Consider the following 144,179-nt stretch of genomic DNA (forward strand, 5'->3'; position numbering starts at 1 on the left):
TATTTTGTCCATTAGAGCGAAAAATCTGGAACAAAAAACATACATTTGCCCGTCTACAATCAGAATTCAGGACTGAAGTGTTGAAAGTGGACAAGAGAGACAGATTTAAACATCAGATGTAAACGGAATGTGTCTCCCTTGTCCACTTGTGATCCAATCGACCAAAACACATGTTAATACCAGGTGTAAACCGGGCCTTACAAGCCATGGACTCCTAAATATGATCAGTCTCATATTATTGACCCCCATTCTAAAAGTCGCAATAGTACTGTTCTATATTTTCTACTAGAATACTGTCCTGTTAGATGTATTTTTTTATTTTTATTTCTATTAATTTATTTATTTAATCATTCTTTTAAATGTTAATCTTTTTTTTTAATTAATTGATAAATCAAACAATTTTCCTCAGTAATCTATAGCAGTTTTTAAAATTGTTTTTATTTTAGGTGCCAAAGACCACAAATACAATGATTTTCATGTGAGGGACCCCTGAGGGAAATTTAGAAGGGAGTTATAGTTTCATGTCTAAATTTATACTGTGGAAAATTTTTGAAATATATAGTTTCTAATAACATTTCCCTTTTTTTGTTCTATTTACCATGGAATGGTACTAAACTAATATGCTGTTTAATTTCGTTCTTATTCATTTAGTTGCATTTATTTGATTAAAAATACAGAAAAAAGCAGAAATATTACAAATGAAAATAACTGTTTTCTATTTGAATGTACTCCAAAATTAATTTAATTTTACTTTTAATTTATTCCTGCGATCAAAGCTGAATTTTCAGCAACATTCCTCCAGTCTTCAGTGTCACATGATCCTTCAGAAATCATTCTGATATGATGATTTATTATCAATGTTGGAATAAAAAGTAAAAAAGCAATTATTAAAAATAAAAAAATCTTTTCTAACAATATTTTTTAAACAAAACTTTTTTATTAATTGAACATATCCTTGCTGAATAAAAGTATTAATTTATATATAAAAAGAAGAAAGAATGACCCAAAACTTTTGAACATTAGTGTATATTGTTATAAAAGATTTATATTTTAATAAATGCTGTTATAAAAAAGTTAATCAAAGAATCCTGTAAAAGTAACAAACGATATAAAAAAATATTAAGCAGTGCAATAGTTTACAACATATATAATAAAACACCATATTAGAACGATTTCTGAAGGGTCATGTGACACTGAAGACAATGATGCTGAAAATTCAGCTTTGATCACAGGAATAAATTACATTTTAAAGTATATTCAAATAGAAAAACATTATTTGAAATTGTAATATTATTTTACAACATTACTGTATTTTTTACTGTAATTTTGATCAAATAAATGCAGGTTTGATGAGCATAAGAGGCTTCTTTCAAAAACATTAAAATAGTAATGTTTCCAAACTTTTGACCGGTACTGTATATATTTTTTTTATTTTTCTGTGGCCCCTTTTTCATGGGCCCCCTAGCACTCCTTGCGGACCCCAGTTTGAAAACCCCTGGTTTAATAAAGCGTTGTAATGTGATATATAAGGTGTACCTGAGATGGACCACAGTCTCATTTAGAGTCACTATGTTGAACACTACATTAGCTTTGCTGTTGCGGTAGATGCTGTTCATGGCGGTGACAGCGGCTCCCAGCCTCTCCTCTGGAGCGGTGATGAGCACTGGGATCTCATCTCCTGTCCGGATGACCTTAGGATCCGACAGCAAGTCAGTCTCAAAGGGCAGGACCATCCCAGGCACTGTGTCTGCAAACACAAAGGAAAACCAGTGAGCTGCTGTGTTTCAGGGTGCCAAAAACTTCCACACTTCATCAACATCAGCATCTTCATACCTGGATTCTCTTGCTTCAGGAAATCATTGAGGTTTAGCAGATTTCGTTGCAAAATAATTAAAAAGGCGATGGCAAGCAGAACAAGAATAACCACATTGACTGGAAAAGAGAGGATATGTATCAAATGTTAACCAATAACGTTTAAAGAAAGCTTAAAAACTCGTATAAAATATACCCACCTCTTCGTACAGTCATGGCACTCGAGTTTAAACCCTGAATCAAACCAAACACTAACATGAGTGAGCAGAAAACACGACAGAAATATGTATTTAACTGCAGGCTAAGTGCACAGGCAGGCAGGTAAACAAATAAATCATACAAGTAAAAAATACCTGCATATTTCAAATGCATTTGAGCAAAGAAGCACCTGCAAAAGTGTTCACTTATAAAGCCTTGAGAACTGCAGGCGTGTACATACCTTTATTATAACGTCTGGACTCTCTTCGGCTCTTCATCCAAAACGCCAACTCAACATCAACAAGTCCAGTTACTCCGTCCTGCAGTGAACACGCCAGCCAGAGCCGAAAAAGACCTTTCACTGAGTGTATAGCATGATGATAGAGCACAACAACCTGACACACACACGAGTGTGTTTTTAACGAATCTTTTAAAGTGAACGAATCAGTCTCGCTTGCACTGAATCTTCTCCATGACAGACTGTAGCGAGAGCCAATAGCATTCGAGTGCGGTCTGTGAAGAAGCATTTCATTGGCTTGACCTGATGAACCAACACGCCCATCCATATGAGATATATATATATATATATATTATTTATAATGCACTTCATATTTAACAAAATCTCAAACGGCTACAGAATTAAAAACAATCAACAACAATATATAAATAAATAAATAAATAAAATAAAACTGACAAATTAAGAAGAAATATTATATATATTAGTATAAAAAAAAAATTATTTATTCGTGCAATATATATGTGTGTGTGTGTGTGTATATATATATATATATATATATATATATATATATATATATATATATATATATATATATATATATATATATATATATATATATATATATATATATTTGTATAGTATAACATTTTTATAATCATGATCAATCTCATCCATAAGCCATAAGTTTGCTTACATAATATATTTGTGTGTATTGTGTGTGTGTGTGTGTGTGTGTGTGTGTGTATATATATATATATATATATATATATATATATATATATATATATATATATATATATATATATATATATATATATATATACACACACACACACATGAATGTATATATTTAAGAAATATTTGCATGTATATAGTGTATCATTTATCTTTATCTTTATGTGTGTGTGTGTATATATATATATATATATATATATATATATATATATATATATATATATATATATATATATATATATATATATATATATACTCAGTAAACACAAATTTTTATCTCGGATGCGACTTATCATGACACATTTTCCCCCAGCACTGTGTAACATCAGATTAGACCATTGACCGAATGAAAGCACAAACCAGAACGAAATGAAATGATACAAAAGATTCGAGTCACTAATATGAATCAAAAGCCTTACGTTCTCTAATATGATCTACAGATCTGTTCGTTTCAGCGGCTGATGACGTACTTCAACATGCCCATGACCATAAATGGGCTGAAGTTTGCGTCTAGAATACCGCCTGATTAAAAACATAAATGTATTTTATTTTATAATTTCACGGACACCGCGTTGAAAGCGTATCATCCTTTAATCTACATTAGCACTGAGAGATCGCTAGAGGCTTTTTTTCACAGATCTTCGCAGTTCGGAAGCATTTTAGCCGGTCGATGATTTTGAAGGGGTCCTGCGGATCTCTACGTACACACTTTCAAACAGGAAACCATCACTCGCTTCTGAATACAATTATTTAGCGGCTCTATTTTGTTATTTCAAAATGCTTTCAATGTTTAAATCCATTCCGACACATATGGTAAGCCTTCCTGTGATAAAATGCACTGCATGTGTTTATATCATGTTTATAGCTGTTCAAAACACTGACATATGTTAGCAGCTAACGCATTATTAGCAACGCTCTTGCAAATATTATATAAAATAAAACATTGATTTCGCTTCTGTAATCAACAAAATACAACCAGCTAGTTCGGACGAAAGCTACCAATTACATGTTTGTATCTAGTGTGCACTGAACAGCTTTGGGAGTCATGTGATTGAGAGTAATTGTGGATGTAACATTTATGGGGGAAAAAGTCTTATTATAAACACATGCACTATTAATCCACTTATTTATGACATATATTAGGTGTATTTTTCAAGTATTTATTTAAACTACAATGTTTTATTAGTAGTTTTTGTAAAATCTCCTCTAAGGATGTGTCTTATGCATGGTGATATACAGTTCTAACGTTTCTAATATAACATAATACCCGTGTGTAATTTATCACATAAAACAGGACTATTCATATACATGTACTCTGATTATTTGCAGGATTATAAGGGACAGAAACTTGCCGAGCAAATTTTCCAAGGAATCATTCTGGTGTCAGCGGTAAGTAACTGGCATCACCTTCCTTCACAGCCATCACAACACTTTCATTTGCCCTCTGCCTCACGTCTTTTACCTTGCAGGTGATCGGCTTCATCTATGGCATATTTATTCAGCAGTTTGGGTGGACGGTTTACATAATGTTGGCTGGATTCACAGTATCCTGTTTGGTATGTCATAAGACTTCTGTTTGCTTGATGTAAAGGTTCAAAAATCCTCGAGTAATTCTTGTGTCCTGTTCTTCAGCTCACCCTGCCTCCCTGGCCGATGTACAGAAAAAACCCTTTGAGCTGGCAGCCGGCCATGCCCGAGACATCTGGAGAAAACCGTGATAAACCTCAAGAGACTCAGACTCAGAAGAAGAAGAAGCACAAGTGATTCACAACAGTATTTTAGTTTGGATTTGGCACAGGAAAGCCATATAGATATACAGCAGAAACAAACAAAATCTATAAATCCATTCATTTTTGTCACTGTTTGAACATTCAATATGTGTAATAAAGAAGTGTGTTTGGTATATTTCTGTGGAACTTATCTTTTTTAATGTTAGTGCAAAAAAAAGCACAGCATTCCTGAAAATGTCATTTATTAAAAATCATTTATTTTTCATAATATAAATATACAAATAGGAAAACTATTAAACTATTTTCAACATCTTGCTATTTAATTCAAGATTGCTATCTACATAGCATAGGTTCACATTTTTAATAGAAAATGCTTTTGTGAATTTTAAAGGTGCATAATAACATAACTTTATTGCATATCTAGTGTTAAGCTCAACTATATTACTACACATTTACAAAAGCATTAAAACAGTAACAGTGATTGTTGATAGGAGGCTTCAGTGAAGTGTTTTTTTTTCCTTCTGTTAAGAGCACAAATCAGTTCTGTCCACCAGAAATTGTACATCAGTGTTTCACAAGGGATCTGGCTCAATCTTTGAACGCGACGTCCTCAAAGAACTTCAGCTGTTGCACTTTCACTGCGTACCGCTTGTATTTGTCCTCCCCCATTTGCTTTTGCAGTAAATGCTGGATAGACACACAGAATAAATATATTAGCCTAACTGCTATTTGGTATGTTTACTAAAAATACTTTCATGTTTTTTTCCCCCTTCAATTTAGTCCCCTTTAGTCAAGTCACCTATATGAATATAGCGCAATACATAAAATGCTAATTTTTGTAACGTAGTACTCTAAAATCATTGGTTCTCGTGCATTAATAACATACGCAAATCTCTATTTTTACACAGAGGAACCTTTATAAATATGATTTAATATATTTCAGATGATTATCATTTTTGTGGAAGTGTGGTTTCAGTTGTTTCTGCATTGTAAAACAAATTAGAATAAACATTATAAAACAACAACAGTTAATGATGAATCATGATTTGTTCGTAAATATCATTTTCAAATGTCTTTCTAATGTACAGTGAGTCACCAGTCTGCTCAAGCATTAACTTGCCTCTCTCTTAACTTCATCCTCTTCCTGCATGATGTCCAGGACTCTGTCCAATAGCTTCACACCGAGTCCTTTAACCACATCTGTACGCAAGTGCTCGATCACTCTCCTGACCTTTGCTGGACCTGTGCTGTCATCTAAATACAAAAAATTGGGAATATAATAGTATATTCTGTTGCCAGACTAGTGTACAAAAAATTACGGATTACTCAATTCACATTCACAGTTTTCTGTTTTAAAGGAATTTGCTGATTTGTGTTGATGAATGTTAGTGTGGGGAAAAAATTGTCAGGAGAGTTACCTATCGGGAAGCCACCGATTTGGAAATCTCCCTGTCCCTCTCTGGATTTCCCATGAAGCATTAGGGTGTCCCTATACTTCCTGTTTAGTTTGAACTCAGGCAGTTGAGTGGAGTGGCATCTTGGCCCATCCGGCTCAAATGATACATCTCTGGCATCCATGTGTAACGTCTGTGTCATCATTTGAACCAAGTCTTGCATCTCATTGGTCTCACACTTTCTGTATAAAAAAGGCCTTTTGTCACTATTATTGGCAGTAAACAATGTGAAGAACATGCCATCTGTAAATACACTATATTGGCAAAAGTATTGGGACACCCCTACAAATCATTGAATTGAGCTGTTCCAATCACTTCCATGACCACAGCTGTATAAAATCAAGCACTAGGCATACAGATGCTTCTACAAATATTTGTGAAAGAATGGGACGCTCTCAGGAGCTCAGTGAATTCAAGTGCAGTACCCTAATAGGTTACCACCTGTGCAATAAGTACATTTGTAAAATTTCCTTACTACTAAATATTCCACGTTTAACTGTTAGTAGTATTATAAAAAGTAGAAGCAATTGGAAACAACAGAAACTCAACCACGAAGTGGTAGGCCACGTAAAATCACAGAGCAGGGTCAGTGCATGCTGAGGTGCACAGGACACAGAAATCGCCAACTTTCTGCAGAGTCAATAGCTACAGACCTCCAAACTTGTGGCCTTCAGATGAGCTCAAGAACAGTGTGTAGAGAGCTTCATGAAATGGGTTTCCATGGTTGAGCAGCTCATCCAAGCCTTACATCACCAAGTGCATTGCAAAGCGTGGGATGCAGTGGAGTTAAGCCGCCGCCACTGGACTCTAGAGCAGAGAGACGTGTTCTCTGGAGTGACCAATCACGATTCTCTGTCTGGCAATCTGATGGATGAGTTTGGCGGTTGCAAGGAGAACGGTACTTGCCTGACTGCATTGTGCCAAGTGCAAAGTTTGGTGGATATTATGGGGATTTTATGGTGTGAGGTTGTTTTTCAGGGTTTTGCCCCTTTGTTCCAGTAAAAGGAACTCTTAATGCTTCAGCATAACAAGAGATTTTTGACAATTTCATGCTCCCAACTTTGTGGGAACAGTTTGGGGATGGCCCCTTCCTATTTCAACATGACAAAGCAAGGTCCACAAAGACATGGATGAGTGAGTTTGGTGGGGATGAACTTGACTGTCCTGAACAGTTTGGGATGAATTAGAGCGGAGCCTGAGAGCCAGGCCTTCTCGTCCAACATCAGTGCCTGACCTCACAAATGCACTTCTAGAAGAATGGTCAAAAATTCCCATAAACACACTCCTTAACCTTGAGGAAAGACTTTACAGAAGAGTTAAAGCTGTTATAGCTCCTAAGGGCCAACTCCATATTAAACCCTACAGATTAAGAATGAGATGTCATTAAAGTTCACGTGCAAGTAAAGGCAGGCATCCCAAAACTTTGGCAATATAGTTCAAGTACCCTGAATATGACCCAATCCCAACATTATTCAGATTGTTTACATACATAAATGTGGTCAGTTATGTCTCATTAAGGTGTAATGTTGTAATCAAATTGGTTTTAAGTTCTTACCGTTCTCTGTAGTCCCCCTCTGAACGTTCAGTGGAGCTGGTGGAGGAACTACATTCGTCTTCATCAGAATGTCTCCATGAGGACTTCCTCTCCTGATACACAAAGACAACCAAAACAATTCAAGTCGAGTTATTTTTATCTATTCCACATCTCCCACATCTGTGTGTTTTAGCAAAGCATTCTGTGTTGCAAGATGGTGAATGAAGATACTTGCCAGGTTACGTGCCACTACTGCTTTTTTACTTTATCCAATTTTTTAACAGAGTAACTGCTCACTACCAGTTACAAAAGACACTGTAACAGTATGTCAGGCAATTCTAGTTGCAATTTTCATCAATTCATTTCTTAAATTATCCCTTGACTATCTCTCTGGCTCACCATCTAGAGGCAAAGTTTTTTTTTTGGCCCCATGCCAAACTTACTTGCCGAACCCTAATATATAAGATCATATGAAGCATGTTGGGAACCAAACACTGGAGCCCATTGACTTGAAAAAGACACATTTTTCTAATTATTTAAACGTCCCACAGAAGAAAGAATGGCAGGATTAAAATTTTTGGGTGAACTATGCCTTTAAGCAAGGACTCGGATTCTGTCTAAATGGTATTATACCGAATGTATGAAGTTTATGCTCTTTGAAAGCCTGTTCTAAGTCAGCAAGTAAGAATTAGACATACCTTTTTAGCTTCCAAGGTTGTGCTGGCAGTTCTTGGGCAGTCTAGCTGGTCTGTCTGCTTACTGTCTAATGAGGGGGCATCACAGGGGGCCCTTTTGACAGTGGACACCGCTTCAAAGAAAAGAAACTAAGGAATCATATTCATTGAAACTGTACAATATCTCCTTTCATCTGAATTCATGTATGCAGCACCTGTGGGCTTTGATCATAGTGGGTGGCTCTACAGCCCCTTATGCATTCTAATGGACACACGCAAAAACGTCTCGCTTTGATCCGCCAAAACTGTTCTTCGGGTGTTGAGGCTTCTTTAACAGAATGAGAGTCAGATCTCCTTTAAAGGGACAGTTCACCCAAAAATGAAAACTTACCCTAGAGTTGTTCCAAAACTGTATGAGTTTCTTTCTTCTGCTAAACGCATTTTGAAGAATATAACCAAACAGTTGATGGGCCCCAATGGAAAACAATACTATGTAAAGCTTTGGGGTCCATCAACTGTTTGGTTACCGACATTCTTGAAAATATATATATTTGTGTTCAGCAAAACTAAGAAATTCACACAGGTTTGGAACAATTTTTTTTTGGCGGGAACTATTCCTTTAAGTGACAAAAAAAAGTTTGAAGAAGAATCTAGCATACATATTGACTGTGTGTATATACAAAAGAATATTCTAACAGTAGTTAGAGAATATGGTCATATTCTTTCTCAGAAAATAATACAAGAAAAAGAATGTGCATGTCCATTTGTATAATTAGAATTATTTACATACTTAGATAGACATACATGATAGTTTTCAATCATAATTTCAATATGCTTTAATTTTTATATTTTCATTTTGGGTCAATTGTTTTTAGTAATTGTTATGTGCTTTTGTCATTTTTTTAGGTTTAATGTATACATTTTTATTTCAGTTTTAGCTTTAGTTATTGCTCAGGTTTAGGTATTATTGATTTCCTCATTAATTAATTTAGCACTTTAACATCTAAAATGTATTTAGCATTATTTTAATTGAAAATTTGTTTTTTAATATGTTTAGTTAATGATAATAACCCTAAAGCTATGAAAGCATTTAAAGCCTCAAACAGAATATGGTCCTTAAAATCAAGTGTATTCAGATTTGGTTTTGGTATATTTTTTACATTTTAAATACAAGTTATTGGCATTCAAAGAAATTCACAAACCCTGTTGTCTGGAGTTCTCCTGTAATTGCTTCAGTCTTCTCCTTTCCCTGGCAGATAGTGGGCGATTCTGTAAGTACAGTGATTTCCATTAAAAAAAAACTTACAGAAGAAACTTTACTGAAACAAAGCTTCAAACAAACTGTTTAATAGAATCATAATGCCATGGGAAATATGTATTCTTATTAGGCATATACTGTATACGGTCCCTACTGTTCACCTGCTGTTCTGGAGTGCTCTTGGATTGGCTCTTCTCTGAGTTACTCTGGCCTTTCTGTGCACTGTTTCTCGATAGGACATCTTCAGGAAGAGGCGGTAGAGGTCTGGCCGCTGCTTTGACCTAAACATACAAATGTTTAGTGAGTAAGATCAGGGACAGACAACTGTAATAATATGAGAAGTATGTGAATTAATTCTGGGTTGTGTTAATTCTTTTATAAAGATAAATCAATTAGTCATTGATAGAATTACAATGCCCAAATTATTTACCTCATGACTGTTCTGGCCATCTGGAGACTTGTCCTTCTTCCTCTGCCTGCGCTGACGTGACATGGACGGTTCGGAGGAAGAGGAGGAAGGCTGAAGAACTGGTCGGGATTGATCAGAGAGTGCTGTGGACTCTGAATTGCATGGCTCCTAAATGTTATTATAAGTAATGTTTAAAGATTATTTAAAGGACTATATGAATAATTATAATAAAGATATGAATTAGAAATATTTTTGTAATCTACAACAAAAACAACAACAATTAATTAATGATTAGAACAAAAAGTAATTTTATTTGAATCACCAATCTGAAAAACAAAAGCAATAAAAACACATTTGTTTTACTACCAGGTTTTAAAGGATTAAATAAATATATGTATAATTAATAATAATATAAACAAATAAGTCAATCAATATTTCATGTAATATTTATATAGAAATATACATTTATTTAAAGGGGTCATGAATTGAGAAATAACATTTTCCTTGAGCTTTTGACATATAAGAGGTCATCATACTATAAGAATATCCTGTAAGTTTAAGAAATTGAAAACCTCCTTGTTAGTCCAAACAGCTTTTATTGCAACCAAGCCCAGAGATGGTGATTAACTGCCTAAAAAAAAATCAATGCCTACTTCATCATTGCAAATTTGGCCACCCCCACTGGCGTGTTAGTGAGATGACAAGAAGAGAAAAGAAATACAGACTGAAAAAAAGATTACCCTAGGGTAGGAAAATGCAGCCCAGGAAACATTATAAAGCAATGCAGTTCATGACCTCTTTAAGGATACATTTTAAAGAAAAAGGAAGGAAGGAAGGAAGGAAGGAAGGAAGGAAGGAAGGAAGGAAGGAAGGAAGGAAGGAAGGAAGGAAGGAAGGAAGGAAGGAAGGAAGGAAGGAAGGAAGGAAGGAAAAAAGGAAGGAAAAAAGGAGGGAAAAAAGGAGGGAAAAAAGGAAGGAAGGAAGGAAGGAAGGAAGGAAGGAAGGAAGGAAGGAAGGAAGGAAGGAAGGAAGGAAGGAAGGAAGGAAGGAAGGAAGGAAGGAAGGAAGGAAGGAAGGAAGGAAGGAAGGAAGGAAGGAAGGAAGGAAGGAAGGAAGGAAGGAAGGAAGGATTTTACCATTAAAATTACAGGAACAGGCTTGAGTAGTTTCTCTGTGGAGTCTAAACTTTCCTGCAATGTGAAAGACAAAAAATATTTTTTTTAGAAGCATCCATCCATCCATCCATCCATCCATCCATCAACCAATCCATCTATCCATCCATCCATCCATCCATCCATCCATCCATCCATCCATCCATCCAATAAATAAAACATTTAAAGGGATAGTTCCTGAAAGCTGAAAGTTGTGTCATTTTTTGCTCACACTGACTTTTGTTCCAAACCCGTACGATTTTCTGTCTTGTGTATGAATCTTAGGGTGCTTTCACATCTCTAGTTCGATTCATTTGGTCCGAACCAAGGGCAAACAATTATACATTGTTGCATTTTTCAGATTTTTTGGTTCCTTTTCACACCACACTGATTGCTTTGGTCCGAACCAGTTGAAACGAACCAAAACGCAGGCACGTGACAACATCCACATCACTCATTGGCCATGGCGTATTTCCTAAACTGCTTTTCGATTGGTCAGAATTTACGTGTGGGAAAATTCCAACAGGAGAGGCAAAGCCAGCAAACTATAATAACACTAATTTAGAGACGACTGCGCGGGCCAGTTTTGTCCCTGGCCATAATCTACTACACGGTGTGTATTTACCACGTATGCAAACAAAACATTTCTATAATGAAGCACGGATGCGACATGAAAACAACGCTCTAATGCACTGCAGACGGCGAGCGTGCATCGCTCGTCACTTCAAGAGGGGGCGTGCATTAATTATTAACTCTTTACATGCTTCCATCTTCCGAAAATATTGCCAACGATCTATCAGGTAATAATATCATGCACACAATGTCAGCGCAGCTAACTACGGCAGCTGGTTCAGTCCAAAAATGATCAGTACTTTTGCAGTTGGTTCTGTTCGAGGTCGGATCACGTTCTCACCACAAACAAACCGCTCCAGAGTTCTTCAGAGGGACTTTAAGAGAGTAACGGTTCAAAGCCGGGGTCACACCGTACGAAGGCAAAGTTTGTGAATCCTTCAGATTCCTCTGATCCTAAGCCAAAATCTTTAGTCTTTGATCACTAATTTGACATGTTTGCTGACAAATGATTAATAGCCATTGTGATCAAATTTGACAAAATTCTGGCAGTGTCAAGAGGTATGAGGCAGTCCTCCAGTGTGACTTCTCCAACGTCAAGCGTCATATCAAAAACAAATAGGAGCGCAGAACCTGATAATCTTATTTTCCCCCAAGTTTTCCACCATGTGTAAATGCAGCTCACAGTCACCGAAAGTGTCACGGATTGATGATGTAAAACTCCGGACGAGTTTAGTTGCATGCGTCCGCTTTTTAACGCATCTTAAGATAAATGACAACTGAGACCCTACAGTGTGACATGGCTTAGAGCGGGATCACGTTTGTACAGTCTGACAAGCATACAGTCATAAAGGACTATTATAAATCGTACAGTGTGCCCCCAGCTTTTGATTAGGCAACCCTTTCAGAAGCTTTGACTGGTTCCATTACCGTAACGTACCTCACTCTCCTCGGTTGAGCTTCCAGTAGGAACATCCTTTAGGACACAAGCATTGCTGTTATTATCGTCAGCCGCTGTTGAAGTTCTTTGGCTCTCTGACTTTCTCTCAGCATTGTGATGTTGTTCAGTGGACTCGTACGGGATGTCCTCCACCCCAGCCTCCTGCAGGAGCTTCATAGTGTCGTCTTTAAAATCCATACTTGCTTCAAGAGCTTTATTCTTGGTTCGCTCTGCAGGTTTGGGTGTGCTTGAGCTCTCTGATATCAATCCATTCGCTGACATCTTATCCTCCTTCCTGCTGACACCAAACTCTTGTTTCAGAGGAGGACTGGGATCTTCTTTCTCCTCTTTCTCTCTCTTCTTGCTCACAGATGGCAGCATGTGGTTCTGATGGCTGCTGGGTTTTGACTGTGGTGGTTTGGCTTTTCTTTGTTTCTGGGATTGGATTTCAATGTCTATATTGCTAATAGTGGCTATAGATTGGCCTGTTATGTTAAGAATGTCCTGACTGGGAGATTTGGGGGGCAAGAGTGGGACAGGAACTGCATTTTCCACTTCACCATTACAGAGTTTTTGTTGGTTCAAGTGATTTTCTTCAACCTATAAACAAAACAGATGAACTGAGATCCACACACATGGGCATAAAATGAGCAACTTGGCAGCTGGACAGGAGTCCCATTTCATCCTACCTTTTTTCTTCTGGTCTTTGACTCAGAGTTAAAACACTGTGGTTGAACTTCATGATTTGGTTTGGTTGGGCCATCTGATCCAGCATTTGGTTTGCTGTTTGCTACATTTTTCCGTGATTTGGCAGTTTTCCTGTTAGATCAGTAACAGGACAGTTTATTGTAAACTAGGGGTGTAAAGGAACTAATCAAAGTTAATGTATATTTAATTTATACAAAGGGGAATATATTTTGCATTTCATTTCTGTACCTGAAACTACTGTTACACTTACTTGAAACATGCACGCACGCACGCACACACACACTACACTCTTTGTTATATTGCAGCCATTGGCTAAAATCATTTCAGTTATTTTTTTCTCATTAATGTACACACCACCCCATATTGACAGAAAAACACAGAATTGTTGACATTTTTGCAGATTTATTAAAAAAGAAAAACCTAAATTATCACATGGACTATTAATTAGGTTAAATAGATCAATTCCATGTTCAATAGAAATGATCTGATGATGCAGCAATAAACTAGCTAGTATAACTTAAAGGTGGGATAGGTAGGACTGATCTAAAACACTTTTGTCCAAATTTGTTTAAACTTTCTTTATATGTCAATACATAATTAAAATGTAAGTACTCTGAAAAGGAAAGTAATAAAAATCGAGTGACTCTAGACTTTTTAATCTGCAATAAACACCGCTCATTATTTTAGTTCGGGACGAAACAAATGATTGGCTTGGGCAACTGTCACTCTCTCTCGCTACCATGGCGACCACCGCTTTCGCTACAGGATCCGCCCACATGCGCGCGCTCGTTTGATTTGAGCAGTTCAAGAGGCAAGAAACCTAGGCAAATTAATGGCAGAGAAAGAGCATTCAAACTTTACAGTGCAGGGTTTTACAGTCAGCGAAGGCAAACGATGCAAAAAAAGGAAGACAGTACGAGAAAAGGCAATGCACAGAAAGTCTTTGGATAAACAAAGAAATCAAACGCGAGTAAATATCTGTGTGGCTTTTCAACGATGGTGAGAACTGAGGGACCTGAAAAACGACTCATTGCTGGCTGTATTTCTGCTGGACAGGTAATCTTTCATTTTGATTATACATTTTTTGTTTTATTTTTCATGAAGCATGTATCAAGAGCACATGAAGCTTAATATAGCTAACATAACATTACTTAGCATAAAGTTACAATGCTATACACTTAGCCATTAGTAGAGATGATAAATACTCAATATGCTTAGCTCAAGTTGATTGCTGTTGTGTTGAATTTCGCAAAATTTAACTTTTGATAACAAAATGCATGTGTAAAAGCCAGTACACCGCATCCAGGAACTTTTTTTTAGAGCTAAGTTGGCTTTAGCTACTACTAATCAACAGTGCTTTCATCATGGAAACTCTTACATACAAAACACAGTATATGTTATGAATCTTACACGAAATTCATCTTCATCACAGTATAACTGATGTTATTGGAAAAACATGATGCTAGGCGTTTTTAGCTTTGCCTTATAAATATAACTAGCTCGTTACCGAATCAAATAAAAATATATTTAAAACTTTACCAGTATCGGTATTCTAGCTTGATAGTGAGTACTAAAAGACATCTTATTTGTTTATATTCATACTGATAAAGTTAGATTTTTTATTACATGTGATTCTGATATGATGTCACTACATGCACTCTGCTCGTCTCAGGTAAATAATGCGTCTTGCCATCTTCCAGCTGATTGGCCGGTGAGGCGCGTTCATGTATTTTGGGGGTGTGGCTTTGGAAAGAGCCCAGAAGGGAGATGGTGGAGTGAATGAAAATAATGAGCTGTCTTTAAAACAGTCGTGAGAGGTCTACAGACACTCATTTTTTATACTTTCTTTTTCAGAGTACTTACATTTTAATTATGTATTGATATATAAAGAACGTTTAAACAAATTAGGAAAAAAAAGTTTTTTAACCAATTCTTACCTATCCTACCTTTAATGCATGCATGATCAAAACTAATCTATCTCATGACAAAAGTTCAAAAGAGTGAGCTTATTATATATTAGAATTGGCCAATAGTTGTTGAATCCCTAGTTAGAACCCTACTGTAAACTAGTGGAATCTTTTTATTTTAGTTTTATTGGAAAGGCAGGAATGAGTGTACATACTCTTTTGTGGCCTCTAGGAACATGGAGATCTGATGTTTGATGTACGGCTGTCGGAGGATGTGTTTGACGTCAGGCCTGTCCTCTGGTTTCTTACACAGCATCCACTTTATCAATTCACCCAGCTGGGGGTCGTACTTACTCGGCATCTGGGGCAGCTGAATATTAAAAATGGATAATTAATAATACTGTAAATATAATATGAGGAAGGATGAAATGAGTGCTGATATGAATGGACAGCTCTTTAGATTAATGAAAAGTTCAGAGTTCAACAGTGAAACAGATGATGAATATAATCATCTACCTTCCCTTCTACGATCCGATAGACGAGAGAGTTCATGTCTTTTGCGTTGAAGGCATGTTTTAGAGTTGCCATCTCATACACGCAACATCCCAGAGCCCATATGTCTGACTGCAAACACAAACACATGACTGAAATTAATAAACATAAGTAATGCTTCATCTTAAACACAATAATTTGGAATTTTATTTTCTTCAGACATTTTATGTTTGATTATTAAGTGAAGGTTTTTTTTTAAATTCCGGTTCTTCGAAATGCAGTGAAAACGAATATTGTGAAATAGTATTACAATTCTAAACTATGTTCTGTTTTCTATTTCTATATTTTAAAATAATTTATTCCTGTGTTCAAAGCAAACTTTCAGCATCATTACTATAACATCATTATTACTATACCCTGAATAACATGATCCTTCAGAAATCCCAATACGCTGCTTAAAGCTGCAGTCTGTAACTTTAAAAAAAAAAAAAAAAAAATTTAAGTGTTTATATCCGGACTATTTCAGACCGGACTGGTAGGAATCGCTGCAGAGGAGAACCATCCCTGTGTGACCCGCCATAGACAAAAACCGAGAGAAGTAGCTCCGTCTGCAATGTTCTTCCACAAGACACATGCAGTTCTGTTTAGTTTAGTTCACCCAAAAATTAAATTTGTCATAAATGACTCACCCTAATGTCGTTCCACGCCCATAAGACTTCTGTTCATCTTCGGAACACAGTTAAAGATATTTTATATTTAGTCCGAGAGATTGTGTCTCTCCATTGAAAACGTATGCACAGTACTATACTGTCCCTTTCCAGAAAGGTAAAAACATCATCAAAGTAGTCCATATGTGACATCAGTGGGTTAGTTAGAATCTCTTGAAGCATCAAAAATACATTTTGGTCCAAAAATAACAAAAACTACGACTTTATTTCGCATTGTCTTCTCTTCCGTGTTTGTTTTCAATCCTCAAATAAAGATTCAAACGGTCACGAATCAGCATATCGATTCAGAATCATGAATCAATACGCTGATTCATAAACGTATAGTGTATGTACAGTGAATCCAGAAAGTCTTCACGGCGCTTCACTTTTTCCACATTTTGCTATTTTACAGCCTTATTCTAAAATGGATTAAATTAATTATTGTTTTCATCAATTCTACAAACAATAGCCCATAATGACAACCTGGAAATGTTTGCAAAAAGTATTCACAGCCTCTGCCATAACACGCAAAAATGAGCTCAGGTGCTCCTGGTTTCCACTGATCCTCCTTGAGATATTTCTATCTGTGGTAAATTCAGTTGATTGGACATTATTCGGAAAGGCACACATGTCTATATAAGGTCCCACAGTTAACAGTTCACGTCAGAGCACAAACCAAGACATGAAGTCCAAGGAATTGTCTGTAGACCTCAGAGACAGGATTGTATCGAGGCACAGATATGGGGAAAGGTACAGAAACATTTCTGCAGCCTTGAAGATCCTAATGAGCACAGTTGCCTCCATCATTCATAAACAGAAGAAGTTTTGAACCACCAGGACTCTTCCTAAAGCTGGCCACCTGGCCAAACTGAGTGATTGTGAGAAAAAGGGCCTTAGTCAGGGAGGTGACCAAGAACCCGATGGTCACTCTGACAGAGCTCCAGCGTTTCTCTGTGTAGAAAGGAGAACCTTAAAGGAAAGGACAACCATCTCTTGGCCTGAATGGCAAGCGTCATGTCTGGAGGAAACCAGGCACTGCTCATCACCTGGCCAATACCATCCCTACAGTGAAGCATGGTGGTGGCAGCATCATGCTGTGGGGATGTTTTTCAGCTGCAGGGACAGGACGACTGGTGCCAATCGAGGGAAAGATGAATGTGGCCAAGTACAGGGATATCCTGAACGAAAACCTAGGTTCAAAAATGAAGGTTCATCTTCCAACAGGACAAAAGACCCTAAGCACACATTTACATTTAATTATTTAGCAGATGCTTTTATCCAAAGCAACTTACAAAGATAACAAGGGAGTGGCTATGGAAAAACTCTGTGAATGTCCTTGAGTGGCCCAGCCAGAGCTCAGTCTTGAATCTGATCGAACATCTCTGGAGAGATCTAAAAATGGCTGTGCACCGACACCATCCAACCTGATGGAGTTTGAGAGGTCATGCAAAGAAGAATGGGAGAAACTGCCCAAAAATTGTTCCAAGCTTGTAGCATCACACCTAAAAAGACTTTAGGCAGTAATTGGTGCTAAAGGTGCTTCAACAAAGTATCCAGCAAAGGCTGTGAATACTTACGTATATGTGATTATATATATATATATATATATATATATATATATATATATATATATATATATATATATATATATATATATACATTTGCAAAGATTTCAAACAACTTCACGTTGTCAGTATGGGGTATTGTTTGATGAATTGAGGGAAAAAAATTATGAATCTAATCCATTTGGAAATAAGGCTGTAACAACAAAAAGTGAAGCGCTTTGAATACTTTCTGGATAAATAACTGTTTTGCATTACAATAATGATAATTAGTAAGGAAAATGTGCTCAATTGTCACTATGTGCTAAACAATACAAAAAACATAAAATATAATTTCTTTTTTTTTCTCTTTGGGGAAAAAAAATGTTGACAGATTTACCTATTTAACAAAAGTTGACAGGCTGTTTTTAAGTCAAATTTTTGATGCCCTTCCATCGCTAACTTCCTTCCATCTTGTTACTTGAATGTACGTCAGTGCTTACACTGCACAAGGGCCCACTACTGGCGAAAACCTTGAAATGTGTCCAAATGGAACATCTTGAGCTTTTGATCACTTGGAATTTGCTATGGAGCTGATTTATTTATATTTTTCCCCCTTGTAAATTTGTTTATGCACCATTCTACACGCCTGTATGAATGCTTGGGCTATTCAAAAATTAAATATGCAGTTATGCAAACATAAGACATTAAAAAAAAGACACATTCCTAAGTGTTCCTCCACAAAAAAAATATTTGACCATCAGTTTTCACACATTTGAATGAAAAAACCCATCAACACTGTAAATTAAAGATTTATAGTATGCTTTAGTTAGATTCAATGAACAAAATGGAAGTTTTCACAAGTGTGCTGACATCAGTGAGCTTGCTCTACACTAACTAACAGCAGTGAGTATACAGGTAGTGCTCGCTTTCTGATTAAGTTATTGTTCTTCATGAGGCTTTGTGAGTACTTCATAGTTCACCTTTTTTATTTTTAAATCAATAAATTTATCAAACGTTGCATTTCCTACATCTTGAAGCATTTGGTTTTATAAATGGGGACAATCTCAGAAGGATGAACAATAATGTTTTTGGTCATCACATAAAAAAATAAAATAATAACATTAATGTCCTGGAAAAATGTTGCGCATGAGTCCAATTACAGACACTGCGTTTCCTTTTCCATTGTTCCCATTAGCGATGTCATTATTGCAATCAATAAAACTGGTTTAATAGCAAATTAGTGATAACTGCATAAAAATATAAAAATACATTTAAAAGTCAACCATTAATGTTTTGTGACGATAGTGAGACAGCAAACAGTTCACTGGAAATGAAAACCAGGAAATAAACATTTTATATGGTCAATAGAGTACATGCCATGTGTATTTTTATGCACATTTTTAGAATTGATGTGAATTTTGCTCATTTCCATCCAGCTTAGAAAACAACAACATCTGATATCTATGGTGGCCCAGCAGAGCACAACACAACAAAATCAAGCCACAACACAATGGAAATGCCTCCAGCCACTAGGAGGCTCTCTGAGCACAGTGAAGTTGCCACTGTTCTATAGATTTGGCAATCTTACAAAGATATTACCACAGTACCACAATTAGTTTTAACAGCATGTAAAAATGTTTTATTTTATTTTAAATATGGTAATTCATACAAATGATACGTTGATAGCGGGTAAAAGCCTTCTCGGGTATAAAAATGCAGCTATAAGGCATGTAGGGGATTATGAATTGATATTTCATGTCGTTATACAATTGCACACTTAAAACACTTGTAGTGTTTATATCTTTGTAAGACCGGCGAATCTAACAATGGCAGGGAAAACAAACTTTACAGAAACTTTACTCCAAGAGCCCCCTAGTGGTCGGGAGCTTTTCCGTTGTGGCTTGATTTCTTTGTGTTGTTCCTTTATTTTGTTGTGTTGGGAATTTATGTATGCTTTTCAAATTTCATTGCGTTCATTTCATTGCGGGGCGGCAGTGGCTCAGTGGTTCATGTAGATTGTCTACAAACCGAAAGGTTGGTGGTTCGATCCCTGGTTCCACCTGACCAAGTGTCGAGGTGTCCTTGAGCAAGGCACCTAACCCCAGCTGCTCCCGATGAGCTGGATGGCGCCTTGCATGGCTGACATCGCCGTCGGTGTATGAATGGGTGAATGTGAGGCAAAAATGTAAAGCGCTTTGGATAAAAGCGCTATATATAAATGCAGTCCATTTACAAACTTTACAGAAACTTTACTCCAAGAGCCCCCTAGTGGTCGGGAGCTTTTCCGTTGTGGCTTGATTTCTTTGTGTTGTTCCTTTATTTTGTTGTGTTGGGAATTTATGTATGCTTTTCAAATTTCATTGCGTTCTGCAATACTGGGCCACCATAGATATCCAAAATGTGCAAAACAATAGGTAGATGGAAAAACATGGCTATTGACGTAGACTGAATCTAGGGCTGTCCTAACGGTCATTGTGAGTTGTGTCCATGCAGTACCTTGTAGTTGTAAGGTTTGTTGGAGAACAGTTCTGGACTCATGTAGTAAGGTGTGCCGATAAGAGTGCTGGCCATATCGTTCTGATTCTCCAGGACCCTTGCAATGCCCAGATCACCCACTTTGATTATATTGGTTTTGGTCAAGAAAATATTCTGTGTTTTCAGATCTCGATGCAGAATGTGCTTCTCATGTAAATACTACGGATCAAGAAAAAGACAACAGCTTTATTATTCAGTTAAAAACAAGGATAGCACAAATAGATGGACTGATGGATATCGACTTGCCTGAAGGGCCATGGCTATTTGGACAAACCACTCCACCACCTGTCTCTCTGGCAGCAGTTCTCCCTTCTGCTGTTTGAGTCTGTGGTACAGATCTCCACCCTCGCAGAAACCCATCACGATGTAAAGCTGACAGTCCTCACCTTCCCATGATTCCCGGTATGTGACGATGTTGGGATGCTTTAGCTGAGAGAGGAGCTGTGCTTCCTGCTCCGCGGCTCGCCGCTCACGTCTGGAGGACGTTCTCAAGTTCAGCTTCTTGATCACATACTGTCAAAATAATACAAGATACTGAGCTACAACTTTGCACATAAGACATGAATTGTGATGGAAAATATCCAGATTTTAAATTAATAAAGGATCATATCAGCAATTATAAATTCCAAATCCAAATGTCCATAATTTTGTTCAACAAAAGTTTAAAGGAAAGTGTATGTTTTAAGCAGGGCTAACTATTTCTTTTAAGATTTTCCACAATCTTATGAAACTATTAATCCTTCTGCTTTACAAATGACAACGAGTAAATGGCAAATAAGTGGTTATTCCTCAGTATTTTAAGTTATTTTTCCAGAGCAAATGTCTAAAGACTATTGTCAAATCAAGAAGTATTTGCTGGAGATCGGAAATTGACAAAATATCCTATCTTGTTTTCTGAAGAATTGATCAAAATTAAGTTGGTTTATGCAAATGGGGATAGCCCAATGAAAAAATAATCTACTTATCATAACTCATTAAAAGATATTTGTTCTTGTTTTAAGCATAATCTCACTTAGTTTTGTACAATTTTTGTTTTTTGTATCTCCAGTAAATATCTTGATATAAAGATGTTTAGATATTTGTATTGGAAACAGGACAAAAATACTGAAGAATATATATATATATATATATATATATATATATATATATATATATATATATATATATATATATATATATATATATATATATATATATATATATATATAAAGTCATGGCATTATATGTTGCATGCATGGAAAAAACAAAACAAAAGTTATATATATATATATATATATATATATATATATATATATATATATATATATATATATATATATATATACACACACACACACACACAACTTTTGTTTTTGCTTTTGCCATGCATGCAACATGTAATGCCATGAACTTATAAAGGTTCTTCATTTTTGTAGGGGTGAATTAAGACTTTTTAAGACCCACGAAAAGCCTGCCGTTAACTAAAGTATCATACAATAATTACAAATCCCTAACGTTTTTTTAAATTGAAGAGGATAACTAACTCTTAGCAGTAAAAACAACAACAACAACAACAACAACTCTGTTATCAACTAAGACATAAGTTCAGCTTGGCAATGAGTTAAACATATAAAGCAGTGTGTAAGTGATAAGCAGGTCTGCATCACTGTACCTGTTTACGGTCTGATTTGTGTCTGACCAGGTTCACCTCCCCATAGCTCCCCTTCCCCACAACTCGAACGAATAAGTAACTGTCCATGATCCTCCTTCCACAGGGGCTGTCTGTATCACATATCGAGTGATTTTAAGCCCCTCCGCAGGAGTTTAAATACAAGCAACGTTAAGCCCGTTATTCTCAGTGAATCGACGGTGATTTATCTGTTTCAAACTTGTTTTGGGTGACAGAGGGCGCAGGAAACAGCCAAGCACAGCTTCGGCGTCACCAGGCAACTGGCCGCGTTAACGCTACACACTCCGGTCTAATGTGTGTTCAGTTTCACCACAGCGCCCTCTAAAGGCTCAGCGACACATGCCAAATGAGAAATGTTGACAATAAAAGTTTCTTTGTATAATCCTTAACATTTATCGTTACATATAGGCTATATATGTAATTACATTTCATACATTACATTTGTTTCATCTTCCACATATTGCAAATATGAAGGTTAAAGCTGTATATGTCAAGTCGAACATTAGTTCAAGTTCAAGAGTTTTATTTGTCACATACACAGTTATACAGAATACAACCGGCAGTGAAATGTAAACAGGTCCGCTCCATGGACAGCAAATAACAATTAACAAAAAAAGCACAATAAATTATAAAATAGGAATAGGATAAAATAGGAATAGGATAAGGTGCTATATATATTCATATGTAGAATTATGAATAAATCAAGTAAAAGAAATAAGAGATGTGGAATAAAATAAGTGAGATAAAGTAAACTTGAGACTATAAAAATAAATACGTGGATAACAGAAGTGCAGGAGTGTAATGTGCAAACAGCATTATAATGAGTAGTTACATGGAACACAAGAATAAAGTGCAGTGCAATATCAGTATGTGAGTTTGTTAATACTGAAGTGAGGTGAAGTCACATGTTGTTAAGTGACAGCGTTCAGGAGTCTGATGGCCTGTGGGAAGAAACTCCTCCTGAGTCTCTCAGTTTTGGCCATCAGGCTACAGAAGCGCTTACCAGAAGGCAGCTGGGTGAAGTGGGGGTTGGCCGGGTGATTAATGTCCTTGATGATTTTTGTAGTTCTGCCTCTGCATCGTTTGATGTAGATGTCCTGCAGAGACGGGAGAGCTGACCCTGAGATGCGCTCGGACAAGCGCACCACTCTTTGCAGGGCTTTGCAGTCGTGACTGGTGCTGTTACCATACCATGCTGTGATGCACTGAGTCAGTAAACTTTCTATCGCCCCTGAATTATTTTTTCCCCCAATAGGTGGCGTAGTGTTTTTATTCATATTTATTGACTGGGGCAGGTGAAATAAAATCCATCTGCAGTTTTCTTATTAAGACATTTCATATTTTTCACCTGGCCAATGTTGTATGTGAGTTCAAGTTTCAAGTTTTTATTGTTCAATAAAGTTCTTGCATTAAAAAAAAGCAACATTAATCTGCTACACATGTAAAATCCAACGGTGTTCTTACTAAGACTTTTTTAGTGAACTTTACTTAATGTCCAATAATTTGTTGACCTTACTTAAAATAATTTAGTAATCTGAACTATTTGCATGCTATACCTTTTTTTACTTAGAAAACACAAGTAAACATTCTGGTTTGAGTACCATTTAGCAAACAAACAAACAAACAAAAAACAAAAAAAACACTGGATGGCCGGGCAAGGTAATATGAGGCAGGGCGGTTTTTAATAGACTTTTGACTCATTTCCTCCACTTCCTTCCACCATAATTGTGATCAGTGTTCCCTTTGGTTGGGCTCTTGGAACTTAATCCATATTATTAAAATATTCTTCCTGTTAATGCAGCGGCACAACAAGAAATCACAGTTAACTGATTTCAAAGGAAGGAAAATTCTATCTATCTATCTATCTATCTATCTATCTATCTATCTATCTATCTATCTATCTATCTATCTATCTATCTATCTATCTATCTATCTATCTATCTATCTATCTATCTATCTATCTATCTATCTATCTATCTATCTATCTATCTATCTATCTATCTATCTATCTATCTATCTATCTATCTATCTATCTATCTATCTATCTAGTAAAATAACTATATTTAAAAAATGGGTTGATATAATCCCCCTATATCTGTTACAATAGCAGTTGACCATACACGAGTCACACACTTCAACATTCAGCATGCAAAACACAACAATGGTAACAAGGAATTTTTATTTTTTATTTTTTAATTATTATTAATAAGACCTTTGCAATTTTATTTGTTGTCGTTATTGGGGTTATACGGACAAAGACAAATGGTTAAATGAAGCCAAACATACACTGTAAAAAAAAAAAAAAAAAAAAAAAAAAAATGTTTTTTGTTGGTTTAACTTAAAAAAGGAAGTAACCTGGTTGCCTTAAAATTTTGAGTTTATTGAAATTAAAAATGTGAGTTGATAGTGACAAGGAAATTTGTTTAATAAATAGAAACTCAAAATATTTTTGAATCTGAACCACATAATTTTTTTTTTTGATAAACATGAAAATAGCACTATTTGGCATGTTTCACTGCATCATCAGAAATAAAACACACACACAATTACCCAAAATGCTTACAAAATCTTTTAATAATATTTTAATAAAGGTTGTCGAATCTCAAAAAATGTTCATTGTATTAACTCAAAATTTTAATTTCAATGAACTCAATTTTAAGGCAACCAGGTAACTTTTTTTTCTAAATAATTTTTTTACAGTGTAGTAACATGAAACAATTAATTTATTCATGCCGCTATGCACTCTAGGAGTATACGCTTCCTCAGATCCCAAATAGAATTAAGTTGACAAAACTTAAACGGTTTAAGTCAGAACAACTTAATAGAATTAAGTAATTCTTACTTAATTGAATTAGGGCAACACGTTTGCATAATTTAATTAAGTAAACTGAACAAATTAGTCTTTACGGTGCAGTTGAACAAACAAAGTTATATAGCATTATGCATTTTTAATTCATGCTGTAAATGGCACAATCTAAAATGTCATTGTGAATGCACATATTTTAATATCATATTAAGGGTAGGCCTATAGCCCCCCCCCCCCCCCCCACACGTCTGGATCACTATCTCTGTGTGGACTCTCCATTGACATAATAGATTTTATACCGCATTCTGCATTTTTACTTTCTAAACTCATCCTGTATGATTTATAAGCATTTTGAAAAGTGGGGACTGCTGGCTGGTCCCCACAATGTAGGTGATCTCAGCTTTTACTATCCTTATGGGGACATTTGGTCCCCACAATGAAATATAAACAAGGGCACACACACACTAAATTCTTGAACTGACCAAAGTATTTAGGGGAAAGGGTCACATAAAAACATGAATTTAATTTTAATACACTATTGTTTTGTTCTATAGATACATTATTTAATGCAATATAAATGAAGAGTAAGTCCTTACTTTCCTTTTTGGAGGGATTTAGTATTGCATTACACACGGCATATTTTTGTAAATCATGTATATAAACATATTCACTTAAGAAATATTTTCTTAAACAAATGTCAGATCAGCACATCCTGAGATCTACGGAATAAGGATAGTCAATTCTGGGAACACCGAGTCAGACAGACATTACCCCGCCTCAAATACTTGATTCAGCGATCTCTCTCATCTGATTGGCGCAGAGCTGTAGACTCGCCGTGACGTCAGGGGCTCGCAGAGACTGGGTCAGCCAGAGGAACCAGCAGTCAGACTTCTGCGAGTCTAGCGCGAGCGCACCTCGTTCACATTACAGCACGAGACGCGCCTCTGCACCTCTCCGACACACAGCACAGGTACCGACATCCGCTGCATTTTAACCTTGTATTTAACACGAAATGTTCATGACAGCCGTGCATGATTCATAACTGCTTCTGTTCCCCTCCGCAAGATATCAGCCATTCTCTTTTAGTAGCCTGTAATGTTGGTTTTATGTATTGATGTCTATGCATGCATGCACACAGTGTGCCTACAACTTTTAATTTTAATTATGAGGATGCACATTAATAATAATCAAGCACTTCGCAAATGCAGGCTGGTCCAACAGATTAAGAGATTACAGTCTGTATGTATTAGAGCCTGTTGTCTCTAACCGAAGTGACTTTATGATGGGTTAGTTATCTCACAGTATCAGAGGGTGGATGTGGTTTACCGCTCTTTTAAGTCTTTGGAACTTTGACAGCTGCTTGAAATAATGCCTAAGTATGAATAAACAATATATGTGTTAGTTTAAATTGTCATATGAGGCATCTAATGCTCTTTTCCAGAGACAAGTTTTTTCCAGTTTTTTGACGCTTTTGAACTTCCGCGACATTCTGACGTCAAGCGAACGATTCAGCAAATTATCATTTGGGTTTTATTATCAGAAGTGCTAGTCTGCTGTTAATCCATGTAATTACTATATAATTGCTCATTAAAGTCGCTGGCTCTGGGAATAATGTTTTATTCTTAATACCGGAATAACTAATAATAACAATAAGAGTCAAATGCAGGAACATGGTCACATTTTGTGCTGGTTCTCCTGCACATCCTTCTGAAGACTCCCAATGGTAGAAATGAGCATTGAAGTCTATTTTTAACAAGATCCCCTGATCAATTAAGTCCGATCTTAACCGTTTTAGTGGCACACTTCCACACGGATTGTTTAGTGAACTTGGCAGGCTCTTTTTTTCTTCTTCAAAAATACCGCCGTTAAAAACTATATCAAACTCGACAGCACACTTTCTCATGTGACATCTCATTGAAATTTACAAATAAGTTTTAGAGACAAAGCGGAAAAATTGACTGTTTTATTCTAAATGTTAGAGGCTACGTTCAGACTGAAGGCAAATGTAGCCTAAATCAGATTTATTTATTTTTTGCTGACATGTGACTCGGATCTCAGATCAAACACAGCACATGGAATCTGATCTTTTCAGTTCTGATTTGTGCATATGTGGTGTTAAATCATGGTTGGTTGTTTTGGAATGCGGCCTCAGTCCGAACAGTCATATCATAACTCATGCGTCTTTTACTTCACTCTAGAGTAATATTCATCACAATTCTGCGCTGACAGACATCACTTCAAAGATTTTACATACCCAGCGTTATCAAGAGAGTTGTGAAAGGTAGTCAGTGAAGGACAGTGATGTGTCAGAGCTCATAAATAATACAGTGACAGCTCTATATACAAGCAAAACACCAAAGCTCGTATCATAAATGTTTAAAAATATTATTGTCTTCGGTTTTTTATATTGTCTGTGCATAAATTCACTGGCTTCCATGGCAGATCACGCTATAAATAAATGCGTAATCACTTTAATGATGGGTCAGTTTAGGAGCATGATCTGTTCACACTGGAATCTGATGATGGCCACATTTAAAATAACAATGTGGACAGCTACACACACACACACAAAAGAAATCTGAGCAATAAATCGGAAGATTCGCAGTGCGAATGTAGCCAGAGAGATACAAAAATATTAGGAATGCATCAATATGGAATTACAAATCATTCTTTATGTTTGTAAGCCGTTAGCCAATGCATACATCAATAAATCTAAATTTTGATGTAAATATTCCAAAACATTTGGGGCCCTATCATAAACCCGACGCAAGTAGTGTTGTTTGCTAGTTTTAGCCCGACTCAGTTATCATTTTCACGTCCAGATCCACGTTTTTTTTTTAAATAAAAAATGCACTGGCACCCATCTATTCGCCCATGAGCATGCTGCTCTGTAAACCAGGTGTGTTCAGGTGCATTGTGGGTGCGTTGCAATTTTAGGAACTGAAACAGACTGTGCCGTTGACCAACAAAAACCTGGTCTAAAGTAAATAGCGCAGTATTTTTGTGTTATTTAAAGAGCACGTTAATAAGATACGCAAAGGGAGTGCACAAAACACACAAACTCAGATTATTATACACACAGCAGCACACAAACATGTTTAAATATTAAAAATAAAAGAATTCCTCTCTGGAGAAGCGTTCAGTTTTCCGCCATCGTGGCGGCCAATATATTGCATCCCAATAAATAATGAGTTTAGAAGAAAAAATAAATAAATAAATGTATTACATGGCCCCTTTAAAATAAATGAAACCACACTGCAAAGTTTCTGACCATAAAAGGACAAATTGGGCATCTAATAGACTGAAACTGCTTAATATTTTAGTTTCATCAGCTATCTTATCTCAACATAGCATCTGTTTCTTTTAACCAGTCAATCAAGCGGTTCCACATGTGTGCCTCTTTCCCTGTCTGCTTGTTAGCATTTCTTTGCTGCGTTCTTGTGCTATTTCCTCCTCTTTGCCACACAGCACAGCCGATGCTGTCATTATTTAAAGCACTTTGCCCTATGTTTGATTTCCTCAGTTGCACATTTTTAGGGATCAGGCAGCCTGTTGGTTTTTAGCAATTAATAATCTCAGATGTAGTCAGTAACAGTCTTTTGTTTGCTCTGTTGCTGTACTAGAATAGAGCAAGTCTTTATCAGCTGTTGTGGGCTGCTCTGACAGTCAGAATGTGATTGTGATGTGCAGAGAGACGCATTAATGTTAGGGCTTGTTAGAAGTGGCGTCTTTCTCTTCGCAAAGCCTTCCTTTGCACTGTCATTTGAGCAGTTCTGTAGGCTGTAGAAGGAAATAAAGTCAGCTATCGCTGCATTTTAAGCGTTCTAAAACAGTAACAATGCAGCAGCTGAACTTCCCTGTGCTTTCACATTACATTCACTTCCCTTTAGTGTCATGGCGAGCGTGCCGTGCTTCAGTGGAAGCCTCTGCGGGGGAAAACAGGGTTATATAGCAAGTCATGATGGTGCTGTAATTAAGAGCTGAACTTTGAACATGTCTGCAAATAACTTGTGGATCACAAACTTAATGGTTTAACTTTCCCAACGGACCATATGGCATTTGTGTATCTGTAAGCATCTCACTCATGCTTAAAGAGACAGTGCACCTAAAACTAATTCTGTCATTATGTTCTCACCCTCCTCATGTCAAACCACAGTGTGTGTGTGTGTGTGTGTATGTGTATGTGTATATGTATATGTATATATATATATATATATATATATATATATATATATATATATATATTTATATTTTTATATATATATATATATATATATATATATATATATATATATATATATATATATATATATATTTATATATTAATGGTTCATATGTTTATTTTGAAATATAATATTCGACAATCAAAAATGTAGTTTTATACAAACATTTAAATTGCACGTAAGGCAGTTAAATTTAAGACCCATACACACAGAAACGTAAAATATTTTGTATCGTATTGGCGATAACTGCTGACACCTCTTTTTTTTAAAACGTGTCCCAGAGTGTTTCAAAACCGCATTTTCGTGTGTACAGCCAATCTGTATATTTTTTATACAGCCAATGTGTACATTATCTTACGCATGTTCCAAGTCTTCTTTTCCGTTTTTAGTGTATGTGTGTGGCAGAATTACAGCGCCACATACTGGTCTGGAGTGTATGCTACTCAGTGGTTTCATGTGTATGCATTTATTTCTTGAGACAAGGGGGGAAAAATTGGATTGGGAACGCTCTGGCCTTGTGTAGATGTGGCCATAATGATATAATATGATATAATCATATTTCTGCTCCATTTCATTGTTTCAATAAACTTTTAAACACTGTCAGAACTGTTGGAGAGATGGTTTTCCTAGGGTAAATGTACCTTCAGAAGTTAAAACACTGATTAAATGATTACATAAGACATGGTACACTGTAAATTCTAACAAGTTTAAAAAAAAATGGAAACCGATTGCCTTATTTTTTCCAAAGCAAACTTAAGGGTCCTACACACTATCCGCTTTTACAAAATCCTTTGCGAATGTTGCTTTTCAGAATGTACGAACATGATTGCCGCTGTAAGCCATGTCACACTGTAAGATCTCAGTTGGCATTAATGTCAGACTGTGCGATAGTCAAGGCGCACTAAAAACGGACGCACGCAAGAAAACTTGTCCGGTGTTTTATATCATCAATGAATGACGCGTTCAGTGACAGTGAGCTGCATTATACGCGGGACTGAAATGCTGGCTACAAAGAAATCTCTAGCTCTCGTTTTGGTCATAGTTTGTCTTGAAAATGAGATAATTGAAGGTCGTAGGAGAAGTCACACTGCAGGATTGTGTGCCAAATCTTCTGACACTGCCAGAATTTCGTCTGAGGTAAAATTTTATCGCAGCGCTCATTAATCGGCTGCCGGTGAACATGTCAAACTAATGATCAAAGACTTCAGACTTTAGCAGAGGATCAGAGGAATCTTTTAGGATAGACAAAATTTGTCTCCGACGGCCAAATCGTGGCCAAAATCGCACAGTGTGTGCAGCCCGCTTTAAAGGGAAAACTGAAGTTAATTTAATAATCATCTAAAAGTAAAGAAAGCTAACACCTCCTAAGTAAATTAAGTAATAAATATCAAGTTAGTTTAATGCCAATTCTAGTGAACATACTCTAGAATATTTACTAATCTTACTTAAGAGTTAATAGTAAGATTACTTGAGTAGTTCCATTTAAGTGACCGCAGTGTTATTATATTATGCAAACATCTTAAATACTGTTATACTCAACAAAGTTTTAATCTGTCATTTTCAGCTATGACTTAAAAAACTATGTGCAATCAGTTTCTACGTTTTCTTCAAATAAAGTGAACCTATTTTCATTGAATGCACTTAACACTCAATTAAGTAAGCTTAATTGCATCAAATTGTTCTTACTTAAACCATTTAAGTTGTGTCAACTTAATTCTATTTGTGATCTGAGGAAGCGTACTCCCAGAAAGCATCACAAATAAATCAATTGCATATTTAATATTTGTGGCTTTATTTTACCATTTTATTTGCTGTCTTTTGTCAGTATAACCCCAATAACGACAGCGAATACATTTGTAATGGTCTTATTAAGTAAAAAAAGAAACAAAGAAAAAACCTTGTTACCACTGTTATGTTTTGCATGCTGAATGTTGAAGTCTGTCTGTGTCGAGCTTGGTCAACTGAAAGATATTGTCACAAATATAGAGGGATTATATAAACCCATTTAAAAGTTTATGTCATATGACTCATATGAAATAGCACTAAAATGTAAAAAGAGCTTTAGGGTGCGTTCACACTTGTCATGTTTGGTTCGATTAAAACGAACCCTGGTGCGGTTGCTCGGTTAGTGCGGTTCATTTGAACATATGTGAACGCTGCCATCCGAACCCTGGTGCGCACCAAACAAGCGGACCGAGACCGCTAAAAAGATGGGTCTCGGTCCGCTTCCAAACGAACTCTGGTGCGGTTCGATTGATATATGAACGCAACACGGACCAAAGACATGTAAACGGACCAAAAAACAGACGTAATGTCACAAGATGCGACGCATAATGCAGCTGATTTGACGACGCGGAAAGATCGGTGTATCCAAAATGAGTAACTTTAACGTTAGAGGGCAAACGTGGAGCAACAAGGAAGTGCCTAATCAATATTTGGTCAGACGAGCATGTTTCGAAAATGCTAGAAAAAACACACAAAAAGCATACCTGGCTCTTCTCATCAAAGTTCCTGTGCTGCCCATTATTAGCAGGTAGGCTACAGATGACAGAACGGCCGGTGCTGTTTTGAATGTTTTGAACATTTCATGAGCTCTTCATGAGTTCTCAGCGGGTAAAAATAATGCCACATGTAACGTTACACGCATAAAATGATCGCGTTTAATCCAGCACACTGCGTTGTTTTGAATGTTTTGAACATTTCATGAGCTCTTCATGAGTTCTCTGGTAAAAAATAATGCCATATGTACACGCATACAATGCCCGCGCGTGTAATCCGCACACAGCATTGTTTTGAATGTTCGGTAAGCGAGCTCATACGTCATATAAGCCGACCAATCAGATTGTGAGCGTCTCCCTGTGCCTTTGGTTCAGTAACTTTAGGTTCGCTGTTAAAAATGCCCGTGTGAACGCTAAGCGGACCAGGACTATTATGTTTTGTTTTTGTTTTTTGGTCCGGACCAAACGAACCAAACTTACCGAACTAAGTGTGAACGCACCCTTAGTTTACCTGCCTGGCCACCTGTTTTTTTGTTTTTTTGTTTTTTGCTTTGGCAAAATGGTACTCAAACCAGTCAAGTACTGTTTACTTGAGTTTTCTGAGTAACAAATTCATTTGAATGCAAAAAGTTCAAATTACTTAATTGTTTTAAGGAAGTTCAACAAATTATTGGACATTACGTAAAATGATCTAAAAAGTTTTAGTAAGAACAACTGTTGGATTGATTATTTCATGCTGTAACTGGTAAAGAGGAAGATGAGTTTACATGCGATTGGAAACTCCACAAAATGACATTTATTGTTTCAAATTTCATGGTAAAATTGACATAATGGAGACTTTTTTCCATATCAGAAGTAGAAAGCTTATTTCAGGCGCTCTACAAATAATATTCAGTGACATTTCGAAACATAGATTGATTCTTAGAATTAAATAATTGATATCATTTAAATGAAGATTGATTAAAAGGATGCAGCTCACAATTCCAGCTCATTGTTAGCATGTCTTTTAAGCTCAGTACGACTGAGATAGATTCGTGTAGAGGAACAGACCAACATTTGAGTTGTTTTTCACATATAATCTAAATTGGTTTAATTTCTCACTGATCATTGTTGGTTTTGAAACCTTATGAACGAGACATTTCTGTAGCCTGATTTTGCATATCCTGTAGTGGAGGCCTTTATCAGGGTGAGAGAAAACTCGCTCAGGGCCACCTCTATGTGTACATAAGTTCTGTATACTTCCGGAGTTTGAGTTATGTTGTGGTTAGATAGCTCACCTTAAAAGGGGAAGTGCAGTTTGTGGTTATGAACGCCTATGACAAACTCTGTCAGCACGAATCATGAATCGTTCTGAGTGTGATGTGACACTGTTCTGACCTACTGAAGGTTTAGGTGTCACTCTGTATCTCTTTTGTCCTCTTCTGAGCAGCCATGGGAAACCAGTGAGTATCTCCATCGTCTGTCTGATGAACTCAAAGCATTCGGAATGCTGCATGATGAGCTAGATGGTAGCGTTGTATGGATGTGTCTGTTTTCAATCCTTCAAGCTTGCCTTTTGATTCTCCTTTGTACGTGGGTTAGTTTATAGCTTTCAATCTATTTCCTGACCTTTATGTGGTTCCTCACTAACAAACGATGAATTGAAACCCTTTTTTTCTGCTGGACCTGCATGTATAATGATGCAAAATACCTAACGGGCCTTTGTCACGATATAAGGTGCCCATGTATACGACTCTTAAAACTTCTTGCCTGAGATTTTGGATGCTTTTGAATCTTTGGTGTATGCTCATATTTTGCTTGCCTGGAGAGCCTTGGATGAAGTTTAGTCTAACAACTACTGAACTGGAGGCTCTGGTGATTCTCAATGAGAAAATAATTAGTCAATATAGAGGGAATTTAATGTCTCTCATCTCCTTTGCATGTGTCCGTGTAAGATGTCGGCCTGGTTGTCACGTTTAATTCCTGCACTCTTTCTTTGCTGTTTTGAGCTTGCCAACTGCCTGTAATGCAGAAGTTTTAAGAAAGTATACCAGTCCAGTTTAAAAAGAGATTTTCAGCCTTTAAATAAACATTCTTTAGTCAACTTATGTGATTTGCTTTTGGTTATCACAGACGTACTCATACCTCAGTTTGAGTACGTCTGTGGGATGACCATTGTACCACTAAAGTCTCTTCATTTTTATTTTAGCCCATTCAAATATTGGTAGCTTATTATATTTCTTGGTTTCGATTAGACCCACTAAGTCTTCCACTATAAAAGCATCCATTTGTATGTTGAATGTTAAGCAAAAGTGTGATTGTATAGCATTTATAAATCAATTCGGATTTCAATTATATGGTAATGCCGCATATTACTTTGTGAAATCAATATTTATTGAGTCCGTTTTGTTATGCAATGACATCAAGTATGTCCCAATATACCACATCCTGCGGTCTAGTGAAATATGAATGTTCAGTCTGTTAGGCATTGTGACGGGGTGAAGAAGTACACGACACAGGAGGGCAGGTGAATTCCCCGAAGGGTGGATTTATTGAACAAAGTGAAAGTGAAAGTGCGTTGAGTGCGGTGCTCCGTGCTCGGTGTGGTCTCTTCTTGCGTCCTCGGTGCTCGCGGTGATCTGGATCCGTGCTCAGAGTGAGTGCTGGCCGTCACACGCTGCTCTCTGGAGGGAGAATGGAGACAACAGTTAGCCGAGTCTTCTGGAGACATCTCTCACCTCTTTGGGCGGCGGGCAGGCTTATAAAGCCGCCCGCTGATGAGTTGCAGCTGTGACGGCTCAGCCTGTGATGAGCGGGTGCAGGTGTTCCCGCCTTGTTTCCAGGGCGACGCTGATGAGCGCTCGGGACACTTGTCACACTCCCCCCCCCTAAGCGACGTCCTGGTCCTGCGGAGAAGTGGGGAAACTGGGGGGGGGTTGGGGAGTGGAGCCTGACAGACCTGCGAAAGCTGACCACATCCGGGAAAGACCATCGGCGTTGGCGTTGGCCGTCCCGGCACGATGTTGGACGGTGAAGTTGAAGTCCTGGAGCGCCAGGAACCACCGCGTCACCCTGGCATTCGTCTCCTTGGCCCGGGCCATCCATTGTAGTGGTGCGTGGTCAGTGGTCAGGGTGAAGTGGCGGCCCAGGAGGTAATACCGGAGCTCCAGGACTGCCCACTTGACGGCCAACGCCTCCCGTTCCACGGTTGCGTAGCGCTGTTCTGCTGGGGTCAGCTTTCGGCTAATGTAGATCACCGGGTGTTCCTCGCCGTCGGTGACCTGGGAGAGGACGGCTCCCAACCCGGTGTCGGAGGCGTCCGTTTGCAGCAGGAAGGGGCTATTGAAGTCGGGCGCTCGTAGGACCGGTGCCGAGGTGAGGGCCGACTTGATGCGGTGGAAGGCCGCCTCCGCCTCGGTGCTCCACTGGGTCTTCTCTGGCTGCCCCTTCCTGGTCAGGTCTGTCAGGGGAGAGGCTAAGGAGGAGAAGTCAGGGATGAAGCACCGATAGTAACCCGCCAACCCCAAAAAGGCTCGTACCTGCGTCTTCGTGGCGGGACGGGGAGCGGAGAGAATCGCCGAGACCTTCTTTTCCTGGGGTCGGATCAGGCCCCGTCCCACCTGGTAGCCGAGGTACTTGGCCTCCGCGAGTCCTAGGTGGCATTTCCGGGGGTTGGCGGTCAGCCCAGCCCGACGTAACTCCGACAGCACCTTCCGCAGCCGGTCCAGGTGGTCCTCCCAGGTCTCGGAGTGTACCACCACGTCATCCAAGTAGGCCGCCGCGTAGGCTTGGTGGGGTCGGAGCAGGATGTCCATGAGCCGCTGGAAGGTGGCGGGTGCTCCGTGCAGGCCGAAAGGGAGGACGCGGTATTGCCAGTGGCCGCTCGGAGTGGAGAAGGCTGTCTTTGGCTTGGCCTGAGCGGAGAGGGGTACCTGCCAATACCCTTTCGTGAGGTCGAGGGTGGAGATGTACCGCGCCCTCCCCAGGCGGTCCAGCAGCTCATCTACGCGGGGCATGGGATAGCCGTCAAACTCCGAGACCTCGTTGAGCCGGCGGAAGTCGTTGCAGAAGCGGAAGGTGCCATCGGGCTTTGGGACCATCACAATCGGGCTGGACCACGGGCTGCGTGATGGTTCGATGACCCCTAACCTCAACATCTCCTGTACCTCTGCCTCAATGGCGTGTCGCCGAGCCTCCGGAACACGGTAGGGCCGCTGCCGAACGACGACTCCTGGGGCCGTCCGGACGTCGTGCTCCAGGACGTGAGTCCGCCCGGGGCGAGGGGAGAACACCGCAGAAAACTGACTGACCAGGTGTTGCAGCTCCGACTTTTGGGCCGCCGACAGTTGGGGGTCCATGTCTACCATCACAGGTGGGGAGTCCGTGAACGCGGAGAGCTGGGGCCCGGTCCCGACCCAGCGCTTCAGGAGGTTGATGTGGTACAGCTGGTCGGCTCTCCTCTTCCCAGGCTGCCGGACCCGGTAGGTGACGGGCCCGACCTTCTCGGCGACCGTGAAGGGACCCTGCCAGGTGGCCAAGAATTTACAGGCGGCGGTCGGGACCAGGACCAAGACATGGTCCCCGCGCTGGAACTCTCTGGGTTGGGCGGCCCGGTCGTAGTGCCTCCGTTGGGCCTGCTGGGCTTTGGCCAGGTGCTCCCGGACAATGGGCATCACGCGGTCGATCCTGTCGCGCATCTGCCGCACGTGTTCGATCGTGGAACGGTGTACCCCCGGTTGTTGCTCCCAGGCCTCCTTGGCCACGTCGAGCAGTCCCCGGGGTTGCCGGCCGAAGAGGAGCTCAAACGGGGTGAAGCCGGTGGACGCTTGGGGGACTTCCCGGATGCCAAAGAGGACGTAGGGCAGCATCTTGTCCCAGTCCCGCGGGTCTTCGGCGGCCACCCGCCGCAGCATCTGCTTGAGCGTCTGGTTGAACCGCTCGACGAGGCCGTCGGTCTGGGGGTGGTACACCGTTGTGCGGAGCTGTTGGACCTTCAGGAGCCTGCAGAGATCGGCCATCATCCGGGACATGAACGGGGTGCCCTGGTCAGTCAGAATCTGGGCGGGGATGCCCACCCGGCTACACAGAAGGAAGAGCTCCTGGGCGATGGCCTTGGTGGTGGCTTTCCGGAGGGGAATGGCCTCTGGGTAGCGGGTGGCATAGTCCACGATGACGAGGATGTGTTCGAACCCCCGGGCGGACTTCGGCAGCGGTCCCACCAGATCCATTCCGATTCGCTCGAAGGGCACCTCTATGATGGGCAGCGGAATCAGCGGGCTGGGGGGAGGAACTCGTGGCGATGTCCGCTGGCAGGTGGGGCAGGCTTGGCAGAAGCGCTTCACCTCGGCCTCCAGGCCGGGCCAGTGGAAGCGATCTCGGATCCGTTGGATGGTGTTCTGAGCCCCGAGGTGGCCTGCCATGGGGTGTGCGTGGGCGATCTCCATCACTGCCTCGGTCTTGCTGCGGGGCACGACGAGCAGGTTTTTTTCCTCCCCCCTTCGCTGAGCGACACAGTAGAGCAGGCCTTGTTCAATTCTGAAGTGGGGCGTAGGGTGCGGCGCGGGCTGTAGGTCCTTCCCCTCCGCGACCCGTACCTGAGCCCAGCAGTGCTTCAGACGGTCGTCCTCGTGCTGCTCGCGGGCGAACGCCCCGGCCCCCGAGACCTGCTGGAAGAGATCATAGAATAGGTTAGCAGCTTGGGGGGTGGACTCACCGTCTCGGGGGCTGTCCGAAGCCAGCAGCACAGGACGCCGTCTGGGTCTCCGCGCGGTCCGGCGCTTTGGGCGGCTCCCGGGCTGGCTGACAGGCTGAGTGGCGGCGGTGAGGAGACGGTCGAACCCCGGCCAGTCCCTTCCGAGCAACACGGGGACCGGCAGATCCTTGACGATCCCGACTTCGATGGCCCAGGTGCCCGGGGCGGCCTCGATGGACACGCGACGTGCGGGGACTTCTCGGGTATCGCCGTGCACACACACAATGGGGACGGAGGTCTTCGAATCTCCTCGCGGCGGCAGGATTGCCGCCTGTACGAGGCTGATGGCGCTGCCGGAGTCCAGGAGAGCCAGGAAGGGACGGCCGTTAATCTTCACCTCCGCCCGTGGCGCGTTCTCTGTGTGCACGGCGCAGCCTGCCAGCCATGCTCGTCCAGGGGATCGCGGGGCTTCGGTGGGCATGGGCTCGTCCGGAGGCCCGGGAACCGCCGGCCTGCCTACTGGTCGCGAGGTACCCTCCGGCGTGCGTCGCTCCTGGACCACCCTTCGGGGAAAAGGCGACGCTCGCTCCCCGACCTCCCGGAGGAAGGTGGCATCCGCCAGCTCAATAGCCTCGACCAGCTCATCCTTGGTGGTGGGCTTCCGCATCCCCACGGCTTGACGGAGGTGGCGCGGGAGCGCGCGCAGGAGGCGGTCAATGACGACGCGCTCCGCTACCTGGATGGCGGTGGAACCCTCGGCCAGCAACCAGTGTTGTGCCAGACGGGAGAGATCCGCGGCTTGGAGTCTGGGCGGGCGCCGTGGGTCATAGGACCAGTCATGGAAGAGTTGTGCAGCGCTGATCGCGGATAGCCCGACACGGCCCAGGATCTCTTTCTTTAGCACCGCATACGAAGTGCTTTGCGCAGGGGGAAGCGCGAAGTACGCCCGCTGCGCATCCCCGGTCAACAGCGGGGCGACGATGCGCGCCCACTCATCCTCTGGCCACGCCTCGCGGGTAGCGATGGTCTCAAACATCTCCAGGTATATGGCGACATCGTCGTGCTCGGTCATCCGTGGCATGAGTTGGGTTGCTTGGGCGCGAGGGTCAGGCAGCGGAGCGCGTTGGGCCGCGGCCGCCCGCAGTGTGAGCAGCTCCCGCTCGGTAGTGTCTTGTCGAGAGGCCATATGCTCCATAATTTGCTGCTGGCGGATGCTCACCTCGGTGAGGTGTTTCAACAGTTCGTCCATCGTTGCAGGGAGGAGCGCCACCTGGGGAAACAGAGGGAAAAAACCAATAAGTGTGGGGAAAAAATAAATCCAGGGAAAAAGTCTCGGGGAAACGGGAACCACTCCACGTGAACCTGATGTCGGTACTTCTTCACACTCTTGCCCGCATTCTCCACCAGTGTGACGGGGTGAAGAAGTACACGACACAGGAGGGCAGGTGAATTCCCCGAAGGGTGGATTTATTGAACAAAGTGAAAGTGAAAGTGCGTTGAGTGCGGTGCTCCGTGCTCGGTGTGGTCTCTTCTTGCGTCCTCGGTGCTCGCGGTGATCTGGATCCGTGCTCAGAGTGAGTGCTGGCCGTCACACGCTGCTCTCTGGAGGGAGAATGGAGACAACAGTTAGCCGAGTCTTCTGGAGACATCTCTCACCTCTTTGGGCGGCGGGCAGGCTTATAAAGCCGCCCGCTGATGAGTTGCAGCTGTGACGGCTCAGCCTGTGATGAGCGGGTGCAGGTGTTCCCGCCTTGTTTCCAGGGCGACGCTGATGAGCGCTCGGGACACTTGTCACAGCATTTACAAGCAAACGGTTTATCCAGATCAGTCTAGTCAACTAAACAATGGGAATCTATGGTGCAATATGCAGTTATTATCCTATAAACTTTATTTTTTTGGTAACACTTTACAATAAGGATTCATTAGTTAGCATTAGTTAACTACATTAGTAATGTGAACTAAGGAGGAACAATACTTCTAGCCTTTATTAATCAGTTAATGTTAATGTTAATGTAGTTAATGTTATTTCGACATTTACTCATCATTCAAATCTAAAGTTGTATTTGTTAACATTAGTTAATGCACTGTGAGCTATCATGAACTATTATATTTTTATTAATTAGTAAATACATTCTGTGACAAATGTATTGCTCATTGTTAGTTCCTGTTAGTAACTAGCGACCATATCATACCACCGTATTGGCCGATATGTGTTAACGTTATCAGCGCCGGTAAAGAGATTTGGGCGATATATTAAAGCTGAATAATGGATGATTTTCTTCAGCTGAGACACTTCAGATATGCACTGTTGTTTGCCATGATGGTTTGGAATTGCTTGAAATATGATTGGAATAACTTAAAAAAAATTAACTAAGTTAATAAGTGCAACATGTGCTGCATAAGTCTGTCATATAGGCTGCATAAAATTCTGAGAACATCATAATTGTGTGCTTGGGACATGGACTGAATGGTCAGGCTTCTGTTTTTGTAATCAGGCTCTCAAAAATTATATAAAAATTATTGGCCAATATATTGGTTATTGGCTTTCAAATATTATCGTTTATCGGTATCGAAATTTTATTAAAATTTCATACACCAAAATTTTCATACCTGTGCAACCCTAGTTAATACATTAACTAATGTATATCTTTTTGTTAAGTGTTACACTTTTTTGGCTCAACATATTCTAGAATATAGTTTTTCTCAGTCGCTTTGGTACATTTCTCGAATCAAACTCACAATTTGCAAAATAGTAAGTGCATTTCTCAAAACAATTTGTTCAAATAGCAAAACACCATGGATAACCTCCAAAAGCCACTCTCTTGCTCAAAATCCTTAGTTCATCTCTCAAAAGGAAATATCCGTGTCAATGAACATGTCAGTGCCATCAGAATGACAAGTCCTTGTGTCATTGTGTACGGAAAAGACAGTCAAATTGTTTAGTCATGTTGTCAATATAACAGTTTACTCTGAAGGGATGTTCTGATGGAAACTATGGCTAAAGTTTTGATGACAATTATTGTCAATTGTAAGTTACATCTTAGTGTGTGTGTGAGTGTAATTGCAAGAGAATGGAAAAGATTCAAATTTACACTCTTACTTTTTGCACTGTATTTTATTGACAGAACATGCCAATGAGATACAAAAATGAAAAGACAGCACTGAATAACACACACACACACACACACACACACACACACACACACACACACACACACACACACACACACACACACACACACACACACACACACACACACACACACACACACACACACACAAATAAAACTAAAGAAATGTAAACATAGGAAAAACTGTACATGTGGTGCTGAAGAAATGGCTATATATCTGCTAGTTGATGTTTCACGAGAAGCACCTTCGTTAGAGAAAGTCAAGATTCACCTAGGAGCAATTTACCAATTCAGGACAGATTTAGAAAAAAGTCTAATGGAAATATATATGCTTGACATATTATGATAACTTGTTCAACCATTTTGCATGTAAAGACTTATACTATGAGCTTGTGCCTAAATGTTGTGGGGGGTGAGACTTTTCAACAGAGACCCAATATGAGAATTGAGAATTGTACATAATCTTTTGCATGGATGTACCAAAGCATTTGCAACTTGTTCAAAGAAATGAAAAACTGCTTTTTTGATGTGCACAAGTGACACAATGATGTGAGAATTGAACTGGTAGTTTTGAGAATTTCAGTTCTGATCTGAGAAATGTACCAAAGCGACTGAGAAAAACTGTAAAAGAAAAATACATGAGGGTTTTTCTTAAAATAATAAATAAAATGTGTAAAAAAAATAAAATAAAAAAACATTTTGAATTATTTTATTAATTAATTATTACCTCATAAATATCATACGTTTTTGAGGGGGTTGTATATGATAATTTACAACCTGAAATAATTTTCTAATGTCATGAAAAGTGAAATGAATATACCTATTACATAATTTTATGTTTTATGTTTTTATTTCCTGCATGTTTTTGCATGTTGGTTGCATCACATGACTTTGTTGGTCACACCATATTTCCCATTGCATGATTTGGCAGAAAAAAAGGCTTTTATCTATAAAAATAAAATAAAATATAATATGTCAGGACAGTATAGTATCACTCTAATATATTTGACTTTATGCTTCTTCAAATTTTTTATTCAAAAATGAAAAACATTTGCAAGACCAGACCAAGCTGTCTGCAAGCCATTGAATGTATGAACTGCATGGTCTATTTTCTGTGGTAACTGACAACAAGCTGTCGATAGAGTTTAACTTACTGAGCCCGGAACATTTTTTAGCAGTGACTTTAATGCAATTAACATTTGATGGTAGGAAACTTTAACTGTTCAGATATCTGATGATCAGTGTAACATGGCTGTGACATTGCTCAATATTGCTACTTCTGTTTTAGGAAAGAGGAAATGTACCATCTCAGATTAAGTCTCAATTAACACAGGGTTTTACTGGTGAGACAGCCCTCCCTAAATACAAACATTCAAACAGTTTAGAGTGTTTACCCAAACTGTGTGCCTAAACCACACGAGATCCCATCGCAGCTGCTCTGTTGGCTTGCCATTTGGATCCAGACACATCGTGGATCACCGGGTTCCCATGGAAACATTATCATCACATAAAAAGAAAGAATACAGTAGACCACCAATTGTGTTTAAGTTAGACATAGCCAAAAACAGCACAGTAGACGGTTATGGTTGACTTTAGGTGACAAGGTTTGGTATGATGGCAAAATGTGTACCTTAAATGCAACTTTGGATGAAAGCGTCTGCCAAATGCAAATGCATAAATGCATGAACCATCTCCCTGAGTTCTTCAGATACAGGACAATAGTAGACCACCAAGCCCTTTGATTGTTGTCTATGAGAGACACAGTGTGAGGTGGATTGATGGTGGCAGCTCTTAGCATGAAGAAATGCTTGTGCACTGACTCTGTAAATTAGACACTACAAACCCCCACACAACAGAGAACAAGTCGTGAGTCTACCCTGAAAGTGATTGCTGAGGACTTAAATGTTATTTTGGTATTGATCTTAGAATATCCCTAAGGCTATGTGGAGGGAAAGTAACATTCACCAAAGCTGTTTGGTGACTTATAAATTGTACCGTTTGAAAATTAAATGGCAAAACGATATTTAAAGATTTAAAAAATCACATTTTATGTTTTATGAAAGCCATATTTCTACTTGTACTATTTCAGACCTGTCACATTGTATCTTTCCAGTGTTGTAAATTTAAGCTGGATACTGAACGTATATTTTAGGGATGAACTGATATTAAATTCTAGCAATGCAATAAGCCAGTAATTATGTTCATGTTATGGCAATATTAAAATGTACTTTTGAGTCTAGACTATTTTGTGTAAATAAATTTGAAAAATATAAAATTATAAAACAATAGAAAAAACTAAAATCTAAAACAAAAACACAAAAGAGAGGGAATTAATGCATTTCAGAAAATGCATATTTTTGACATTTACTAAAGATTAGATTTTAATGTTATCACATTTTTGTGTTTTTTAAGATCAACAGGTGAGTTTTCTAAATCTAAATATATAATCTAAAATAAAAATAAAAATATAATATAAAAATATAATCTAAATATAACATAAAAGGGCAATTAACAATTAAATGGCCTATATCGACTGATATTTAATGGTGAATTGTGAATTATATAATAATAATTATAATTTAATGTAATTATAATTTAATTTAATTTAATTATATAGTGATATTTAAAAATGTTGATAAAATTGATAGTTTTGGTTGTGAATGGCTCTGTCCCAAATAGCACAATTAATTTACATTTAGGCTCTTGTGGGCTTACAATGGCTGCTGTGTGTGCGTCTGTTGAAGGAGCCATAACACACATAGTATGTCATGTTAATCTTGAGTAATCTAGTAATCTAGAATATCTATAGAGTAGTAATGCATCCTTCATATCTCCAAAATGTCTTTAGTTTTATCAGATTTATAAAAGACAGATAGACTGTACCAATTCTTTTTGAAAACAGTCGAGCTTCTGGAGGCGTGCAGTGGGCGGAGCTAAAGATTTACTATATGTCCGTGTTATACACATTATATGGACTTACGTGCTGATTGCCAACAAAACAAAGACATTTGATGCAATTTTACTTACCGCCTGTGGTTCTGACTCATGACCAGGAGCTTTTATCACTGGGACCAAATCCATGTGTCAGTTTCAAACAATCTGCAAATCCAGCGTCGGACTGCGTCTTGTTTATAAAACATTTGTCATCGAAATACACAGACAAACACACTTGCACAACTAACAAACTGCATACACTGTTCCCTACAGGCATCAGAACCGCGTCTCCTCGCAGAAGATCTTGGTTTGTGTGTGACAGAGGGATTCCTGCTGCTGTTTTGACTCTTTTACACATTTTAGATGCTCTTCACAAGTTCTTAGCTGGTCAAAATACCATCATATGTAGGCTACAAACAATACAACGACTGCATTTATCCAAGCACACAGCCTTGTTTTGGATGTTCTGTAAGTTTGTATTGACAAATGCTGAAGCGCAGAGGATAGAGAAAAAAATTAAAAACGGTCACAAATTAAAAGTCTAAATCAAGACTTTTTAAAGAGAAGTGTGGGAGGAGCTTGAGTTTGCTGCCCACCTCTATTTGTTTGAACCGAGAGAGCCGTCTACTCTCACCGAACCTTACGATACCCCTATATCATGGGTCGGGTCAGAAGTCAATCTTCTGCTGGAATTAGACTCACGTACGGCAGTTACTTGAAGCTAATGACTATAGTTTCTAAATTATATTCTTCTTACATGAACACATCACTTCAGTTCAGAAGGCCTCTGTAAACCCCATTGGAGCTGTACGATTACTTTTATTATATGGATGGTCACCCTTTTTTTACACTTCAAAACCTAAAGTACCATTCACTTCCATTATAATGCTTGGAAGAGCCAGGATATATATATTTTTAAATATAACTCCGTTTGTGTTTGGCTGAAAGAAGAAAATCCAGGATAGCATTTTGGGGTAATTTAACCCTTCAACTCGTACTTTTATAAAACATAACTCTAGACCTTGTGTTTTTTCATTTGCCTTGCGTCTTTTTTTTCTTTTTTTTTGCAAAATGCAAAATGTTTTCAGTATTAATGGCCCCTAACAGGGTTCTTTAGCCATGAATATATGGCTAAATATATGGCTAAAATAATTAAAGTAAATGAGGCAAATACTAACATGGAAAACGACATGACCTTTTTTTTTCTGGTGGAAGCTTTGATCAGGTATAGAACAGGTAAGTTAAATAACTTATGTTAAAGGATTAGTTGACTTCAAAATAAAAAGTTCCTGATATTTTACTCACCCCCATCTCATCCAAGATGTTTGTGGCTTTCTTTCATCAGTGAAAATAAATTAAGTATTTTGAGGAAAACATTCCAGGATTTTTCTCCATATAATAGACTTCAATTGGAACCAATGGGTTGAAGGTCCAAATCAATCCAGGTTCAAAGAAAGTGCTTCAGAGGCTCTGCACAATCCCAGACGAGGAATAGGGTCTTATCTCGAATTTAAAAATTATATATATATATACCCAGTGCCGAAAAACGTGCATGTTCTCCTTCAACTTTAAAATTGTCTGACATTGTTGTTTTACCTTTATTTTTGTAAAGGCCGTTTGATTTAGTAACTCCCGGATATCTGACAATGGGCATAGAGGCGGGACGTGGGCGTGGCTGAGGTGACTAACAGACAGCAGACAAACGGCTATCCACCTGTCAATCAAAGTGGCCATGCCCTTAATTATGCAGAACTTTACAACTTTATATAATATAAACAAATGAGTTATTAAAAAAAAATCACCCCCATCACAGTTGTCATGAAGGGCAAAATTAGCCGTATAGACCAAAACCACAATTTGTACCAGCCTGTAAACGTTTTTTTCTGCTGTAAAGTTGGCCATTTTTAGCCTAGAAATCTAGACGCACCTTAGCGGCAGCAAATCTAATCTGCCGCGAGTATCGTCTAGCAACTCTCAATACACGTCTGAGCTGTAAAAACTCTGGTCAGGCCAATCACATCGTGTATAGAGTCGGTGGGCGGGGCTTAACATAATGACGGTCGAGTTGCGTTTGCGTGCTTCTAGTCAACACAGAAACTGGCAAACGGCGGTCTTTCGAATCAGCTTTGACCGCGACTCTGGAAGACTTGGAGTTAAGCTTTTCTCGGAGAAAAGAACAAAGAACGGCACTGAAGTCATTCTTAAAAAGGGAAGATGTGTTCAGAGTTTTGCCGACCGGATACGGCGAAAGTTTAATCTAATAGCTAGCTCCACTTCACCTCCGTTGCTCTGGTTGGTGTAGCGCTATCCTATCGCGTGCAGAGGGAGTTTGAAAGACAACCGTTTATCCCGCCCCTCGGATTGAGCTGTCAATGGTGAGTTTCCAGACCAAACATCTTGATGTGGGTCTGGCTTGTCAGGCTAGGGCCTTTTAACATCCGGGGCTCGATGAGATTCTGCTCCCTACTCGAGCCTGTCCCTAGTGGCCAGTCGAGGAATTGCAGTTTAATTCACTTCCGTATTGGCTTTAACAGAAACTGGGGGAGGTTGCCGCTTTGTTTTAACACTGGGTCGGTACTTCCACATACATCCCATGAATGACCTTTCCGACGTGATGGTGTCATACATTGTGAAAAATCACAGCCCCGGGGAGGTTGAGCATTTTTTAGAGGCTAATACATTTGTGTTTTTAAATATACCTTTGTTCCGGTAGATAAGACCCTATTCCTCGGCTGGGATCGTGCAGAGCCTCTGAAGCCTCTGAAATTGCATTGATTTGGACCTTCAACCGTTGGTTGTAATTGAAATACATTATATGGAGAAAAATTCTGGAATGCTTTCCTCCAAAAACTGAATTTCTTTTCGCATGAAGAAAGAAAGACAAAGAAAAATCTCTGTGTGAAAATATACCCATGTGGACAAACAGGTGTTGCAAGATTCTTTAAGTAACTGTGGCTGACTCAATTTACACTCTCATGTCTTTTTGAAGCCTGAGCTAAATGAAACAAGCCTGGCTGATAGTTCAGATATTGTAAGTGTGTAGTTGTCAGACCTCTTGCTTTGAAATGCTCAAGGAAAAACAGACAGCCGGGGAGAACTTGCAGTGACATGATGGTGTCTTAACAATTTACACATAGTAAAGGTCTTAATTCATTAAAGGCACATCATGTGTCTTCATGTGACGCTTATAAATTACACTACACAGTCACACAGTAAGCCTGAAGATTTCCACAGGTCAAGGTCCAATATAAATAGTCATATAGCTTGAATGTTTAAAGGATTCAGCTGAAGATATCACTTCCCCAAATATCTGTAGGGATGTTTTGCATAGCCTTTTATTGTATAGTAATGGAATGGTTTCCTCTTCTTCTCTCAGTCTTTCCATCATTGACCGGAGCAAAATGCCATTGGGAGAGGATGGACACTCTTGGAAAAAGAAAACATCGAGCATCAAGGAAATCTATGACTTTAAAGATGTTTTGGGAACGTGAGTATAAAAACATTTTACTTCCAACTCAGCTGCTGCAGCGATGCCGCTGATGTTTGCATGCCAGTCCTTTCTTCCTGACATCATACTTGTCTATAGTGAATTATGCTACAATTTTGTGCTGAGGATTTATTTTAGGTGTTGACCTATGCAGGCTTGACACTTCTATTTGATTCCAAGTGCATGGTCATAATGTTTGCTTAGAAAGTCAAGCTTTTAATGGACTTTTAATAGGGAACATTGAGTATTTAGTGACTTGGCCCACTCTGATGAATCAGATTATGTGGAAATTAGCTGTCATAACAGAGACCATTTACAAATAGAAGTCTTAAAGGCGCAGAAGTAAAAGCAGGCTTTTTGTTTCCAAGGTTTTTGGTGAAAGAATACAAACATTATTTCAAGAGATAGATAAAATTCTATAAATTGGGGGTGTAACATTTACAGCTCGATTGCAGATTATGCTGATGCTCATGTGTTACGCATCATGTTTGAGCTTCTGCGAGAACCAATGAGGTTCATTCTCGTGTTATGCAGAACGTTTGAGCTTCAGCAAGAACCAATGAGGTTCATTCTCATGTTATGCAGAACGTTTGAGCTTCCACAAGAACCAAAGAGATTAATTCTCGTTTTACGCAGCACATAAAAGCCTAAATTCAATCTGTCCATCATATAAAGCGATCAAGCCTCTTCAGAAAATTTGAATTAAACTGCTGAATTCATATGGATTCGTTTTATGATCTTTTTATTAGCTTTTTAAGATGCGTAGCTGTCAATGGAAGGACAGAAAGCTCTCAGATTTCATCCAAAAGATCTTCACTTTTGTTCCAGAGAAGTCTTACGGGTTTGGAACGACATGAGGGTGAGGAATTTATGACAGAACTTTGATTTTTGGGTGAACTAACCCTCCTTTAATAAATTTGAAACGCTCTTATCCCACATATTAGGGGCTAACTACTAAAAAAATCAATTTTTATATGTATCTTTAACTTGGAACAACAAGTCAGTAATTGGAATCTTTTGAAGCGCAGAACATGGTACAGGTAACACATTCAAATCTTTGTCGCTTTTTTGTTTGACTTGATGAAATAAAGAATTGCAGTGAGACAAGAAGCATTTGAAATGGCTCATTGAACCGGCTCGCAGGAGTCATTTGTTCAAACTACACCACATGCTGCATTAATTTGCAGCAATCAAATGTTTCTCATCAAATTTAATCCAAACTGTATGTAATTTGTTTTGCTGTAGCACTGTAGATTCAGTAACAGTACAGCACTGCTCCCAAAACACTGACAGGAACCATTAACCTTTTCTTTTTTTTAGCATTGGAACCAGCTCTGAATAGGAACCAGTTCTAAATTCCAAACCCTAGACCCTTATTAAACTCTTCCACATGTTTTACGCAGAGCCTGTTTAAAGGTGGTTATTGTTAGGGCTGTAGATGTAGGGTGTGTGAGATGACCTTTGGTCTGTGCTCACACCGTGTTAGAGTGGGAATACTCAGGGCTCATATCCAGGCCTGGATTCAGCGCACACAGCACTGTTCATGGAATCTTCAGTGACATCACGTCTGCAGTAACAGTTTAGGACAGAGAGAAGGGAAAAACTGTGCTTTCATTTATTTACCTAGAGTTTTAGGAGGGTCTGGTTTTCTCTGCTATGACTCTAGGTTTAATGAGAATGCAGAAAGCCATTCCCCCGGTTTCACAGACAAGCCTTATGCCTAGTCCTAGACTAAAATGCATGTTTATAATAGCTACTTCAATGTCCTAAATAAACTAAGGACAAATCCTGACTTAATCTAAGCCCTGTCTGTGAAACCAGGCCATGTTTTAAACAGTCCCGGAATTTAATTGGAACAAATATCTGTGATAATTAGTCAGTATTTTTGGTACTGTAAATCTCAATAAGATTCTCTTTATCAAGTCTCAGTATTGGCTAAACTCTATTCTTAAGGTCAGTTTTGTATGTTGTCCAGGCTTGTTTGGGGATAGATCAACAGCTCTCTACTTCGTTCAACTGCGAGCTCATCGTGGGTTGGTTGTCTTGGCAACAGGAGGAGACACTTTCCATATGGACTATAACTGTTGCTATGGAAACAAACTTTTTATTTTCTATTAATAATCTGGCGAGTAAATGTGTAAGGATCGTGAGCCTCGACGTTCAGTCTAGTGGAAAAGATTTTTGGGGCATTTTGTCCAGTCGTGGTGCTCTCTGCTGAATCTCCTTAGGCTTTCCCCATGTTTGACTTTGTGCTGCAGTGGACGCTCAGCGCTCTGAGGGATGTTACACAGCTCCTCATCAAACCTCATTAACCTAAACAAACTCTTTAAACATACACATCATAAAATCTAGTTCATAAACTGGAGAACATGTCGATATAATGTCAAACTGTTAATGTGCTTCACTAAAACTGCTATTGATTAATTGAGTAAGTGAGGGACTCAGGAAATGAAAGCTAATGCATCTTAGAAAAACCAAAGCTATTTCCTTTGGCGTGGAGTCACATAAGCTCACTGTAAAATTCATCTGGATCAAGCTGGTTGGCCATTTAAGATCAGCAATAAACCAAGGAGGTTAAGCTGAATTTTTGAACATGGTAATGCTTTTGACCGTTGGCCAGCTAGAAACCAGCTAATATGCTCTAAATCACATTTCGCCTCATCTTAAAGGGATAGTTCACCCAAAAATGAAAATTAGCCCATGATTTACTCACCCTCAAGTCATTCTAGGTGTATATATGAAATTTTTCTTTCAGACAAATACAATCTGAGTTATATTTAAAAAGTCCTGGCTCTTCCAAGCTTTATAATGGCATTTATTTGATAGTTTTTGTTTTTAGTTTTTTAGTTTTTTTAGTTTTTTTAGTTTTTTTTAGTTTTTGAAGTCCATAAAAGTACATCTATCCATCATATAACTGCTCCACACGGCCCGGGGGGTTTATAAAGGCGCTCTAAAGCCAAGTGGCGCGTTCGTGTAAGAAAAATCCATATTTAAAACTTTATAGACTAAAATAAATATGCGTCCAATAACTTTTGAAAGTTCGATTTCAGTATCGATATGTATTGAAAAAAATTTATTTTTTGACAAAATTACATTGCACTTAGTTTATTATTTTAGATCTGTGTAAAATTCAACCCGCCAAAAAGGCTAGTAGGAGTGGCTGCATTACACGCCACTTCTGAAATACACTCACATTTGGTGGGTTGGTCAGTTCACCCAAAAATAAAAATTCTGTAAATAATTTCTTACCCTAATGTCGTTCGACACCCGTAAGACCTCCGTTCATCTTCAGACACAAATGAAGATATTAGTGTTGAAATCCGATGGCTCAGAAAGGCCTTCATTGACACCAATGTCATTTCCTCTCTCAAGACCCATAAAGGCACTAAAGACGTCGTTACAAAGCCCATCTCACTACAGCGGCTCTACAATCATTTTATGAAGTGACGAGAATAGTTTTTGTCTGCAAAAAAACTAACAAAATAACGACTTATATAGTGATGGGCCGATTTCAAACGGTTTTGAATCAGCGTATCCAATCATGATTCGGATCCATACTAATATCTTCATCTGTGTCTGAAGATGAACGGAGGTCTAACGGGTGAACTAAACGACATGAGGGTGAGGAATTAATGACAGAATTTTAATTTTTGGGTGAACTAACCCTTTAATGTCAAGCCCTTACTATAACAATAACAATGGTAGAATGAACACTAACAGACAATAAAATTCTGTTTATTGTAAGCTCGCACATAACTTCAGTTATGTTGTCTGTCACTTTAAATGGATTGGGTGGCTTGTTTATGGCATTCATCAGCAAGAAAATGTTTTTCTGATTCCAAAGATATCTATGCTCTGTGTTGTTATTGTTATAGTTGTGGAATGGACATCTATATTCTCATGCATTTAGAAAGATTGTCAAAACTTTACAGTTATATTTATCATCATTGGTGTGAACATTTGCACTGTAGGAGAAATCACCTAATTTAGAGAATTTAACACCCTATCAACCACCCATATTAACACCTTAACAATGGCATATCAATATGCTAGAAATCGTAGTTCTTCTCCACATCTGTTGTTGTGCTTTTATTTGAGGATTCGATTCTGACCAAACAAGATCTTGTATGGCCCTACACATTTCACATGCGTATGTTGTCATAGAATACCCTAAAGATATATTTCAGATATGGTATGGTATTCCTGGTATATTCGATTCTCATGAAAGCGTTGTTTGTTGTTTGCTCTGCTTGTATCCAAGAGCAACAGACTGTGTATTTAGCTTTTGGGTGGACGCTGTTTGTTCCATGTTGTTTTAACGGTTGTTGATGTACTCAGCGCTGAAAACTGTCATGCTTCTTCACCCCCACCCAATCCCTCGTGCCCCTGCTCTCATAGAGTTATTCCACAAACTCGGTTTATCAACACCATAATGACTTCCTTTAGTAAATGTTTGACTAAGTGACTCCTGTGGACACGCTTTCAGATTAAACAGACTTTTCTGAGGAGATCATTAAGAGGGTTGGGTAATCTTCAGTTAAGTACACATAATTGCAATGCTTAGCAAGTGTACATTAGGCTTACATTTTGTCACGGTAGTTTCAGTGTACATGTGTGTTTTTCAAAGTTCCTGAATACAATTTCTCCTACTGTCACAAAACAGATTCTTGTCTTTTAGAGCTTGATGTTTTTCCTTTTAATAGATTTTTTTTAATCGTTGTTTAAAAAAAAGTCTCTTATTGGCATCAAGGCTGCATTTATTTTATTTCAAAATTAAGTAAAATAGTAATGTTGTGACATTTCTTACAATTTAAAAAACTGTTTTCTATTTGAATATATTTTAAAATGTGATTTATTCCTGTGATCAAAGCTGCATTTTGAGCATCATTACTCCAATCTTTAGTGTCACATGATCCTTCAGTATTGGCCTTCAGAAATCATTCTAGGAAACAACATTTCTTATTATCAATGTTGAACAGTTTTCTTGCTTAATATATTTGTGGAAAAATGTGATCCCTTATTAGACCCCTGAAGGTGTGCTGTGGTATCTGGCACCAAGATGTTATCAGCAGATCCTTTAAGTCCTGTAATTTGCGAGGTGGGGCCTCCATGGATCGGACTTGTTTGTCCAGAACATCCCACAGATGCACGACTAGATTTTGATCTGGGGGATTTGGAGGGCAAGTCAACATCTTAAACTCGTTGTTGTGCTCCTCAAACCATTCCTGAACCATTTTTGCTTTGTGGCAGGAGCATTATCCTGCTGAAAGAGCCACAACCACCAGCGAATACCGTTTCCATGAAAGTGTGTACATGGTCTGCAACAATACTTAGGTAGGTGGTACGTATCAAAGTAACATCCACATGGATGGCAGGACCCAAGGTTTCCCAGCAGAACACTGGTTCCCAAAAAAATCACATCTTCTTCCCATAGTGCATCCTGGTGCCATGTGTTCCCCAGGTTATCCATGTGATATAAAAGAAAGCGTGATTCCTCAGAGCAGGCCACCTTCTTCCATTGCTCCGTGTACTAGTTCTGATGCTCACGTGCCACTGTTGGAACTTTCAGTGGTGGACAGGGGTCAGCATGGGCACCCTGACTGGTCTACGGCGATGCAGCCCCATACGCAACAATGCAATGCACTGTGTATTCTGACACATTTCTATCATAAAAAGCATGAAACTTCTTAAGCAATCTGAACCTGTTTACCAATGTTCCTTCCTTGGAGCACTTTTGATAGATACTGACCACTGCAGACCGGGAACAGCCCACAAGAGCTGCAGTTTTGGAGATGCTCTAACCCAGTCGTCTAGCCATCAAAATTTGGCCCTTTTCAAACTCACTCAAATCCTTATGCTTGCCCATTTTTCCTGCTTCTAACACATCAACTTTGAGGACAAAATGTTCTCTTGCTGCCTAATATATCCCACTCACTAACAGGTGCCGTGATGAAGAGATAATCAGTTTTATTCACTTCACCTGGTCATAATGTTTAGCCTGATCTGTGTGTGTATAAATTATTGAAAAGAACAGCATTTATTTTAAATAGAAATGTTTTGTAAGATTGCACAATGAATGTATTTTACTGTGCCATTTTAATCAATGAATGTGTTCTTTCTGAATAAATGTATTAATTTATTTTCTTTCTTTTGATAGTTTTGATACGCAAACGGGCAAAAAAAAGGTCCACTGTGCATCTCTCTCTCTCTCTCTCTCTCTCTCTCTCTCTCTCTCTCTCTCTCTCTCTCTCTCTCTCTCTCTCTCTCTCTCTCTCTCTCTCTCTCTCTCTCTCACACTCTCACACACACACACACACACACACACACACACACACACACACGCATACGTCGTGAATCTCACCAACAGTATAGTTTTGAACTTTTGATAGTTCCACAAAAAAAAATAATAATAATTAAGCAGCACAACTGTTTTCAGAATTGATAACAAGAAATGTTTCTTGAGCAGCAAATCAGCATATTAGAATGAAAAGTGATCTCTATTTTATATTTTGACAAAGCTTTATTTTCTTTTGCATGATTTATTCCTGGTTTCAATAAGAAAAACAAAAAATAAAGATTTTAAATTGATGTTCCAAAATAGAAGGTGGAAATAGGGAATAAAACTGTGACCGAAGCAGTTTTCTGTTAACTAAGAGAGTGCCGCTGGCCAGGAGCCAGAGTTATTTTTGGTTAATAGGGCAGAGTAGGGCTGGCGGTTTTTGTACGACTAATCAAAATATGTATTTACACAGCATTTTGATGTAGAAGGATGCTGTGCAGGTCACATATTTATATAACAGGGTAAAATAGAATTGGTGGTGGGAGCCAATGCTATGGTATTTTTGGTGGTTGCTATAGGGTCTTCTGGATCATAAAGATTAATTCCTTGTCTTTGTGATATTTTGATCCCTAGCAATGGCTTTTGACAGTAAAATACCATTCATTAGTTTGTGGTTTTGAAATTGTTTTACCTGCCTTATGCTCAAAATGGGCTGAAATTATAAATCGAATGGCTGACCATCTATATCATGCCTTGTAAATTAGCCTAATGTATTTGTCTTTGTTTGTGTGCTTGTTTTCTAGCTTGTCTTTCTGTTCCACAACATATCACATGCCCAACTTTATTTAGTGGCACTGAGAACTATGACACTTCCCAGCATGCTCTGTGGGGGCTGGCGGTTTGTGAGCGATTTTGAAAGCACTGGAATAATCTAAAATCAATTGGGAGTATGGATCGCCTGTGCCCGCTTCTGCTGTTGCCGCTGACCCCGTGCTCTCTCTTACTCTCTCATTTCAGTGATTGACAGACAGTGAGAGCACAGGACGGCCAGCAGTTTGACAAATTTCTGTCGGGTCAGCATAGTTGGGCGTGACCTGCTTAGCTTTATGCGCCTCTGGACAAGCAAGTCTGAGTTTGAGCTTTCTCAGGGAAGACATACGGCCCTGCTTCCAGTAACACGGCTCACATTCGTTCTCCCAGCTCTAAAAAGTCACACCGGGGCACAGCAGGAGGTAGCCTGTTTATCACCAGGTCTACAGCACACAGTGAAGTGTTCTCAGATGTCTTACATTCATGGAGGTCCATTCAGCTGCTGTCCAGTGTCAGAAATCCATTAAACCCTTTGTGAAAATTGATCATTCAATGAAAGAGTTCTATAAATATTCGATTTAAATGTACCACATCGATAGCCTGGATAACACTTAGCCCCGCTCACAACATTTGAGGTCGGGAAGTTTGGTCTGGACATGATTCATTGTGGAGCAACTATGTTCAAAACAGCTGTTCGGACCAATCAAATTGTCAGGGCGGGCCTTATACGACGATGGACAGATGATCAACAGTAACCTAATCATCTACGTAACCAAAGAGCGCTTGTTTACTAAATATAGTAGTATACTATTATAGTAGGGGTGGGCGATATACCGGTAGAAATTTGTCAACCAGTAGAGATTTTGGACTATCGTCGGTTTTCCCTCAGAATTGGTGTACTTGTTTTTCACGTTCGTGGGTTGAAGCGACCCAAATAATGTGATATTTAGCCCCGGGAATGCAAATGTTTGCAGGGGAACGCCACCAAAAAAACTGCGACTGGGCTAGTTTTGAATAGCAATTGGGCAGATGTTGTTGTTAAAACCTAGCGACCCCGGTGTGAACTGAACTAAGTGCTGACTAATTGGGCTTTGACGGTTTAATATACATTTCAAAGTCACCATGTATTCGCAAGTAAACAGAGTCATTTATGTCTTAAAGGGTTAATTCACCCAAAAATGAAAATTAGCCATTTACTCACCCTCAAGTCATCCCGGATGTTGGATATTAAAAAATATGAATATTTTTCTTACGCAAACGGATTGATTCGCTTCAGAAGGCCTTTATTAACCCTCCGGAGCCGTGTGGTGCAGTTTTACGATGGATAGATGCACTTCAAAAACAGAGCTACAGTCACTGACATTATAAAGCTGGGAAGAGCCAGGACATTTTTAATATACTCAGATTTTGTTTTGTATGATAGAAGAATGTCATATACATCTAGGATGACTTGAGGGTGAGTAAATCATGGGCTAATTTTCATTTTTGGGTGAACTATCCCTTTAAGTGGACGTAAACAGATGTGCAAGAATATATTGAATATATGAGAGTATATTGGATCCATGCAGTTGGCCTTAAAGTGACAACATCCAAATGTACCTGCTGTCATTATTAATGCTAATCAAACAACCAAATTTATATATATAAACTAAGCACTATAAATATCAAATATTACTTAAAATGTATAAAGTAATCAAACGTATATATATATATATATATATTTGTTTGTGCTCTTTCTTTATCCCTGTTTACTTGTCTTCAGTAAGATTGAGAGTATTAGTTTTTTAAATGATATTGAAAATGAAAAGGATTATGATTTTCTTCATGATCGTTTTATATATATATATATATATATATATAATATATATATATATATATATATATATATATATATATATATATATATATACATGAGTTTTGTTTCAAATACACTACAGAAACAACTCCAAAGCAAGAAGGATAGTGTATAAATAAATGATAATGTACATGCATAAGCATTTAATGAAATAAAAAAGGGACTAGAATAGCAATAAATAAAATATAAAATATAATAAATAATAATATTGGTGACTATGCTTGTCACAAAGTTTAACATCAAAACTACAGAAAAGGATATGAAAAGATTTCCCAAGAATTATAAAATTTCAATGGTATCAAAATATACAGTTTAAAAAAATATACAGTTTCAATTTTTATAATTAGCTTAAATTACACGTATTTCAGTTTTAGCAGTTTTAGTACGTCAGCTTGCTTAATTTCAGTTATTTGGCCTTGGCAACATTTTAACTTTTTACGTTTTTTTTAATTTATTAATATATATTTTTTTAGCCATTTTTTTTATTTGATTTCAATTAGCAAAAATATATTTTTAGATATCAATAACATTGCTGAGCTAGACTAATATGCTATTGTACTCAAATTTTCTGTGATTAATATGTTATAAATGCCACAGTTTGTGTGGGATGAGCTACACGCCGTGCTCTCAGCTCTGGGTTTGTTCAAATGCCTTAAGCTATGAGCAATAGTATTAACGATTCTTTTTCGCTTTGTTTGCTGTCTGACATTATCCTGTTTAACAGCAGAATGTTTCGGTTCTGGGATATCCACCGTTTCCTCCAGGTACTCGATTTGATTATGAAGAACCCATAATCCCACAGAATAGGCACTGAGCTGAACCAGTCGTTGCTCAGTTGCCATAGCGATTTAATGGTTTCTCTTTCATTGATGTGAAGCACACTAGGGCATGCTGAATTTCCATTTGTCGCTTATTAGCAGATGCAGTTACGGGCTGTTGTGAGTGTTGCTTTAACCCACGGCGAGATGAGCATGGCGTGTCATCCAAAGTGTTGTCAGAGTAGTATAGGTGGTAGCGCAAATATTTAAACTGAAAGCCACATTCTGAACGCTAATTTGACATTGATGGCTGATATTTGTTTTTCTGTGTAAAGAGAGATCTTCGATTGTGTCGCATAGACACTTTATTTGACTTAAAAAACAGATTGTACTGTCAGGGTTTTAATTGTTTGTTATGTGCTAGTGGAGGTGTGAGCGGTAAATGAAAGTGTGTGTGTGTGTGTGTGTGTGGGGTGGGAGGAGCAGGTGTTTCTACCAGGCTGGTAAACACCATGAGGTGTCCCTGTGCATTTATTATTCAATCACCAATGCTTGTGCACACACACACACACACACACACACGTTTGTGTTCGTGACATATGGGGACATTCCATAGGTGTAATGGTGTTTATACCGTACAAACCATATTTTCTATCCCCCTACCCTGCCCCTGCCCCTAAACCTACCCATCACAGGAAACATTCTGCATTTTCACTTTCTAAAAAAAACTCATCCTGTATGATTTATAAGCATTCTGAAAAGTGGGGACATGGCCATTGTCCTCATATGTCACACTCTCGTTGTAAAACCTATGTCATACCCATGTCATTATACACAATTGTGTCCTCATATGTCACAAAAACAGGCCCACACACACACACACACACACACACACACACACACACACACACACACACAATCACACAATCACACAAACACACACACACACACACACACACACACACACACACACACACACACACGTACAGTCACAAACACACTCAGTTTTCTAGCCGTTCACACGCTCGAGTGGAATCGAGGTGTGTCTTCTGCAGTGATTATGGCTGGAATGAAAGGTTAATCTCCTGATTGCTGTCGGGTTTATAATCTGCTTCATCAATCATTGCATCATCAGCCCCTCCCCCATTTCCTCTATCAGGTGTGCCCATCTGGCACTAGCTGATGAAATCAAAAAGGTGAGGAAGTGTGAAGATTTCGGAATATTTTTGAGATTAGTAATGAGGGTTTTGAAAGCCTTGGTCTTTGGGCCACTGAATCTGCATTAACGACAACAGTTGGGGCAACAGCCTTAGTCCTAATGGGTTGTTATCATAGCTATCAAAATATCATAGCTATCAAAATTTTGCGTACGTGAGTTTTTGTAGTAGATGTCTATAAAAAATAAAATAAAAAAAAGAATTGTGTACTATGCTAATAAATTGAGACTTCTTACAGCTCTTACAGGTTGTTGGCCTTGTCTGTTTCGTTGCTTCTATTACTCTCCCCTTTTTTGTAAGTCGCTTTGGATAAAAGCGTCTGCTAAATGATTAAATGTAAATGTCTTTACCTCAGGCTTTGCAAGGAATCACTGCTGACATGGTCACGCCATGTCAAAAAATAAAATTCTGACGATCATATGTACACTTCATTAAAGGCCATGTGGAAGTGAACCTCCGTGAAGGGTCCCTATAGTGTTCTCTTTCCACAGTGTACAAATTACATTTGTCTTCTAGTAGGGCTGGGCGATAAAACAATAACGATAATTATCACCATATAATTTTCCTCGATAAAACGATAACAACAGTTCGATAAATTCTCAATATAATGCTTGCGCGCTATGCGTAATGCTGCGCATGCGTATTGCAGACCGGACTTCTGGGTGCTGGGCGCGCTGTTGTTTACAGTCAGTGGCTGACAGGCTTGGAGGATCTTGGAGGAACTTCATTCACACACAGGCTTATTACCTTGTTAGTTGCGGTGGGTGACTTACAACAAGCTAACGCTAACTGTTCCAAACTATAATCACTAAAACATCGGACTTGTACATCGCTATCATAATTGTCTTTGATGATTTATTAATAACTTGGCATCTCCTGGATCAAAAGAGAAAAAAAATTATCCGATGTTTAAAATGAATAAAATAGACAAGACAGCCCTTACTGGAGATCTACAAATACTGAACTTTGCTCTCTCCCTCCTCTCCCGACCGGCCCACTGTCGCTGAGGTGTGTGTGTTGGTGAGATGCATGACGTGTGTGTGTGTTAACTTACACAATTAGTAATGATATTATTGATATACAGTGTAGAGTACAAAAATGCTGACCACAATTAAGATTTTAATAAATAAATCTACCTCAGTTTTATTAAATTGTTCACCTGTTTGGGAAGTGTTTGTCATGTTTTGTAGCCTGGATGCCAGCCGAACTTAGCCCCGCCCACAAAATGTTTAGGTCGGGCAATTCGGTCTGGCCTTGCTCCATAGAGGAGTGATTATCCCCTAACAGAAACTGTTCGGACCAATGAAATCATCAAGGGCGGGCTTTAGACGATGACGGACAGATGATCAACAGTAACGTAATCATCCACGTCATCAAAGGGGCTTGGATTATATTTTTTGAATCCTAAACGGAGAGCTTGTTTGTATATGCATTCACCATCACAATTTCTCTCAGAAATGATGATCATGTTGGGTAAGTAGTCTGTGTATCATTAAATTATTTTACACTGGCAAAGATCGTGTTTTCCAGCCTGATTTCAGCGCACGTGCAGACAGGGTTGCCAAGTTTTTACAACAAAACGCGCCAACTACTAGCCTTAATAGCTTCTCAGAGGGTTCTCCGGGGGAAAAATGGCGTTTGGGGGTCAAATGTGTGTTATTTTGGCAAGGTTGCCTGCTAAAATTTGCCCTCATAGGTCTATATATCACATAATAGTCGCTTAAACCCGCGGACATGGAAAAGAACCCGCGGAAAAAACGCGGACTTGGCAACACAGTGCAGTTGAGTTCTGTTGACATTTGACAATGCGTCGCTTCGTTGCTCTGATTGGTTGTAGGTCTGTCCAATTGAGGTCTTTCCTGGTTGGGTTGAAACGCCCCAAAATCACAGCCCAATGGAGCAGTTTCAGAATCATATTCTGACTAGAATTGAGTATGACCACGTCAGGCTACATGTTTTGACAATAAAGGATAGTTTAAAACCACAGTTAACTGTCTGTTTTCTACATCTTTAACTCACGAGCAAAAATATGCCTTTAAATTTTAAAGAAATAAAGATTTTACATTTATCGTGATATTTATTGATATTGACTGATATGGAAAATTATATTGTGATAATTTTTTTGGACCACATCGCCCAGCTCTATCTTCTAGTCTTCTAATCCTGTCATTACAGATATTGTCTGTTGGTGTTTAGCGGTATTGTGTGCAGGCTATCCTGCGGGCTCGGGCCGACAGCCAGGTGTGAGGTTGCAACTCCCGTTTTGGAAACAAAAATATCCCAGGAGATCAATCAGCGCTGCTGTTTGTGCATGCTTGTGTGCGACCCTGATCGACCGCATTATAAGTGCTCTTCTCTGAATCACATGCCTACTGGAACTGTTCTCATCATCTGTGCGTGGCAGACATGTATAGTGACACCATCAAAATGACCTAAGGGAATAAAATAGATCTATAGCATTTCATAACATAGTTCTTCTGGGTTTTCCAGCCCTTTTGATGAGATAACGCCAGACATCCTGTAGTTTTATGTTTTCAGAGAGTCTAGGATGGAAACGAAACGTAACCTTTGTCTGCTTAGGTGTTCCTTTAGCAACTCTATGCTAAAGTGGATAGTGTACAAACCAATCAGTGATTTTGTGTAATCTTAGTTAACCAATTTCCAAAAAAAGTGCTTTTATGAATTAAACTGACATTACAGCTGTTTGATTTCCATGTTATTGCAAATTTTCTTTTTTTAAATAATGTTGTTATTGATTACAACAATTGAAATGAGTGCTGTCAAGTCGATTAATCAAGATTAATCACATATAACATGAGTTTTTTAAATAATATGTGTGTGTATATATACAGTATGTATACAGTACACACACACACACACACACACACACACACACACACACACACACACACACACACACACACACACACACACACACACACACACACACACACACACACATTCATGTTAGATGGAATTAATACATTTTTCAGTAATAAAATTATTAGACTGAAATAAAAATAAATTAAGGCTAAATAGAAATATTTTAATAAACAAAAACCATTAAAAAGTACAGAAGCACATAACAAAATGACCAAACATAAAAGATCATTTTAAAATATTAATAAATACTACTATTTATACTACTACTATTAATAAATAATAAATAAGGTAAAATACAAAAACATTCAGTATTTGAATAAAACAAATATAAAGAAAATGTACCATTAATGAAAAAAATCTAGCAAACATGTTAATGCTAAAAATAAAAATGGATCATTCTTTTGCGGTGTGGACGGTAAAACACGTCATTAGTTAAATAAAACCAAATATTTAATGAAAATATAAATATTTCTAGCAAATGTAAAAATACATTGTTTGGAATTGTAATCGGTTGTTTATGGGTGCTTTCACACTAGCACTTTTGGTGCGCACCCGGGTTTGATTGACGTCAGAGTTCAGTTCGTTTGGATGATGTGAACGCGGTCTTCCTGCGAACCTGCGAACCTGCGCACCGCACCTGAGTCGCTTAAAAAGGTGGTCTGGGGTTCGGTTCATGTGAACTCTGGTACGGTTTGCTGCTGATGTGAACGCAATCGTAGTAAATCGCGTAAGTGAACTGCTATTAATGACGTATGATTTGATAAAAATGTGTGTTTTGTGTGAGTTTCACTCATTTACCTGACGAGCGTCACTAACATACTGCTAGCAGAGAGCTGTAGATCTAATTTCTGCTCGTCTTCGGCGTTCTTTAGTGCATTTGCAGTGCATTCGCGGCAGATAGACGCAAGTGCCATTACCTGCTGAAGCTCTGGTAACAAAACCAACAGTTCAAAAACAAAAATATAAAGTGACGGGAGCAACGCTATTCAATTCGCCGCCTTTGCGCTCACAGTCGTTACTAAGCAACCGGGTAAACAGCTGCTGCTTTGATGACACAAACAAACCCTGGTTCGGACCCAAATAATATAATATGAACACAGTCCAGCGGGGGCAGGGGGAGGGGGGCGCAATCAAACTCAGGGTCGGTCCAGGCAATCGAACCAAATGTGAAAGCACCCTAAAAATCAGTTCAACCTCTTGTTCATCAGTTAACATGGTCAAGAGTCAATGCACAAGCAAACTTTTTGTAGCATGTTTATGCAGGAATCCCTGCTTGGACTGTACTGTAAATAATTTGTACAGCCAGAAATGCAGTAAACAACCAGTTTACCAAAATAGAACGTTTTGGATAGCCCTGCCTTGTCCAAATCCAGATTATGATGCTAAAATGTATAAAACCACAGTGCTGTTCTCAGATCAGCTGATTAGGCGCTCTCACACAGACTCTAGAGCTGCTATTATGGGTAGCCTGAACTAAACCGACATATATGGCATCCGTCCAGAGACACTGGACCATCTGACTTGATTCACTCAATTCTGTCTCAGTCTGGCCTCCAGCACATGAGCTGCACCTGCTTTTTGTTTATTTTAGGGGACGTTACGTAACGCAATCAGCAGAGATGAAGGTCTGTGGGACCTGTACTAAACTGAATTTGGGCTGAGCACTGCCTCAGGAAGAAAGATGTCATGTGGCGGCAGTCTCTTAAGAGATGAATTATTAAATTGTTTGTGGTATCTAATTAGTTTGGATTAATAGTTTTCTAAAGAATGTCACACCCCCTTGTAATGTGTGTGCCTCTGTGCTCTAATTTAAAATATACTTAGTTCATCCAAAATGAACTCAGGTCAAGAAATCTTTAAAGCCCCTCGTAGTAAATAATTATATCCCATAAAACTCGTCTTTGATCACCAAAATGACATTAATTAAAAAAAATTCCTGTGAAAAGAAATTCTTCATGCCTTAAAATAGTTTAAATGTAACTCCACATCCTTGCTTTATCTTCGCGGATCCATGAATATGCAAATTATCCCCGCCTCCACTCACTCACTCACTCACACCAGCTCAGAGATCCACTCGCTCAACTTTACTGAGGTAAATGCTGCAGTATGGCTCTTTACAACATCGAACACATAACGGACACATAATTAATATGATAAGCCTTTGGCTTGACTTCGTTATCGAACAGCGAATAATGTGTTGCTAATGTTACACAAACCATGTTCCTGTTCAGTCACCATCTTAGAGTCAGACAGCTGCTTAACAATCAGCATCCTTAGAAATGCTTTGAACCTCTCAGAACATCAGTGGAGACAAAGATATAGTTCATCATAACATCAATATACATCACCCACTATATTGCTGAATCTACCCAATTTTTTTATATCAACAGAAAAATATACCAGGCATATGGAGTCCACTGCTTTAGAACATAGTTAAAGAAGTGCTACGTGATTGGTTAGTTTGTGACGTCAGAAACACCAGCGATTCCAAACCACATTTTGGAGTCTGTCTTTGGTTCACTCCAGTTTAAGGTGAAAATACTCTGTAGACACTGTACACGGTTTGTCTTAAAGCACATTAAACACACCACATAGATATATAAACCACATATAAACAACATTTAAAAACTTGATTCTCTTATTCATACAATTAAAACAAAAGGGAACCTTTAAGTCCCTGATATACTTTGATAGAACAAAGTTTTATAATGTAATTTTGAAAGAAATCGGGCCAAGACTAAGTTCTTTTCTCCTCAACTTGAGGAAAAGTTTGCTCTTTCTGGTAAACACCTTACCATTGGTCCATGGTGATTACGTAATAAGTACGTGTTGCTCTATGGCTCTCTTCTCAGACATAACATTTCTGTTCCTTGCTTCTGTTCAGTCCATCAACACTGGAATTTTTTTTGTTGTATTTAATTGATTTAATTGTGCACATCGGTCCCACATGAATAAGTTAAGTTAAACAAACATAATTTATTCTTGAACTTCAACTTCAACAACATAGAATAAATACATTTTAAGGGACCCAATTAAATTAGCCTCAAAGGGAATTTATATGGCTCCCTGACATGATTCAGGCATTTAATATCATATAGTCATATAGTCATTCAATAGTATTATATAGTTCTGTATAGTATTGCATCCTTCATATCTCCAAAAAGTCTTTAGTTTTATTATATTTATAAAAGAAATATAGGCTGTACCGAGTCTTTCCAGAAAAAAACGAGCGCCTGGAGGCGTATTGTGTGGGCGGAGCTAAAGAATGACGAGCACACAGCTCCTGCACGAGAGATTGCTGAAAGCGCTCATCCTCAAGCGTGGAAGAGAAAACGTTACTCTAATAAACTATGGTTATCAATCAGATTCAACTAATACAGATATGATCCAGAATCAGATCCGGAGCATGAAATAAATTGAACAGGAGAAACAGCAACAGCAGGACGTCCGTCTCTGTGGTATGTAAGTTACTGTATTTAGTGGCCTGTCAACATTTGTGTGTGTTTACTCGCAGTTTATGAGGACATGATTCGGTTTATGGACTATTGTATGTGACTAAACCTTAGCAGTAGCAAGCAAAACGGTTTTGCACATCAGATAGTGTATAAAAAAACAATGGAGTAACCGTTAGCGCATTTGAATGAAGAAGCACACTTTGTGAGAACGTCCCCTAGCCTAGGTTTATGTTTGGGTGGTTTTACAATAAACAAAATGAGATATTATTCAGCTAAACAAATGTATTTAAACACACACCATAGATCGCATGCTCCATTGATTAATTAACTAACGTATACACGATCGTGTTGTTTACTGATGTTTACTCACGCAACGATAGCCAACAGCACAGACATTTGAAGCAGTTTTACTCACCGCCTGTTTCCAAAGCAGGACCGAACCTTTATCGCTGGGACCGCTCCGTCAAAAACACACCTCTTTGGTAACTGTTGATTTCGTGATGTCCTGACAGCAGTGACCGTGGAGATCCACTTTTGCGACGCGACTGAAGCGATGTTGTGACGCTTCTCGTCATTTCTGCGTTCAAATCGGTTCAAATGCAGCACTGCCTTCCCAGAATGCTGTGCAGGCGCATTAAATTCGTTTGACGTCACCCATAGGAATAAAGTGGAGCGCGGCACGACAGAACTGTTGCATGGACGAGTGGATCTGCACCTTGAGAGCAGTGTTTATGGGCGTGCATTTCCTCTCTCGCTCTAGTCACGTGCGCGCGCACCCTTCCGGGAGAAGAGCCCGTACGGCTCATACAAGGACCTTCCGCTCTGTCGATGTCAAGCCGACCCATATTCGAAAAAAACTCTGAAACTTGTGAGAAACCGGAAGGAGTATTTTTAACACAGAAATACTCCATCAAACGTCCAACTTAGTGTTTGAAACTTTGTCTATGTTTAGGATGGGAATCCAAGTCTTTAACAGTGTAAAAAGCTCAGTATGCATGAAACCGAATTTCACCCCCCCCCCCCCCCAATGTTACACAACTGAATCATAATACTGCACTAGCTAGTTGACAAACTCTTAAATGCTAAGCATTGAAAGCTTCTTCAGCAAAGGCGTTATGACATTAGTTGTGTTAGTCCACAGCCTAAGCAAATGCTCTACTCTTAATGGTAGCCCAGTGTCTTTTAAATTGTTCGAATATTTCTAACATAATTGAATATTAAACACAATCAAGTCTCCCCCTTTCACATCTTGCTCAAAAATACATAAAATAACACTTTTACATATAAAATAACATTAACTTTCTCTTAATTTAGACATATGCAAAGCATGCTGGGAACTAACAAGCCCTGCTCAGTTTCAGTTAATGCGACACAAGTCATTCATGTAATCTCGACGGATTAAGTCAACTTTAATTTGATTTATATTGAAGTGCATTAAACACACTTAAATTAAGTTAGGACCAAATGTATAGCAATTGTGTTGCTTTAGCTCAATTTAATTTAGCAATTTGAACAAGCAGTAAAATAATAATTCAATGAAGGTCAGGCACAAGCAAAAACATGAACACACTGCAGAGCTGCTATAGAGTAGAAATTAAAGTTATAATTCTAATTGAAAGCGACACTGACACTTTTTTCATGTTTAATACTGTAAAGCTGCTTGCTTTAAAGCATTTTTTTTTGTATAAAGTGCTATAGAAATAAACATGAAGTTACTTGACACTGGAGTGCCAAATTGAAGAACTGTTCCAAGCATCTACGTCACTATGAATAGATGATTTCTTAACTGCTCTTTTCTCACGCTGTCATATATATTTTTTGCATATTTATCTAAACAGCACTCCGAGCAGAGTGAGTGTAGAAAGGGCCTTTGCTTTTCCAAAAGGACATAAAAGCACCATAAATGAATAATAATAGTAGCCATTTGCTAACTTTATGTAGTAATAATTTTCAAAGAATTGGTTTTGATTTGATTGATGATTTGGACTGATACTGTTCTGACTGATGCCGTGATCTGTTTGCAGTGGTTATTGAACTATTCCATTCAAATTTCTTTGCGAGAAGGTTTTCTCTTCTAAAGTGAGATGTGAGAGTCATGTAACACAGACTGGAAGTCGCTCTCCCCTCTGCAATTCTCCTGACCCCTTGTTTCCTCTCAGGGAAAAACGTCTCGGTTACGTATGTAACCCTCGTTCCCTGAAGGAGGGAACGGAGACGTACGTCAGAACTGAACCGACGAATGGGATCTTACTTTAGAGACCAATCCTACTTCGAGCATCTAACAACGAGCCAATGAATTTTGGCATGCGATCACGCATTCCACGCTCCGCCCCGCAGCGCGGGTATAAATAGGAAGTGGAATGGTAGATCAGCGCTTTTTCTGCTGAGGAGCCGAAAGGTGACCGGACTCCCAGCGGAAGCACAGCATCTGGCGACGGGACGTACGTCTCCGTTCCCTCCTTCAGGGAACGAGGGTTACATACGTAACCGAGACGTTCCCTTTCAGTCGGTCACGTTCGACGTACGTCAGAACTGAACCGACGAATGGGATCCCTATGGAAAACGCCAGGATGCTGGCCCTTCCAGCGTCCTGCTTGAGCGCACTGCACCGTTTAGTATGGTACGGAAGTCAGGGCTCCAAGCAGGGAGTACAGTCACTGCTGTTTCTGCAAGACCCACTCAGAATGACTATTGGATAACGCTGGGAAAGCGTGCCTACCTCGTATTTGAGAGAGAGGGTACGCTGCGGGGCCACGTCCTTCAGGGAAGGAGAGGTGGCAGAATACACATAAGGACTAACCTGGCAGGGTAGTGCAACATATGGCAGTCTCTGGGGTGGTTCCAGCCTGATTGAAGGGGGGAAAGAACACGCCCAGAGACGACAGAGCGGGCTCTGTCGAGGGAAAGACACGGGGCTAGCCCGAAGGGTAGCTGATACCGTGGAAGAATACACATATGGGGTTGCCGTGAGGGAACCGCTACATATGGAACCCAGCCTACAGCCACGTCTCACAAGCATACGGGTGCAGGCCTGGCGTCAGACGGTCCGCAACGTCTGACACCGGAGGGGTGACGGAGGAGCTCGACAGGGTTAGCCGGTTTCCCGGGGAACACAACTGGAGACAATAGACGCACGTATCCGGCCCAGAGGGCGGGAGTGGCGTTTCGCAAGCCGACACTTAGAACGGGCACTTAGCGCTCCTGGCCACTGGGGGCGAGGATGCGGGAAGATACCGGCTCTACACGTAAGCTATAGAATCTAGCAAACGTGTTAGGTGTCGCCCAGCCCGCAGCTCTACATATGTCTGTCAGCGAGGCGCCTTGAGCCAGCGCCCAGGAAGAAGCAACACTCCGAGTGGAGTGAGCTCTTACACCGAACGGGCAAGGCACGTCTTGGGACTGGTAGGCCAAGACTATAGCATCCACTATCCAGTGGGCTAACCTCTGCTTGGAGACAGCCTTTCCCTTCTGCTGGCCTCCGTAACAGACGAAGAGTTGCTCTGAGGTCCGAAGGCTTTGGGTCCGGTCAACGTAAGCGCGAAGAGCGCGGACCGGACACAGCAAAGCCAGGGCTGGGTCTGCCTCCTCCGAAGGCAGCGCTTGCAGGTTCACCACCTGATCCCGGAAGGGAGTGGTAGGAACCTTGGGCACATATCCGGGCCGGGGTCTCAGGACAACGTGAGAGTTACCTGGCCCGAACTCTAGGCACGATTCGTTGACCGAAAGTGCATGCAGGTCCCCTACCCTCTTGATCGAGGCCAATGCCGTCAGGAGCACTGTCTTCATTGACAAGATTTTCAGCTCACAAGACGCCAAAGGCTCGAAGGGAGGGCTCTGAAGTGCTCGGAGCACTAGAGCTAAGTCCCAAGAGGGTATCGAGGATGGACGAGGAGGATTTAGTCCCTCGCACCTCTGAGGAACCTGACGATTAGGTCGTGCTTCCCCACGGACTTACCTTCTACTACATCATGGTACGCTGCTATTGCTGCAGCATATACCTTGAGGGTGGAGGGAGACAGCCTTCTCTCCAACCCATCTTGCAGGAAGGAAAGCACGACACTGATCGAACACCTTCGGGGGTCTTCCCGGCGGGAAGCGCACCACTCAACGAACAGGTTCCACTTCAGCGCATAGAGGCGCCTCGTAGAGGGGCTCTAGCTGAAGCGATGGTGTCTACGACAGCTTGTGGTAGTCCATCTAGAACCTCCGCGTCCCGTCCAGGGACCAGACATGAAGATTCCAGAGGTCTGGACGCGGGTGCCATAGTGTGCCCCGTCCCTGAGAAAGAAGGTCCTTCCTCAGGGGAATCGGCCAAGGAGGGGCTGTCGCGAGGAGTGTGAGTTCTGGGAACCAGGTCCGGTTGGGCCAATACGGCGCAACTAACAAGACCTGCTCCTCGTCCTCCCTGACCTTGCACAGAGTCTGTGCAAGAAGGCTCACTGGGGGAAACGCATACTTGCGTAGGTCCCGGGGCCAGCTGTGCGCCAGTGCATCTGTGCCGAGGGTACCCCCGGTCAGGGAATAGTACCACTGGCAATGGGTCGAGTCCGGAGAGGCAAACAGGTCGACCTGTGCGGCTCTGAACTGGTCCCATATCAGCTGGACCGCCTGGGGGTGGAGTCGCCACTCTCCCGGAGGTGTCGGCTGACGAGAGAGCTCGTCGGCTGTCTGGTTCAGCACACCAGGGACATGAATGGCCCGAAGCGACCTCAGCTGCTTCTGACTCCACAGGAGGAGGTGGCGGGCGAGTTGGAGCAGACGACGGGAGCGTAGACCACCCTGACGGTTGATGTACGCAACGGCCGTGGTGCTGTCCGTACGGACCAGTACATGCTTGCCACGCAGCGGCCCCATGAGGCGGCGGAGTGCCAGATGTACTGCCAGTAACTCGAGGCAATTGATATGCCAATGCAATTGCGGCCCCGTCCACAGACCAGCAACTGCATGCCCGTTGTACGTGGCCCCCCAGCCTGTGGTGGAGGCATCCGTGAATAGCACAGCATGCCTGGACACTTGTTCTAGGGGCACCCCGGCCCGGAGAAACGAAGTGCTGGACCACGGGCTGAAGGTTTGGCGGCAGTAAGGAGTCACTGGGACCCGGTACTGACCGCTCTGCCACGCCCACCTCGGGACTCGGCCATTGAGCCAGCGTTGAAGCGGTCTCATATGAAGCAATCCGAGCGGCGTGACCGCGGCTGCAGATGCCATATGCCCCAGGAGCCTCTGAAAGAATTTCAGTGGGACCGCTGTCCTGCTCTTGAACATATTCAAGCAGTTCAACACCGACTGGACTCGCTCCTCGGTGAGGCGCGCCGTCCGGTTGACCGAGTCCAGCTCCATACCGAGATAAGAGATCCTCTGTGTGGGACAGAGTTTGCTCTTCTCTCGGTTGACCCGAAGGCCCAACTGGCTGAGGTGACTGAGCACCAGGTCCCTGTGTTCGCACAACTGGTCCTTCGACTGGGCTAGGATCAGCCAATCGTCGAGGTAGTTGAGAATCCGAACGCCGCGTTCTCTGAGTGGAACAATGGCTGCCTCCGCGACCTTCGTAAAGACGCGGGGCGACAGGGACAGCCCGAAGGGCAGGACCTTGTACTGATATGCTTTCCCCTCGAACGCAAAGCGTAGGAACGGTCTGTGTCGAGGGAGAATAGACACATGGAAGTACGCGTCCTTCAGGTCGATCGCTGCAAACCAATCCTGGGGACGGATGCATTGGAAAATGCGTTTCTGCGTCAACATCCTGAACGGGAGCTTGTGCAGGGCCCGATTCAGAACTCGCAGGTCCAGGATTGGCCGTAACCCACCCCCTTTCTTGGGCACAATGAAGTAGGGGCTATAGAACCCCGTCTTCATATCGGCTGGAGGAACCGGCTCGATCGCGTCCTTCGCCAGTAGGACCTCGATCTCTAACCTCAAGACCTGAGCATCGCTGCTTCGCACAGAGGTGAAGAGGATGCCCCTGTACTTGGGCGGCCGGCGCGCGAACTGAATCGCGTAGCCGAGTCTGATGGTACGGATGAGCCAGCGAGACGGCCCGGGGAGACCTAGCCAGGCCCCCAAAGACCGTGCAAGCGGGACCAACCGCACCACAGACATGCCCGGGGTGGGGCAGCGAAGCGGAGTACTCTGGCCCGACTCGGGAGGCCCGGAGGCGGCCCGAAGTGTTGCCTGAGCACTCCTGGTTTGGACAGAGAGTGGGTGAGAAGGCCCGGAGGCGTCCTCGGAGCCCACTCTGCTGCCCACTGCCCGGAGGCAGGGAAGTGAAGCACTCAGCCCCGACCCGGGAGGCCCGTGGGCGGCCCGGAGTGTTGACTGAGTGCTCACGAGAGAGGAAGTGTGTGGGTGAGAAGGCCCGGGGGCGTCCTCGAGGCCCACACAACTGCCCCCTGGCGACGGGAGGGTAGGAAAGGAGTGACAAGGCCCGTGGGCGTCGCACACTGCCAACCTGACCCTCTTGGGGCCCAGAGAGAGAGGAAACTGCTCTTAAAATGTGGGTACCGCTGGACTCCGGAGAGCCAGTGGCAGAACCGAAACCAGTGAGGGCCCCCCGGTCCTCCTCCGGGGGGGTGGGGGAGGGATGCGAACATCGTCTCCCCCGAGCAGCTCCTGTTCTCCCTAGCCGGCCCGTCTCAGGGCCGCGTCCCCTTGCGCTTGCCTGCCGGTTAGCGGGCCCTGGACGGGTTGGGCGTCCCTCGCGTCCGGCACCCTGCTCCTCCAGTGGAGGCTGCTGCTCGGCTCTAGCAGGGTGGAGGCGGACGCAGGAGGGGATGCCCTCGGCGACGAGCCGGCAGAGGCGCTGCGACCGACGACCGAGCAGCTGGTCGTCGGCCCCTGGTGCAACGCCTCCGTCTGCTCTTGGGCCACCAAGAACTGCTGGGCAAAGTTCTCGATGGTGCCGCCGAGGAGGCCAGCCCGACAGACAGGCTTTTCTTGCGCATATCTGCCAGGTTAGCCCCCTATTCCTGGACCACTAGTGTGGACATCGCCTGACCCAGGGAGTGTGCAGTGATTTTCGTCGCCCATAGGGCGAGGTCCAACACCGCACGCAGTTCCTGCACAACCCCTGGGCTGGGACTACCCTCGTGCGTGCAGGGCAGAGGGCAGTGAGTGAGAGGGAAAACAATGATACTTTTTTTTTTTTTTTTTTGTCTCATTTTTGGCCCTTTTGACCCTCCATATTTCCCTCTCTCCGATGCAGCAACTGACATCTGTCCTCTGCCAGAGCCAAAAATGAAACGCTAAGCCCTTTTCTCTTTAGGATCAGCGATTCCACCTTCAACTACCAGCAGGCATGCGAGACAGTGAACGTGGCCGTCAGAACGGCACACAGCGCACTGAGCGCTCAAGCCTCTATGAAGAAGGCAAGGCGAACAATGCCCTGACGTGGTCGTGTTCTCATGAGAGAATCCGTACCACCCACGAACAGAGTCTCAGCATGCTTTTGATGCGATAGAGGAGTGGGGGCCCGAGGGGATTTACCCGGCGGGGAATCCCCACTGTAATCCTCAGGCCACCAGCGCTTATCAGCCAAAGTAGCCCTTTTCCAGTAACACTAGAAATGAACTAGATCGGGGGATAGGCGAAGGGACTCGACCCCATCTGAGGTTTCATAGTCTCGACCGCGCATCTAGAGCGCCGACTGACGCGCGCCGGTTGTCGTGACAACCACCGCTGTCAGCCGGCCGCTCGACGGCACACGGCGCGCTGAACACTCGAGCCCTTTATGAGAAGGGGGAGACGAACAACGCGCCGACGTGACCATGTTCTTTTACCAGAACATGAATCACCCACGACCGCAATCTCACATGCGCTCGTGGCCGTCAAAGAGGACAGGAAACAGTTGCATACCAGGAATACACGGTTTGAATGACATCTTGAAAAAGACGCAGGGTCAAACCGTGTTGCTCTTTTGTGAATGGAAAGCTGCTCTTTTAGTGTGCTGAAGCACTCAGGGAGATGACCGCGGCTCCACACAGTTCGTTCTGCAAGCCTGTGTGAGCTCTCAGTGATGTGTATTTGTGTGTGTGTAACGCCCAGCGAACCAACAGTTTGTATGGGAAACGCTCAGCGAACCAACAGTTTGTATGGGAACGCTCAGCGAACCAACAAGCTCCTTTAGATCGCTTGATCACTGATCAGACGGTCTCTCACTGACGCGCCGTATCACCCGCACTGGCAGACTCTCTCACTCAACACTCTTTGACTCGTAGTCAGACACTCTTCGTAGGAAACAGTAAGCACTGCTCGGCTCCGAAGTAGAAAGCGCTGATCTACCATTCCACTTCCTATTTATACCCGCGCTGCGGGGCGGAGCGTGGAATGCGTGATCGCATGCCAAAATTCATTGGCTCGTTGTTAGATGCTCGAAGTAGGATTGGTCTCTAAAGTAAGATCCCATTCGTCGGTTCAGTTCTGACGTACGTCGAACGTGACCGACTGAAAGGGAACCACAATTTCTCAAGCGGCCAAACCAAGCAAAAGTGCATTTTTAATGGTACATGAGAAAGAAGAAGAGAGAAATTGAAAGTATGTTAATGAGAAAGAGTGCTTAATGGAGGGAAAGCAAATATAAAGGATAGAGAATATTACAGTATCACAATGATATCAATGATTGTTCCTAATGGTACTCAGAAACACTGTTCAATTCAAGAGTGCATTGCATCAAGCTTGGTGAATAAATGACTAAAATGACCCCCCCCCCCCCAAAAAAAATTAAAAATTAAAAGCACAGGTGACAATCACATGGGTTGTGTTTAGCATTAAGCGCAGGGCTCGATTTGAAGGGGGATGTGGTATCCCCTCTGGCATCCCCTCTGTAAAAACACGATCCCTCTTGACATCCCCATTAGATTAACAGTGTTGTGTATTATGTAAAACTTATCATGTAAAGGAAATTTGAAAATTCTCTATATGATAACTAAAAAACTATCCAGGAGAACGCATCTTTTGAAGTTCTTAAAAGGGGTGGTTGATTAAGATTTCACTTCTTAAACTTTAGTTAGAGTGTTGCTTTTTGAGTATAAACAACATCTGCAAAAGTTACGATGCTCTAAGTTATAAACAAAGGGAGATATTTTATTTTAAAGAAATCACTTTTTAAGGACTACAACTAACGGCTGGTATGGACCACAGCAATCTTATTCACGGATTGTTGTTGTAATAGAAGACATTTGTGAGTCTGCTTGAGCAGTCACATCCGTCTTTTCACATTTTCTGCAATACAGTACATAACAGAAATGCAATAGGATGCAATGAAAGCAAGATTACAACATAAGTTATAACCGTAATTAAACTAAACTATACATGTTCTATGCATGATATATTCTCTGTAGGCATCTTACAACAGTTCCCACATGAGTGATTTATAGATCATCATGACAGAACATGCTAATTAATAACTTAAAGATTGTGAACTCCACATCAGCTACATAAATTCATCAACTAACCATTCAGAAACGTCCCGTCTCATTCTACATGTTGTCACATGAGAGAGATTCAGAAATGATAAGCCTATTCTTTTCATCTTTACTCTTTTCCATTCATTGTTAGAGCTTTGGAGCCCTGAAAAGTGTGGGGCTCAAAAATAATTGTCATTTGGAACTCATTTTAAACACTTTAGTGCCCTCCAAATCCTCATTTTAGTAGTCTAGTGCACAAGGATTTTGTGTGAGACAATGGTATAAATTATTTTGCATATAACACCTATATTAATCCAGTCAATTAAAAAGTTATAACAATATTAAGGTTAGCTACAGGAGCACAACCACCCCTCTCCTCATTCCTCATGACCTCACCATCCCCCTTGAATTTTTTTTGCAATTCAACCTCTGCTTTCAGGCATAACATTATAATGCCAGATCATTTTTTTGCGTCCATCTCTGCCCCCAGCATCCCTCTCTCTGTCCTCTTTGTAATTTGGGAAGTATAATCAGGAAGCCACAACAGACAGGCCTGTGTCGTAATCTAGTCCACATCCTCTGGTTCCTCCAGATGGCCGTCCCTCTTGTGTCTCTGACCGGAGAGGAATGTGCTGCTTTGCCCCAGTGCCCCAGCTCTGAACTTTTGCTCTTACTGAAGGCATGGATCACTATTACTAATAGAGCTGCTGGATTATGGCAAAAAAAAATCATAGTCACAATTAGTTTGCTCAATATTGAAATCATGATTATTTAACATACATTTCATGATTTATTTATTTAATGCCGACAAATGCCGCATATGCGCCTAAAAGTGTGTGTGTAACAGTATATTGATCCGTGCAGCTCTTAAAGTGACAGCAGCCTAATAAATCTGCTGCAGTCATTATTGTAAATTAAGCAACAAAAGACAAAGTAAAAATCACTTTTTGAATTGTGTGATTCCACGTTTATTTATAGTGTCATCTGCTGTGGAAGCCAGTGAATTTAAAGGATTAGTTCACTTTAAAATTAAAATGACCACATGATGTACTCACTCTCAAAACGATGTAAATGACTTTCTTCTTTCTGATAAACACAATCAGTTATTTTTATAAATATCGTGGCACTTCCACGCTTTAAAATGGTGATGGGGTCCATTGAGTTTGAAGCTCAAAAAAGTGCAAATTTTTTATGTGGTTCAAACTCATGAGCCCTGTTCATTGACATTTATAAAGTGTGGAAGCGTCAGGATATAACTCAGATTGGGTTCATCAGAAAGAAGTCATATACACCTTGGATGGCTTGAGGGTGAATAAATCATGTGGTAATTTTTATTTTATTTTAAAGTGAACTAATCCTTTAACCAGCAATATACAAAACAGATAAGGAATGCGCATAAAGAGAGCAGAGTTTATAAACATTTATGGTACGAGCTCTGGCATTTTGCTTGTATATAGAGCTGTCACTGTAATATTTATGAGCTCTGACACATCACTGTCCTTCACTGACTACCTTTCACAACTCTCTTAATAACGCTGGGTATGTAAAATCTTTGAAGTGATGTCTGTCAGCATAGAATTGTGATAATTGTTGCTCTACAGTGACGTAAAAGATGCATGAATTATGATATGACTATTCGGGCTGAGGTCGCTCCACATATACACTCACATAAAGGATTATTAGGAACACCTGTTCAATTTCTCATTAATGCAATTATCTAATCAACCAATCACATGGCAGTTGCTTTAATGCATTTAGGGGTGTGGTCCTGGTCAAGACAATCTCCTGAACTCCAAACTAAATGTCAGAATGGGAAAGAAAGGTGATTTAAGCAATCTGCCAGACAGGCCGGTCTGAGTATTTCACAATCTGCTCAGTGACTTTCAGGATTTTCATGCACAATCATTTCTAGGGTTTACAAAGAATGGCGTGAAAAGGGAAAAACATCTTGTATGCGGCAGTCCTGTGGGCGAGAATGCCTTGTTGATGCTAGAGGTCAGAGGAGAATGGGCCGACTGATTCAAGCTGATAGAAGAGCAACTTTGACTGAAATAACCACTCGTTACAACCGAGGTATGCAGCAAAGCATTTGTGAAGCCACAACACGCACAACCTTGAGGTGGATGGGCTACAACAGAGGAAGACCCCACCGGGTACCACTCATCAACTAAAAATAGGAAAAAGAGGCTACAATTTGCACAAGCTCACCAAAATTGGACAGTTGAAGACTGGAAAAATGTTGCCTGGTCTTTTGAATCTCAACTTATTCAGTCAGAATTTGGCGTAAACAGAATGAGGACATGGATTCATCATGCCTAGTTACCACTGTGCAGGCTGGTGGTGGTGGTGTAATGGCGTGGGGGATGTTTTCTTGGCACACTTTAGGCCCCCCTTTAGTGCTAATTGGGCATCGTTTAAATGCCACGGCTTACCTGAGCATTGTTTCTGACCATGTCCATCCCTTTATGACCACCATGTACCCATCCTCTGATGGCTACTTCCAGCAGGATAATGCACCATGTCACAAAGCTGAATCTTTTCAAATTAGTTTCTTGAACATGACAATGAGTTCACTATACTAAAATAGCCCCCACAGTCACCAGATCTCCACCCAATAAAGCATCTTTGGGATGTGGTGGAACGGGAGCTTCGTGCCCTGGATGTGCATCCCACAAATCTCCATCAACTGCAAGATGCTATCCTATCACTATGGGCCAACATTTCTAAAGAATGCTTTTAGCACCTTGTTGAATCAATGCCACGTAGAATAAAGGCAGTTCTAGAGGTGAAAGGTGGTCAAACACAGTATTAGTATGGTGTTCCTAATAATCCTTTAGGTTGTAAATCAAATTGAAAAGATCAGATTCCATGTGGTTTTTGCTGCCATGAGAAACACAGATATGAGTTACATGTCAGCAAAAACAAATCAGATTTGCCTGCAGTCTGAACATAGTGTGTTAGTATGCAATTTCCTTACAGTAGAGCAACTTATTCCAGTTGTCGAACCATATTAAGTTGATGAGGTCACAGCACTCCACATTACATGAGTAAAACAAATATGTCCGATATATGCAGTGTCTGCTGTTTTACGCTCGTCATGTCGATATCTGTGTGCATGTTCAGTTGTGTGTGAGCTCTAGTGTGGCATTGCTGTACTCGGGCGAGTGCATGGGCTGATGGGATATGTCCTGCATGTGTCCTCGTCGGCAGTTTAGCCCACAGTCTTCCCCTGTCCTCAGGTCATGTGCCGAGGACACACGTACGCGTGCAGGCTTAACTATGCATCATATCAGTGTTTGTCCTCCATGGCTGTGCTGAGCTCTCTGGGATAAGGCCGCCCGGCCGGATCTCTGCCTCTATAATCGCATCCTGTTTAATAATGAGTTTACTCTTAATCTTCATTCCATTCTCAAATATTGAACAGGCTGGGTGGTTTGCTGATGATATCAGAGCTTTTAGGCCTGATCCTCAGTTCATTATGTCTTGTGACTGGATCTCTGTGTGCTGTGGTATAAAGCCAACTGAAACAGCTGAAGTTCAATCGATACTCAGTAAATCATAGAACCAGGAAGAGACTTGGTTTTACAATGAGGGACAGAGCATTGTAGAATAAAGGTCAAATGTATGAAAAATAATACAATTTAAAGCCCCACTTGGCTACTTTTGCTCTCGGGGTCCCCCTACAGTTTGGAAAAAATAATGTCCTCAACTACTGTCGTAAGCTCTGTAATCCTACAACAGGGGATGTCATCGCGCGTGCATTTGTTGACATGACAACCCTGATAGCCCTAAACTAGTGATGCGTGGCTCGTCTCATAACCTGCGGACCCCGTATGTCTATTTAATGGTCGCGGGTGCGCGGCGGGTTGTAAAAATATATACAGTGGTGCGGTGCGGGCCAAATAACTTCATAAAAGCGTCCCGTGGGTCGGTGCAGCGCTAACAGTTCCCCTGAACACTGCAAGAGGATTTCGAGTTCTTCTGGCGGCGCGTGTGAAATGTCTTCATCCCAGGTAACGTTACAGTCAGTGGCATGTTTCAGCATGTCATATGAATATAATTTCATGGGTTTTATTTTTTTCAAACGCCAAATAATCACGATGCTCACGTTTACAAGCCAGCGTCATTATAGTAGTCTGTTGGTTACCGTTTTACAGAATCTATATGATACTTCAGTTCAATGTTTGAGTGGTAGCTCACCGTAACAAGCAGGACAGCATCGGTCGGGCACGCCTCCTTCAGCTCACGCCGACGAGCAAACGCTGGTCACATGTTGATCCTTGTCCTGCCTTTAATCCCATCACTTTTTCGTTTCCTCTTATTGCTTTCCTCCAACAAAACCTTTTCTTTCTTATGTGTCTGTGCTGCTTTGGACATGACTATATTATCCGACGAACAAAGTTGGGCTCACACGTCCGAATGTAAGGAAGTGTGGGTGGTGGTGGAAGTGACGTATATGCCGTAAAGCAGTCGAATTTTGTAGTTCTTTTTGTTCTCGGGTTACTACCCGAAACCCGAAGTTTAAAAGTACGATTAAAAACGATACAGACCCCATCAGGCTATGGCAGACGTGTCATTCAACCTATTGTAAGTCGATTTATCATCACAAGAGTCTTAAAAAATATATTATGAAGGTTGAAAAGTTACCTAGTGCTGCTTTAAAAAACAAAAAGCATAAACACGTTACAGTGCACCCCACAAACACAATCAAGCTTTCGAAAGAATGTGTTTTACCACGCCTTTAACAGAAAAGGTTAGTCGTAAAGGCGTCGTAAGTGGTTTAATTCAACAAATTGTGAAGAGATATGCTCACTTTATATGATGAATAGATTTAATAAGGCTTTAATTGACATACAAACACATCAAACGCATTGCATACGGTATACAGGAAGCTTGTTTGCACATCACGCATGCATGTTTGAGCTTCTGTGTTTACCATATGTCATGTGCTCATATATGTGAGTGTGTTTATAGAGGGTATGCACGTGATGACACTGTCGGCTGTTATGACTGCAGTTACACACACCGAGTGGCAAAAAGACTGAGCGGCAGCAATGGTTTTCAGAGTGAATGCCGCAATAAAAATAAAATTTGCACCAGAGAGGAAAGGGTTAAATGAAATGTTAAAGCAGTAGCTATTTAAACATTAGCATAATAAACGCGGTACTCATCTTTCATCTCCTGACATTCAGAACAGATCGGATGAATCCACGAAACAACAGCATACATGTCCGTGTAAGAGTCCACTCTTCAAAAATGCATCCCACTTTTTAATCCAAAACAACGAAAATATAAGGGAAAAAAACTAAAAATCCTCCGTTGTTTGCATGAGCGTTTTGCCTGTGAGCGCTTTAAATATAGGGTCTTAAGTCGGGTGATCACTTATCAGTCAATGATCCGGCCTTAAACTTGTATAGTTCTTGTCAGTGTTTATTTAAAATCATCCAATCATGCAAAATATAAAATGGGAAATATTTAATGAACGAGTTGTCAATACAATACATGACAATACAATATATAGTGGTTTTACCCCTAAATTCAACAAATATTGACACAAAAATGATAACTGCAAAACATCAGTTCAAACCCTCTATATGTGAATAAAATCCTAAATTAAATCTATTCTTCATAAGTGACCCTGGACCGCAAAACCAGTTATAAGTCTCACAGGTATATTTGTGGCAGGTATATTACATTGCTAAAGACTTAATTTGGACAATTTTAAAGGTGCTTTTCTCAATATTTCGATAGTTTGAATAGTTCAGTAGTTGTATTTTGGCCAAATATTCAACAAAATACAGTATAATATCCTAACAAACCATATATTAAAGGAAAGCCTGTTCATCCAGCTTTCAGATGATGTATAAATCTCAATTTCCAAAAATGTACCCTTACAACTGGTTTTGTGGTCCAGGGTAACATATAAAGTCTCTTCACGGTTCATACGCTGGATTCGTATGGATTCAGTTTCCAACATCTTTATGACCTGTATGGATCGTCTTAGTTTTGGACACCACGACAGAAAGCTTTCAATTTCCATTTAATTGTTTTCCGAAGATTCACCAAACCCATACGGGTTTGTAATGATGTGAGGATGATTAAACAATGATTTTTCAGTTTTCATTTTTGGGTGAACTATCCCTTTAAGCTCTTCTTGAGAACTATGTGCTGTTATCCATTCAGAGGAAGTCTGTTAACATCTGCTTCCAGTTTTCCTGCACTTTCACTGATCCACTATTGTGGTTAAACATGACGCTTAATGTGCAGTGGTAATTTGAACCAATGAGATTTCTCTGCGAGCAGGGCAGAGAAACGAAATATTGTTGTCACATTTACAGTTAGAGATAAGAACTCAAATTTACATGGAAGAGCTTTTATTGCTTGCTGCTTTGTCTGGTTAGCGCTTGTTGAGACAAGTCTGTTTGAGAACATGTCGGCATTCGACCCATCTGTGACTTGCACTGATCATGTTAATAGTAAAAGCAGGAGTTCTCTTCTGCCAACAATTTCAGGAATTTTGCATATAGGTATTTGCCGTTGGTTTAGTTAGTGGTTGCCCAGTAACCTTTTCTGACCCAGGAACAAATGTTAATTTACTACTGTTTATATACTATTATAGTATTTATTAATATTTTGTAGTTATCTTTTATTTGTTTATTTTTTAATTATTTTTAGTTTTAATATCTTTGATCTTATTTATATGCTGTATTTATAGCTTTAACTGAATTTTATTTCCGTTTTAGTGGTCACACTTTATAGGTTTCTTTAACTACTGTGTACTTACATAACATTAGTAGGTAAGGGTGGGTGTATGGGAAGAGTCAACAGTGTATAGTCAACAGTGTAAATATGGATTTAATTATAGAAATGAATTACAGCTGTAATTACATGCAGGAATTTTAAATATAAGTACAATGTAAAAAAAAAACAAACATGTATGTACACAATAAGTGCATTGTACATAGTAGTTAAATACACTTAATAGGCTGTAAATATACAATTTTAGTACTTAAACATATTTATTTCAGTTAGTTGCCAATGGAACGTTTCACATTTTTATGTCACAAGTAATGAAACAATGATATTTTATTTAATCTATGTTTCAAGTATCAAAAGATCTTGCATAGTTTTTTTTTTCTTTTTACAATAACAACGCGACCAGAAACCCTCAACCAGACTCTCAGCCAACCTAATATAAACAGTAACATTCATTAAAACACATTTTTATAATCATTTTCATTTTAAACATTAACATTAATTACATACTGAGATTATTAGTTAGTGTTCATTTATGTAGTTAGAACTACTATAAAATGTAAATGCTATTTATAGCCTAGATGTTTTGTATATCTGTCACTATATATAGGACCTTGATGGACCCCTAGTGGTCTGTTGACCCCTGATTTCACTGAATTCTGATTGGTGATATTGATTTTGTCTTACAGAGGGGCTTTCTCTGAGGTGGTGCTTGCAGAGGAGAAGAGGACGAGGAAACTAGTGGCGATTAAGTGCATCCCGAAAAAAGCTCTGGAGGGGAAAGAAAACAGCATTGAAAATGAGATCGCTGTGCTCCATAAGTGAGTCACTGTAACAGCTGTTTTAATTCACTTCCAGATGTATAACACACACACACACACACACACATTGAATATCACCACTTACCATCTATATGAACACTGCGGCCCAGACTCGTCTATGAAGTTCTTCATCTATATGTTACAGCCATGTTATCTCAGGGAGAGAGGACAGTAAGAGATTTGTTTGTGTGTTAAGAAAGTCATGTTTAAACCGCTGGAATCATAAAGCTCTGTGGGAATGACTGAAGCCGGAGCAGCCGACGCTATTTTTAGTGTCTGGGTTGTCTGGGTTACCACAGGGAAAGAGGCACAGCGTTCACAGAGATATTTGAGGCAACTTGTGAATGAGGAAGCACTCACAGCTCGCTGCAAAGTCACATTTCTCAACAATGCTGCTGGCACCAGTGAAATGGCCTTAGACTTAAACTAGGGTGTTAAAAAATAAAAAATTGCATGCATCCTCATTCATTTATTTAACAACCTAAATGAGATGCCCTACTTAGACATCAATTGAAGGCATCATAGGTTTGAACGTGAAGACTGCTCCAAAAGGTCGGCAGCAACATTATGTAGCCTTCTAAGATACCTCACTTTGGTGTAAAATCACATTATCAGAAGAACTGAATGCACTGCTACATCAATGACATCAGTTTAAGGGGGGGTGAAATGCTGTTTCATGCATACTGAGCTTTTTACACTGTTAAAGACTTGGATTCCCATCCTAAACATAGACAAAGTTTCAAAAACTAATGTTGGACATTTGATGGAGTATTTCTGTGTCAAAAATACTCCTTCTGGTTTCTCACAAGTTTCGGAGAGTTTTTTTCGAGTATGGGTCGACTTGACGTTAATAGAGCGGAAGGTCCTTGTATGAGCCGTACGGGCTCTTCTACCGGTAGGGTGCGCACGCGCGTGACTAGAGCGAGAGAGGAAATGCACGCCCATAAACACTCAGGTGCAGATCCAGTCGATCCAGGCGCCGCGCTCTACTTTATTCCTATGGGTGACGTCGAGCGACTTCAACGCTTCAGCACAGCATTCCGGGAAGGCAGCGCTGGATTTGAACCGATATGATCGCAGAAATGACGGGAAGCTTCACAACATCGCTTCAGTCGCGTCGCAAAGTGGATCTCCACGGTCACTGCTGTCACAGGACTTCACCAAATCATACCAAAGAAGTGTGTTTTTGACGGAGCGGTCCCAGCGATAAAGGTTCGGTCCTGCTTTGGAAGCAGCCGGTGAGTAAAACTGCTTCAAATGTCTGTGCTGTCGGCTATCGTCGCGTGAGTAAACATCAGTAAACGATACGATCGCGTGCTTCGTCATTCAAATGCGCTAACGGACTCCATTCTTGTTCTATGTATAACGTTACACTAGTCTGACGTGCAAAACCGTTTTGCTTGCTACTGCTAAGGTTTAGTCACATACAATAGTCCATAAACCGAATCATGTCCTCATAAACTGCGAGTAAACACACACAAATGTTGACAGGGCACTAAATACAGTCCATACCACAGAGACGGACATCCTGCTGCTGCTGTTTCTCCTGTTCAATTTATTTCAGCCTCCGGATCTGATTCTGGATCATATATCTATTAGCTGAGATCAATAGCCATGGGCTTCTCCACGCTTGAGGACGTCACCACTTTGCACGCTTGTCATTCTTTAGCTCCGCCCACACGATACGCCTCCAGGCGCTCGTTTTTTTCCGGAAAGACTCGGTACAGCCCATATTTCTTTTATAAATATAATAAAACTAAAGACTTTTCGGAGATATGAAGGATGCAATACTACTCTATAGGTACTCAAGATTGACATGAGATTGACTGAAACTGAGTGTTTCACCCCCCCCCCCCCCCCCCTTAAAAAATACCTCAAAGATGGTGAATGAATTTAATAAAATGTACTTTTTAGTCAACACCAAAAAGTATAAATAAATCTCAAACAAATTAAAACACATTGGCCCTCATTTATCTTGCGTAGAAACAGGCGTATATGTTGGCGTAAGATTATGCTTACACTCCTCTCACCGCCTGATTTATGAAGCTGTGCACACCTCTGCAATCCAGGTGTACGCAGTACCTGCCCTTAATAAATGCGGCGGCTGAAAACGATCGTCATTAGAATAACACGCCCCTATATACTCAAGGCTCCGCCTCCCCCACGCCCTCATTTTACGCCATGGACACACGGAAGACAGCAAAGAAGCGAAACTTCTCTGACGTGGAGATCAAGACCATCACCAGGTGGAAAAAAAATGAAATTGTTTTATTTGGGAGTTTAAAGAGTGGGATTAAAGGCGCCCACAAAAACAAAATATGGACCCAAATTACGAGTACTGTTAATAGTGTGGAGGTTGAGAAGCGCACTCCAGCAGTTTAAAGCTGTTTGGATGATAAATTACTATCACAATTCATTATTTTACAGCACATGTTTTGAAACAGTTAGCATTTAATTTCGTATCACGGCACATGTATTGGGGTGTACGATATGATGATGATGTGATGTGGAGTACCATTCATTCACATTAATAATTGCATTAATGCAATATAATTGCTTCTTCTTCTTCTTCTTCTTCTTCTTCTTCTTATTATTATTATTATTATTATTATTATGATTTTTATTATTAATGACACTTATTGTTATTTAGAAGAAGAATGTCGTTATTATTTATTTTATTATTATCTAAAAGAAGAAGAATGTCATTTTTATTATTTTGTGAGTCTGAATTATTTTCAGTCCCAGTCCATGTGCAGCTGCCGGGCCTAAGCCTGAAACATCAGGTAGGCTCGCAATAACAGGCTCGCAACTGTAGTAATACATATGCCTTCAAATCAAATGCTTTAGCCTATAGTCACACAAATTAAACATTGAAGTCTACGTTGCACAAAAATAAACACAGAAGTTTATAATTACTATGTTGTTGTTGTTGTGGTTTTTTACAGTGGGTCATAATATAGAATATCTTTGTCAGTGCGTTTTGTGGTGTTAGGAATTGTTTTTCTGCGCATTTTTGCACTAACTCAAACGTGCGTACACCACCTCCTGAGCTGGCGTAGGATTCGAGTGTGCCGTACGCCAACGTCCATATTGATAAATCTCAAAGTCACCGTGGTTTTGGGTGTACGCCAGGCGTATGCTGGAAATTTGGTATACGCACTTTTGATTAGTGAGGGCCATTATGTGTCATTGTATCACAATGTAACAGAAGTATTGAATTATATTTTCTTCCATACTGTGACACACTGTATATCCGAGTGAAATGGATTATCGGAAAAGAAAAAGAATGTAGGGCAGGGAATCGGTTCTGTCCTTCGGTTGTTAATTTGGATGGAGGCAGATCTGAAATTGAGCCTGCAGTCGATTGTAAATAAGGGGCGGAGTTTAACTAAAGGCCAGATTTACTGATCAGGCCATTAGCGTCAGAGTGCAATTCTGTAAAAGCGCTGATAGGAGTGGACAGTTCAGCATGTTATCTACTGACAATGTGCAAATTGATGAACACAGACGCAGCTGGATCATTTTTTTATATAGACTAACAAAATCTACTAAGAGTAGTGCAAATTAGTGTGTGGTTTATAGGCACAATATGTAATTTTTGCTTCTAGAGGTCACTTATTCAAAACAAAGGCATAGCTTGATAACACCTTGATTTTGTGGAATCATTGGAGCGGTTGTCTTCACTTCTAAAACCAGTGTAAAAGAATACGACAAGACTCGGGCAGAAATCAAATGATGAGCAGGAACACGCTGACTTTTTAGGACTTTAGCTTATTCACCCCCGGAGTCAGAAAAGTCCATACATACCATTCTCATCTCTGTGCATGCCAACTCTGTCTGACGCACCCATCGCTAGTCTAGCTTAGCTCAAAGACTGGAGGTATATGGCTCCAGCTAGCCTACTACTCAATAAGCGAAAGTGCCAAAAAGTCCATGTGTTCCTTTAAATAGTTCCTTTATAAGCAGGGTGGAGCGGAACGAGGCCGCTAGAGCGATTGCTAACTAATGACAAATGGCTCAAGAGCAAATCATGCCACAGACGATTACTTCCGCTTCTTCTGCTAATGTGTATGTGGGGTAACACAGCGCTGTTTTGTCATAATAGATTGACATTTGAGTGTGTTGAAAGTTATGTTATAATGCTACCCGGTGTGTTCACTCAACAGCTCTTAGACACTTGTTCACACTGCAGTGAGCTAGATCAATATTAGACATGGCAAAACATGGTACTCATAGGAAATCAAGAAAACCAGATTTAATCATAAGACTAACTATGTTGAGTTATAACTATGATTCGTTTTCGGTCAATGAATGTCTCCAAACAGTTGCTCATCTGACTAATAAAACACAAAATATATTAAAGTGTCTTCGGTGTTTCCATGGTTTCTACAAAACAAAACTGGAACTCGAGGGTAATGTGAGTATGATGTCATTGATATCATACCCGCGACGCTCGGACGCGGTTCGTGTCCTGGTTAAAATTGGTTATTTTTCTGGATTTAAACATTCTTGGAAATATTTGAGATAATATAAGTACATAAGTCAACAAAATAAATAACACTTTTCTAGTGGTTTTTGGATATTTTCATCCGAAAATCTTACATATTGTGCCTTAAGGACATGCTAATGACATGTAATAATGGCTCAAACACCAGTAAATTGACTAGCACAAACCTTAGTAAATCAGCTTGCGTGATTCGTTTAAATACTCTCCTCTCATGCATTTTGTGCCTGAAAGGGAAACCTACAAATGCATATGCAATAAGATCAGCTGCAAAAATAACTGACCACACACACCTTTTCAGCGCTAATTTATCACTGCGTGTCTTTAGTAAATCCTGACAGTATTTTTTTTAACGCCAAAAGAGGGTTTGCGCTGGTGGAAGCTGTTAGTAAATCTGGCCCTAAATAATTAAAGACATTCATCAGAGAAGTCTATCGTTTCACTGGAAAATGAAGTGACAATTTGATTAAAAATACTGTTCACAATAAGATCAATAACATGCATTCAGAAAATAGATGGACATATGACATGAACAAATAGATGGAAGGTGAATTTCCATCTCATTGGGCTTCACCATGTCCATGTCGTGTCATTAGCTTAGCAACATGCTAACTCTACTGGAATTATGAGTTGAGTCTTATGTTGGTCATTTTAAGTAGAAGGCAGCTGCCCATTTAGTGCATAGACAGTGAGGCAGCTTTAGGTTTTGTAACAGCTTAAGTCTGTATTGTCTCAAATGCCCTTGTGGCACAGCTTTATATCTTAACTGAACAGATTAGCTGTCATTTTTTTAACAAATGCTTTTTTGTTCAAAGCAATTTACAGTAATCTACTGCAGGGACAGTCCCCGGTCTTTGTCACCCACAGAGAGGATACAGCAGGACTGTGATGTCAGCGTTGTGTAAGATGTCCAGATTATTTCACGGTGAATCCGACAGGGCGTCCTCAAGGAAAGCCATGCTCAGTGACCTTACTGTGCACACCAGAGCGCAGGGCACCCTGGGACAGATATGAGGGCTTCACTCATATCTGCTGTCAGCGAGTACATGTACTTTGTACTTTTGAAGCAGGGTTATTATAGTTTGGAAGAATTTTCGTATTTTTTATTCAGTCTTGTATTTTGGTCATCAGTTTATTGATTCATACATCGTTTTTATTTTGTTCGTATTAGGAGTATACCAATATTGAAGGTAACTGTGATATTAGAAAATGAAATATTATAATACTAATACTAGAATGTTAAACATTTTAGTGTGAAATTACTATATTCCAATTTGCTATTTGCATTATTTTCACAGTAATTCAGAATTTTCTTGTTTGTAACTGCACTAAATGTATAATTCACACGAATGTATAATTAAAAAATTATGCACCTCACTAAAAAGGGAACGCTCACCCAAAAATGAAAATTAGCCCATGATTTACTCTCCCTCAACCTCCCAAATGTTAAAGGCCTGTTCAAAAACAAAAACTAATGAAATGTATAACAATAATGTTCTGTTTATTTTAAACATGCTATGCAGCCATGTTGTCTGCCAATTTAAAGGTGATGCATGCATTTTTTTTGTTACTCTACTTAAGCATACCATAATATGGTTGCAGATATTTAAGAAACATGCTAAGTTTACATGCTATTCAGAAGTTCACAAGTTATTCTATTTGGAAATGTGCGTTATGTGTTGAATTGTCTGATTTAGTTTTGGTCCGTGTAATTCCGGCCACTTCCAATTTACCCAATAGTATTTTGACACCCCTGGCTTGCCAGTTGGCAGAAAACAAAGCTATCAAATGAACTACCTCAGATATCGCATATTCTACCCAACCTAAAAAAGCCTCAGCATCCATCTGTTCAGAGACATATTAATGCAGATAAATCTACTCATCAACTTACAGTGTAAGGCTCGTCGCCTTCCATTGTCAATTGCGCTCGTTCCTGTTGCGTGTCCTCAATCTGGCAACCCGCGTAAGTGTCAAGTCTCAGGGGGAGGGGTGGGAGAAAAAACCCTCTCTAATATTTTGCATTTGGACTGCAGTACCCATTTTAACCTCTAGCTCTCAGTAGCTTTTTATAGCATGTTAAAATTGTCGCTTTTTAAGGGTAAAACGCATAATTTGTGTGTGTGTGTCTTTTGTTAGGGGTTAACAGCTTATGACCCAGGACCAGTAGTGAAGAAATGAAGATAGCAATTAATTAAAAGAAACATTTACTTAAGAATAGTTTGCAGTTTCAAAAGCAGAAGCCAGCTTCAAGTCTCACAAGGAGTTCGTAGGCCGCGCTCCCTCTCTCACCGTCCCGTTGCCTCGCCCTATCGTACATACAATTGTCCCAACTACCATTTTCAAGGTCTTATCCACGTCATTACTGCAATGTGGATGGTTCTGATTGGCTCAGAGACAATGCACAGTCATGGTAAATTTCCACTCATGTCAGTTAATCTGATGCACGTCTCCATAGACGTGTCACTTGTTGATGCTTTCACCCCGGATCTAGGCCCGTAGTGACCTTCCAGATCTGGAGCAGGCGCCAGCTTCCCCAGAACAAGTCCACCCATCTCTTAGGGTGCCCATTGTATACCATTCTCCACACTGATCTGTAACACAGAATATTGCGCACATACACAGATACACAGTCTGTCCAAGGTTGGAGCTGATTCAGCTCCAATTGTAACCAGTTCTAACCAAAACATAATGATAACATGTGCTTTCTTTCAGTGAGAGGGACACACAATAGTACAGGCAATATTCATCTTGAGTCTTTAGTGTTTCAGTAAAAGGAAATATAAAAGGAATAAAACATAATAAATTAAATGAAAGACAAGTCCATATTTCATCTCTGGAAGCCGGGCTAAGTGAGCAAACGCTGTTACTGCACTCCTGACAAGTTAGGGGTGTGTGATACCTCAAAAATCCAAACACACGACCTTGTTGCCAGTGTTTAGTGACACATCACACATCTCTAGGCCAGACCCTCAGTCACTCCTCAGAGACCAAATACACACTTTAGAAAATAAGAAACTAAAAGCAAAAATCATAACTGGATAGAATCATTATAATAATATAGGAAGGTAAACATTGATTAAAGGGGGGGTGAAATGCTGTTTCATGCATACTGAGCTTTTTACACCTTTAAAGACTTGGATTCCCATCCTAAACATAGACAAAGTTTCAAAAACTAATGTTGGACGTTTGATGGAGTATTTCTGTGTTAAAAATACTCCTTCCGGTTTCTCACAAGTTTCGGCGAGTTTTTTTCGAGTATGGGTCTAATTGACGTTAAATAGAGCGGAAGGTCCTTGTATGGGCTGTACGGGCTCTTCTCCCGGAAGGGTGCGCGCGCGCGTAACTAGAGGGAGAGAGAGGAAATGCACGCTGTAAACAGTCTCTCAGGTGCAGATCCAGTCCTCCGTGAACACTTATGTCGCGCCCCGGGAAGGCAGCGCTGCATTTGAACCGATTTGAACGCAGAAATGACGGGAAGCTTCAAGGCATCGCTTCAGTCGCGTCGCAAAGTGGATTTCCACTGTCACTGCTGTCACAGGACTTCACCAAATCATACCAAAGAAGTGTGTTTTTGACAGAGCGGTCCTGCTTTGGAAGATGCCGGTGAGTAAATCAACTTCAAATGTCTCTGCTATTGGCTACCGTCGCATGAGTAAACATAAATAAACGATACGATCGCGTGCTTCGTCATTAACGCACTAACGGTTACTCCATTGTTGTTCTGTATAACGTTACACTAGTCTGACGTGCAAAACCGTTCTGCTTGCTACTTCTAAGGTCTAGTCGCATACAATAGTCCATAAACCGAATCATGTCCTCATACACTGCGAGTAAAGACACAGAAATGTGGAGAGGCCATTAAATACAGTAACTTACATACCACAGAGACGGACGTCCTGATGTTGCCGTTTCTCCTGTTCAGTTTATTTCAGCCTCAGATTTGATTGTGGATCATTATCTGTATTAGCTGAGATAGATGGGTTTCTCCACGCTTGAGGACGTCACCGCTTTGCGCGCTTGTGATTCTTTAGCTCCGCCCACACGATACGCCTCCAGGCGCTCGGTTTTTTCCGGAAAGACTCGGTACAGCCCATATTTCTTTTATAAATATGATAAAACTAAAGACTTTTCGGAGATATGAAAGATGCAATACTACTCTATAGGTACTCAAGATTGACATGAGATTGACTGAAACTGAGTGTTTCACCCCCCCTTTAAGGTTTTGATTATGAAGTTAAAATATATACAGGTATATTGAAGCGGCAGTGGATTTCAGAATCCCCCTTCACTTTAAATGCAAATGAGCTACTGCGCCCAGCCCCCTTTCAAGAATAGGGCATGGCTTCAAGGACATAGGTCGTTTCTGAACGTTTAGTAGATGATTTTATGTAGCTGATGTGGAGGTAACTATCTTCAAGTAATTAATTAGTATATTCTGTCATGATGATCTATTAAATCATGCCTACAGAGCCAAAGAATATCTGGTGCATAAAGATAGAACAGGTATAGTTTAGTTTAATTACGGTTATTTAATTAACTTATGTTGTATTCTTGCTTTTATGACTTACTATTGTATTTGTGTTATTGGCTGTATTGCAAAAAAAATGTTAAAAGACGAATGTGACAGCTTGAGCAGACTCCTAAATGCGCTCAATTACAACAACTCTTCCGGTTCTCAACATGGCCTTTGTTGTGTGTTCCCAGTGGAGGGTTTATGTAAATTGTAGGGTCAGTGATGTCACCAACTTGTGAATAAGCTCGTTGTAGTCCCTGACAGCCATTTGATGTAGTCCTTAAAAAGCGATTTCTTTAAAAGAAAATATCTCCCTTTGCTTTGAACTTTGAACGTCCTAACGTTGCAGGTATTGTTTATACTCAAACAGCAACATTACACACTATATAAAGTTAAAATAGTAAAATCATAATCAACCACCCATTATTAATCAAAATAAAAACATAAAATAATTTAATTTCCAAGTTAATAACTGGATGCCGGTTACAAGACAAATTAAATCCAACCATTCAACATTCATTGAAAATACATTTGAAATGATTTTGTGTTTAATTTCATTTAGTTTTCATTATTATTGTAACTCACATTTTTATTTTATTACAAGCCAACGAGAATTAAATAGTTAATCATTTATAATAGTACTAGTTTTCATTAACAGTAATATCCTTGTTTTGGAATCGTGCCTGCCCACAGTTGTGTGGGTTGGAGTGGTGTATAGTTTGGAAGAAGGCAAAGACGAGGCCACCAGAATGCCTGAAAGGAGAGAACGGGAGTGGGTGAGTGTACATGTTGCTGACGGGAGAGAAAGAATGAGAATGACTCATTCAGGTGCCTCTGTCGTGTCGTATTGCCAATGGGGAGGTGTGTGGGATTCCACCGTTCGGCTCAATTAGAGCCCCCGCATGTCACACACACACTCACGCAGTCCTTCTGTAAGTCAATGAAAATCAGCTGGACTGTTAGCTGTTGTGGGGGCAGTGAAGACTGGGAGTCAGGGGTCACGGAGGAAGATGTGTGACATTAGTTTATACATTCTTCTTTAACTCTTCTTTATTATGCACTAGACTAATACAAAATCCACCCCCTCATAGACTTTAGTCAGAATAGATGGCATATTTAATTTGAATGAACACAAGGCTGTGTGGGAGCGAAGTACAGTCTGTTCAATATGTCACAAGCTGCGTTCTGATTCTCAGGGATCCTACGCAGCGTTCACCGCTCCCTGCACTGATCAGGCGCTTTCTGTTAGAGTTTACTTCTCATGTTCATTCAGAGTTCCCCGAATCGTCATCAAACAAAAATGCAGATTGCGTCAGACAGATTTGTGATTGAGTATGATGACATCATGTACCTTTGGATCTACATAAAATAAAACAAACATTTTCCTACGTATATGTATATGTATATATATATATATATATATATACTACAATACACCTATGGTCAGGGATTAAACCTGCCATTTAGCAGGTTGAATTTTAAACATAATGTATATGAATTTTTCAATTGTAGTGTTTTAAAACTACATCTGAAATAATACAGTGGAATGTAGTGTTGTCAAAAAATATTGCTTTTTCGATATATATCGATACTGAAATATCTGAAACGCTTCCAATACTCATTTTCCACTGAATAGATACTAATAATAAAAATAATGTGTTCGACTTATATAGCGCTTTTCAAGGCATCAAAAGCGCTTGATACGATACGATACCAGCTGCTCTTTCTGTCTCTCTCACAGACAGAAAAGGCGAGTGACACAAACCCGCCTCCACGTATTCACTTGTTTCATTCCCTCCGGATGAATATTATTGCTGTTATGGGGCTTATCAAACATTTTAAGTCTTGAGTTTAAATATTCTGTCATCTCTGATTCAATTTCATAATTCCCAATGAGAATTCCCATTCATTCCCTAACAATAAAAGTTCAGGTTTTTGTTTTAAACAAATTTCAATTACTTTTCTTTTCCTTAAAGGGAGTTTCAGTCAATCTCATGTCAATCTTGAGTACCTATAGAGTAGTATTGCACCCTTCATATCTCCGAAAAGTCTTTAGTTTTATTATATTTATAAAAGAAATATGGGCTGTACCGAGTCTTTCCGGAAAAAAACGAGCGCCTGGAGGCGTATCGTGTGGGCGGAGCTAAAGAATGACAAGTGCGCACAAAGCGGTGACGTCCTCAAGCGTGGAGAAGAAAACGCTACCCTAAATAAACCATGGCTATCAATCAGATTCAACTAATACAGATATGATCCAGAATCATTCGGAGGCTGAAATAAATTGAACAGGAGAAACAGCAGCAGCAGGACGTCCGTCTCTGTGGTATGGACTGTATTTAGTGCCCTGTCAACATTTGTGTGTCTTTACTCGCAGTTTATGAGGACATGATTCGGTTTATGGACTATTGTATGTGACTAAACCTTAGCAGTAGCAAGCAAAACGGTTTTGCACGTCAGACTAGTGTAACGTTATACATAGAACAACAATGGAGTAACCGTTAGCGCATTTGAATGACGAAGCACGCGATCGTATCGTTTACTGATGTTTACTCACGCGACGATAGCCAACAGCACAGACATTTGAAGCAGTTTTACTCACCGGCTACTTCCAAAGCAGGACCGAACCTTTATCACTGGGACCGCTCCGTTTGGTATGATTTGGTATGACACTTCTTTGGTATGATTTGGTGAAGTCCTGTGACAGCAGTGACCGTGGAGATCCACTTTGCGACACGACTGAAGCGATGTTGTGACGCTTCCCGTCATTTCTGCGTTCAAATCGGTTCAAATGCAGCGCTGCCTTCCCGGAATGTTGTGCTGAAGCGTTGAAGTCGCTTGATGTCACCCATGGGAATAAAGTGGAGCGGGGCGCGGACTATAACGACATAAGTGTTCACGGACGAGTGGATCTGCACCTTAAGAGCAGTGTTTATGGGCGTGCATTTCCTCTCTCCCTCTAGTCACGTGCGTGCGCACCCTTCCGGGAGAAGAGCCCGTACGGCCCATACGTTGTCTGCTCTGTCAACGTCAAGTCGACCCCTACTCGAAAAAAACTCTCTGAAACTTGTGAGAAACCGGAAGGAGTATTTTTGACACAGAAATACTCCATCAAATGTCCAACATTAGCTTTTAAACTTTGTCTATGTTTAGGATGGGAATCCAAGTCTTTAACAGTGTAAAAAGCTCAGTATGCATGAAACAGCATTTCACCCCCCCTTTAAAAATAAAAGGTTGTGATATTGTGATTCATCTCAGTGTCTTAACCCTTTGGTTGATGGCTTTGAACTCTTTTTTTAGAATGTTTTAAAATCCCTGTGGGGAAGGAAATGGATAGGAAAAATTCTTATAGAACCGCTGAAGGCCGCTGATTAAATTAAAGATGAAACATTTTATTCTCCATGCTTTGTGAGATGTTTCTGCCTGTTGCCTTCTTGCTACGAGTGGCTCACTGTGCCAGCTGCTCTGCAAATGTCACATTATGTTGTTGTTAGTAACATGTCTTACAGTATGTTTGTAATAGACATGAGACATTTGATGAAACCAAATGAGAACTCTCTCCCTCCCCCTCTGTCTGGCTTTGCTCACTCTTTCTCAGGATTCAATGCACTCAGACCTGCATATTTACATTGCATCTCCGGCTATAGGCAACTAGAAATGTGATTCCAGATCCCCTTGGTAAATATTTATGAAGCATCTCTGGGTCAGTTTAACGGCAGAGATTGGTCTGGACGACCAGATCCGCTTTCATGGAGACAGGCTGATTAAAGCTGTTAGTATGAGCCGTGAGGCTGCAGTCACACTAATTATAACACACTCTTTGACACTTTTGGCTGCGCCCAAAATGATTTGCATATAATGCTGTTGGTTTCGTGCTTTAAAGAAATATTTCATGTTCAATAGTTAAGCTTAGTCGACAGCACTTGTAAGGTTATGGTGATCACCATAAAAATGACTCACTTTTTCAATATGCTTAAAGACAGAAATATGTGATGATATGATTTAGTGTGATGAAATCTGTGTAAAGTTCTATACAATTGTAGTGCTTTTTGCAATTAATTTTGGTCTCTGATGCTACTTTTTTTATTCTGAAAGTATATGCCTAGATATTTTGCCTCGTTCCTGGGTTGACATGTTTTTTTCCCCTTTCTCTTTCTCTCAGGATTAAACATGCCAACATAGTTTCCCTGGAGGACATCTTTGAGTGTAAATCACACCTCTACCTTGTCATGCAACTGTGAGTGATTAATCCTTTATTTTAACTTTGCTGTTGTCCCATATTTCCCTGCTTTCCGCACAGAGTACATGAGCCGACCTCTAAACAATTCAGCTATTATCTAGCGCAGCTGCCATGTGCCGGTTGCCGTTTTTAGCTCCTTATCTCAAACTCATTCATTTCCGTGACTTAAAGGCTCTCCAAGTTTAGATATTGTGTGGCTTTTATGGTGAATGAATCTAAATGCAGGCCAGAAGCTGTATTTTAGAGCATTTGTATTGAACAAGAATTAAAATGAAAACAAAAAAAATGCAGGAGATGCAAAGGTAAAGAAAAAAACATTATTACGTGTTATTGTTATTGCTGCTTTTTTTTAGACCCCAAAGTCCCCAAATATCCTCTACATATATACATGAACACAAACGCTTTAATTGTATTCTAAAATATGTACATAGTCGGCACTACAGGTCCTTCTAAAAAAATTAGCATATTGTGATAAAGTTCATTATTTTCCATAATGTAATGATAAAAATTAAACTTTCATATATTTTAGATTCATTGCACACCAACTGAAATATTTCAGTACTTGCATAATACTTGATTATAGTTTTAACTGTAGTGTTACATTTAGAGTTAATGGCCCTCATTTATCAATCTTGCGTAGAAACTGGTGTATATGTTGGCGTAAGATTATGCTTACACTCCTCTCACTGCCTGATTTATGAAGCTGTGCGTACCTCTGCAATCCAGGTGTACGCAATACCTGCCCTTAATAAATGTGGCGGCTGAAAACTATCGTCATTAGAATAACACGCCCCTATATATTCAAGTCTCCGCCTCCCCCACGCCCTCATTTTACGCCATGGACAAACAGAAGACGGCAAAGAAGCGAAACTTCTCCGACGTGGAGATTGGGCGCGCTCAATCATCTCACTAGTCCACTAGTCAGGGCACTGATTAGGACATAAGTCAATGGGCTGACTCCCTGATCAGTGCCCTGACTACTGAACTAGTGAGATGATTGAGACACTCCCATCGAGACCATCACCAGGGAAGTGAAAAAAAAAACGAAATTGTTTTATTTGGGAGTTTAAAGAGTGGGATTAAAGGCACCTACAAAAACAAAATATGGACCCAAATTACGAGTACTCTTAATAGTGTGGAGGTTGATAAGTGCACTCCAGCAGTTTAAAGCTGTTTGGATGATAAATTACCATCACAATGCATTATTTTACAGCACGTTTTGAAACAATTAGCATTTAATTTCGTATCACGGCACATGTATTGGGGTGTACAATAGTTATGATGATGTGATGTGGAGTACTACCATTCATTCACATTAATAATTACATGGCAATTTGTAAGATTCTTATTATTATTATGATTCTTATTCTTAATGACGCTTGTTATTCAGAAGAAGAATGTCGTTTTTATTGATTTTATTATTATTTAAAAGAAGAAGGTCATTTTTATTATTTTGTCAGTCTGAATTATTTTAGTCCCAGTCCGTGCGCAGCTGCCGGGCCAGGCGGGCCGGTAAAGCGCACAGGCTCGCGACTGTAGGAATACATATGCCTACAAATCAAACGCGTTGGTAAAGTCACACAAATTAAACATTGACGTTCATGTTGCACAAAAATAAACACTGAATGTTGTCGTTGTGGTTTTTTACAGTGGGTCATAATATAGCATATCTTTGTCAGTGCGTTTTGTGGTGTTAGGAATTGTTTTTCTGCGCATTTTCACACTAACTCAAACGTGCGTACACCACCTCTGAGCTGGCGTAGGATTTGAGCGTGCCGTGCGCCAACGTCCATATTGATAAATCTCAAAGTCACCGTGGGTTTGGGTGTACGCAAGGTGTACGCTGGAAATTTGGTGTACGCACTTTTGATAAATGAGGGCCAATATGTTTTAAATGTACTAAATTGCAACTTCACAATTATAAATGTGTAATCATAAATATTTAAAACTGAAAAATCTAATTTTTTGTGTTATTTATATGTCTATGGGGTGTTTTTTAATATGTTTTAAGACAAGCCATGTGCAAATTCATCAGTCAACACCATTGCTGAGAACGTTCTCCTTAAAACTCTAGTGGAAAAAAATGCGGTTTGAAATCGCTGGCGTAAGAGAAAACTTACCATACATGGGCAAATATTAAAAGTCTGTTTAAAGAAGGACAGAGGTGTGTAATTTCAGCCCCACTTGCCTCATTAACAGAATCACAGAAATATTTTACTGAACACTCCCTCAATCTGCCATTAGTTGACTAAACAAATAACCCAAACTCAGAATGATGACTCAAGAGTGTTGGTTGAGCCACTGTTGCTGTGTCTGGTTGGGGTGTATTTTTCTTATAATAATTTATGTTATTTAATCGTTTCGAGTTTACATCAAGGTCAGATTATGGCTGTAAATAACAAAGTTTCCCAGACTACTAGAGCACATTCACAACTTTGCATACTTCGAAAAGATGTAGAATGAAATGTGTACATGTATGTGGAATGAAAAATATAGAATTTACTGCATGTTAGCTTGCTAATTGTGAGGATCTATTTAAGTCCACGCCACACTAACAGGAAACTATGGTTTTAATCACAGGCTGAGAACTTTTGTTTCAAACGCATAAATGTGCTGTGTTGGTAATGACAGATCTTGAGATCATAGTTCTAAGGGAGAATTACTCCTGGTCTGGATGCTCAAACAAACAGAGAAATGGTTTGAAAATACCTCAAACCATTGACTTAAGTACTTTAAAGTTAGGTTTTGTTATATTAAGCTATTTTATTTATTTATGTGTTGTTTATTTGAATAGGGACAGATACAAAATCGACAAAGATTATTACATAAAGAACAATCTGTAAACACTATCATAACACACTTCACCTTCAGACTAGATAAGGGGTGGGTGATATAGTGGTAGACAAGATTAATCAGTAGAAAAACTTGTCAGTAGATTTGTTGTTAGACATTTTGGACTATCGCGGTTACCATCATGCGTGCTACATGGTCACGAAAGCTTAACGTCTGCATGTGTTTTTAAGAATTGAGGTTTAGAAACAGATGATTTTAAACCATTGAAGTGCAATTAACAACAAAAGACAACTCATTTCAGAATGTGCTAGCGTAAACAATTAAGAAAGAAATCTCAAATGTACCTGCTGTCATTAGTAATGCTAATCAAACAACAAAAAAGAGAAAATCTCTCAACGCTCTTTGACTTAATCACTTTTGTAACTTGAATAAGAATAAATGTACATTTTATTTACACAGTAAAGACAATGCAGTGTTTTTATACATTTGATTGCTTTATATAGTATTTATTATTTCTAGTGCTTAAAGTTTTCCAGAGAGGTCTTTAATTTGTGTCTTTGTTCTTTTATAGTTTGTCTTATTTGCTCTTCTTTATCACTTTTACTTGTCTTCTGTGAGCTTGAGAGTTTTTAGGCTAGTATTAGTTAAAGTACCCCTGTAGTCAATAATTGTATCCCTTAAAAATCATATTTGATCACCAAAATTACATATTTAAAGTTTTTTTTCCTGTGAATTGTTTTTATTCATGCCTTAAAATAGCTTGAATGTAACGCTTGCGTCATTTAGTATTTGCGGATCCATGAATATGCAAATGGTCCCCGCCTCCACTCACTCACACCAGCTCAGAGATCCACTCACTCAACTTTACTGTAGTAAACGCTGCACAATGACAAGTTGGAATACTGGTTTAATTCAGCCATATATGTTTGAACCAAAAACGGATTCAGAAGAAGTGGAAGTGTAAATTATACAGGCTCGTGTTACAAGTCGATGGATCAGAATCATAACGATTTATATCACTCTCTACAACATCGGACACATAACTTTAGTTGATATGATTAGCCTTTGGCTTGACTACTTTTTCAAACAGCTAATAATGTGTTGCTAATGTTACACAAACCATGTACCTGTTCACTATCTCAGAGTCAGACAGCTGCCTAACAATCAGTATCCTTAGAAACGCTTTGAACCACTCAGAACATCAGTGGAGAAAAAGATATAGTTCATCATATTAAGCATCATATAACATAATTCACCCACTATATTGCAATTTGTTAGCCTGACAAGCCAGACCCACATCAAGATGTTTGGTCTGGAAACTCACCATTGACAGCTCAATCCGAGGGGCGGGATAAACGGTTGTCTTTCAAACTCCCTCTGCACGTGATAGGATAGCGCACAACCAACCAGAGCAACGGAGGTGAAGATAGCTAGCTAATAGATTAAACTTTCGCCGTATCTTTGTTCTTTTGTGCCGTTCTTTTCTCAGAGAAAAGCTCAACTCCAAGTCTTCCAGAGTCGCGGTCAAAGCTGTTTCGAAAGACCGCCGCAAACGCAACTCGGCCGTCATTATGTTAATAAGCCCCGCCCACCGACTCTATACACGATGTGATTGGCCGACCAAAGTTTGGCGTTTACAGCTCAGAAGTGTATTGAGAGTTGCTAGACGACACTTGCGGCAGATTAGATTTGCTGCCGCTAGGGTGTTTCTAGATTTCTAGGCTAGCAATTTGTATATATCAACCGAAAAATATACCAGGATAACCTGGCTTCTCTTTTGCTTCACAGCAATAGTTAATGATATGCTAAAGCCCGCCATACGTTAACGTGATTGGTTACAAGGTCGATTATGACGTAAGAAACAGTGTTTTTGAGACTGTTCTTTAGATTTCTGCAGTTTTAAGGACAACTTTATCTGCAATGGTGTGACTTTGCACATGGTTTGTCTTAAAGCATATTAAAAACACCACATAGACATATAAACAACATTAAAAACTTGATTTTCACCTCAGAGGTCTTTAAATTATATTGAAAATTTATTTTGAATCAAAAAAGTTTGATATCATAAAAACCTTATTATTACTGTTATCATGAAATAAAATTACTCATATCATGATATAAGATTTGGGTCATATCGCCCACCCCTAGACTAGATGAACCCACAGGAGACATATGACACAATGCTAGAAGCTATCATGTGTCTTTCTAACTGGCCCCATAGAGCTACAGAGGAGCAAGTAATGCATGACTCTGTGTGTCACCCCCCTCGGCTCTCTCTCGCCCCCTTATAGTGTCAACCTGTTTTAATTACTTGTGTGCCAGAGAGCTTCGCTATTGTCTTTTCCACTGAGAAATCAAGGAAAAGGCTAAACAACCACACACACACAGGCGCATAAGCCCACTGAACGCAGCCAGGAAAATATGCTCACACCTGCGTCTTCACACCTACCATCCGAAATGTCAGCAAAGAGAGAGAGCCAGTTGCCTAAGAGAGGAGAGACACATTATATCACGGGTGACAAAAGATGGAGAGAGAAACACAGCAAAGGGTCGGTTTCCACAACAGCTGTGTTAACAGAGAGATCAAGAGCGACAGAGTGACAGAAAGGGACGCGAGAGATGTTCATTGTCGTATTTTCCGGGTGATGGCAGCTCTGCATGCAGACAGCAGGACTCCAAGCTTGCCAAGGCTTTCAACTCAGCAAGAGATTAACTCTGCATCCATGTACGTGTGTGTGTGCGTGTGTGTGTGTGTGTTAGCACCCACAGTCTTGATGCTTCAAATACCACAGTCTATGAAATCCCACCCTCAGCGTTTGCTTCATCCTACACAAACGAACAGACAAACCAGTCACTGCTGAATGAAGTTTCACTGTAACCACAATGAGTGTGCTGAGAAGTTAGCAGGAAACACACAAAGACAGCGCGTGTTATCCATTCCACAAATGAGTGAATCTCACAGAGAAATGCACAGTTCATATATCACCCCCAAAATCAAAAGAAATGATATTCCTATTATGTGTCTTATAGAAATTACCTTTTTTCAGGACCAATAAAATCCTTTACATTATTTTCATGACACATTTTCAAGCACAATTCTCCCTTCATTTTCATTACCATAATTTTAAAAATGTAAAGGAGTAGTTCAGAACGAAAGCTTCCTGATTATTTACTCACCCCCACATCATCCAAGATGTTCGTGTCTTTCTTTCTTCAGTTGAAAAGAAATTAAGTTTTTTGAGGAAAAGATTCTAGGATGTTTCTCCATATAATTGTTTTCAATTGGGACCAATGGGTTGAAGGTCCAAAGTGCAGTTTTAGTGCAGTTAATATAAAATTATATACATTTGAACCACATATGGTTGTCTTGCGCTACTCTGTGACGTGCCATGTTTTACGTAGTTACGTTGGAAAGGTCACACGCGATGTAGGTGAAAGTACCGATCAAGTGTAAAGTCCAAAGACTAAGTCAAACGGCCTTCACAAAAAAAAGGTTAAACACCGATGTCGGGCGGGAAAATGAGATGTAGTTCATCGTACCGCAGTACTCACGCGTGACCTTTCCAACATTTACCATATGGATTTGACAGCACCGCCACAAACAGTGAGTAACCGTGTCCATTAACGCCTGATCTGGGATCAGTGAGTTCTGATGTGTAGCTAATCATTCAAGTTCACACAGACTTTCTTTCTAAATCGTTTAATACTGTCAGTCCCGCCACTGGCAGTCTTGATGCATCAGTGAATAAAGCCAGTGACTAAAACCATCAACTTCACGTCGTTACTGTTAGCAGCATGAAATAAATCTGTTATTTATGTAGCGACTCAGGCGAATCAAACACACAATCGCCAGTTACATTTAACAAATATGTTTTGAAAGTTGTGCTCACTAGCATACCTTCCCCCAACACAACAGAGGGAGATTCTTCAGTCACCCTGGAAACCATCTGATAAGGTGTTTTATGGCCGGAAAGAATGTGGCCACATGAAGTCTTATACACAAAGAGTTTAAGACACAGAGCTTTTGCCTCAAATTATAGACAAACCATCTATAAATGAACATGCACCCCAGGACATTATATGTAAACACATAACTGTCTTGTAAAATGTTTATTCTGTATGGTATTTTGCATCTTTTTGTCTGTGTCTTAACAAAGTACTAGTTCAGATAACCTCATATATGTCATGTCTCCTATCAAATTAATGCTCACTTCACGACTTACACTTCCATGTATATCACTTATTCAGAAAATGCAGTGTGTGTTTGTTGCATTAATTATAGTATGAAGACTCAGAGACCCACTGAGTCAAACTTTCAGAAAAAAAGAGCTATAAATCTGCTGAGGAATTTCCCGCCGGGAAACCCCAACACTCTCATTGGTTAAGTCTAACCCTGGAGGGTGGGACTACGGCCAGACCATAAAAGGAGGACCTCGGATGCCCTCCTCCGGCTCTTACACTCTTCTCTTCTCCGAAACTCTCTGGCTTTTACTTCTTCTCCTCTCTCTCCCTGTGGGAGCCAACACCCACGGGGGCTGGCACTTAAGCCATGCCACCAATGCAGGCCCTCCAAGCAGGCCTCATCTCTTCCAAAAATCTTCCCTTCTACAATCCGATCTTCAAGAACACGAAGCATCGCTAAAGCAAACAGCCGCTTCCCTCCCAACCTCGGAAAGGACCGCCGGACACGCAGAGACACATACGCACTTAAGCGAGAAGCCAAAACGAAACCAAAAAGAATGCAAGTATTCTTATTCTTACTGCTGTAAAGAGGGTGTGTTATTCTCCCGTTGGGATAAATTAACTCCGTGAAGGTCGTATTTGGTTGAACTGAAGGAAAGCTGTTTCTTACCCTCCCCCACTCTCTTTGTCTCTCTCTCTCCCTCTCTCTTTGTCTCTCTCTCTCTCTCTCTTTTATCTCTCTCTAACTTCAGTCTATTCATTATTCTCTTTTATGTATTCTTTCGTTAATATCTATACTTCTACTCTCTTGATGCATATTTAGTATGTACTTTCTGTGTGAATTGTAGTGTTATTTTTAGTCTGTGTTTATTAAACCTTCAAAATACATTTAATGAGTTGAATCTGTTATTCTGCCACATACACAAAGTCAATGAAACTTGCGATCTAAACGTTACCTAACTGCTTATGCTACTATGTTAGTAAAGTAAACTGTATGACCATTTGAAATATTGAACTTATCCTGATCAGTAAAGTTAATGTTTCTCATGCGCTCGTAAAGCAGTAATCCATTATTGAGAATTGATTTGAAAAGTCTATAACTAATTTGCAGGACAAACTTAGTAGGATAATTTCAAGCAATTTCATAAAGGGTTACTTGTATTTAATTAAACAATTTTCCCTATCGGAAAATTTTAATACGTAATGAACAACTGGCAAATTATATTCATAAATTCATGAATATTGAATATTAAACCCCTTTTGAGTTAATTATTCCCCGAGACATTAAACTCATAAGTCGTTGTTGTTACATGTAAATTTTTAAAAACAGAGAGCGATCAAAGAACACTCTTTATAATATCCGATCTGTTAATCACACGTTTATCTACAATGCACACTTGCCCAAACTGCCTTTATAATGAATGACGCCGTTAAGATGCTCAACTGAAGCTCTTACAGTATTCATGTCGATGTCGTGTTTGCTGTTAGCTGTGGTGAAAGCATTTTGTGAGATAAATAACATTGCAAAGTTGACTCGTGTTTATTCAAAGCTCTCAGATACAAACAAAATAAATGTGCGCACACACAGCGCTCTCAAGAACTCGGTACAATAACACTTCCTCAGCAATCTTTCTCCAGCTCTCCGTCTCTCTCTGGACGGGCAGCGCTGCAGCTGCTGCTCGCGCCTGACTAAACCACACATCCTCCGCCACCTAATCTCATTTCAAATGCAAAGATGTCAGCCAATCACAACAGTGGGTGTTTTCGCTGAAGCCTCACAGCTGACACGCACCTTGAAACAGAGCATTCAACCCAGAGGGTTTATATCAGTATAGAAAAAAGGCCTTTTATTTCTAAATTATGACATTTTTTGATGTAAACACCATACTAACAATATAAGTCGTCCAATATAACACCTCAGGAAACATTATAAAATAAAAAAGTCCATGCCATGGGACCTTTAAAGAAAATTACTGATTGTTTCCCTAGATATTGAAACTGCAATCTGGACCTTTAACCCACTGGTCCCGTTGAAGTCCACGATATGGAGAAAACTCCTGTAATGTTTCCCTCAGAAACCTTAATTTCTTTTCGACTGAAAAACATATTGGATAACATGGGGGTGAGTAATTTATCAGGAAATAATAATTCTGAAGTGAACTACTCATTTAGGGTAACGCAGATATGACACAATTGACCAGGGACTCCCTCCGACGTCCCGGCTCCTTGGTTAAAATAGCAAATTTTCTCACAATTTACAAATAGTTGAAAACAAAACAAAAACATTTTTTTTTTTAAAAAGCCGAAATTATATTAATTATAACAAATACTACCATGAAATATACCAAACATTTTTACTTTGCAATGTAAATAATATATAATTTATATATTAGCACAATATCGACCATATGTAGCTCTGATCCTTTTCAGCGCTGTGCTCGTTGTGTTCTGTCTTCCGGTGTGTATCTCCACAGTATGAAGGTGCGATCTTACGAATTTATGAACGAACTACTCGTTTTAAAATTGTCCTGGTCTACTGACATCTGTTATTACATCCCCTTCAAACATTAAAATGCTCATGATAACTTACCTTCATTTACTACAATAAGTAAATCCACTTCACCAGCTAATTACTCTTTGACAGCGATGCCATAGAAATATACAGAGCTACAGCAAAAAGTAGTATATAGCACTCTATATCAGTCCTATTGAGAATGGGATTAAAATATATATATATAATTAATTGGAAGAGAAAATGTCACCGGTGTTCTAGTGCCACTTTTGTTTTTGTTTTTTTGTTCTTTTGTTTTTTAAAGCAGCACTAGGTAACTTTTCAACCTTCATAATATATTTTCAAGACTCTTGTGATGATACATCGACTTACAATAGGTTGAATGAGACGTCTGCCCTAGCTTGATGGGGTTTGTATCGTTTTTAATCATACTTTTAAACTTCGGGTTTCGGGTAGAACCTGTCCTGTCCTGCTTGTTACGGTGATTACCGACCACTCAAACATTGAACTGAAGTATCATATAGATTCTGTAAAACGGCAACCAATAGACTACTATAATGGCGCTGGCTTGTAAACGTGAGCATCGCGATTATTTGGCGTTTGAAAAAAATAAAACCCATGAAATTATATTCATATGACATGCTGAAACATATGCCACTGACTGTACCTGGGATGAAGACATTTCACACGCGCCGCCAGAAGAACACCTGCATGTGAACTCCTCCTACAGTGTTCAGGTTAACTGTTAGTGCTGCGCCAACCCGCGGGCCGCTTTTATGAAGTTATTTGGCACCACTGTATATATTTTTACAACCCGCCCGCACCCGCGACCTTTAAATAGACATACGCGTCCGCGGGTTATGAGACTCACTTATCATTTACTCACTCTCATGTTGTTCCAAACCTGTATGGATTTCTTTGTTCTGTTGAACACAAAGGAAATTATTTTGAAGAATTTGTGAAACGGAACAGTTGTGGGGCACCATTGTCTTTGCTGCCCAAAATGTCTTCAAAATGTTCAATTGTCTTTCTTAGTTTTCAGCAGAATCAGATTTTTGGGTAAACTATCCCTTTAAATGTTATTTTATTATTGTTATTATTAAAACCCAAATCACTCTTATAAAAAAAAAGTATGTTGGCATCAATTTATAGTGATGGTTATTTTTTTGGATTTACTTTCTCTTCCGAAGTATTTAAAACAGTACATTTTACTACATGTCCAAACTTTATATTACCACGGTACTCTTTTGTTAGTGCAAGAGTATAATCATGAATCTGGTAATATAGCAAGTGTCACCACTTCTGAGGAAGGAAATCGACTTCTTACTTCAGAACTTTGATGAGTCATCTTTGAAGTTTACTTAACCACAATGAGATGTGTGTAAAAGAGAGCGTGACTGTCTAGTCTTTTAACATAAAGTGAGTGAAACAGCTTCATCTGGTGGTTATGATGCGGTACAGCATCACCATGTGGTTCTGCTGTGTTCCTGCTGTGTGCCAGTCTGTCTAGGGTAAAAAAACAGACAGAGTGAGCATGTGCGTTGGTGTGTGTGAAAGACGCAGAAACCACAAACAGCTTTTCAAGCATCTCTCTGTTTTTCCATTGGCAGAGTGTCCGGAGGCGAACTCTTCGACAGGATTGTGGAAAAAGGATTTTACACTGAGAAAGATGCCAGTAAGCTCATCCAGCAGATCCTGGACGCTGTGAAATACCTGCATGACATGGGCATTGTCCACAGAGACCTGAAGGTGAGGCGACAGTTGGTCTGGAGCGAAACAGGTCTGATGAAATTAGCTGTCTTCAATCAAAAAGTGTCAGAAATCTGTTCTGAAAGTCTGAAATCTTCTTTTCCCATCTATTGAGCTTTATCATTTCATTCAGGAGTCCTTGATAGTGCTCTTGATATTAATAGTTGGGTCTTTGCCCCCAGAGAACAGGAAAGTAGTTCTAGGTAAATGGATCAATCGATGGCTCTGGTCCAATTTTTAAACTTTAGAATAAGGTTAAGGTGAGGAGTAGGGGTGTAACAATATGTCTTCTCACAATATATCGCAATACAAAAATGCAACAATTTGTATGATGGACAGCAACAATCTTCATATACAGTGGGGCAAAAAGGTATTTAGTCAGCCACCAATTGTGCAAGTTTTCCCACTTAAAAAGATGAGAGAGGCCTGTCATTTTCATCATAGGATCACTTCAACTATGATAGACAGAATAAGAAAAAAAAAAATCACATTGTCTGATTTTTTAAGATTATATTAGCAATTTATGGTGGAAAATAAGTATTTTGTCAATAACAAAAGTTAATCTCAATACTTTGTTATATCCCCTTTGTTGGCAATGACAGAGGTCAAACGTTTTCTGTAAGTCTCAACAAGGTTTTTTACACACTGTTTCTGGTAGTTTGGCCCTTTCCTCCATGCAGACCTCCTCTAGAGCAGTGATGTTTGGGGCACAGATTTTCAACTCCTTCCAAAGATTTTCTATGGGGTTGAGATCTGGAGACTAGGTCACTCCAGGACCTTGAAATGCTTCTTAGGAAGCCACTCCTTCGTTGCCCGGGCGGTGTGTTTGGGATCATTGTTATGCTGAAAGACCAAGCCATGTTTTATCTTTAATGCCCTTGCTGATAAAAGGAGGTTTTAACTCAAAATCACACAATACATGGCTTCATTCATTCTTTCCTTTACACGGATGAGTCGTCTTGGTCCCTTGGCAGAAAAACAGCCCCAAAGCTTGATTTCACCACCATGCTTTACAGTATGTAAGGTGTTCTTTGGATGTAACTCAGCATTCTTTCTCCTCCAAGTTGAGTTTTTACCAAAAAGTTCTATTTTGGTTTCCTCTGACAATATGACATTCTCCCAATTCTCTTGGATCATCCAAATGCTCTCTAGCAAACTTCAGACAGGCCTGGACATGTACTGGCTTAAGCAGGTGGGGATGTCTGGCACTGCAGGATTTGAGTCCCGGGCAGCGTAGTGTGTTACTACAATTTCTTGATTTCTTCACACTAAGCTGCTTTCCTATTGTAGATTCTTGCACAATTGGTGGCTGACTAAATACTTTTTTGCCCCATTGTAATTCACCCAAAATTAAAATGTCTGTGTGAGAAAAAATTCACCCCTAGAGAAGAGCTGTACCACATCCGAGGTTAGATTTACTAACAGCTTCCGCCAGCACAAACCCTCTTTTGGAGATTTAACTACTGTCAGGATTTACTAAAGACAAATAGCGATAAAATAGCGTTGAAAAGGTGTGGACAGAGTTATTTTGTTATTTTTTTATATTTTGTCTGGCTTTAATATAATAAGTCTCTGTGCTAACACATGAATACAGAGAGAATGTGTGTGTGTGTGTGTGTGTGTGTGTGTGTGTGTGTGTGTGTGTGTGTGTGTGTGTGTGTGTGTGTGTGTGTGTGTGTGTGTTTATGCCTGATCACCTAACCCATTGTGACAATAAATTTCCATTAAAAAAAAAAAATTCTGTGCTGTATTTACCACTCCCATTCGTGTCCATTTTCTGATGCAGCCAGAGAACCTGCTGTACTACAGTATGGATGAAGACTCCAAAATCATGATCAGTGATTTTGGTCTGTCAAAGATTGAGGGTTCGGGTAGTGTGATGAGCACAGCGTGTGGCACTCCTGGTTATGTCGGTAAGACACACCTCCATATTCTAATATGTAAAAGTATGATATATATTTGGATGAAGGATTTGAACCCTATTGGTTTCTGAAATGAAGAGAAAAATACACATAAAGCAACTTAGAATATCAATGAAATGTTCTGCCTGGACTTGTAGTTCAATTCCAGGTGTAAACTTGGTCTAACATCAATCTTTTCTGATGTTATAACATTCTGCAGATAAAAAGTGTTGTAAGAACTTGTGGTATACCCTCATCTCTTTCCCTTATCTCTAGTTTTCATGTGTAGCTTGATAATGGTTTGAAATAAAGTATCAAAGGCAATTAATCCTATAGTTTTATTGAATGACACTATTAAAGTACTTCATGTAATATACATAGTGTATAATATACAAATGTAATTCCTGCAGACGACCTGGTGATTGTTATTATTACACTTTACAGTATTATCAAATATGTTTAATATCGACCAAACAACATTTAATTAAAATGTACACTTCATTTTTAACATGGCCTTTTCTTAACGATAGAAATACAATGTGGACATCAAAACATGCAAACAAGAAGTATTGTTTCTCTACAAGAAGTATCCTCACGTTTTAAAGATCTCGTCACACCCCTACAAACGATTGCTCACTTTTGGGGATTTTCTCTAAAGGAGCACAAATGCTGAAACCGCTACAAAAGCGCCATAAACACAGTCCACATCATTTCTGCGATATGTTCTAAGTCTTCTGAGAGCAATGTGTCATATTTGGACTGATTTTATGTTAGGCTGTCGTTTTAGCTGTAGCTTTATTCATAATAAATTGTCCCTGTATGAAAAAAAAACTTCAAAATTCTATTTACTATGCCCACTAAGAAAGACTTCATAAATTGCTCTGTGCAAAATGAGCCAGTGTATTATCTGCCACTGTCTAGAACTTCTGCGTATAGGTTTAGGTTTATTTAAGGTTTGACAAGTGTTAAATGTCTAAAACCTAAAATAAACATTATGTAGTTAAAACCACAGATCAGTTGTGTTTTTGACGTAAGTTTCGAAAGCCGCTCTTATTATATGATGTGATCATATTAATTAATACGTATTATTAAAACAAATATCATTAATAGACATTTTAGTTAAGATACACTATGATCAATTTGAACAGATTATTTTCTTATTTTACATGTAACATCGAATTTCATGGAATATTAATATTAAATATTGCCTCAAAAGTCATGGAAATGTATTGGTAAAAATGATTACATGATATACCTATTCTATTCTATAAATTGATTATATGATATACAAAATCATTAATTGCATATGGCAAAATTGCACAATTACAAATTGTCATTTGTAAAGCTTTCCGACATGATGGGTCTACTTGCGAGTAAGGGCTCAACTGATAACTGTATGAATTGATGTTTGATCCCATTTCCTCTGATCTTCAGCTCCTGAGGTTCTGGCACAGAAGCCGTACAGTAAAGCAGTGGACTGCTGGTCAATCGGGGTCATCGCTTACATCCTGTGAGTGCCACTACTGCTGGCTGCTGCTTTCACATGTGTACTCTTACATCTTTTCCTTTCTCTCCTCTCTGTCTTTATCTATTATTTCCTCATGTTGCACCTGAACTGAATTTGTTCCCAAGATTTCAACTGGGCTCACCATCTGTCCGTCTCTTCTCAGCTTATGTGGCTATCCGCCATTTTACGATGAGAATGATGCCAAGCTCTTTGAGCAGATCCTGAAGGCGGAGTACGAGTTTGATTCGCCGTACTGGGATGACATCTCCGACTCAGGTATAGCTTCATAAGTTTCATGAAGACTTCCCATGCTTTCTTTTACCAAACTATATATTTGGAGAGTCAAAATGTTACATTTATGTGTTGGAAATCAAGCCAAGTTATATTCTCTTTCTTTCTTTCTTTCTTTCTTTCTTTCTTTCTTTCTTTCTTTCTTTCTTTCTTTCTTTCTTTCTTTCTTTCTTTCTTTCTTTCTTTCTTTCTTTCTTTCTTTCTTTCTTTCTTTCTTTCTTTCTTTCTTTCTTTCTTTTCTTCCTCTGACAATTCTTGTGTTTCTCAGTGACATTATGGAAACAGTTAATGTTCTTAACAGTCATGTTCTTAAGTTTAACCATGTGCTCTTTTCTCAGCCAAAGATTTTATTGTGCATTTAATGGAAAAAGATCCCGGCCAGCGTTACACGTGTGAACAGGCTCTTCAGCACCCATGGTACGATCTTCAATAATTATACTGTAAATCTCACATATAGCACTTAATACTTTTGTGTTTTACAGCCTCTCATATAGCATAGCAATTAAAAAAAATTACAGCTTACATACGGATATTTATTTCCATAAATATTACGGTTACCAGATGTTGTGGTTTTACTGCTGGAAAAGGCAATCAGACATTGTCATGAACCATCACCTTTCAAATATCTGTCAACTGATCCGAGAACACTATGAGTACCTTTCCCTGTCTCAGATGATGTAGAGCTTGTGGAATTCTTTCCAACAGCATCATTTATTCACCCTTGTGTCGTTCCAAAACCATTTAACTTTCTTTTATGGAACAAAAAAGGACTATTTTGAATATTGTTTATGCAGTTATTTTCCGTACAGTGAAAGTAAATAAAGGGATGGATGCTGTAGAGCGCATGAAAAGTGACAGGCCTGTCATCACTAGCCGCTTTTCCACTGTCAGGCCAGGGTTGGCCAGGTGTGCCGGACGGGGACAATAGCCTCAGACCTCAAGCACAGAGCCCAAAATCATGTTTCATTTCCACTGTTGGTCCAGTAGCCCCGTGGCACTACCCTAAAACTCGTCCTTAACACACCTCAAGGTCACACAACGAGGTGACACAACCCCACCATTTCACCAACCGACAGAAAACTAACTAGATCGCAAAATTATCATGACAGAAGCGAACGTTTGGTCTTTACTTAAGATATCAGCATCGATATCTGATCAGTGTTTTACAATAATAATGTCAAAGTGACATTAATTTATTCATTTATATTTGGAGTGCACATCAATCATGCTAAATCAAACTGATATTATGTACCATTTCACATAAAAAAATAACATACCTATTTCCGTTCACGGTCACAGGAATACACAAAATCAAAACTCCTTTAAGGCTTTTATGTCCAAAGGCTTAAGCATTTAGAAAAATATTGATAAAATATAATGTTTACGTCACATTTCTATTCATTTTCCACAAAACTATGCGACGATTGTGATCTCACTATACTGTTATCCTTTCAGCCGGAGCAACCGAGGGTGCTCAAGAGAAGAAAAGAGGAGTTATAGGAGTTTACCGGAGTGTGTTTATGCAGATGCATTAGTCGGGTTTCAACAAAGGCACAGGGAAGAGACAGATAAAACATGAAACCAAATAAATAAAAGTTTGTAATAATATTTGATTGATGTTTTCCATAAATATATGTGTATTTATTATCGCAATGATCACCATCAGATTGAAAGGAACACACATGAAAGTGAGTGTTGAGCTGAAAATTGTTTAAATGTTGAAGTTAGCTGATATAATAACATCATTGGAAATGAACAGCAGTGTTGACCGTCTCCTAGTCTCAGCCTCAGACGTCACACATAAAGACTGTTGGCTGAATGTCTGATGCATATGGGACTTTTTTCTGGAAACACTAAAGGAGTTTCAGAGGTGTCATCTTATAGGATACATTTTACAGTCCACGAGGCGTGTGTTGCATTCTTTAAAGCTGCACTATGTATATTTTCCATCCACTAGAGGGCGCCTATTCAAAACAAAGGCTTAGTTTGATGACGCCAAGTTTGAGCTCAGAATCTTGGGACACATGGTCTTCCCCTCACAGCCGGAATCAGGATAGGACTCGGGCAGATGTGTTTATGGATGTGATTATTAACGTTACTGTAGTATGAAGCAGAGCAGGACCGAGTGTTGTGGAGCTGAGCGAGGCCGCTGGAGCGAATGTTACATAAAATCAAGCCCCGGAAGTGACAGTGGAAACACGACTAGCCCCGGCACACACTAGCAAGCTCGCTTTTGACCCAACAGTGGAAACGCAGCTAATAATATTGAATGCCGTTGGTTTTCACATCATCATTCTTATGAACATTGAATACGCAGATGTGATATTTGTGAGCTTGAGCTGAGGGGAAGATTTCCAGTGAATTGACACATTTTGTTTGACAACCTACTGTATCTTCATAAGAGTTCAAATGTTGTGAGAAAGTAAGCTGTTCCACTTTGGAATGAAAATGGGATTAGATGTTGACGTAGCTTTGCGTTTTGGATGAACCATTGCTTAAAACAGCAGATTGGCTACTCAAAAAGATACTTTGCTTTTTTTGGCACATACTACCAGACACTGGAAACTTGAACATGAATGTGTTCTGTACTTCAGGATCGCTGGAGACACAGCGTTGGATAAGAACATCCATGAATCTGTCAGTGCCCAAATCAAGAAGAACTTTGCCAAAAGCAAGTGGAAGGTAAATCCACATGAGAGTGGAAGGAAGTTTTTATATATATATATATATATATATATATATGTATATATATATATATATATATATATATATATGTATATGTATATGTATATATATATATATATATATATATATATATATATATATATATATATATATATATATATATATATATATTGTACTGCAAATGACAGATGATAAGCATAGTTTCTGAATTTGGTGGCTATCTTTCTCTTATCATTCACAGCAAGCATTTAATGCCACAGCTGTAGTTCGTCACATGCGCAGACTGCAGTTGGGAACCAGTCAGGAGGGCCAAATGCAGCCCACCCTGCCCAGCCCTTGCCATGGACACCTGCTGCTGCCCGAGGGGGACGAGGAGGAGAGCTGTCAGTACCTAAACTTGTCACATTTACATTTCCTATTGCGTTTTTGCATACCCTTTCACCCAGACAGACACTACTATTAACCGCCAGTCATATTGAAGCAAACCAAATATATACATACTATCATTTATCTGCCCATCATATATTTGTATAATCAACTATTGGAACAACTTTTAGACAAGTCAGGACATATATTTTATCTCCTAATATAAAACAAGAAAGAAAGCTGAAATGATATTTTACTTTTGCTTTATCTAGTCATTTTTTTTAATCGATTGACAGCACTATATTTTACATAAAGACAATTTTTGGGGGATTTTTTTTTAACATTATTTCTAATTAAACATTTCCCCCAAAAAAAGTTTCATAAATGTAATGTTAAAAATCATATCTCATTTTCATTATTGTAATGTGAAAAATATCATTCTAATTAGAGGAACAGAATAGCGAAAATCAGCCTGTCCAGATGCTTTTTTTTTTTAAAAATCTGCATAAATTAAAAAAGTACAACACACAACCATAATCTGACAATATTTTACAGGTTAAATGAATGTCAAATCATGCTTGCAGTGATGTGTATGAGAATTTTTAGGGGGTGAAAATGTAACAAAAAAATGTGTCAGAAGGTTAAGCTTTCTCTCTCTTTCCTAGCCCTGCGGAGGGAAAATAGCGGCTGTTCTGAGGGTGTCGGTGAAGGGAATGACATCCAGAACTGCACCTACCATGTCCATCCTACTAGTCGGGTTTGAGTGTCAATCATCCTGCAGTAACCAATGACTGACTGTCCTGTTTTTCCACTGGAGTCCTGCCACACCCCCAGTCTGGCCAGGAATACTGAGCAGCTCCAGCATCCTGGTGCCTCCACTTGGAGGCACTGCAGTGTAAAGAACCCAGGTGGGAATGGGGTCACTACTATTCCAATCGATGGATTCTGTTTAATGAGAGTTCGAAAAGAAAAGAGACAAGAAAATTGCCACTGGTGCTTCATGGGTAATATATGCTTTGGTGGGAGCTGGATAGAGATTGGACAGTGTTTAACTCATTTCTTAAAACAACACCGTCTACTTTCATTTTTCTTTTCTTAAACTACAAGTCTGCAGGTCTGTTTCTCTTTTCATTCAAAATGCACGTTCTTGCCACAGCGGCCATTGGTATGTGGCCTAGTTTAATGCACACAAAGTTTAGATTCGAGAATTTTACCCATTTTAAATTCACACCTTAAATGTTGTATATTCGTTATCTAAGGTACGAATAGGTTTTACATCCATGAAATTGTACATGATGGTTGTGTTGCCACATCTTTTCCATAAGAAGCGCTGATTAGGATATTTTAGTTTGTGTTCGAGACATCTTTTTTTAACATTTAACGTCTTTTTGCACACTAAGTCTACTCAAGAGATCATGAATTCATTGTCAGTATGTTTAAGAGCGTCTTTCACGCTTCATATGTTTTCTGTGGTGCCTTCATGGATTCAGTATCAATGTTTTACTTTTTTTTATTTGTTCAAACATGTTTTGTTTCGTCTTTTCTGTTGGGAATTTTGGAAGCTGTACACATAGCTGTTTACCGTCTAATTCACCTACAAGGCATATACGGCTATACTTAAGCTATGCACTGTCGGTGGACGCTTTGTAAATGTCTAATGTTTAATGCCGCCATCCTGTAAATACTGCAGAGCTTTTGTTTTTTTGTAAACCCCTTTCTATTACAACATTAAAAGTACTCAGGGGAGGAAATATTTAGAGATATATAGAAATCTGAGAATTGTGATATATTAAATGGTAATTTTACACAAAAAACAAACTAGAGGATACTGAAAACATGTCACTACGAGGCTGTGGTCCAAATTATACAACTATATTCATGTTGGAACCTGTCTGAAAGTAACCTCCATTAAATGACATGAATGTGTGACTTGACTCCAATTTTATTGTTTTGTTTGTTTCCATTCACCCCCCCACCCCACCCCCACCATACTTTTTGATATTGTAAAAGTATGTACAAATATCATACAAGTCTCGGTCCTGCTTGATTTGTGACAGCAGTTTCATAGACCATTTGTCATCTGTCTGTCTGGAATGGTTGTTGGAAGGTTCTCATCACAACAAAAGGTTACATATTTTTTTATTCTGGTGCATCTGTTTACCAATAGATAAGAAAATGTGAGTTTGGGGGAAAAAAAACATTTATATAAATTAAGTTACAACTTCTTAAAAAAACTAAGAATTATATATTTTAATGAACAATTATAAGATGAAAACAAATGGTGGTTAATTTATTTAATCAATGATTTTGTTCTATTTCTGCATATGCTTTCTGAATTTATTTTAGATACGTGGAGAAGGATGAATTAAAGTTTCAAAAAGTATAAAACAGTTATAGTGAAAGGCAACGTGAAGAACATTGTCATGTGATTTTGCCTGCAGTGTTGCTTGCGCAGACTTCCTGTATTGATCAAGGTGCCATTGTGAGATGGTGGGTCAAAGAAAACAAAGTCGTTGCTGTGGTAGCCCTTTACATGCTGTGGCGTTATCAAAAAATATATGTATGATTGTAATTTGCACAGTAATGCACAGATATTGCATAGTGATTGTGGTTGAGACTGTGGAAATGAGGATTTGATATCCATATATATGTTGATATAGTCAGAAGCAAATGATTTAAGCATGTTGTGGTGATTTATGTATACATAAACAAATTATTGTAAATACACAGATAAATATGTTTACTCAGAAATATATATGCTATTGTTAAATGTAAAGTGCAAAAAATAAAAGTTTACTAGTTCAATTAAAGATCAGTGTAAACCTCAAATATATGTTCCTTGGCTAAATGGCACCATGGATCCAACTATACACTGTAAAAAAAAAATGATATGATCAATAAGTTATGACAACATACGTTATATTGCCAAAGGTTTTGGGATGCCTGCCTTTACATGCACATGAACTTTGATGACATCCCATTCTTAATCCGTAGGGTTTAATATGGAGTTGGCCATAATATGAGTTTTTATCATTCCTCTAGAAGTGCATTTGTGAGGTCAGGCACTGATGTTGGACGAGAAGGCCTGGCTCTCAGTCTCCGCTCTAATTCATCCCAAAGGTGATCTATCGGGTTGAGGTCAGGACTCTGTGCAGGCCAGTCAAGTTCCTCCACGACAAACTCGCTCATCCATGTCTTTATGGACGACGCTCATGTTGGGCCATCCCCAAACTGTTCCCACAAAGTTGGGAGCATGAAATTGTCCAAAATGTCTTGGTATGCTAAAGCCTTATGGACCTGATTTAACAGCTTATGCCAGCACAAACCCTATTTTTGGTGTTAAAGGGTTAGTTCACCCAAAAATGAAAATTAGATGTGTATCTGCTTACCCCCAGTGCATCCAAAATTTAGGTGTGTCTGTTTCTTCAGTAGAACACAAATGAAGAAAATGTTGCTGTGTGTCAGTCATATAATGGGGTGAATGGGTAACAATTCTATGAGAGGAAAACATACAAACAAACACACGTTTAGAGAACATGCACAAAACCTGCTGCTCCTCACGACATTGATTTGTTAAGACACGAACCGATCGGTTTCTGTGAGAAGCTGAACAGTATTTGTTATTTTCTTTACCTCATATCCCGACGAGTCTCATCAAGTTTTCCCATCAGCAGTAACTTCCGTTAGGTGAGGTCAAAACCGACGTGATCATTATATATTATATATATATAAATAAAAATGTGTTTAGCTTTTTTTCCTCTCATAGAATTGTTACCCATTCACCTCCTTATATGACTGGCACACAGCAACGGTTGGAGTTAAAAATCTTCATTTGTGTTCTCTTGAAGAAACAGACACACCTACATGTTGGATGCACTGGGGGTAAGCAGATAAACATCTAATTTTCATTTTTGGATGAAGTAACCCTTTAAAAATTACTGTCAGGATTTACTAAAGACACACAGTGATAAATTAGCACTGAAAAAGAAAGGACAGAGTTATTTTTGCAGCTGACCTTATTGCATATGCATTTGTAGAAGTTTAAAGATGCAAATTTTGTGCAGGAGAGTATTTAAATGAATCATGCAAGGTGATCTACAAGGGTTTGTGCTTGTCAATTTGCTGGTGTTTTGTGCCATTATTTACCACCCCAAAAGAAGCATCTTTAAACCAGACGCTAATGGGTAGATTGCGTTGGTCATTATGGAAATGATCCAGGTGCATCTGTGTTCATTAATTTGCGCATCGTCAGTAGATAACACACTGAACTGTCCACTCCCATCAGCGCTTTTACGGAATTGCGCTCTTACACTAATTTACCCAGTTTAGTAAATCTGGCCCTAAGAGTTCTTTCACTGAAACTAAGGGGCCAAGCCCAACCCCTAAACAACAACCGCACACCATAACAAACATAACAATGGCACAATGCAGTCAGACAAGTACCGTTCTCTTGGTAACCGCCAAACCCAGACTCTTCCATCAGATTGCCAGACAGAGAAGCATGATTGGTCACTCCAAAGAAAACGTCTCCACTGCTCTACAGTCCCTGACAAAAGTCTTGTCGCTTATCTATTTTCTAGAAATACCTGATATTAACCTGACTTTTAATTAATCAATTGGTGTTAGAAATAGCTCATATGAAAAGCTAAAACCCTCCCAAATGATGTTTAATGCACTGAAATAAATAATTTTCATAGAAAAAATATTTATCATTTAATCAAGACAGAAAGGTCAAATTTTGGCAAGACAAAAGTTTTGTCGCCTATACAGAAATTGAACAAATTTACTGCAAATACAAAAATATGTCAGCAAATTAAGTTGTGGTGCTGTGAGATCCAAATTTAATATCTTGTATGACTTCCATGAGCTTGAAGTACTGCATCCATGCGGTTTGGCAAGGATTCATACAATTTATTGATGAAGTCATCAGGAATAGCTAAGGAAGCAGTCTTGCATGCCCCCCAGAGTTCATCAATATTCTTTGGTTTCGTCTTCCATGCGTCCTCTTTCATCCTACACCACATATGCTCAATGATGTTCATGTTTGGTGACTGGGCTGGCCAATCCTGGAGCATCTTGATCTTCTTCGCCTTGAGGAACTTTGATGTGGAGATGGAAGTATGCGATGAAGCACCGTCCTGCTGCAGAATTTGGCCTCTTTTATGGTTGGGAATAAGAGGCAGCTAAGATTTCTTGGTATTTTAGACTATTGATGTTGCCTTCCACCCTGCAGATCTCTCGCACACCCACATACTGGATGTAACCCCAGACCATGATTTTTCCGCCACCAAACTTCACTGTTTTCTGGGTGAATCTCGGATCCATTCTGGCTCCAGTAGGTCTCCTGCAATATTTGCGGCGACTGTGGTGTAATTCAACAGAAGATTCATCTGAACAATCCACCTTCTGCAACTTTTCCAGCGTCCATCCTTTTAGCAGGCTGTGGGCCTTGGCAAATGCCACACGGTTTTTCAATTGTCTTTTGTTTAGTGCTGGCTTCTGGGCACTGATTCGACCATGGAGGCCATTTCGAGACAGAATCTGACAAACAGTTCTGGTTGACACAGGGACTTCAGGTGACCAGGTCTCGTGGAGCTCTGCTGCAGTGGAAAATGGGCTGGCCTTGGATTTTCGAGCCAACAAACGGTCCTCTCGAGCAGTTGTCTTGGGCTTGTCAAAAACGTCTCCAGTCTCTTCAAATCTTTTTTTTATCCTCTGTACTTGACACTGAGACACATTGAAGGTGTCTGCCACATCAGCAGTGGATCTGGTCTTCAGTCTCTTGATAATCAAAACTTTAGTCTCAGGGTGAATCTTAGGCATGTTTGCAGAGGTCTAGTTGCAGTTGATGTGAAGGTCTAGCGTACTGGGGTTCTTTTTATACACACTTGAGACCTAATTGATCCATTATTAGTCACAGGTGAAGCTCATATGACAAGGTGACAACACTTATGTCTTTGCAAAAATTGACTCAATGGGCTTTACCAAGCTGTGAATATTAGAATACTTTTTGAAAGTTTAGTTTTTCACTGAAACATTATCACAAAAGCTGGTGGGATTAAAATGAGCCATTTCTTGTAAAAAAAATCTTGATTGGAAATATATTTCAGCGGCACTTTAGGTCAATTTGTACACAAGCGACAAGACTTTTGTCAGGGACTGTAGAGTCCAGTGGCGTGTAAACTTTACTCCACAGCATCCCACGCTTTGCATTGCACCTGGTGATGTAAGGCTTGGATGAGCTGCTCAACCATGGAAACCCATTCCATTAAGCTCTCTACACACTGTTCTTGAGCTAATCTGAAGGCCACACAATGTTTGGAGGTCTGTAGGTATTGACTTTGCAGAAAGTTGGAGACTTCTGCGCACTGTGCACCTCAGCATGCGCTGACCCCACTATGGGATTTTACGTGGCCTCACGTAAGATTAGATTTTAACAGTAAGATTTTACTGTTGTTCTCAATTGCTTCCACTTTATATAATACCACTAACAGTTGACCATGAAATATTTATTGGTGAGGAAACTTCATGAATGGACCTAATGCACAGGTGGTAACCTATCACGGTATCACACTTGAATTCACTGAGCTTCTGAGAGTGACCCGTTCTTTCATAAATGTTTGTAGAAGTGTCTGCATGCCTAGGTGCTTGATATTATAAACGTGGCCATGGAAGTGATTGGAACACCTGAATTCAATGATTTGGGGGAATATCATAATACTTTTGGCAATATAGTGTATGTTTTTACATTGCTTTAACTCATCAAAATAAGTTAAGCAATTTTCACATTTGTTATACAAGATTTAGCTCATTTTTAATCTGGTTTAATAAGTTTAAGTTGAAATGACTTGAGACATCCAAGGTGATTGTACTAAAAGAATTTAAGGCAGCAACTTTTTATATTTTTTTTTATTTTTTACAGTGTAGAGACGGGGTCATGATTGTCATTAACTATGTTCGGAGTGGAATACAAGTGTGCTGTGTACTGCATACAGCACATTATATAGGCCTAGTGTATACTGTCTCCTATCATTTGAAAGCAGATGTGAAATTTGCAGTTCTAATTACATTTTGTGTAACAATGAATTAAAATAAAAGAAAAATGAAAATATACTGCTGTCAAGTCATGTCCATTGCATCATGGCATATAGCAGGCTATCTCATGCATTGTGCTCTGCTGTATACTGCACATTTTGGTAGGAGGTCAGTATACCGCACTAAGTATGCATACTGCACACCGCACAAATAGAGTAGTACGTTATTACGACTAGCCCTGCTCTCCTTGACTAGGAATAAAGTGTTGATAGCTACCTCTCTGGCTTCTGAATGCTTTCTGCAGAAGTTTTGGTTCGCATGTGTTTATTTCTCTTGGACGGAGTGTGTTCTGACAGTATCTTGGAAGAAGTTTGGGGATAAACACAGTGTGAAAATGTACCAACTTAAAACAACTCAGGATAGTAACAATATTATATTTCCAATCTGCATATTAAAAAAGAGCTCAATTTTTCCACACTTTTAAAATTTGTATTATTGGCCTTAGAAATAAATATGCAAAATGCTTTTCAAGGGCTTGACTCTTTAAAACAAATGTCTTGCTAATTATAGTCAAATAGTCTTAAAATTAAAGTTAGATTTAGTCATCTTTCTAAACACATCTAAACAAATAATTACTAAACCAACATGAGATTTATGTAATTTTCCCTAATACATGTTTAAATTGTAAGGTTGATTTGAATTGAACAAAATATTAACAATATGTTGTATAAATGTGTAGTCTATAACTATTAGAATATACATACTGTGTTTAGCTTTTTTGTAAGACTTGTAAAAGCTGTTTTGAGCCATAACTTGTATGGATGCAGTGCATCATAGGTATTTACTGTATTTGTAACTGAGTACTGCTCAATATTGACGCCAATGATTTGTATTTTTAAAACATTTGTAACTGTAAAGTGGATTAAACTTGCCTTGTCTATGCACTGTTTTTGTGTGCTATCTTGTGTGTTAAATAAATGATCGAGAGAGAGAGAGAGAGAGAGAGAGAGAGAGAGAGAGAGAGAGAGAGAGAGAGAGAGAGAGAGAGAGAGAGAGAGAGAGAGAGAGAGAGAGATGAATGAAAGGATATGGTAGAAGTGAATAATAGCAGGTTATGGTAATAGGCCTACTTAAGAATGTTTTAAAAGTGGGAATTTTGTTCAGTGGTTTAGTATTTCCTGCACCACAGTGGAAATTCTTTGGAGTTCTTGGCCTATTCAGGTCGTCAGACATGTCATAAAAAACACTTAAAGGTGCAGTGTGTGTTTATGTATCTATTGACAGAAATGCAATATAATATACATAACTGTTTTCAGTGGTGTATAAAGACCTTACATACATGTACCGTTATGTTTTTATTACCTTAGAATGAGACGTTTCTATCTTCACACACCACGGGTCCCCTTACTACTCTCTGCTGCTTCAGACAATGATTGTCCTTTGTCAGCCACCGTAGCTTCTCTACGTGCTTCGAAAGGGAGGGGTGAGTGGTGGGCGATTGCAATTCATAGCCTCACCACTAGATTCAGCTAAAATGTACACAGTTCACCTCTAACTCTTTCTCCGCCTTTGACAGATTTTTTTTGTCATTTGTGAGAAAACGCTTCCCCTCCATTGACGGAAATTTACGGCTTTGTGTGTTATCAATGTTATACAGTAGGGGGTGCTATTACACATCTGAAAGAAGCAGAAACAAGCAATAGCACATGTAAGCAGATGCATATGTAAAATAACGTGATCCTCTACATTAAACAGCATATAAATCAAAACTGCCTAATGTTACTGAATGAAATGTCAACCAGCGATAGGACTGAAGCTTTGGGGGTGTTGATGGACTCGATCTACTTTATCTGTGTTTAATCAATCAATCAATCAATCAATCAACTTTATTTATATAGTGCTTTTACAATGACGATTGTTTCAAAGCAGCTTCACAGTGTTTAACAGTATTTATAGCAGGTTTGCAACAAAATTTGATTTGGATGTACAGTCGTTCTGGAGAAAATAGTGATGCTATCAGCTTATTTTAATTGATCATATAGCAACAATGTTGGCAGATCAGTATTATAGTTTATAGAATTAAATAAGACCTAATTAATTCATTTTATTTGTATATTTAGTTGAATAACTTGGATCATAATTTTAGTGTCCTCAACTGAGCAAGCCAAGCCAAAGGGGACAATCATCGTTCTGAATCTGATCTGGATGTAGTCTTTGACAAAAACATGTTTTTTGCACTACATGCTGCTTTTTTATGAAACTTACCCACATTCAAGTATTAAAGGTGCACTATGCAACTTTTCTGTCCACTAGAGGGCATCTATTCAAAACAAAGGTGTAATGATGCCAAGTTAGAGCGCAGCATCTTGGGGCATGTAGTCTTCACCTCACAGCCAGTGGAAAAGAATCAGGATAGGACTCGTGTTGATGGATGTGATTATTAAAGTTATTGTAGTATGAAGCAGAGCAAGGCCGAATGTTGAGGAGCTGAGCGAGGCCGCTGGAGCGATTGTTACGCAACACACAGCTCACAAACAGCGGGACTTTTATTATGACAGGACACAGTCGCTGGCACTATTTCCGCTTTTCCGGTCATGAGTATGAGGTAACGCAGCTCTGTTCATCAGACACATTTAAGTGTGTTTAAAATGATGTTATGACGTTACTCTGTGTGTTCGTTCAGTGGCTGCTGTGACACTTGTTCACACTGCTAAGAGTAAAGAGCTTCTGCAGAATAAATCCAGAAACCGAGGGTAACGCAGATATGACTCAACTGACAGGTGACTTCCTCAGACTCCTTAGTTAAAATAGCAATTTTCTCACAATTTACAAATAGTTGGAAACGTTTGAGATATTGTAAGTACTTAACTGACCAAAATATATAACACCAAGTGGTCTTTGGATATTTTACTGCAAAAATACTTCATAGTGCACCTTTAATGAAAAAAAAAAGAATGCATAACATTAGAATAAAAGTTTTTTTTTTTTTCTTTTTTTTTTTCAGAGAAGTAACCATGTCATACCCCCATTACCCTTGAATTCAGGTTTTATTAAGTAGAAAATATGGCCTAAAATATTGTGTTTTATTAGTCAGGTGAGCCACTGTGTTTTTTGTACCCTCAGATTCCAGATTTTCAAATAGTTGTATCTTGGCCAAATGTTGTCCTACCCTAACAAACCATACATCAATGGAAAGCTTATTTATTTAGATGATGTATATATCTCAGTAATAAAAAAAATCACCCTTATGACTGTTTTTTAGGTCCAGGGTCATATGATAAAAAGGCTCTGTGTTACCTCACATACACATGAGCAGAAGTGGAATCGCTCATCCGGGGAAAAATAAAAGCTCAGCGAAGTCAAGGCGTCATCAAACTACTCCTTTCTTTTGAATAAGCGAACTCTATAGTGGCGAAAATGACATATTGTGGCTTCATTTTATCGTCTGTATGCAATATATGTACCCCTAATTTTTTTAATGTATAGGTTTAAATATTTTTGAATTAGATACAAAATGTCCTTATTGTTTCCATTGCTTTACCCAAGGCTAAACTTTAAAAGTATATTTTTTTATGTTTCCCATGGGACTTTCAGAATGTCCAAGCTGCAGCTCTATAAATAACAAAAACACTAAGAAGGTTAAATACCCAAACACTTTCGCTGGCCACTGTAAATTAATTAGTGTGTTGTAACCCAAATGAGATTCAAGGATCAATATAACCAGTTCAAAACTTTTTTCCAAATGAAATGCAGAAAGTTACACAGAGTTCACAGCCTCACACCAGCGATTGTGTTCCATTTTGTCAGTCAACACCTCCTGCTGGAGGGTTATGAAAACTTGTCTGCTTCATTTCTTCCAGTCTACTTGTTCCCTCTTCCCTGCTTGGTGGCAATCCCAAGAGACTCCAAGAGACTGCAGTGTTTTCATACCTCTGCGTAAACGCTTTGTATTTTTTTTTTTTTTTACAAAGGCAAGGGGGCCCACATTGCCTGAATGGAGACCACCCTGTAATTGCGTATTATATTACAAGCTTTTTCAAGAACTCTGGAATAGATTGGCATCATCTTTGTCTTTGTCACTTGCTTCTTGATGTAAACTCTATGTTTTTGCTCTGTCAGATATCTGCCTCCATTGCATCACCTTTCTTATAAAAAGCGAAGATATTCATCAAACATCTCCCCCTCATGCAGTTTCCCTTATTTCTTGCCCAAATTCCCTGTGCTCCATTTTAAAGGAGTGAAGTTTCAGTTTCAGGTTCAACCTGACCACTGAACAGTTCTTTCACGAGTTCACACTTACATCAGATTAAATAGAGTAAAGATAATGCGTATTTGGCGTGCTGTCCAGGGGAGGGCTCCAGGCTCGGAATTTTTTGCCCGAACCCAGAGTATCCACTTGTGTTTAATTAGGTTTAATTATCTGCCGTGCTTCACTTGTTTAAATAGGTTACGTTATCTGACATGCTCCCCTTGTTAATTAGGTTTGATTAGCCTATGGCTCCGTTGTTTAATTATCTGTATGTGCTCCTCCCGAAATTAGTTAATAAAACTTCACTTCACCTCTCCAACCACTGCAGCACATGGTAGAAGTTCTGAGAAAAATGATGACCTGTGGGAACTCCCATTGAAATGTGGGTATCACTTTATTTTGATGATCCCTTTTGAACATTATGTTGACTATAAGTAACTTTGCTACTACAACTGTCTGCTTAATATCTAACACTTTATTGTGATGCTCTCCAACAGACATTCTACTGACTATAAGTAACTTTGCGAACTTGTGAACTTATCCTAACCCTAACCCTACCAGTGTACTAATACTAACATACTAATGAGAGTTAGTAGACATGTAAGTGCAATGTTACTCATAGTTAACACAATGTTCAAAGGGGACCATGAAAATAAAGTGTAACCCAAATGGGTGTTGTTTTCTTCTTAAGCCGGGTGCACACTGTGTGATTTTGGACACGATTTGGCCGTCGGAGACATATTTTGCAAATCCTAAAAGATTCCTCTGATCCTAGGCTAAAATCTGACGTCTTTGGTCGTTAGTTTGACATGTTCACCGGCAGCCGATTAATGAGCGCTGTGATCAAATTTCACCTCAGAAGAAATTCTGGCAGTGTCAGAAGATTTGCCACACAATCCTGCAGTGTGACTTCTCCTACGACGACAGTGAAATATCTCCGTTTTTCAAGACAAACTATGACCAAAACGAGAGCTAGAGATTTCTTTGTAGCCAGCATTTCAGTCCCGCGTGTAATGCAGCTCACTGTCACCGAACGCGTCATTCATTGATGATATAAAACACCGGACAAGTTTTCTTGTGCGCGTCCGTCTTTACATAGTGTGCCTTCGAGTGATCGACCGATATATCGGATTCCCGATATTTTTCCCGATATTTAAGCATTTTCCCATAATCGGGTATCGGTTTTGTAATATCGGATTTTCCGATAAATGGACGTTTTGAGAATTGCATACAAGCGCACCATTTAAGAACTGCTACTGAAGGGAGATTATCAACAGCTGTGTTCAGAGGTAAAATAACGTCTCGGTTACGTATGTAACCCTCGTTCCCTGAAGGAGGGAACGGAGACGCCACGTCGGAGTACCGACGAATAGGAATCTCGCTAGCGAGAGCCAATCTACTTCGAGTGTAACTAAACGAGCCAATGCACATTGGCATGCAATGATTGCACCAGCTGCCCATGCCACGCAGAGCGGGTATAAATGAGGCACAGGTGCTTGCATTAAATTAGTCTTTTGCTGAGGAGCCGAGTAGGTGAAATGGCACCCCAGCAGGGTACAGAGGACATGGCGACGGGACGTGGCGTCTCCGTTCCCTCCTTCAGGGAACGAGGGTTACATACGTAACCGAGACGTTCCCATTCAGTCGGTCACTCTCGACGCCACGTCGGAGTACCGACGAATAGGAATCCCTACCAAAGCGCCATGGCCTGTGCCCCCTTCCAGTGCCCTGTGTGAGCCTCCTGAGCTCTCTTACCTGACGAGACGGGGCTCACACAGAGAAGTCCATCACTGCTGTTCTGCATGACCCGCTCAGTGACTATTGGATAACACTGGGAAGCGTGCCCTAATGGGGGGCCGCTGCGGAACCACATCATACCAAGGGGAGTTATGTGGACACAGAGCTGAGCCGTAGCCCGCCGCCGTGAGGGGGGCCCCATCCCTAAAAAGGAGGGCTCTCCCAAGGGAAAGACACGGGCTTCCAAGAGGAGCAACCATGGAAAAATATGTGGGATCCCAGCAGGGTCACTCACATGGCCCAAGCCAATACCGGTTCTCAAGGATTCAGCGGTAGGAGGCCTGATGCCGGACGCTCCGCCACGCCCGGCACCGAGGGCGGTGGAGGACTCACAGAGTTTGCTTCTGGAGAAAGTAAGCGCCAAGGCGCAGCAAGCCGACAGGAGCCGGGCCTCTCAGTGCTTCTACCTGTTTGAGGTGAGAACACAGGAGGAAACCGGCTCCACACGTAAGCTATAGAACCTAACGAACGTGTTGGGTGTCGCCCAGCCCGCAGCTCTACAGATGTCTGGCAGTGAGGCGCCACGTGTCAGCGCCCAGGGGGATGCACCACATCTAGTAGAGTGTGCTCGTACCCTGAGTGGACAGGGCACACCTTGTGCTTGGTAAGCCAAGGTGATGGCATCCACTAACCAGTGGGCCATCCTCTGCTTGGAGACAGCCTTTCCCTTCTGCTGGCCTCCGACAGACCAAGAGCTGAACTGAGGTCCTGAAGCTTGAGTTCTGTCCATGTACCTGAGTGGATGGGACAGAGCAAAGCTAGGGCTGGGTCTGCCTCCTCCAGGGGCAGCGCTTGCAGGTTCACCACCTTGTCCCTGAAGGGAGTGGTGGGAACCTTGGGCACAAAGCCAGGCCGGGGTCTCAGTACCACGTGGGCGTCACCCGGCCTGAACTCCAGGCACGAATCGTCGACCGAAAATGCCTGCAGGTCCCCTACCCTCTAGACGGAGGCCAATGCAGCCAACAGTAAAGTCTTCATGGACAGAATCTTAAACTCTGCTGACTGCAAGGGCTCACAATGGGCATTCTGAAGTGCTCGGAGCACCAGAGCAAGATCCCAAGAGGGTATGGAGGGAGGACGAGGAGGATTTAACCGTCTCGCCCCCCTAAGGAACCTGACGACCAGGTCGTGCTTCCCCACCGACTTACCTCTACATGGCAGAAATAGCAGCAACGCAAACTGATGGTGGAGGGCGACAGCCTATGCTCCAACCCTTGCTGCAGGAAGGAAAGCACTGACGCGATCGAACATCTTCGGGGGTCTTCTCGGCGGGAAGAACTCCAATCGACGAACAGGTTCCACAGGCATAGGCCTGTCTCGTAGACGGTGCTCTAGCCGAAGTGATGGTGTTGACGCCCTCTTGGGGTAAATCACCTAGAACCTCCGCGTCCCGTCCAGGGACCAGACATGAAGTTTCCAGAGGTCTGGACGCGGGTGCCAGAGGGTGCCCCGTCTCTGAGTAGAAGCCCTCAGAGGAATCAGCCAAGGAGGGGCTGTCGCGAGGAGCATGAGTTCTGGGAAGTCCGGTGGGGCCAATACGGGGCCACCAACAGGACCTGCTCCTCGTCCTCCCCGACCTTGCACAATATCTGTGCAAGTAGGCTCACTGGGGGAAAACGCATATTTGCAAAGGCCCTGGGGCCAGCTGCGCGCAAGTGCATCCGTGCCGAGTGTGCCCTCGGTCAGCGAATAGAACCACTGGCAGTGGGACGTTTCTGGGGAGGCAGACAGCTCGACCTGTGCCACCCCGAACTGAACCCAGATCAGCCGGACCACCTGGGGGTGGAGCCGCCATTCTCCCGGAAGCGCAGCTCGTGACAGCTCGTCGGCCGCCCAGTTGCGCACCCCAGGGACATGAACGGCCCGAAGCGACCTCAGACACTTCTGACTCCAGAGGAGGAGATGGCGGGCGAGTTGCGACATGCAACGTGAGCGTACACCACCTTGACGGTTGATGTGCGCAACGGTCGCCGTGTTGTCCGTACGGACCAGTACATCTTTGCCCCGTAACCGGCCCTTGAGGCGGCTCAGTGCACGATGTACTGCTAGCAACTCGAGGCAATTGATATGCCACTGCAGGTGCGGGCCCGTCCAACCCCTGACACTGCATGCCCGTTGTACGTGGCACCCCAGCCCATAGATGAGGCATCCGTGAAGACCACAGCATGCCTGGATACCTGTTCCAACGGCACTCCGGCCCGAAGGAACCCGGGATCTGACCACGGGCTGAAGGTTTTGCGGCAGGATGGAGTGATGCTCACCCGATACGTGCCGCGTGTCCACGTCCATCTCGGGACTCGGCCGTGAAGCCAATGCTGAAGCGGTCTCATATGAAGCAGGCCGAGCGGCGTTACTGCCGCCGCAGCCGCCATATGCCCCAGGAGCCTCTGAAAATGTTTCAGTGGAACCGCCATCCTGCCCTGAAACGTGTTCAGGCAGTTCAGCATTGACTGGACGCGCTCCTTCGTGAGACGCGCAGTCCGCTTGACCGAATCCAACTCCATACCGAGAAAGGAGATCCTCTGCACGGGGGCGAGTTTGCTCTTTTCCCAGTTGACCTGAAGACCCAACTGGCTGAGGTGTCTGAGCACCAAGTCCCTGTGTTCGCACAACTGCTCCCGGGACTGTGCAAGGATGAGCCAGTCGTCGAGAAAGTTTAGGATGCGAACGCCCTGTTCTCTCATGGGCACAAGGGCCCCCTCCGTGACCTTCGTAAAGACACGGGGGGACAGGGCCAGCCCGAAGGGTAGGACTTTGTACTGATATGCTCGCCCCTCGAACGCAAAGCGCAGGAACGGCCTGTGTCGGGGGAGAAGCGAGACATGAAAGTACGCGTCCTTCAGGTCGATCGCTGCAAACCAATCTTGGGGACGGATGCACTCGAAAATGCGTTTCTGCGTGAGCATCTTGAACGGTAGCTTGTGAAGGCTCCGATTCAGTACTCGCAGGTCCAAGATTGGCCGTAACCCACCGGTTTTCTTGGGTACAATGAAGTACGGGCTGTAGAAGCCTGTCCTCATATCGGCTGGAGGGACCGGCTCTATCGCGTCCTTCGCCAGTAGGACTGCGATTTCCGCACGCAGGCCACGGACGTCTGCAGCTTTCACCGAAGTGAAGCGGACGTCCATGAACCTGGGGGGGGAACGCCGGGCGAACTGAATCGCATAGCCGAGCCTGATGGTCTGAATGAGCCAGCGAGACGGACTGGGGAGCTCTAACCAGGCTCGCAGAGACCGAACAAGCGGGAACATCAGGACCACCGGCGTACCCACCATGGGGCAGCGAGGTGGAATACAGGCACCGGCCTGGGGCGGCTGTCTCGTGGAGGTGGCCCGCAGTGAGGTGTGAATGTGCTGTGCAACACATACCTGATTCCACGGAGGGCAGAGGGTCCGCGAGGAGGCTGTGGTGCACCCCTGCGTCATCCGCTGCTGCCTGCTGGCGAACAGGAGGAGGATGAGTGTGGTCCGGCGTTTGACCAGCCACAACTCTCCAAGCCCCCTGAGGACCCAGAGATAGAGGAACTGCTTTTTTTTTTTTTGAGAGAGAGAGTTTGGGTACCACTGGTTGTGACCAGCAGCAGAACAGAATTTAGACTCAAACATTCCCCGGCCCTCTTCCGGGGAAAAGCAGCCCCGCCCATCTCCAGGTCACCCGTCTCAGAGGTGATGTTTCACCGACCGCTTAAACAGCAGTAGAGACGGGTGGCGTCGTCCTCCTGCAGCGAACACAGTAGAGCAGACTGTGTCGAGGGTCCCTTTTTTTTGTTTTTTTTTTGCAGGGGCGACGCCTCTGGCGACAAGCAGACTGAGGGGCGGCCCATAAGGCGCTCTGAAGCTTGATTTCCTCAGCCCGCTACCGACTGCAAAGAACTGCTGGGCTCAGTTCTCAACAGTGTCGCCGAAATGGCCACCTTGTGAGATGGAAGCATCGTGAAGCGTACTTTGACGACCACTCGCATCTCAGCAAGGCAAGCCAGGGGGCGTTTCTGGACCACAGAGGTGGACATCGTCTGGCCGAGGGCCTGCGCCATGACCTGATCACGGTTAGTCAACATGCGCAGCTCAACCCCGACTCAGAACTACCCTCGTGCATAAGAGTGCAGGGCGGAGGTGGTCTGCGTACAGCCACCCCACCAATGAGGGTAGTGAGGGAGGAAAAACTTATGCAGTGCTGGCCCCTCTGGAGTTCCATACTGCCAAGTTTTACATGCACATCTGGGATTGATCCCAGGAAAGCATGGCTATTGACTCTGAATCTGATTCAGCAAAGCACACACCATTACAGTGGGCTCAGCATCATCTTCCTTCCCAGAGCACAACAGCCCTCTCTCCGATGTAGCGATTGACATCTGATCCTCAGCTGGAGCCCTGAATGAAATGCTAGGTTCCCCCCTAAGAAGGACCAGCAACTCCATCCAGAAGCTGCACAGCTTGCAGTGCGCTTGAGGGGGAGGGGCCCCAGGGGGTTGGATCCCCGAAGAAGCCCCACCCACCTCAGGTCACCCCAGCCATTACACCAAAGTAGACCTCTCCTGTGGCCACCAGGGAGGGCGCTACAATGGGAAATCGGCCCGGGGACAGCGCACATAGAACGGCGAGCGAGCGCTGGGTTGCCGTGACAACGCGCGCTGCAGCTTAGCCGCTCGACGGCACACGACACGCAGAGAGCGAGAGGTCCGCCCGGGTTTCCCCCGGCGGCCTCGCTGATCTCCACGGTCTCCCAGAGTGTCGAGCAGACCCGCGGCTGTGCTTTTACACACGAGCCGTGGCTGGCCAACAACAAAGGGGACTCAAGCTTCCCGGAGAAAGAAGAGTCGCGACCGGCGTGCCGACGTGGTCATGTTCCCATTTGAAAACATGAACCACCCACGAACGCAGTCTCAGCATGCAGCCCAGACATGTGAAACAGTGCTCGTGGCCGTCAGTGAGGACAGGGAACAACCGCAACCAGAAACACACAGGTAAATTGTCATCTTTAAAAAGACGCAAGCTCTACCTGTGTAGCTCTTTTAGGGAAAATGCTCTCTGGGGTGCTGAAGCACACAGGGGATAGTCGCGGCGACACAGACAGGGAATTCGTGCAGCCTGTCCTGCGCGCTCTCTTTCTCATAGAAGGCGGTCTCTTACCAGCCGTGAAAACGGCCTTTCAGCGCTCTAAACAGCGCACCAAACCAGCTGTGAGAACAGTCTTTTGTTTTTGCTCAATAAAACAATCGAAAGTGAAAGAGAGAAATTCGACCCCGCTGCAATGCCGTCACTCCAACACCAAACGAGGAGAGATTCACCCGAAGAGCTTGACTCGTTATAATGTTAACACAAGCTTGTAGAGAGTGATTTCAGGACGATCCATTCACCACTCGGCTCCGAAGCAAAAGGCTAATTTAATGCAAGCACCTGTGCCTCATTTATACCCGCTCTGCGTGGCATGGGCAGCTGGTGCAATCATTGCATGCCAATGTGCATTGGCTCGTTTAGTTACACTCGAAGTAGATTGGCTCTCGCTAGCGAGATTCCTATTCGTCGGTACTCCGACGTGGCGTCGAGAGTGACCGACTGAATGGGAACCTGCATCACTTAATTAGTCAACTTTGTTTAGCATAACAGTTATGCAAAATTGAGATAACCTCAAATAAGATGTTGATATGTATAGGTAGTTTAAACTTGGCGCTAGAGACGAACTCACTGACGGAGTCAGTCAGGTAATCCATCATCATGGTCACAATAAAGATGCAACTTCACATGAATGAAATAAAACAGCCATTAATGAGAGCATGTTGGAAATAAAAGCGCCAAACTTATTTCTCTCTTTGTGTTTATTCTCAGTCGCATTCAGCCGTTCTCTCACCGAGTTGTTGCTCTAGCATATAGGCTAGATCACCATGTAAACAAGACCGACTCGTTTAAAACTCCTTAAATTATATTAATGTCTGCTATATAACATTTATATAATAAACATCTAATTAATTACAGCTCCGTGGAAATTAATTATTACGCCACGACTGAGAGCATGTTAGAAATAAAAGCACCAAACTCTTTCTCTCTCTGTGTTTATGCTCAGTCGCGTTCAGCCGTACTCTCACTGAGTTGTTGTTCCAGCATAGGCTAGTCACTGTACATGTAAACAAGACCGACTCGTTTAAAACTCCTTAAATTATGTTAACGTCTGCTATATGACATTTAACATTATATAACAGTTCGTTGTTTTATAATAAACATCAAATTAAGCCTATCTCCGCGAGAAGTGTGTTAAACGCAGAGATGAAAACAGCACCCTGTCATCAGCATAATTCAGAGACTGACACAAACATTCATTTTGATACCGTACTAGATGAGATTGACATAAACAAACCAGCAAATACATCAGCTTTTACAATGTTTGCATAATCCAGAGAATATTCACTCTTTAGTCTATTAAACACTTTTAAAACTGTAGTTTAAAATGAATGCTTATATTTATGCTCATAGTTATGGGGAGTTGATAGACTCAGCTCTCATTTATATTCTCCATTTGAAAACATTAGACTTTATAAATGTATTTTGCCTGTTGTTAATATGGCTGTATTTATAAATAAGAAGGTGAAACAGCATTAATGTTAAAAAGACTTTGCACTGTATTTAAAAAAAAAAAACAATTCTGACTATTTATTGATGTAAATTGTTCTGTATGTAAAATGTGAAACTGCAAAAATGACAGTGTTTAAAAAGCTCAGTTCAGTTGCTGTTGCTGTAATTGTAAAAAACAGAACAGAACAAACAGAAGTAAATATCAGTTCTATATCGGTTATCGGCACATAAACATGCAAATAATCGGTATCGGTCATAAAAAAAATCAATATCGGTCGATCATTTCACTATCGTGCAGTCTGACATTAATGCCAACTGAGATCTTACAGTGTGACATGGCTTACATCGGGGATCATGTTCGTACAGTCTGACAAGGGACATTCGCAAAGGATATTGAAAAATCGCACAGTGTGCAGGAACCATTACTCAGCAAGAAAGAAGATTACTTAATCCTCCTAATCCCAGATGAGACATAAGGCCTCATAAATAAAGATTACTAAAAAAAAAATGTGTATAATATTTATGTACATTCAGTAGCGCGGGAAGGGGGGTGCTGTGGGGGCTGCAGCCCCCCTCGTTATAGCATCAGCCCCCCTGGTGGGGGGCTGTGGACTAAAATTGTATTGTATTTAAAACATGAAATGAAATAAAATAAATTAAAATAGACTGATATAACATACTGTGTTTTAATGGGATTAAAATAATGGGCCGTGGATAAGATATAAACGAATTAATAATTATTTTAATAATTCCTTAGGAAGTGCTTTCGTCACCATCATCACCTCGCTCACTCTCGTTTGGTCATGGTTAGCAATAAGCAGCAGAAACGTATTTGTAGACTTTTTTTGAGTTACGTGACTACTAACACGGTTAAGAAAAGTAAAATTGGGAAATCTTCTAAAAAAAAAAAAAGTATGTAAACAACAACGACGCTGACCTTGTCACACCGACACAAACTCTGTTCAGACATCCGCGAGGTTTGTGAGCTGGACGTTAACATGTAGCCTACTCTCACCAGTCTGCTGAGGTCGGGACACATGATATTTTACAAACGTGATTATGAATCATTATTTCTCCAAATATGCACACATGAGGGACTAAAAGCCCTGGCAGATGCTGGGTATTGTATGTAGCCTATGAACACAAATAAAAAGAATGCTTTATGAGTGATGATTAACGTGTGTCTGTGTATGATCCATGGGCGTCGGAACCATTGTGTGTCGTGAGGACAAGACTCACCCACTTTTAAAGACCAATGATATTGGACGCTCTCACTTTTATCGTCACTAATTCAACACGTCTGTTTACCTACCCCTAACCGAGAAAAACGTATTAGGTGTTTGACTCTTTTTTTTCACTTTTCTAATATTTGCTCAATTTTTATTGAAAATAAATGCCTTTCTGATCTGTGATGTGAAAAGGGAGTAGCGCGAGTTCGGCAAAAGGCAGGGCAAATAACTCAAACAAATAACAAATAGTATATTTGTATCTAAAGTTACTTCAGCAAAAACAAATTCTGAGACCACCCACAGTTTTAATTCCGACACCCATGGTATGATCGCGTTTTAACAAGTAATTAATTTTAAACAACAATAATCTGGGGCGGTGGGTCCGTCTGTGCTCTTTGACGGTAAAGGGGGGTCTACTACAACACCTGTCTGGTCGCCACCGACAGCATAATGACGTCACACATTTTCCGACCCAACTTTGTTTCAGCCCCCCCGGAATTAAACAGCTTCCAGCGCGCCTGTGTACATTTATTATATTATACCCTCATCTAGCCTTCTTTGTAAAAGCTGAGGACTGTTTTTATACAGTGACAACAAATAAGGATGGCTGCTTTTTACCTTAAAATGCCCCTTGTTTTTCGAATATTCCCTTTCATGAAGTGTTTAATAAAGCTGCTTGTGAAATGTGAATCTAAATGTTCTGCTAAGTTGTAAAGTCGAAAGTACACAATAACTAAAGTCATTTTTTCCCAAAAGAAATAATCGACTCTGAAACCGCCTATATAAGTCATTTTTATTTCGAATCCCACTTTGTGACGGTTCTACATCACTAGAAAAGACATTAACATAATGCCCGCCTATGTTGTCTGCCTGTGAACGACTTCACCACATTAGTGCTAGGCTAATGTATGTGCTGTTATTGTTACAGTTAACGTTCCCGCATGTGCAAGGCAAAATCTACATGCACGGGATTGTTGATGGACATACACTTGATAATGCTGATGGTGAAGAATTACAGTTAGTGTAGTATGAGTAGAGTATCACTGAGAAACATCCTGCTCAAGTTATATTTGTGATAGAGGTTTGGGTTGAATAACTAGTTATTGTTTCATCATTGAACTTGTGCTCGGATACATATGGTAAAATCAACGTCATTGTTACAGTATGTACAATCACTGAGCTTTAGGAAGCCTTAGCTCAAGTTCAGTTACACTCTAAAAAATTCTGAGTAAAAAACAAATAGTGGACTAACCCAGCAGTTGGGTTGTTTTAACCCAGCGATTGGGTTGTCTTGAGCAAAAATGTAACCCAACTGCAGGATTAAAACAACCCAATTGCTGGGTTAGTGTATATTTGACCCAACATTGGGTTAAAACAACCCAGCATTTTTTAGAGTGTATGGTAATGGCTGTTAGCTTCCTAAACATGCACTGTAAGCGATAGACCAATCACAACAGACTGCATGGGCAATCTGGCCAATCAGAGCAGAGTAGCTCTCGGAAAGGTGAGATTTAGAGAGACTGATTCATCCGTCAAGTTTTTTGAGAATCATAGAAAAATGTGATGATGTGCAATGTATATTATGAGAAATTTTGTTTTGATCTTTGATGCATGTTAACCTATTGACCATTTTCTACATCCCTTAAGCCTACCCAATACCTAAACCTAACTACCTTAATAATAATAATAATAATAATAATAATATTAATAATAATAATAATAATAATAATAATAATAATAACAAGCAGCATTTAGCGGGGTTCAAGCCTTTAAGGCCTTTTAAGCACATAGGCATTAAAGTCATTAAGTTTTATTTAGCAAGATTTTAAACACTAAAATAATAGATGGAAAAGTCCATTTACAGTCAATATAGGCAATTTAACATAGGAAATGCATGGTTCTTATAGCTTTTTAACAGTTATAGCGCCACCTATAGTCCAATCTCTTTAAAACTTTGCATGCTTCATCAGCATGTTATGCCACATATACCCAACAATTTTCGTGAATTTTTGAGCTTCCCTTTTGAGTTAGCGCCAACTAGTGGCCGATTTCTTTCAAAATTCTTACAGACCTCTAGGACCATGAGTCAAACATGCCCACCGAGTTTCGTTCCGATCGACCTCTGTTAACCCCATCTAATAGGTGCTCAAACTTCATTGGCCGATGGCGGCCATGTTTTTTTAGATACACCAATGTCCTCATAGACATACATGGTGCCTTGGACCAAGACACTGCCTACCAATTTTCAAGTCAATCGGACTAGTGGTCACGTGGTTATAGCCCTTTTCATGTTTTTTTAACATTATAGCGCCACCAAGTGGTCAATCGTCGCGATTTTTTTTATCGAGACCAAAGAATCAGCCCATACACATGTGTACCAAGTTTGGTGAAGATATCTCATTTCCTTCTTGAGTTATAGCCTTTTTAGTAAAATAGGCTCCGCCCACAACATTCTTTTTCCACCCCTTAGCAACCGTGAATCGAAATTTCAACTTTTTCTCAATGAATATTGATAATCAGACTACAGAGAACATTTTGCCACTGGTTTGGTTTCGATCGGTCAAAAATCCAGGGACTAGTTCGCAAAAGTAGTTTTTCAACAAAATTCAAAATGGCGGAAAATTTTTCATGACGGAAATGAAATCGGAGATATACGTTTTGTTTGCCAAGGACTCAGTTTTCCAACGATATAAGACACTTGATTGTGGACCAAAGGGTTTAGGAGTTATGACCCTTTTTGCGCATTTGGTTGCTGTAGCGCCACCTATTGGCCAATCGGGGTCATACTTTCTGAGGTTCTCCCCAAATTGAGGACTACCATCTGACAAAGTTTCAAAGTTCCACGCTTTACGGTTTGGGCTGCACGATGCGTTTTAGCGGAGAATAATAATAATAATTAAAGCTGCGAGCAGCATTTAGCGGGGTTCAAGCCATTTAAGGTCTTTAAGTATTTGACGCCTTTTGCATGAAAGGTTTTTAAGCACTGAATGAATTTGAGAGATATCAGGTGAAATGAAGTGATAAAATGACAAAATGTGATTTTAAATATTATAGTAGTGACTTTATAAAGTCTAAATATGAATTATAAAACAATATTAATCAATAGTATGACAAAATTACTATTTTACTTTGCTAACATGATAAACATGTTGCTAGGTGGTTGCTAGGTTGTTCTTGATGGTTGTTATGGTGTTGCTAGGCAGTTGTTAGCTAACACAGATGGTCACTATAATGTTTATAGAGTTCTTACTATGTTCTTTGCCTGATTAACACTTAGCTAATCACTGCTAGCATGTGTAGCATGTTGGAAGTGCTGTTTGCTAGCATGACAGACAGACAGACAGACAGAGACACACACACACACACACACACACACACACACACACACACACACACACACACACACACACACACACACACACACACACACACCCCACCTATTTTTGTGAAGTTTTGAGTTTTCTTTCAGTATTAATATGCTTTTGAGCATGTTTTACCACATCTATTCTCCAAATGATCCTGTTATAGCTACCCAAAGTGTAAAGTTCAACATGTTTTTGATAACTATTGATCAGGAGAGTCCAGAGAATCATACTGCTGTGGTTTGGTTCCGATCAGGCAAAAAAAGCAAGGACTAGTTTGCAAAACGAGTTTTTTCACATAATTGTGAATATTTAAATAAAGATTTGATTGACAGTATTGGTTATAGAGGCAAAGTTGTTCAGTATGAGAAGATCTATCATAATATATGCATATTATGTGGCTGTTTTAACGCCACCTGATTAACAAGATGGAAAACCATTTACAGCCAATACAGGCAATTCACCATAGGGAATACATGGTTTCCCAAGCTTTTTAACACTTATAGCGCCCCCTATACTCCGATCTCCATAAAACTTTGCATGTGTCTTCAACATGTTATGCCACATATACCCAACAATTTTCGTGAAGTTTTGAGTTTCCGCTTAGGATTTATAGGCTTTTGAGTGTATTTTGCCACGCCTCTTTTCTAAATGGCCCTGTTATAGCCATCCAAATGCAAAAAAATCAACTTTTTTTAATAATTATTGATCTAGAGAGTCCAGAGAATTGTCCTAGACTGGTTTGGTTCTGATTGGGCAAAAAACCAGGGACTAGTTCGCAAAAGTAGGTTTTTAACATAATTGAAAATATTTATTTAACGATTTTATTGACAGCAATGGTTCTAGAGGCAAAGTTGTTCAACATGAGGAGATCTATCATATGATATGCATATTTTGCCGATGTGTGCAACACCACGCGATTGCAGAGCCATAAAACTCGTAAGCGCCAACTAGTGGCCAATTTCTTTCAAAATTCTTACAGACCTCTAGGACCATGAGTTAAACATGCCCACTGAGTTTTGTTCCGATGGACCTCCGTTAACCCTGTCTAATAGGTGCTCAAATTTCATCGGCCGATGGCGGCCATGTTTTTTGAGATACGCCAATGTTCTCATAGACAGACATGGTACCTTGGGCCAAGACACTGCATACCAATTTTCAAGTCAATCGAACTAGCAGTCGCGTGGTTATAGCCCTTTTTGTGTTTTTTCCATGTTATAGCGCCACCAAGTGGCCAATCGTCGCGATTTTTTTATCGTGACCAAAGACTGAGCCCATAAACATGTGTACCAAGTTTGGTGAAGATATCTAATTTCTTGCTGGAGTTATAGCCTCTTTAATAAAATAGGCTCCGCCTTAAATGTACATTTCCACGCCCCTTTTCGTTCCTGAGTCAAAATTTCAACTTTTTTTTGATAATTATTGATATTCAGACTAGAGAGAACATTTTGGCACTGGTTTGGTTCCGATATGTCAAAAAACCAGGGACTAGTTCGCAAAAGTAGGTTTTTGACAAAATTCAAAATGGCGGAAAAATTTGCATACCGGAAATGAAATCGGAGATATACGTTTTGTTCGTCATGGTCTCAGCTTTCCAATGATATAAGACACTTGACCCTTAGAAGCAACGGTTTAGGAGTTATGAGCCATTTCGCGTTTTTGGTTGCTGTAGCGCCACCTATTGGCCAATCTGTCTCATAATTTGATAACCTCTCCTCGATTTTTGGACTACCTATTGACAAAGTTTGAAGTCTCTAGCATTTACGGTTTGGTCTGCACGATGAGTTTTACGGCAGAATAATAATAATAATAACGAGCAGCATTTAGCGGGGTTCAAGCCATTTAAGGTCTTTAAGCATTTGACACCTTTTGCATGAAAGGCTTTTAAGCACTGAATGAATTTGAGAGATATCAGGTGAAATGAAGTGATAAACTGACAAAATGTGATTTTAAATTTTATAATAGTGACTTTATAAAGTCTAAATTTGAATTGATCAGGAGAGTGCAGAGAATCATACTGCTGTGGTTTGGTTCCGATCAGGCAAAAAACCTAGGACTAGTTTGCAAAACGAGGTTTTTAACATAATTGTGAATATTTAAATAAAGATTTGATTGACAGTATTGGTTATAGAGGCAGAGTTGTTCAGTATGAGAAGATCTATCATAATATATGCATATTATGTGGCTGTTTTAACCCCACCTGATTACAGAGATTCACCATAGGGAATACATGGTTTTCAAAGCTTTTTAACACTTATAGCGCCCCCTATACTCCGATCTCCATAAAACTTTGCACGTGTCTTCAACATGTTATGCCACATATACACAACAATTTTCGTGAAGTTTTGAGTTTCCCCTTAGGATTTATAGGCTGTTGAGTGTATTTTGCCACGCCTCTTTTCTAAATGGCCCTGTTATAGCCATCCAAATGCAAAAAATCTACTTTTTTTTGATAATTATTGATCTAGAGAGTCCAGAGAATTGTCCTAGACTGGTTTGGTTCTGATTGGGCAAAAAACCAGGGACTAGTTCGCGAAAGTAGGTTTTTAACATAATTGCAAATATTTATTTAACAATTTGATTGACAGCAATGTTTCTAGAGGCAAAGTTGTTCAACATGAGGAGATCTATCATATGATGTGCATATTTTGCCAATGTGTGCAACACCACGTGATTGCAGAGCCATAAAACTCGTTAGCGCCAACTAGTGGCCAATTTCTTTCAAAATTCTTACAGAACTCTAGGACCATGAGTCAAACAGGCCCACTGAGTTTCGTTTCGATCTACCTCCGTTAACCCTGTCTAATAGGTGCTCAAATTTCATTGGCCGATGGCGGCCATGTTTTTTGAGATACGCCAATGTTCTCATAGACAGACATGGGACCTTGGGCCAAGACACTGCATACCAATTTTCCAGTCAATCGGACTAGCGGTCGCGTGGTTATAGCCTTTTTTGTGTTTTTTCCATGTTATAGCGCCACCCAGTGGCCAATCGTCGCGATTTTTTTATCGTGACCAAAGACTGAGCCCATACACATGTGTACCAAGTTTGATGAAGATATCTCATTTCTTGCTGGAGTTATAGCCTTTTTATTAAAATAGGCTCCGCCTTAAATGTACATTTCCACGCCCCTTTACGTTCATGAGTCAAAATTTCAACTTTTTTTTGATAATTATTGATATTCAGACTAGAGAGAACATTTTGGCACTGGTTTGGTTCTGATATGTCAAAAAACCAGGGACTAGTTCGCAAAAGTAGGTTTTTGACAAAATTCAAAATGGCGGAAAAATTTGCATACCGGAAATGAAATCGGAGATATGCGTTTTGTTCGTCATGGTCTCAGCTTTCCAATGATATAAGACACTTGACCCTTAGGACGAACGATTTAAGAGTTATGAGCCATTTTGCGTTTTTGGTTGCTGTAGCGCCACCTATTGGCCAATCTGGCTCATAATTTGATAACCTCTCCTCGATTTTTGGACTACCTATTGACAAAGTTTGAAGTCTGTAGCATTTACGGTTTGGTCTGCACGATGAGTTTTACGGCAGAATAATAATAATAATTAAAGCTGCAAGCAGCATTTAGCGGGGTTCAAGCCTTTAAGGCCTTTAAAGCACATAGGCATTAAAGACATTAAGTTTTATTTAGCAAGATTTTAAACACTGAAATAATAGATGGAAAAGTCCATTCACAGCCAATATAGGCAATTTACCATAGGAAATGCATGGTTTTTAAAGCTTTTTAACAGTTATAGCGCCACCTATAGTCCGATCTCTTTAAAACTTTGCATGCTTCATCAGCATGTCATGCCACATATACCCAACAATTTTCGTGAATTTTTGAGCTTCCCTTTTGGGTTAGCGCCAACTAGTGGCCGATTTCTTTCAAAATTCTTACAGACCTCTAGGACCATGAGTCAAACATGTCCAATGAGTTTCGTTCCGATCGACCTCTGTTAACCCCATCTAATAGGTGCTCAAAATTCATTGGCTGATGGCGGCCATGTTTTTTGAGATACACCAATGTCCTCATAGACATACATGGGGCCTTGGACCAAGACACTGCATACCAATTTTCAAGTCAATCGGACTAGCGGTCGCGTGGTTATAGCCCTTTTCATGTTTTTGTCACATTATAGCGCCACCAAGTGGCCAATCGTCGCAATTTTTTTATCGTGACCTCAAATTGAGCCGATACATATGTGTACCAAGTTTGGTGACGATATCTCATTTCCTTCTTGAGTTATAGCCTTTTTAGCAAAATAGGCTCCGCCCTGAACGTCCATTTTGAAGCCAATTAGCAAAAATGAATCGAAATTTCAACTTTTTTTTGATAACTATTGATAATTAGCCACCAGAGAACATTTTGACACTGGTTTGGTTCCGATCGGTCAAAAAACCAGGGACTAGTTCTCAAAAATAGGTTTCAGACATACTCCAAAATGGCGGACATTTTAAGACAAAACAAAAAAATTCCCGCTTACAGTTTTTTCGTCTTGGCCCAAGGATTTCAAAAGTATAAATCATTTGAGTCTACGACCACCGGTTTATGAGAAAAGCTCACAAATGTAAAAAAATTTGGTTTTTTGCGCTATAGCGCCACCTATTGGCCGATTGGGCTCATATTTTGATAACCTCTCCTCGATTTTTGGACTACCTTCGGGTAAATTTTCAAGTCTCTAGCCCTTACGGTTTGGGCTGCACAACGCGTTTTATCGGAGAATAATAATAATAATAATAAAAATCAGTACAATTACAATAGGGTTTCAGCACTTCGTGCTTGAACCCCTAATAATTAAAGCTGCAAGCAGCATTTAGCGGGGTTCAAGCCTTTAAGGCCTTTTAAGCACATAGGCATTAAAGACATTAAGTTTTATTTAGCAAGATTTTAAACACTAAAATAATAGATGGAAAAGTCCATTTACAGCCAATATGGGCAATTTACCATAGGAAATGCATGGTTTTTAAAGCTTTTTAACAGTTATAGCGCCACCTATACTCCGATCTTTGTAAAACGTTGCATGCTTCATCAGCATGGTATGCCACATATACCCAACAATTTTCGTGAAGTTTTGAGTTTTCCCTTAGGATTTATAGGCTTTTGAGTATATTTTGCCACGCTTCTTTTCTAATTGGCCCTGATATAGCCATCCAAATGCAAAAGTTCAACTTTTTTTCAATGAATATTTATCTAGAGAGTGTATAGAATTGTCCTAGACTGGTTTTGTTCCGGTCGGGCAAAAAACCAGGGACTAGTTCGCAAAAGTAGGTTTTTAACATAATTGCAAATATTTAATTAACGATTTGATTGACAGCAATGGTTCTAGAGGCAAAGTTGTTCAGCATGAGGAGATCTATCAAATGATATGCATATTTTGCCGATGTATGCTACACCACGTGATAACAGAGCCATAAAACTCGTTAGCGCCAACTAGTGGCTGATTTCTTTCAAAATTCTTACAGACCTCTAGGACCATGAGTCAAACATGGCCACCGAGTTTCGTTCCGATCCGCCTCCGATAACCTTGTCTAATAGGTGCTCAAACTTCATTGGCCGATGGCGGCCATGTTTTTTGAGATACGCCAATATCCTCAGGGAAATACATGCTACCTTGGGCCAAGACACTGCATACCAATTTTCAGATAAATCGGAGTAGCAGTCGCATGGTTATAGCTATTTGCAGGTTTTTTTCACATTATAGCGCCACCAAGTGGCCAATCGTCGCGATTTTTTTTATCGTGACCTCAAATTGAGCCTATACACATGTGTACCAAGTTTGGTGAAGATATCTAATTTAATTATTGAGTTATAGTCTTTTTAGTAAAATAGGCTACGCCCTGAGCGTCCATTTTGAATCCCCTTATCTTCCGTGAATCGAAATTTCAACTTTTTTTCAATGAATATTGATATTCAGACTACAGAAAACATTTTGGCACTGGTTTGGTTCTGATCGGTCAAAAAACCAGGGACTAGTTCGCAAAAGTAGTTTTTCGACAAAATTCAAAATGGCGGAAAATTTTTCCAGACGGAATTAAAATCGGAGATATACGTTTTGTTCGCCATGGTCTCAGCTTTCCAATGATATAAGGCACTTGAGTGTGGACTAAACGGTTTAGGAGTTATGAGCCATTTTGCGCTTTTGATTGCTGTAGCGCCCCCTATTGGCCAATCGGGGTCATAATTTGATAAGCTCTCCTCGATTTTTGGGCTACCATGTGGCAAAGTGTCAAGTCTCTAGCCCTTACGGTTTGGTCTGCACGATGCGTTTTAGGGGAGAATAATAATAATAATAAAAACCCTAACAATTACAATAGTGTTTCAGCACTTCGTGCTTGAACCCCTAATAATAATAATAATAATAATAAAAATCAGCACAAATACAATAGGTGTTCAGCACTTCGTGCTTGAACCCCTAAAAATCAGTACAATTACAATAGGGTTTCAGCATTTCATGCTTGAACCCCTAATTAAAGCTGCGAGCAGCATTTAGCGGGGTTCAAGCTATTTAAGGTTTTTAAGCATTTGACACCTTTTGCATGAAAGGCTTTTAAGCACTGAATGAATTTGAGAGATATCAGGTGAAATGAAGTGATAAACTGCCACATATACCCAACAATTTTCGTGAAGTTTTGAGTTTCCCCTTAGGATTTATAGGCTTTTGAGTGTATTTTGCCACGCCTCTTTTCTAAATGGCCCTTTTATAGCCATCTAAATGCAAAAAATCAACTTTTTTTGATAATTATTGATCTAGAGAGTCCAGAGAATTGTCCTAGACTGGTTTGGTTCTGATTGGGCAAAAAACCAGGGACTAGTTCGCAAAAGTAGGTTTTTAACATAATTGCAAATATTTATTTAATGATTTGATTGACAGCAATGGTTCTAGAGGCAAAGTTGTTCAACATGAGGAGATCTATCATATGATATGCATATTTTGCCGATGTGTGCAACACCATGTGATTGCAGAGCCATAAAACTCGTTAGCGCCAACTAGTGGCCGATTTCTTTCAAAATTCTTACAGACCTCTAGGGCCATGAGTCAAACATGCCCACTGAGTTTTGTTCCGATCGACCTCCGTTAACCCTGTCTAATAGGTGCTCAAATTTCATTGGCCGATGGCGGCCATGTTTTTTGAGATACGCCAATGTTCTCATAGACAGACATGGTACCTTGGGCCAAGACACTGCTTACCAATTTTCAAGTCAATCGGACTAGCGGTCGCGTGGTTATAGCCCTTTTTGTGTTTTTTCCATGTTATAGCGCCACCAAGTGGCCAATCGTCGCGATTTTTTTATCGTGACCAAAGACTGAGCCCATAAACATGTGTACCAAGTTTGGTGAAGATATCTCATTTCTTGCTGGAGTTATAGCCTCTTTAGTAAAATAGGCTCCGCCTTAAATGTACATTTCCACGCCCCTTTTCGTTCATGATTCAAAATTTCAACTTTTT

General features: G+C 40.3%; 4 protein-coding genes across 5 annotated transcripts in view; 2 read left to right on the top strand and 2 right to left on the bottom strand.

The window, feature by feature from the left end:
• Positions 1-2,416, bottom strand: part of glt8d1 (glycosyltransferase 8 domain containing 1) — an 8,382-nt gene extending 5,966 nt beyond the window's left edge. The window contains exons 1-4 of the mRNA XM_067431359.1: positions 2,252-2,416; positions 2,013-2,046; positions 1,834-1,932; positions 1,537-1,747 (exon numbers count right to left, since the gene is read on the bottom strand). Coding sequence (XP_067287460.1) covers positions 1,537-1,747; positions 1,834-1,932; positions 2,013-2,028 — 326 coding nt within the window. The 5' untranslated portion in view covers positions 2,029-2,046; positions 2,252-2,416. The remainder of the gene's footprint in view (positions 1-1,536; positions 1,748-1,833; positions 1,933-2,012; positions 2,047-2,251) is intronic.
• A 1,128-nt stretch (positions 2,417-3,544) lies between these two features.
• spcs1 (signal peptidase complex subunit 1) lies at positions 3,545-4,888 on the top strand. The gene is made up of 4 exons (XM_067431360.1): positions 3,545-3,796; positions 4,313-4,372; positions 4,453-4,539; positions 4,616-4,888. The coding sequence occupies exons 1-4, from the start codon at positions 3,761-3,763 to the stop codon at positions 4,745-4,747; spliced, it is 315 nt and encodes a 104-aa protein (XP_067287461.1). The 5' UTR covers positions 3,545-3,760; the 3' UTR covers positions 4,748-4,888.
• Positions 4,889-5,021: 133 nt separating this feature from the next.
• Positions 5,022-22,524, bottom strand: nek4 (NIMA-related kinase 4). The gene is made up of 16 exons (XM_067431357.1): positions 22,248-22,524; positions 20,843-21,109; positions 20,558-20,755; positions 15,835-15,942; positions 15,534-15,688; positions 13,393-13,522; positions 12,704-13,303; positions 11,179-11,232; positions 10,064-10,210; positions 9,795-9,914; positions 9,578-9,644; positions 8,400-8,509; positions 7,723-7,814; positions 6,132-6,349; positions 5,834-5,967; positions 5,022-5,400 (listed from the first exon to the last, which is right to left on the bottom strand). The coding sequence occupies exons 1-16, from the start codon at positions 22,332-22,334 to the stop codon at positions 5,302-5,304; spliced, it is 2,586 nt and encodes an 861-aa protein (XP_067287458.1). The 5' UTR covers positions 22,335-22,524; the 3' UTR covers positions 5,022-5,301.
• A 3,397-nt stretch (positions 22,525-25,921) lies between these two features.
• camk1b (calcium/calmodulin-dependent protein kinase Ib) lies at positions 25,922-114,417 on the top strand. Of its 2 annotated transcripts, XM_067430974.1 has the most exons (13): positions 25,992-26,041; positions 33,222-33,234; positions 46,905-47,015; positions 81,120-81,251; positions 94,428-94,502; positions 105,603-105,741; positions 107,528-107,654; positions 109,077-109,152; positions 109,313-109,425; positions 109,779-109,857; positions 112,035-112,122; positions 112,367-112,508; positions 113,157-114,417. In XM_067430974.1, the coding sequence occupies exons 2-13, from the start codon at positions 33,224-33,226 to the stop codon at positions 113,252-113,254; spliced, it is 1,191 nt and encodes a 396-aa protein (XP_067287075.1). In that variant the 5' UTR covers positions 25,992-26,041; positions 33,222-33,223; the 3' UTR covers positions 113,255-114,417. The 2 variants fall into 2 exon arrangements, with proteins under 2 accessions (XP_067287076.1, XP_067287075.1); XM_067430975.1 differs by lacking the exon at positions 33,222-33,234 and having other exon boundaries at positions 25,922-26,041.
• Positions 114,418-144,179: the final 29,762 nt, after the last annotated feature.

This window comes from Pseudorasbora parva, chromosome 22, assembly GCF_024679245.1.
Source record: "Pseudorasbora parva isolate DD20220531a chromosome 22, ASM2467924v1, whole genome shotgun sequence".
Lineage (NCBI taxonomy): Eukaryota > Metazoa > Chordata > Actinopteri > Cypriniformes > Gobionidae > Pseudorasbora > Pseudorasbora parva.

Coding starts and splice junctions, on each gene's coding strand:
- spcs1 (XM_067431360.1), top strand. CDS start 3,761: ATGCTTTCAATGTTTAAATCCATTCCGACACATATG. Junction 3,797..4,312: donor AATCCATTCCGACACATATG/GTAAGCCTTCCT, acceptor GATTATTTGCAG/GATTATAAGGGACAGAAACT. Junction 4,373..4,452: donor GAATCATTCTGGTGTCAGCG/GTAAGTAACTGG, acceptor TTTACCTTGCAG/GTGATCGGCTTCATCTATGG.
- camk1b (XM_067430974.1), top strand. Junction 109,426..109,778: donor GGATGACATCTCCGACTCAG/GTATAGCTTCAT, acceptor CTCTTTTCTCAG/CCAAAGATTTTATTGTGCAT. Junction 109,858..112,034: donor CAGGCTCTTCAGCACCCATG/GTACGATCTTCA, acceptor TCTGTACTTCAG/GATCGCTGGAGACACAGCGT.
- nek4 (XM_067431357.1), bottom strand. CDS start 22,334: ATGGACAGTTACTTATTCGTTCGAGTTGTGGGGAAGGGGAGCTATGGG. Junction 15,943..20,557: donor ACAAACCTTACAACTACAAG/GTACTGCATGGA, acceptor TTGTGTTTGCAG/TCAGACATATGGGCTCTGGG. Junction 5,401..5,833: donor AGGATGAAGTTAAGAGAGAG/GCAAGTTAATGC, acceptor GTGTCTATCCAG/CATTTACTGCAAAAGCAAAT.